The sequence below is a fragment of the Mixophyes fleayi genome, chromosome 3 (assembly GCF_038048845.1).
Source record: "Mixophyes fleayi isolate aMixFle1 chromosome 3, aMixFle1.hap1, whole genome shotgun sequence".
Lineage (NCBI taxonomy): Eukaryota > Metazoa > Chordata > Amphibia > Anura > Limnodynastidae > Mixophyes > Mixophyes fleayi.
The window spans coordinates 145,421,222-145,565,400 of NC_134404.1; the positions used below are offsets into that span (position 1 = coordinate 145,421,222).

Sequence of the window (144,179 nt, forward strand, 5' to 3'; positions counted from 1 at the left end):
GTTCTTTGCTGTTTTGTTGTTGTTGCTGACAGCATAACTCTCTTAAATTTTTTGTAGGGGGGGGGAGGAGGGCTTTGATCCTTGGGTGAAGTTGGACCACTAGTCATGAACACGGGACAGGGCCTAAGCCGTTCCTTGCCACTACTTGTCGTAATTGGCATATTGCCAACTTTACGTTTCTCCTCAGATGATTTTAAGTTTCTTTTTTTGCTGTTTTTTGAGAACTTGGGCTTTTTGGATTTTACATGCCCTGTACTAGGAGATTGGGCATCGTGCTTGCCAGACGACGTTGATGGCATTTCATCGTCTATGTCATGACTAGTGGCAGCAGCTTCAGCATTAGGAGGAAGTGGGTCTTGATCTTTCCCTACTTTATCCTCCAAATTTTTGCTCTCCATTATATGTAGCACAAGATACTGCAGAATGTGTGAACTTGGTAATATTGCAGTACCAATGGGCTTATACTGCAGAATTGGTTTTGCAAATTTTTGTTGTAATTAAAAAAAATTTAAATTATTTTTTTGTATTTTTTTTTATAACTTTTTTTTAATTTTTTAAACACTTGGGAATAGTGGGGAAATAACTATGCCCTTAGAAGCACAGAGCACAGGACACAGCACCACTGGACTGAACAGGACACGGCACAGGACCCAGCAGCACTACGGAACTCAGCAGGACAGAGCACAGGACACAGCACCACTGGACTGATACTGCAGAATGTGTGAACTTGGTAATATTGCAGTACCAATGGACTTATACTGCTGGATTGGTTTTGCAAATTTGGTTATAATTATTATATATTTTTTTTTTTTAAATTTTTTATTATTTTTTACTTTTTTTTTATTTTTTAAAAACTTGGGAATAATGGGGAAATAACTATGCCCTTAGAAGCACAGAGCACAGGACACAGCACCACTGGACTGAACAGGACACGGCACAGGACCCAGCAGCACTACGGAACTCAGCAGGACAGAGCACAGGACACAGCACCACTGGACTGATACTGCAGAATGTGTGAACTTGGTAATATTGCAGTACCAATGGACTTATAATGCTGGATTGGTTTTGCAAATTTGGTTATAATTATTATATATTTTTTTTTTTTTAAATTTTTTATTATTTTTTACTTTTTTTTTATTTTTTAAAAACTTGGGAATAATGGGGAAATAACTATGCCCTTAGAAGCACAGAGCACAGGACACAGCACCACTGGACTGAACAGGACACGGCACAGGACCCAGCAGCACTACGGAACTCAGCAGGACAGAGCACAGGACACAGCACCACTGGACTGATACTGCAGAATGTGTAAACTTTGTAATATTGCAGTACCACTGGACTTTTACTGCTGAATGTGTGAACTTGGTAATATTGCAGTACCAATGGGCTTATACTGCAGGATTGGTTGTGAAAATTTTGTGGTAATTAAAAAATATTAAAGTAGTTTTTGGTATTTTTTAAAAAAACTTTTTTTTATTTTTTTAAACACAGGGGAATATTGGGGAAATAACTATGCCCTTAGAAGCACAGAGCACAGGACACAGCACCACTGGACTGAACAGGACACAGCACAGGACCCAGCAGCACCACTGACCTCAGAAGGACAGAGCACAGCACACAGCACCACTGGACTGATACTGCAGAACACAGCACAGCACAGCACAGCACAGCACAGCACTAAACAGCACAGAACTAAACAGCACAGAACTAAACAGCACAGAACTAAACAGCACAGAACTAAACAGCACAGAACTAAACAGCACAGAGGACCACCTAACACACCCTCCCTCTACCCTGATCAATGCCCGAGTGAAGATGGCGGCGACTAGCGGGGAATTTATAGGATCCGAGTATCGCGAGATCCGACAACGGGATTATGAGTCAGAGCCTCAGTTTCACTTTTGAATTTGGCGCCAATACCCGGATCTGTCTCGGATCCGACTCGGATCCGCAACGTTCGGGTGGGCTCGGATTTCAGAAATCCGAGCGCGCTCATCCCTAGTAAAATGTACTAAATAAATGATAACTAGAAGTGGGTTGCTATAGGCAACAGTTCCAGTTTTTCAATCCCGCAGCTTGATAAATTTACCCCATAGTGTGATTGCTCATTTAACTCATAACAAACCTTTTACTTATATACTCACACTGAATTATACATTTTCTTGTAATTCTTTAACGTGCTTCTTACACAGTTGTCACTTTATAACCAATGTGAAAAGGCATTGCACATACACTTACAGGTACATATACACATGCTTTTATTTTGCACTTAGTAACTGATGTCACTTATTTATATGTTCCAACAGGTCTTTCATTCTCCTCTCCTAGTTTAGCTCCATACTTGTCGCTGCTAGCTAGGTACTCTGGTGACTGCTAAGTGTCCTGTCAGGGGAAGGCCTCGCCTATCACTGTGACTCACAATGTGCCACAGAGCCAGACGTCACCTCCTCCCTGCAACAAACACACTGCCACACTGTGAGCCCCGAGCACTGATACCAGAGCTAGGGAAGGGCGGAGGGAGGAGGAGGATAGACACTCACGTCACCAGAGCATGAGGGGGGGAGAGGCCGAGAAATGAAGTGATAATAGAGGGGGAGGAGACGGCATTCACACACCGGTCCATGTGTACATGTCCACACAGGGGGAGGGACGGGAGAAATCAGGAGCTGTACATGACGAATTAGCAGCCCATAAGTGAGGGCCACACTCTATTAGCCCAGAGTTTCCCATGCTACTTCCTGGGATCCAAGACCTGCTGTCAAAAGAGGTCACAGCACAGCCAAGGAGGGGTCCAGACACTAAGCACAAGTTACACAGTGCTGCTTTCATCAGGGGACTGGCAATCACACGATTATTATAATCACCGTCCAGGGGACGTTTCACTGTGACCTAGACAGTGGGCGTAGAGAGTCCATTGTGCCCCAGAAACAGGAGGAGGGAGGTGGTACCTCCAAGTATTGTGCTTTGCACCCCGGGGTGGGGGTGTCGTGGGTCTGTTGTGAGTTTGGAAACTTATTGTGATTACACCTTGATGGTGACGTTGCATTGTGAGCTGTTTGGAGCATTCGCAGAGCTGGATTTAGGAAGTGTTTGGGATTAATTGGATCTTTACTCTCGGAGGGAAGCTGGGAAGTCGTCTGGTGTGACCGCCGGGGGCTGGGCTACCTGCACAGGTGGGCGACGGACACAGTGGGTGCGGATTGCCTGGACTCTCTCCGGGGATGTTTAATTGCATCCCCCTTTGGCGGTGTAACCGTCATGTGGAGTCCGTGGATAAGAGGCACTGCTCCCTGATCGCGGTACCGGATGAGATCTACAGGTACAGCCGGAGCCTGGAAGAGCTTTTACTGGATGCCAACCAGCTGAGAGAGCTGCCAAAGGTGAGGATGGTAATAACACTGCTCCTATTAAGATGGCTGTCGCCAGTAAGTCACAATTGTACTTTTGTTGTGATTCTGAAAGTCTTGTAACATTCACTTAAATGTTAAAAACAGTTTTGTGATTAGTTGTGAAAGTTGTTACTTATCTGTTGTAATAAGTGATTCCATATAGTTCTGTAAAGTTTCAGTTGGAAAATGCAACTTGTGTGGCTGGGTTAGAGAATGGAAATAGGAAGTGGGAGAAGGTGTTGGGGTGGTCGAGACTGAAGGGATGATGGGGTACTGGCTGGATATGATTGTGTTTTGAGGCGAATAGTGAATGGTCGTTGTAGAATAAATATATAATTGTAATATAGCTGTCAAGTGAAATGGTTCAGTATAGGACTTAAGGCAGGACCAGAAACTCGACTTGTCCTCTGCCAGACATTCCTGTATTCCTGAGTGCAGGTCCCTTGCTGTTATGGGTGGGGGAGGGCTGAGTCTACAGGTAATTCAATGCTTCTGTATTGTCATCTTGACACTGTTTTGTAATTACAGTGGTAGCTTACTGTGCTGACAGAAATGTCTCTGCTAGACATGACTTGCAGTTCATTGTATATCATATTGTTTAAATCAACAGTTTTGCACAGGTGTGTACATTTGCACATTTGGTTTCGTTTCGTTTGTTCTTTTCACTTAAAGGGGCCAATTCAACTTGGACGTGTTATATGAATAATGTGGCTGCGCACTATTACCGTTAGTACGGTAAAAGTGTGCAGTATTACCGTGGGCACAGTAATTTTAACACTGATTTTTGTTTGCAGCTCTCGGGGCCGCAACTAAAAATCTGTGTTAAAATGACCGTATTTAAGTTAATAGTACTAATGCCGCTTTGATTCTAGACTAACGTGGCTGAATTGAATCTGCCCCAAAATGTTTAAAGTTGAAATAAAGGCAAAAAAGCATTGTAGCTTTCAATGGTCCTATGGTACATTACAGGGGAGAGCTGGCAAATTTTAGCCCTGGGGGCAAGATTCGACTCAGCAGCCTACATTTTAAAGGAAAAAAATGCAGGTGTCCAAGGCAGGCCTCTATGGGACCAGCCTGGGGGACAGATGCCCCCCTGCCCACCAGCCCAGCCTGCCTATGGGACATTATTTTAAATAGTGAATGGGATTTCTTTTAGCTAGTTTAATTTATTTGACACTTGTAAAGAAATTTTGTCTTGCTTTTATTGGCAGCTCAACTTGAGAACCAAACTTTGTGATCTATGCTGTCTTACCCTTTCTTGTATGTCAGGGTAGTTCTGCTTGTTCAGAAGATCATTCAGAAGTTGCTGTCTGCTATATTCTTGTGAAAATCCATCCTACATCACTGGCTTTTTTTTTAAGAAACTGGCCAGTTAGTAGTAGTGTATGATGCAAAGTTTGGTACCTGTTAATTATGCGTCCGCTGCACTTGAAACAGGGGAGCCATTTGGTCATGAACTCCGACCATCTGTCATTCCAGGGATTTGGTTATACTCTTCTTCAGCTTGTGGGGGGGGGATGCAACATGTCTTAGTAGGGGGGGAAATACTGCCCATCACTCAGTTAAGTGTGTTGCCAAGTGCAGTACCTGTATAATTAACTACTGCCCACATTTCTAACCTCCCTTTACCTGTGTATATTTTGCTTTTTCACAGGAAAACTGTCACATTTTTTTAAAATCTGTTATAGTTTTAATGTCACTAAAGGTACATCAACATCTGTTGTGTTCCAATGGGGACCTCCATCACTTTTGTGTTTCTTCTTTTCTTTGTCTAAAACAAAGAAAGACAGGCTTCATTCAATGAGAGCAAAACTGAAGTTTATAACAATGGAATGTGCTTACTATTATTAGCAGTATTTCTTGTCGTTCACCCATTATTCCCATGACACCTCATATACAGCTGAATTTACAAAATAAATAAACAATCACGGAGGTCTTATATTAGAAAGGGAGGTCAAACCAACTGTAGAAAGAAATATGTTTGTATGGCCAAGCCTTTTTGTTACTATACTATTTACATCTTACCATATGATAACTGATCACATGCAATCCAGGATAAGATAAACTATACCCAAGAGTCTTGCAATGTTGAGTACGGTTATTTATGTGGTAATGTTCTATTTTGTATAGTTATAACTTCCATGATTAGGTCAAGAATGGACATGTCTTAGGTATGTAACCTAAAAGTTACTACATGTCTGTATCTTAACTGGAGCCCTTTCACTAAATATCAAAGCACTGGATAAAAACTAGAGCTGTGGCCTCTTTATTTACTTGTTCTAATTAACCAATCACCTACTATATCACTTGTTGAAACTGTATTCCATGTGTTTATATCTATTTTACATAAACATCACTGTACTGCACATCTCAATAGAAGTTAATCCTTTTATGCTGGGAAAACACTGGTAATTTACAAAATGTCAAGTTATCTAAAGTTTGTCATTTTCCTAGGGAACTGGGCCAAAGATTATATAGATATGTATACACACACATACATACATACATACATACATACATACATAGTGCGTGTTACTTTGCACTATGCAAGATAAAAAGCCACTTTAGAACATGGTAGAAGGTTGACTTTGAACACAAGATTTTAAAATAAAAGGTAAAGTTTTGTGACTTGTGGTAGTCACAATAAAAAAATTGCACAGTGGCTTATGTTACATTGAAAGCAAATTATGTTTCTGGCCTATAATACACTTTTGGCTTTAGGAAAGTGTCAAAAGCACTAGTTGTTAAAACCGTAGTGTTTGTATGCATGCTCACATGTAAAAAAAAAAACCCCCAAAAAATGTATTATATGCCAGAAACACAATTTGTGTTCAACTAAACATGAGCCCCACAATGATTCGATTTATGTCCAATTTAACAGAACAAAGGATTGCAACACTATTCACTAATCTGATTGGGCAATCGCTAATTAACAAATTGTTCCCTTTTTAAATGTTCAATTACATGTGTAGTTTACATGTTTATTTTGATGGCATGATTGCATAGGCTCATCAACAGGCCTATTGAAACTTTGAAATATTTAATTAATCTGATTAGATTGTGTTACAGCATTTGATACTGATTCAGTTTCATGAGAAATAGTTGCATGTATGTAGTTTAGAATGCAGACTTTCAAATTTGTTTGGTTACATGAAGGTGCAGAGGGCTGCTACAAAGTTCAAGTGGCAGAATGAAATTAGTTTAATGAGTAACGCTTGTTGAACTTAAACCTTGTAAAGTTGTCTTGCTGTGTTTGTTTCTCGTCTTTCCTTTCTAAACTAAATATTAAATAGGTAACTAAGGTAGTCAAGGACATTTAAAAAAAACCAAAAAAAACAAACATTTTTTTCTTGTTTCCCAATATGCACCAGGTAGCTGGGATCTTATATACTAATACCAGTGCCACCACATGCCAAATGTAAAGTTGTCTGACATGAGGGGGTTAACAGGGACTTGTACTTGTGGTCAAAGCAATCAAAAGAAAAAAACTTTGTTGATCTTGATGCATTAGTCTGGCATTGAACGCAAAAATAGAACAGGCAGTAAGTGGGAACAAAGGGCTCTGCGATGCAAACGCAACACTGGACCACAAGTACGAATGCAAGTGGAAGCCATGTGTTCCATTGTCACCTTATTTACATGCGTTGTACTAACTTTAAGAAAAGCTTAACGCATGTATTTCAGTGTCGGTAAGTGTGAGTGGTTGTAGTTATTTTCCCGGCTCAGACAAACCCGTCACACTAGAGATCGACGAAAATGTACCGATGACGGAAACACCGGTCATGTACAAATTGCGAATTACCAAGTTAATGACAAGTGGTGTTTGCGGCAGCTTGAATTCCCTCCCACTGTAAAAACCGACCTTGGAAAAGCTGGACCCACAGCCTGTATTACATGATACATGCTGTGGGTCCAGGCATTGCCGCTTTAAAATTGCAGTTTACATTCGGAACATTACAAATGACGTGATTTGGGAGCGTCCAGCTTTTCCAAGGTCGGTTTTTAGTGGGAGGGAATTCAAGCTGCTGCAAACACCACTTGCCATTAACTTGTCATCGGTATATTTTCGTCTCTCTCTACTGTTTTTCGGTTTGTCTGAGCCGGAAAGCCCTACCACACCCAGTGTGAGGCCTGTTCTTGCTCTGGAGACTTGCTAGGGTGTTGATGGAATAGCATGCGTCTGATAGGTTGACTGCTGCGCTTATCTGTTCAGGTGCCACAATGCACCTTGGAGAAAACGGCAGGGATGTTGGAGTTTATTATATAGTATAATAATTAAGGGCTACAGCTTGCACCTAGCTAAGAAAAAGGTACATATATGAAATATTTACTTGAAACTTATAAAAAAATGTATCCTAATATGAAAGCAGTAACAATGTATATAAACTGTTTTTGTTGTTGCTGGTTTTGGTTTTACCCTGTATATAAATAACATATGACATTTCCATAATATGTAATGTTTTGCATGGTGAAAAAAGTAAATGCCCATAACCTAAATTGGGTTGTGTTAGTGACATGACCTCTTTATATCTGTGAACTGCACACCCCACCCCAACCCTCTGAATCTTTAATATTTGTTCTTTGCTTCACTGCCTCCTGCATAAAAGCAACAATTTACAAGGTTGGATCATTTGTTTTTAAATTGCAGAAACATGCGACGTATTTTAAAACGTAAGTTAATTGATTGTTATGTTTACAATGATGTACAACTGTTTAAAGAAGCCACTTTCATTTTTGTATGCAAGCCAAATGAATAATTTGCCAATAAAGAGTACCTATGTTGAAAATATTCATCTCCTCTATTAGTGTGTAATATTGACTGCACTGTATAGTGCTAGTGAGACTAATTAGGGTAAATATCGTGCCACCACTCAGGTTTGATACAAGACGTGGAAATCTGATTACAGCTCAGTTTCTCCAAACTTTAATAAAGTCTCATTCATCAAACAAAATAAAGCGACATTAGTGTAGAAAATGGTGTCGATAACAAAAGTGTTTCGGGATCATTTAGGTCCGTGTTGGCTAACCTGTGACACTCCAGGTGTTGTGAGACTACAAGTCCCAGCATGCTTTGCCAATATATAGCAGCTTATTGCTGGAAGGGTATGCTGGGACTTGTAGTTTCACAACACCTGGAGTGCCACAGGTTAGCCAACACTGATTTAGGTATTGCAAGATGGAAATGTAGCTCATGTCATAACTAGTGTTTTCTGGGCCCCAGTGCAAGTTCTGTTTCATTAAGACCACATAGCAATTTGGTGTGAGTGTTGAGACCTGAAATTACAAAGCAGTTTGTAGGGGTGCAAGGTTCTTTTATTATAGCATAGGCAGCACATGACCTGTTTCTATTTAGGTATGGGAATCCCAAAGTAGTCCCAATCAATCCATCTATAAAATGTATGTGTGTGTGTGTTACATTACTACCCGATGCATCTTCCTTGCAGCCCCCAGTCAGCAAAAATTAGTTTGCTGGTATAAATTAGAGAAACTTAGTAAATGTTTAATGTATGCCTTGTTCGTTACGGTGCAAGACTTTGTGGACAACAAAAACAGTACATCCATTCAGTCTCACAGTTCTGTAGGTGTTACGATTTAGAATTTGGAATATACTTCCCGTTCCGCCATTCTTGTAGTTGTGAAGTACATTCAAACTAACAGCAAAGTTTATATGATAACTATTTTTTTATTCTCTGCATGTGTGGAGTAACCTGTTTCCTGCAGCTTTCCTGTGGAATTCCCACTAGCAGCTTGATCTTCCTGAATTTGTGTGGGTGGAATGCTTAATGTCTCCACTACTTCACAGGTTATAACTTGATGTTTATAATCCCACATTCTATAGTGAGAATGTAGAAAAATTGTAGAGAATTTCATTGATATTTTTTTATTTAAAGAAAATACAGGTCTTTCAGTAACTTTGTTTTATTTTGTTGTACAAACAGGCTGTGTTTTTATACAGGTCTCTGATCTCCAATGTGACTTCTAATATCCATAATTATTTACACTAGCAGGTCCATTATTCCTTACAATATGCAAACCTTATGGACACTTAAGTGATGCTTATACGTATATTTTTTACTGGAGTTTAAACATATATTTGATACCTGGGTTACAGATTTATTAATAATTTGCCCCTTAAACTATTTTCTCACATTTGACTTTAGTTGGAAACTGTGGCTTCTCAATCATTAATTTTCATCTGTAGAATATCATGTGATCTGTAATAAAACTAGGACTTTTATTACATGTAATAAAACTCTCTGCTGTTAAGGTAAAATTCCTGTTTCCCTTGTAGTGAAGCTGGGTTTAGAGCTTTGCTTGTCAGGCACTGTTCCAGTGGTTTTGACCAATTCTCTACTTTTTAAAGTGAAATGTATCTTTCTCTGCAGAGATGAAGTGATTTATCATTCTTGGGCTACAATGAAAGAAATTACCCCAAGTGTCCATATTTTCAGGAAGACTGTACAGTGCTCATTTGGCTTAAGCAATAAGGAACTTTTGAACAATGTATCTTTCAGGTGATACTACCCCCATTTTGTTCTTTACAAGAGATGTAAAAAGCCTGCTTTTTCAAAATCTTTTTCATTTTAAAGTCCTATCAACAACTACACTGCACAACTTTGATTCATTGAAGGTGAGCAATACAAATACATTCCAAAAGATATATATTGTCATGAATCATTTATGTCGCGCCTCCAATTCCGCAGCACTGTACAGAGAATATTTGTCATTCACATCAGTATCTGCCCCATTAGAGCTTACAGACTAAATTCCCTAACACATACACAAAGACTAGGTCAATTTTGACAGCAGCCAATTAGCTTACTAGTATGTTTTTTGGACTGTGGGAAGAAACTGGAGCACCCAAAGGAAACTCACACAAACGCAGGGAAAACTTTCAAATGCCACAAAGATAAGGCCCTGGGAATTGAGGCAGAAGTGCTAACCACTGAGCCACCGTGTTACACATAGTGAGATTGACACCCCCACCAGTAACGCTGTGTCCTATACAGCATTGGTGGTGTTTTACTAATGCTTTGTTTAGTTAATTTTTCATGCAGATGCACATTAATAGCAATTACATTATTAAAATATATATTTTAGAAATAATTATTGGTAAAAAGTATATGTCCCTTAAACGCAATGGGCTAATAATTCATACAAGTGTCTGACAGTAGAGTGCATATTAATCTCTCCCTCTGTTCCAACGAACATTACTAGGACATCTGTCACATGCAATAATCCTTGCATCAATTGACTTCTTTCCCATTAAGCCTGTCTTACCCCAGATGGTCAAAGGAGCCTCTGTGGAAATGGATGAGTTAATAAATATTGATTACTGCATTTAGTTATATTGATGTTGTATATGTTTTTACTTATGTCTCTTTATGTTTGTGGCTGGGTCTCAGCCACGTTAAATTAAGAACTCATACTAACAGGATTTTTAAAAATGCATGTAAATAACTGCAGTTATATATTCTATAGTACATCACCCTGAGGAAGCCTGTGAAGCAAAGCATGTAGGGGAGGGGTGCTGCTGTTACCTTTTGTCTGTTTTGTCATTCTGCCTCTCTCCTGTTCTGGGTCAAGTGGCAGAGAAGGAACTACTTTGGGACTAGTCAAAATCATCACCATTTATTTATATAGCACCACAGAGAACTCATTCACATCAGTCCCTGCCCCCTTGGAGCTTACAGTCTAAATTCCCTAACATACACACAGACAGAGAGGGAGAGACTAGGGTCAAATTTTTATAGCAGCCAATTAACCTACTAGTATGTTTTTGGAGTGTGGGAGGAAACCGGAGAAAACCCTCGCAAATACTGGGAGACCATACAAACTCCTCACAGATAAGACCATGGTCGAAAATTGAACTCATGACCCCAGCGCTGTGAGGCAGAAGTGCTAACCATTTACCCACCGTGCTGCCCTTATTGTTTTTATTAGGTATAAGCTGCTTTCTTTTATTAACTTACGCACCTGTTTTCAGTCAATTTTGGGAATACAATTTTTTTCTTACATTATTATTGTTGCCTAGTTTTTCCTATATTACATGAAGAGTGACCCTAACACCATACAACTTTGATGTTTTTCATATTCATAATACTATTTTGATGAGCTAAATTTAAGTATTTATTTGGTTAATTTGTACATAGATATTTGTGGGAACACTATCTATAATATACTCTACAAATTGTTTTTTGTGGAGTTCAGTTGCTGACGGCTTGGGCCTGATTCATTAAGGAAAGTAAGACAAGAAAAGGCGTAAATGTTCTCTGGGACAAACCATGTTGTATGTTATAATGCAAGTGGTGCAAATTAATTTATTATTTTGCACATAAGTTAAAAACTGGCTGTTTTGGTCATCAAGCGCACAAATACTTGATAGCTATATTTTTACACAGAAATTTAAAGTTGATCAAGGACATGCCCCAACCAAACTATAAGTCTGTCCCAACAATTTAAGTGTACATCCCCCTCCAATGCAATATGGTTTTGCCCAGGTGCTAAATTACTCCTTTTTTATGCTTTGCTCTCCTTATTGACTCAGGCCCGATTGTGAGCAAACATTCCGGTGTATCAGGAAACCAAACTTCATAAAGCTTTATATATGTAAATAACTGAGAGAAATGGCTGCATATTTGTGACCTTTTATATTCCTGAAACATGCCAACCATGTCAAGGTAATCTCGTTATAACAAGTATCAACTGTTTGCATTTGCCAATACATTTTGCCAAATCTTGTGCATGTGGACACTTTTTTTTGATGTCTGAATGTGCATGTTTAATTTTTAATTTGATACATTTCTATCAATCGCATGAGAATAAATCGCCCACTTCTATCTGGATATTTCTTATTGTCAAATTGTAATAAAAACTAAAAACAAAACAAAAATAATAGTTTATCAATTTAATGATGCATATCTGATTTGCATCTCATTGGGAAAACATCAAAGTATGAATAGTCTGTAACAAAAGAATTTGTGAAATTCAGTTCACATTGTGAAATGTTAAAACTTTCATATGTACTTTTTATGTTTGGGTACTTGGTAAAGGACACTCTGGGGAAAAAATGGTCAAAATATGAATGCTGGATTTGCATTGTTCCAGAGGATTCATGAGGCTAAAGAGGGCGGCTATATTTGCTCTCATTGAGTACTGGATACCGATAGGAGGAAAGAGCAGGAGGAGTTCACGCTGGGAGTTTTTGCTTGTGGGATAGCAATAAAGTGAGTGGAACCGGTAGTCTGGCTTTGCAAGAGCTGTTTCCACTGTAATGGCTGAGTGTGCCTTTGCAATGCTTCTCATCACCTTGGGATCACCCTGCCACTATAGCCTCACATATAAGTGAGGCCATGCAGACTTTGAGAAATGTCAGCTGGCACCAAACAACAATAGGATTAAGAAAATTCCAGGGGACTGAATGCGTTTCTGCCATTTAGAGTGGGCTAATGTTTGGGAGGGGCTTGGAGTATGGCTGTTTAGGAATTTGCAAGTATGGGCTCAGAAGCCTTGAATAGGTTGGATGATTTACTGATGGGTGTTTGGAGTGGATACCTAGCAGCACATCAGGGCATCGAAGATGTGGAGGAGTCAGAGGGCCTCTAGGTTTAGAGCAGGCCTGTCCAACCTGCGGCACTCCAAGTGTTGTGAAACTACAAGTCCCAGCATGCCCTTCCAGCTATCAACTGGTTGTCTACCGGCAAAGCATGCTGGGGCTTGTAGTTTCACAACACCTTGAGGGCCGTAGGTTGGACAGGCCTGGTTAGAACATATTTGTCCCGCGGGTGGGTACGTTGAGCCCCCTGTCCGGCTGCCGGAGACTTTCACGTTGGCAAGACTTTAATGTAGTGTAAATGCGTTTATTCGTAGGATTATGCACTTGGTTTTAGTCTTAAGTTTTATTTTCTATATTCAGTCTGGAGAGAACTCCATAAACAGTGTTTACTGCAGCATTACCGATTTTAAAATCAATACTTTTGTTTTTTAAAGAGTTAAGCGATGGTGCTACACTCACTTGCAAGGATGCTAACCTGTATTGTATTCTCCATGTGGCATTTGTCAGATTTTTGTATGCTGTTTTTAATGGAATTTTTCTTCTTTAAATATACACATTCTGAAAATGTTTCTAAACGCATTGTATTTTGTGTAAAATTCTGTGAAGGCGGAAGGAAACAATTCACATTTCCCATTGAGCTTGAAAAAAAAAAAAGTCATAAATTCTGAAGGGCTCTAAAGCAAAATCCTAAATTCATCTATTATGGGTAGAGACATGCATAGCGAATGTGTTGTACCTTTGTGTTCAATGTGCTTCATACTGCACCTTAGGAGAACTAGTTCCTGCATGTCTGTAGTAAAACTTGTAGAAGTGATTGTCTCTGATGCATTGTGTATAATCCACAAAATACAGGAAGCAGAATGGTCAGCATTGGTTCTAGGGCCCTACTTTAATTTTGCCAACGTGAACATACAGGGCAGGACAGCAGGTCTACGAGCAACATAACTCAAGATGTGTTCGTTTTAATCCTTCGTTCGAAACATTCTATATAGCTGAGCCTTAAGTTCTATGCCCCCAATGTGTCCTAAAGCAGAGCGTGAAAGTGGCAGGAGCAGCTGGCTTCAGCTTCAAAAGACCATCTCTGCACACTACAGTCTGTACCACATGGTTCCCTCCTTCCTCTGTGTGCTCTATACTGAGTTATAAAGTTAGTTGTAATGTTTAGGCTGTCAGGATCGAGTGGCAAGTGCTGACATTTTGGAATGAGTGATGTGTGGCCCTTTTAAATGCTAGGTTTGAAATGCACATTTTATGTTAAACACTTCCAGCTTTAATGCATAGAAACCAAGCAAATATAGAGATCTTCCCAACTTATATACATTAAATTCATCAATTCAAACCCTCTCCAAAAACAAAATATAGCTATAGCCAGTAGTCGAAGTGGTAATTTAGAAGTTGCAGTATGAAAAATGTAATGGGGATGTAAATGGATGGATTTGATAGGATTACAATGAAGACAGTAGGAGGAGTGGCGATATGGCATACCTCAGTATACACCCCCACATCTACCACTGACTATACCACTATCAAAACATTACATTGTCCTATAGTATTCCCAGTTGTACTAGAATAACTGGTTTTTAAAGCCTTCATGAGGAAAAAAATGTAGATATAGATCTATGTAGACGAAGTGCTTTATGTGTTGTTTCTTGTAGGTGGTTATATTTATGTTCCCTTATACAAAGGGCATGTACTTTTTATTTATATATTTTTTTTTTTTTCCACTTTTGACCTGGTGATGAGATTTGTCCTTTCCATTAACCAGACAGGTTTGTCTGCTAGAATTCTTTGTGTGGTTGCACTGTAATATCAAGGGTTGTTAAAGTTATGGGACATATAGGTAAAGTATGCAAAAAAAACCAAAATGCCAGCATTGAAATTTCAAGCAGATGGTACTCATGCTTTTGAAAGTAGTGATTTGGTAGACGTTCTGAACTAATCCCAGTTGTACCATGGCTGATGTTCTATAACCTTCCTCTTATTTTATGGATGTTGCCAAATCAAAGATATTTACATGACACCTGTAAGTTGTTTTTTTTATTTATTTAATGGCTGGAGTTAATTAGTTATTTTGCAGCTAAAATTTAAAGCGGCGATGGCTTGTAAAGGCAAATTTGCCTTTACAAGCCATCGCCGCTTTAAATTTTAGCTGCAAAGTCGCCGATTTCCGGCGACTTGAACAAATCGGACTTTCATACATTTACCCCTTGGTCTGGTCTTAAAGATTTGCTCAAAAATTGTGATAGCTCTGTCGTAAACTGAACTACAAATTCCACAGAAATGGCCATTACTGGCAATTACCTCAAAGTACAGACTTGTTTCCTTGACTTAAAACCACTATGCACTTGAACATAGGCTTTAGCACATGATGTAGAGGGATTAGTATCATCATGACTGAGACTGGAGAGTGACAAGGACACTGCTGCCCCTCCTGTTTCTGTATGAGCTATTGCACAGTAGAATGTCACTGGAGCCTTTGAAGAACACTGCCAGCCCTCCTCTTTCTGTTCTAGCTATGACACTGCACAACTGCACTGGAGACTGCCAACAACCCTGCTACTTCTTCTGTGTCTCTCTGTGACATGGTGCAGAATCTCCATGGAGGGCGGTATTGATAGAATCCAAAAACTCTCGAGATCCGACGACGCAACAATGACTTTTTGCCTCGTTCTCCGTTCCAAGGACACGCGAAAGTACTGAGCCACTCGGATCGGTACTCTGATCGGCTATGTTCGGGTTGGTTCGATTTTCCGAAAACCGAGCCCCATGCATTTTTAGTTGAAATGTTAAACTTTGGAATGAAATGATTGGAACAAACTCACAAGAAACTAGTTTTAATGTACATTTTAGTTGATTAGCTGTTGAAAAGTGCATTTACAAGCTGATCAGTATGAATGAGCCTGCAAGGCAGTGCTATTTAAAATTCCATGTTGTTGAAGTTCCTGATACTTGTATAAAGGCGAATCAATCCTGTTTTTGCATGGTTTGATGAGGTCATGTGATAGTTCAATTATAGAAATACTTGCAACTGAGTGCCCAAGATTGGTAAATTATTGTTATTGGTGGGACACCCAAAGCTCTTTTTGTATATATCCCACTTTAGAAGTTTGAGTGAATGCAAATAAGAAGAGACAATTAGTTTCCCAATGTGTTACATGTACCCCAAGTTGTACCTCAGTTTCGAAGGTTACTTTATTTAAAAAAAAAAAAAAAAGTTAGAGTCCTGCTGTAACTGGTCACTGTGCGCCACCTCCTCACTATGAAGAGCACTGCTACACAACATAATGCCCAAAGAGGTTTTTTTAATGTAATGTAGTAGGATTGAGGTATGTCTCATGATTATGGAAAATGCATTATCTAGAAAAGCCTAAATCCTAAACATTTTCGATAAAAGCATCACATACAGACAGATCTGTTATTGTATATAAAATAAACTGAGAGTTACAATTAAATATATGGGTACATTCTTTATGAATTGTGTGCTCAGCAGAGGAGCATGATGTTCATTTTATGTAGTAATGTTGAGGTATTGTTGTCTTTGGCTTGTCAGATCTACTATAAAACACAATTCAAAGATTACAGATAATGCTAATAGGTTTCTGCCCCGGTCATTTTATCTTGTGGCCAAGGTTTTGGCACAGTTTCCATTTATTATACATAATCTCCTAGTTATGTGTTTCTAAGGCAAATGCTGAGCAAGAGCAGACAGTTTAAACAGTGTGACCTTTTTTGATTAGAAACTGGTAAATGAATCTACCTTCTTCATTATTATTTAAACTAAGCTACTCTCATTGAAAAGTTAATTTCTCATTCAATAAACCAGCTACTCAATAATGTATTGATGACTTATGTTCATCTCTACAATGGTAACTTCTTTCTGGCTGACCTTTACCAAAATTGATCTGCTCGTAAGGTTAGATACAGATATATGCCTGTGCAAAGATGTCCGTGTATTGATTCCAAAAGGGCCCTATTTGTGTGTAGTTTGTATGTTCTCCTCATATTTGCATGTATTTCATTACCACACTCCAAAGACCTACTGGTAGGCTAATGACAAAAAATGACCAGTGTTAGTGTGATAGAAAATATAGACTGTAAGCTCCATTTGAAGCGAGGACTGTTGTGAATGGTTAAATATTTTTGTGACAGACTGGTTTGGCTCTGCCACCTCGTCTGTTTATCTTTCCACAACGTTTATCTGGGGTTTTACCATTAGTAACCTACCGTTACTGACTGCTTCTACTGGTCAGACACTTGCTGACGGCGAGCGCCAACTGTACTTTAGTTGTAGGGGAGAAGTGGCTGCCACCAACAGGCTCCTTCACCAGCACCTGGATCTGCTTACTCCTGGGTGTACTTTAGCAGCTGCAGTGCCTCTTTGCTGTTGATTGGTTGGCTGGTTCCTCCTGAATTTGGATCAGGACTGTGGGTAGCAGGCAGAGCGTTTGACGCAGGATGCTTGACTCAACAGCGGACGGCAGGGAAACTGATAAATTTTAGCTCTTATCTGTAGATCACAGGATAAAACAGGCAATGGACAAAATGCAGGAACTTGTACAGAAAGGTGTTTACACTCTTCAAATCCTTAGAAGGACCGTTACACACCAATTTGTGGTACTGGTAATCAGATGAAGTGCACATTGGAATACACCTTTACATGGGAAAAACAGCTATTTTTTATACAGATTTTCTACGCAATCTGGCAGAAGGAACCCCAGCCTCCTTTTTAACCAGCCCACACTAATTCATGCAGCTTAAGGGGTTTAACACCTTTTAATATGGTAGCTAACAGCAGGGGGTTTTGTACTCCGACTGCCCCCTGAAACACCCCACACCGTCACCCGAGCTGCCAAGGGTGGGGGGCTCGGCCTCCTCTTCACCCCTTGTGCCATTGAGTCTAGGATGGTAGATTTGATCTGTAAATTTCCCACGTAAAATACTGCCGGAGGGTCTGCACCAGGGTCTGTCTGCCTCCTCAAGCTGAAGTCTGACTGCCCACTCACTGGAGCTGATAATGAGGCAGCAGTGTTGCTGCTCCTGGACTCACAGGAGGCAGTGCGTCCTGAATTTATTACAAGTCCTTCTGACAGCCACTGTATTGACACTGCCAGTGGGGTTACAGTGCTATCTTCTGCCCTTTACTTGATCCAGGCGCTGGACGCCATGGACGGAAGACTTCTCCTCCAGCTTAACAAGACTCTGATCCCAATGAATGGATTAATGAATTTAATTTTGTGTGTGTGTATGTATATGTATATGTATATGTGTGTATGTATATATATATATATATATATATATATATATATAATTTTGTGTGTGTGTATTCTGTTTTTTAGCAGATATGTTTATGGCAATGGCAGAACATTGAACTGTGACTCACTATTACTCCACAACACATACAATTGATACTTTGCTAGCTGTACCTCTTTCTTGTCCTCATTTAACTGGTTTCATATGCTGGAAAATTGCAGTTACTCACCTGTAAGTATCTTTTTTAATTTGGCTATAATGGGGAATGTGATTTGAATTCTTTGTTTATCTAGTCACACAATTCATAGTTAGTCAGTGGCTTGAGATGGGTGCTTACTTACTGAGGCATACATAATTAAAGAGATCAAAGTACAGTGTCCGTATTGGAGCTCTAAATCCTATCCTGTAATATCTGACAAATCTATTTTTTGATCCCTCTTCATTCAGCAGTGGCCGGACTGCTATAATTCTGTACTTACCTCTCAGTAATAAATCCTACAGATTGTAACTTTGGTCATTAAAATTCTTTTCCTCCATGCTCTGTAAATTGATTGCATGAACTATATGATTTTCATTATAGTAATCTAATTCTCTATATATAAGTTGGCAGCTCCCACATACTGGTGCATGTATTCTCATGCCTGTAAAAAGAGGTAGCAAAGGTTATACCCCTCTGATGGATTTATACATATTGGTTATGTGTACAGTAGCCCATAATGCTTTGAATAGATTAGTTTCTATAGATTTTCACTTCATACTTGATTATTTGTTACTATAGATCACAAAGTATAATGGTTGGAGGCAACCTTTTAATGACCGAACCAATCAATTCACTAGGAACCAGTAACATCTCTATACTATATTATGATAAGTATGTGTACTGGCATTACAATACTTGTGGGGAAGTTGACCTGTTGACACGCCAACACTGCATGGGACCTTGGTCATACTGGAGACAACAAAATGAGGTCCCCACAAGTCTTACCAGCGCTAATCATGCAGGGGACCTTACTGATATACTTTGCATAAAAATCTGGTATGTCCCTGCGAATCCCTTTTATCATACCAAAAAATGTGCGTAAGTCTGAGGTGGAGGGGAGAGTGTGTGCACACCACCACTAGGGATCATTTGATTATACATATAGACAACAGTGCATGTTTTCCACATCTACTTGCTGGAGCACAGGTGTAATCATTACTGACTGACAAATTATGAAAGATTCACAGGTGGTACTAATTATTTCATTTGTTACCTGGAAAACCAGCACTGTTACGGGTACTTGAGGACTAGGGTTGGGAAACACTGCTCTAATGTAGTAGTCTCTGCCATCTCTGATGGGAGGTGCATCTGGTGCACAGATTGGATGAGGGAGAGAACAAAAGGAGACACATATATCACACACACTTGTTTTTATTGCTTCTTGAGGTCTAATGTCTGGACCATGACACACATGGACTTCCCTTTCCTAATGCCCTGTAAACAGGACAATCATATGGGTATGTGTAGGAGCTGTAGGTCACCAAAGTTACTACTTGAAATTTACAGTTTGACTTTGCTCAAAGTACTGATATGAACTGCATTATGGGTGTAAGTTTCATGTATTTTGGCTGTTTGAGAACATCCACACACCCACATACAGACACCTAGCCATGGAGGTTACAGTCATGGTCAACAACAGCGTATCATTTCAACAACTTTGATTTCATTTTACAGCTGTTGTATGGTTCTTTATGTAGAAATTCACCCATGACCAGCTTCGAACTTTCAGTGCTGATGGTTCAGCCATTACACATGAAGCTTTTCTGGCACCCGGTATGTTTGGATAAACTTGATCATGTGCTTCTCCACAGCATGGATCTCATCTTTCCCAGTACTTTTTTCATACAAAAACTGCGTGCTACAGCGACATGTGAAACCCTTGGCTGGGCATTGGTCCATTGTTGCCGGGTCCCTACACAGTCTCCCTTCTGACGTGAAAGTGTCCACAGAATGCTTGACCACTTGTTATGCTGTCACGGGATTGCTCGCCATCCGACTTGCCACTCTGTGGTTGGACTAGTTCTGAAAAGAAAGAGATATGTAAATGACCGAGATAAAAGTCTTAACCTATACATCAGATACAAGAATTCCAACTTACTGTCCGGATTAATGTCCATCTAAATCTAAATTCTTGGCTTTGAATTCAGCCAGTCTGCCACTCTCGAGAGCCTTTAGAAATATCTTGATCTTGGCAAGTTGGAGGGTACCTTGTGATGGCGGTAATACTGCCAATGCACCCTTATGTAGTGTCCAAGGAAGTCCACAAACTGATCCAGTTCCCTGTCATTTAGGTTAAGGACCTTTGAAAGAGTGGCAACATGCATTCAAAGCTTTGTGGAAGACAGCATTTCTGACAAATGAGCATATGTATTTGGAGCTTCTGAAATGTGATAAGGCAGCTGGTCTGGCAAACATATAGACTTTTTGGGAAGCCACTCCATATTCTTCAAGTTTCTCTGTGTGAAGTTTGAATGTGCCTTACATGGCTATTGTCAGCAGGATGGAGACTCTTCTCCCTTGTTTTCTCCGGATTTCAATCCACGTTAAGTGCAGGCAGAGCATCCTCTCAACCTTGGAAAATGCTAGGGCCAAATCTTTGTTGAGATCCAAAGTTTTTCTCAAAGAGAAGGTTGTCAGCAACACCTTGGTAACTTCCCATTCCCTTTTTTGAACAAGATCACCTATGCCAGGGGGACTTTTTATTTGTTGCAAGCAATGCCCAGTTGTTACGCGTAGGCTCTGTGAAGAAACTGCTTCAAGTACAATTGCTGCTTCTCATTGAGATACAAGCGCATCTTTTTTACATCTTCAGTAAATGGTAAGAGCTGAGGCATGTTCCACTCAAGAATTATCAAGGCAGCTAATGAAGTTACATGCATTTTCAACCACAGCAGTGCAGCCCTCCATCATGGCTCAACGCTCCACAATACTTGCTATTGTTAGGAACTCCCTAGCCAGCACAATAAAACTGAGTCTACTCCGAAAGCCTGGTGTTCGCTGGAGCCCCTAGTGGTGGGGACAGACTTGTCCGCAGGCTGACAGAGGGTCGAGAATCGTATACCAGCTAAGGAGAACCCAGGAGTGGAGTGATTGGCGGACAGCAGCGTGGGGTTCAGGCAGAGGAAAGGTCAGAGGTCACAAGCACAGGTTCGTAAATCCAGGGACAAGCGAAAGGCCAGGGGCACTGGCGGAGGAGCAGAATCCGGTTTTCAGGCAAATTGTCAGGGTCAGAAGCGTAGGTTCAAGGCCCAGGAACAAGCGAGGGTCATACACGGGAAGTCAGTCACAGGTTTTAACACCAAGCAGAGAGAGCACAAGCAGGCAGCAGAACTGTGAACAGGACGCTATAACCGGCAGTGAGGCTGCAGACCTCACTGCCTTAAATACCAGCATCAGCCAATCAGAGCCTGGCTCTGAAATCACATGAGCAGAGGGCTCGAATTACTAATTGACTATTTAATTAGCCCACAGGCTTGATTACTCCTGCGTACGCCCCAGGCTGTCCCCAGCCACCGGGACGCGGCGCTACTGCTGCTGGCGTCCGACCGTTGCCTTGGCAACGGTTGGGTAGCTTCCGGAAATGACGTCCCGGTCATCATAGCGACGGCCGGGACGCCTGCAGGAAGGAGGTGAGAGTCGCGGCGTTGCCCGTGGCCGCCGCGACTTCTAACAGCTATCTTTTGCAAGATGTGCCCGACCTTCAGTGGCAGCGAAGGAGTCTTCAATGTTCCTGTCTCATCACCATAGCCAGCTACCAACTTTGCTGGCTATATACAGAAAGTTTGATGGGATGGTAAAGTATTCCACCCTCTCTAGTGGGCTAGCTCTTCTGGCCTGTAACATTAGCCAGCCCATGTACTTGTGCCTGCCAACATCTGAACTGTCCTGGTTGAAGAGATGTTGCCCCATCTGCTTGATGCATCGGTCATTTTTGACTGTAAGATTCTTCTGGGGTTCATGTTGCCCAAGAGCTTCCAAAAGCCACCATTGTTGTCAGGTGGAACAGGTTGAGCAAAGGGGACAGACTGAATTTGGTTTTTGTCAGGCTTGGGCATGTTGGCCCTTTTGGTTTGGCTTACATTCTTCATGTGTCGTCACAGATATATTCTTGTAAACAAGCCTTGGCAGGCCTTTGGCATTCATCTCCCTCTGTGTGTCACCAGATTGCATGGCACAAGAACACTGCGGTTCTGTCCTTGTCACCTCAGCATTGTGTGCATAGTTGCTTCTATTTCGAAGATGTGCAAATTGCATGCACCTTTCTTTCGAGTGTTTGGGGAGTTGCATGCCTCAGGCTATTTCATTCTTATTTTGGTGAACATGCTCCATATGCCGGCCTATTTTTTGAGAGGGGCTTATCACGGCACAGACATTACTGCTTTTTGTTGTACCTCCAGCCATCACTGTTTTTTGGATAGCGTTTGGCTGGACATTGTGCCTTTTTTTACAACCTTCAGTGTTTAAAACATCACTGCCATCAGGTCAAGAATGGTTGTGCATAGAACACATCTCTGGGTACCTACTATGTATTCCTCTGACAGGCAATGGTGCATTACTGCTGGTGTCTAAACCAACCTCCTCTGAATTGCCAGGGTGTATTCATCTCCATTGCTCTCCAGGCTACAGTCGGAATCCCCAATGGGCTGTCATACTCCACTGTCCCCACTCAGGGCCGGATTAAGGGAATGGAGGCCCCTGGGCTAAGGGCGCCTCCATTCCCCCGTGAGGCCCCCAATGTGAGCACCCGCCGCCCCCCCAAGCGCTTACCTGTCAGTTCAGCCCTCCGTCCCCGGCGCGCTGTAAGCTCCTTACTGAGGAGATCTCGTGAGAGTTCACTCGCGAGATCTCAGTAAACAGATTACTGAGCGCCGGGGACGGAGGACTGAACTGACTGTGCTCAGCAGCATTGATCGGGCTGGGGGCGCCCCCGCCCCCGGACCGATCAATAATGCTGCTGAAAACTTTGAAGAGCCTCCTGGATGCCCGAGGCCTCTGGGCTATAGCCCAGTTTGACCTCTGGTTAATCCGGCCCTGTCCCCACTTTACTTTCAGCAGCAGATGAATGTAACAGTGCCTTATCCCTGTTTCATGTAAAAGGGTAGGAAAGCTGCAGTCTCCTCCTTTTTCTGCTCGTAGTGGGACATACAAATGCATCTTCCACTGCTCTCTAGTAGTGGCATGCACACACTCTCGCCTCCACGTCAGATACTTGCACACATTGGTCCCACAAATTGACTCGCAGGGACATGTCATATTTTTATGTTGAGTATATTAGCAAGGTCCCCTGCATTGACTAGCATTGGTCAGCTTTGTGGGGATCCCCTTTTTTTGTTCCAACTACGACCAAGGTCCCCACAGTGTTGGTGTAAACAGGAGAATGTCCCCTCAAGTTTAAAATGTAAGTACAGACACACTGACAGACACATCCAAACACAAGGGAAGGGCAGAGATTGGGGAAGGAGGGAGCATAGAGAAATATAGAAGGCGCATAAACATGGGGTGGGGGAAGGAGTCGGCGGTGGGTAGAGGAGAAAAGGGTATGTCAAAGCTGATACCAGGGACCATGTGCTGCACAGTAATATGCCAATAAAGTAAGCAGGGGAGGAGGGGAAGGAATATGTTTTCCTCACAGTGCCCAGTAGAGGTGGAGACGGGCCCACGTTCTGCAAAGTAAATGGCGGCATACTGCCATCTCTGTCAAGTGCCAGCACATGGCCATGGTGCGGAGAAACAAGGGGGCAAAGAAAAGGTAGGAAACTCTGCACTGCTATAATAGATTGCATGGCCCCTACATTTAACTGCCGTGAGAGAAGTCGTAGGAATTAAATGGACCACACCCATACTTGTTTTAAAATTAAAAGCTTCTGGTGGCCCCATAAAGTCACTACAGCACTGAGGTCATGAGTTTGATTTCCAGCCATGGACTTATCTGTGTGGAGTTTGTATGTTCTCCCTGTGTTTGCGTGGGTTTCCTCCCACACTCCAAAAACATACTCGTAGGTTAATTGGTTGCTATCAAATTGACCCTAGTCTCTTTCTTTGTCGTTTGTGTGTGTGGGGGGGAATTTAGACACTAGGCGCCAATGGGATAGGGACTGATGTGAGTTAGTGGCGCTGCATAAATAGCTGATGATGATGGAGCCATCGGCTTTAAATTGGCTGTTTAAAACGGAGGTCATTCATTTGTGATGGGCAATAACTGCAAATTGTGAAAGCATGTTGGGGATGTCATGCCTACATTTCCATGCTTATACCTTTTGGTGTGTGTAGAGACTGTGGCTTTTAGTTTGCACATATTTTGACTTTGATACTGATTTTAAATGAAAAGTGGGATTGTGACCAGGTTTCATGTGTTGTATAGAAAATGGCTGTTGCAGTACGGGAAATGTTAATAAACTAAAAAAAAGGATTGCAGCGCTAGAAACCTAAACGGCTTAGATAGAAAATAATATAATATAACACAAAACCATATGGTCACGGATCATGATATATATATATATATATATATATATATATATATATATATATATATATATATTATATTCTAGCATGTCACAGTGCACTGTGATGTAACATGTATGGAATACTAACATATGCAATCCATCTGAATACGATAAATGTGACAGCTGTCCATTAAGTAGCAGAAGAAAATGGCAATAAAAAAGTATTTTAGAGTAGCTCCATAGTAATGAAAAATACTATCTTGTACCGCAAATGTCATAGATCTTAGTGTGGTGGATTATGTCTATACAAATGGCCATAAATGTTTACTTGAGAGCAATCTATATATCTTTTGGTGTGGTGTTCATATGCGACATAGAAAAATATGCTCAAACTCGAATAGTGTATCTCCAGATAAATATTACCTCCATCTGTATATTATATGGATTTCTAGTTATGTTCTGATCGCAGGGGGAATCGATGTAGTGGTATAATGACTCTCTCCAACTGTATAGCTAAAATGCAGCATATGGCACGTAGTGGTGCCGCCTCTTGTAGCCTGCAACAATGTGCAGATTCAGACCGGCTCTCCCCACCTGGATGTCGCTGTTGGACCCGATAGACAGGGCCGCCATCGGGGGGATGGCCAGTACTGCTGTAAGGGGCCCGGGCAGACTAGAGGGCCCGGACAGATCTCTGTCTGTCCAGACTCCCTGGACTGTCCGGGCCCCGCAGTCACTGACCGTGCCTCCCATTTTTTTTTTTACTTACCTTCTCCGCGATGCTGCAGCTCTGCCTCCCAGACTCTGATAGTCTGGGAGCGCGGCGCGCGGTGACGTCATCACTGCGCACCGCACTCTCAGTGTATCAGTGACCGGGAGGCAGAGCTGCAGCATCGCTGAGGAGAAGGTATGTAAATAAGCTCTTATTTTGTTTGAGGGGGGGGGGGGGGGGGAGAGAGCCCGGGGGACCATAACTGTGGAGGGAGGGAGGAGAGGGAGAGCCTGGGGACCTGATCTGTGGAGAGAGAGGGGGGACCTGATCTGAGGGGGGGAAGAGGGGGACCTTTACTGTGGAAGGGGGAGGGAGAGAGGGACCTTAATTGTGGAAGGGAGAGGGGGACCTTAATTGTGGAAGGGAGAGGGGGACCTTAATTGTAGAAGGGGGGTTGAGGGGGACTTTAATTGTGAAGGGGGAAGGGAGAGTGAGAAGGGGACCTTAACTGTGAGTGGGGGACGGACCTTAATTGTGTCTGGGGGCAGAGGGGGACCTTAACCTGTGATTGGGGGGGAGATAAGGGGACATTAGCTGTGGGGGGGAGGGGGACATTTACTGTGATTGCGGGAAGGGGAGAGGGAAATATTTACTGTGATGAGGGAGTGGTGGGAATGTACTGTGATGAGGGATAGGGGGCGCATGTATGGCGAAGAAGGAGGGGTGCATATGTATGGGGAGCGGGGCACATGTATGGGGAGGGGGGCCCTGCCAGATTAATTAGTACTGGACCAAGGGGGGGGGGCGCCAGATTAATTAGTACTGGGCCCCACAGTTTCTGATGGCAACCCTGCCGATGGATGTGGGTCTGCTCCCTCCGTAAACGGTGCACGATTCTCCTTGTGATCCGACCTTTCAATACCTTGATCTCTCACAGGTGTATAACTCTTCAGCACAAACATAGTGTGCAGTTGGAGGCAGATTTTAATATCGCTGGCGGTAGCTGAGTGTGAAACTAGATCAGCTTTCTTTACCTTGATAGTGTTCGGATAATTACTCACACTCAGAAAATCTGATACAGAGTTTAGCAAACAACAGAAAGGAACACTCTCATTGAATCCGGATCGGATGATCACCACACTACATCCACTCTTGTGGCTAATACCGAAAATCAAAAGATTGCACTAAAAGCACGGGAAATGTTAATGTTGACAGTGCCGAATGGGTAAATTGTTGGCGTTATGAGCCCAATGTTAAACTGCATTAAATGTAGTTTAGCTCTTAAGTAAAGTCTATTTTAAACTGTTTAAATTCAATTTGTGGCTCTGCAATGCTGGAAGTTACTGCCCGGCGCTCACAGAACTAAAACGGCTAAGTGTGTTTAAAAAAAAAAAAGTTTAATTTAAATGTAACTTTAATCTAATAAGTGTAATAAACATAAATGCTTTTATTTCCTTGATGGTCCTTTGGAGATTGTGTCTTTCCTGGCAGTGTTATGAGAGAGCTGTGGGGTCGCAGGCGTCCCTCGTCCCTGTGCCCAGCGGCAGCTTATCGCCTCAGCAAAGTAGTCCCACTGAAAACCGCAGTACAGTATGGCAGTACAACAATTGCGCCCCTTGGATTGAAATGATTGCCAGTGATGTAAGAGGTGTGGGGTTTCCGGGAGGGATAGTGCAGCTTTAAATTAAACAAATTAATTTCTTAGCAAGCCTGTTTAAATGAGGAGTGAGGTATTCTCTGTTATTCATCAGAGAACTATGGGGCACATTTAACAAATGACGGTATTGCACTATCGTGCACTTACCGTGTAATTAGGTAAAGGAAGTCTGCAATTGATATTTATGACAGCTCCGTTCGACTGTTCAATCTTCAAAACCACTAATTTTCGCTGCAGTTCGTTTTTTCTAACAGTGGTGACTGCTCCTGGCCGCAATCTAACAAGTCCCGAAAAAACATTTTTTTCGGGAACTTGTCATGTTAATGTACGCCAGCTAATGCTGTCAGCTCTGCTCCGGAGAGCAGAGCTGGACAGCGCATGTGTGGAGGCATCACATGATCCCTCCCTGTCACTCACAGCTCAGGGATCTGTGTGCGCATGTCCAGTTCTTGGAACTGGATATGCGCACTTGAAGAGTGAGGAGAAGACCTGAAGACAGCGCTTCCGAAGAGGGGGGTAAGTATGTTTTTTTTTTTTATCACTGAAACAGCAGTTTTTCGGAACTGCTGTTTCTCTGCACGGCTGTACATAAATGTGAGAAGTAGTTCAATCCTTATCATTGCGATAAGGATTGAAAACTACTTTTCACTTTATGTGAATAATGATAAATGTGCCCCTATGTGGCATCAGGAAAATGCTAGCATTTCCAAGTAGGTATGCATGCAAATAATCAATGTCTGTAACATTTTAAAACAAAGTAGATACATAATTGACCCACAACCCCTATGTGGTAAAGCTTAAGAATGGCTCTGGACTGTGCTGACCAAATGGTCCGGAATCCCACATTGTAGATAAATCAGGGCTAGTTTTATGCTTGTGTTGTGTTTTTTGCCCCCCATTCATTTATTTTGCAATTATGCTTGCTCATCTTAAATTACCACCTTTTTTAGAAGTGTATGTTCTCTTCCACCCAGGTTGTTTTCTCCTACAATTTCAGGTATTTGGAGCACTGCTAAAATAAACTTCCTATATGCATGCTTGTGTTTGCTGTAAAAATGCTGTATCTTGGTGCATTTATTGCTTGAATCATGTTTAATGCTCTGAACACTGCAAGTCTTAATACTAGTGGTTTAAGGCAGAAAACACATTGAAAAAACACCGAACTTGTGGGTGAACAGAAGCAAGTGTTGCATTTAAAAATGTAATTTAGATAATGACCAAATTGAAAAATGAATACTAACCATTTTGTAACAAGCACGTGGTGGAATTTCAATGACATTCATGCTTTTTGACCCATAAAATTCTATATCAATTTTTTTATGATTCCTGCTTTTGCTGGTACATTTGTTTTACATAATCTGGCTCATTGTGCCGACTGTATAAAGAATCATACCTATTGTACAATGTCACTCAATGAAGCAGTTCTACCGTTCCTCGCCTTTTGTAGTGTATTTATAATGGGCAATTTTCAGCACTCTAACTCTTACAGGAATACCATCATTGATTGTAATGCAAGATGCAGCACATCAAGTGTCATTGTCTGCTGATAGCAAGTTTCAAGCACAGAACAATCAGCTTGAATAATGTTGCACAGGCTGTAGCCGTCTGATGGATATCTGTTTAGGGGTTAGAGTGTTATTTGCCAATTTGTCTGCCTGGAAAATGGTTTTCAAAATGATGTTTCAAACGGTAGCATTCAGTTTTGTAATGTTGAAAATAAAATTGCAGAAACGAACAAACTCAATATATCATGGTCATAGAGCCTTTCAATTCACTAGTTCTTGAATGCTTTGTTTTAATTATTCATCCCACAAAATGGCTGCACCCACTGGGCCTGATGCGGAGTTCAATGCATTTCGGGTGTAATTTACACTAAAAGAAGCACCTGTAAAAATGGTGTATTTACACCCATATGTGGAGTTGGAGGCATTCAACTCTGCACCTGTAGCATATCCGCCGGGTTTACGTCGCATACATACAATCACGTACTCGTACACACATCCAGGTCATAAGCACAAGAAAAGTTTAACATTTGTTTAGATAGCAAAAAATACGTTCAGGTTGATATAATACTCCCTGCATATGAATGTAATAAATTATTTTTAAAAATTCACCTACAAAAATTCTAGAATATATGCATGATCAATGCAAACTGCTAATACCGCTTTCATACTGCTGCCCCGGCAATATCCTGGGGTTTTTGCCGGGGGTCGGAGCGTCCCAGCTCAGAAACACCATTCATACTGCACCTCGGACCCGGGAATTTCCCGGGTTGACCCCATTCATACTGCACAAGTCTGTGCCCTGGCAATTTGTGGGAGTCATCACCAGAGCACTTTTCATTGGCTGAAAAATGGTGATACACAATATAATAATACAATAATGAATAAAGGATACCTCCAATTGGCTTATATATTTAGTCGTACTAGTCTAGGAGGGCTTTCTGAAAGGCATAAAGAGACTGGGAAACATATATTTAAGGGAAGGTTGTAGGAGCTTTTAAAGCTAGGCATTACATATTTCAATGCTTACCCCAAAAGACTAGACTTCTAGATGGAAAATTAATGGCCTCTTTTTGGCAAGCATAAAATGAATGAGAAATGCCTAATTCCAAATCCTCCAGAGACAGGCAGACAGCCAAACCGCTTGTTTTCTGTGCAACCCGGGTTGAAAAACCCGGGTTGCACCATTCATAGTGCAGGCAACCCGGGTCCGACCCGGGAATTACCCCTCGATAAATCCCGGGTTGAAGACCCAGGATTTTTGACTTGTACCATTCATACTGCACCAAGACCCGGGTTGTTTGAGCTCGCCCCGGCAAAAACCCAGGATTTTGGTGCAGTATGAATGGGGAATAATTCACCTCTGAAGCAGATTAGTTGTATCAGAAAAGGCTAGCTGGTGCTCGCAACCGTTGCCATCTGTGTGTATATGCAACAGCCCTGTAGCAGGTGCACAGCATACAGCTCTGGACAGGAGTATACACATCTGTAGGCTGCTCTGCCTCAGCCGCATTTATGTGAACATGCCCTTGTTTTTCTTGGTCTATGCTATGCGGCATAAACCCTGCCGCCGCCTCGTTCAGTAGTTATGCATATGTGTGCGCTGTTTTCGTGGGCATGCACAGTGCAAAGTTTTATAATGTACGCTACGCAAACGGGCCAACACTGCATCAGCTCACTGTGTATGGTGGACTGGTTCACTTTCATCAATGCTGGGCAGTTATTTTTTGAGTGATGACTGTCTAGAAAATAATTTAATCCCTTTCTGAACGGTTTTGAAGAATACAGTTAAACCCAGTTATTACGTTAGGATGGTTACACATATGGCCTTGTGTAGTAAGTTAACATCAGTGATAAAAGTAATCATTTAAAGTGCTGATTTAATTGTATTTCCAACTTGGCTGTACCATATTAAAACCATTATTTGTGTCATGGCTGCAAGCCCAAAACACATGCTTTACTATACAAACATCTCTGTGGCACAATGATGGACACATTATTATGTGCATAAATCTTTCTGATTTAAAATGCATTTGGATTTTGAAATCTGGAGACTGTAAAATGTAACCCATGGTTGGCAACCTTTTCTTTTTTGCTTGAACACCATGAATAATAGCCATTCCCTGCTTCATGTTTAAGAAATTTGTTTCTGTATGCCATCCGTGAAATCAACGTGACCTAACCATTTTTATATGGTGCTTTACTGAATGCATAAAACTTATTCTGAACTATTTTTTCCAGTCTGTGTTTTGTATAAAAATAAATAAATAAATAACAATAAATGTCTAATTCTGCAAAACGACATACTGATATATTTACCCCTTTGCGTCCTCACCCATCGGTTCTTGTGTAGTATATGTGTATATACCTTTTTTATCACCATAGCACATACTTGCCAACTCTCCCGGAATGTCCAGGAGACTCCCGCATTTCGGGTGGGTCTCCCGGACTCCCGGGAGAGTGTGGCAATCTCCCGCATCTGCACGAATTAGGGCCAAAATGCAGCGATTCTCCAGGAATTGCAGCATTTGGCCCCAAAATGAGGCAATTTTGGAGCCCCGCCCACCCGCCCCAGAGAGTCTGTCGGACACCAACTCAAAAAAAGTTGGTAAGTATGCCATAGCATATGTAAGGACTCCGTGGAGATCCTTACAATATGGGTTTAGACCCTTACTCAGCTATAGGCAGGGTATAGCCAGAAACACTTGTTGACACTCCTTAATGGTGTATAGTGTGACTTCTCCTATCCTTTCTCATCTTTTGAGTGTCTTTCTAAGCTGTCTCTAAAAAATATCTTAAAATCATGGATCGGAAATCGGGGCTGCCATGGAGTCCCTTAAGTAAAAGAAATGATCAGGTAAACATAATTTGCATCTTACCTTATGAGACTCCATGGCAGTTCTTACATATGGTATCTACCCATGCAGTTAATGTGGGTGGGCCAATAAATAAATTCAATCAATACTGATATTTCTGTACACCAGAAAACATGATCTTACTGATCAACTGTTTTAAAGAATCTTTCCTGCAAACGGAGTATCCTCATAAGTCATAACGTTGAAGATAATTTCTAGAAAACGTATGAATTGATGACTAAGCGGCTGCGTTGTACAGGTCTTCTGCTGATGCCTGTGCCCAGGATGTTGCCACTACACCGTAGAATGTCCCCTCAATATTTTCGGCACCATAGAGTCTTTACTCTTATAAGTATGTGCAGTCACTGCTGTGATCCATCTTGCCAGTACTTTTTGGACTTCACCTTGTTTTTGACCTTCAAGAAGTACTGATCTGTGCAGCGGCAGCGCTCTCCGCCCTCCATCCGACAGTCCAGCTGAATGATAACAATCCCTGCAGTGTCATTCAGCTGGACTGTCGGATGGAGGGCGGAGAGTGCTGCCACTGAGGTCTCCGGGGTAGATTCGGTGAGTGGCAGGGGCGCCTGTGTACACTCATCTGCTACTTTTGTCCTGTTGTCAGACCAGACTCCTAGGGGTAAATGTATCAAGCTGTTAGTTTTCGGTGGGTTTGAAAAGTGGTTGCTATAGGCAACATCTCCAGTCAGATTCTAGCTATCCTTTTGTAGAATGTTCTAAATAAATGATAACTAGAATCTGGTTGCTATAGGCAACTTATCCTCTTTTTCAAACGTGCTGGAAACTTGCAGCTTGATGCATTTACCCACTAATTTTTTGATGTAATTGAGACATACATTTCTGTATTTAACACCATGCTGCTCTTGCTTACAGGATAGTAGCATGTGGTCTCTTTTTTTTTTTTTTTTTTTTTGTCTTTTTTTTCTCTCTCCATGTACCCTGTATTAGTTATCATATGTGCTTCCCAACCATTGGAGATTGAATCTGTTGTTATCGCCATCCATTCTGGTACTGACAGAAGTGTTCCTCTTCCCTCCAATGTTGGCTCTATCCACCAGTCTAAACCTGTTTGTTGCTTTGTGTCAATTTTAAAGGTCGCGCAATATATTTTGAATCGTGGTCTCATAGTTTGATTACCTCTAGTTGTAACTTCCTCATGTGCAAATTCACCCATGGCAGAACACCTATGGTTCAGGAGAACATTATTAGGAGACTGAGACCTTCTTTCACTCAGGATTGTTACTTTTATTGGACTAGGTAAGCCAGCTGTTAGTTTTTTGTTTTTTGTTTTTTTTTGTATTCTGCGTTGAGACTCTGATGGTTTTTGTCTTTTTGCTTTGTCAATCTGTACTTATAGGAATTTCAGCTATTGAAAGGGCATAATATGCAGAGCTTTATGTTCCAGCATTGTTTCTGTAACCATGCAATTACCTTGCTCTTGATTTTGGCACTGCTGTCTGTTTTTCCTATTGCAAGGATAGCGGCCAAGTAAGACAGAACTGTAATTCTCTGCTTCCTGAGGGCAGTTCTCAGGGCTACTAACACTTTTTTTTTTTTTTTTATTTGTTTATGCCACGGGAGAAGTTGAAAGGCCAAGTGTAAATGGTGTCCCATACTACAAAATCTGAGAAACCAATGATGCTGAGGTGCAACCAGTGGGGCAATATTTATATTTGTATGATGTGGCCACCGTTAATATTTCCAGATGGGGTTACCGTTTAAAGTACAGACTTGTGGTACTACAACACACTGCATTTTATAGGCATGATAAGCAAACATAACGGCCATTGCTCTATGCAGGCTAATGGGAACTGTGAAAAGGACACAAATGGCCATTACTCAGAGGGTGGTTGAAAATGGTGTTTGTAAGGAAAAGTCTTGTTTGTTGTTTTGGAGCAACATGTGATTTGAGTCCGCCCAGACAGGGAGAGAGGAATGTTGAAATGAAGGTGAAACTGGATATGGGTGTCGATACTGGTTTGACACCTCTGTCATAGAGGGGTGATAGAACTTACTTTTGGATGCTTATTGGGGCCCTCTGCATTCACCGCCTCACACAATTGTGACCACAGTGGTCTTTATAGCTAGGCTCCCTCAAAATGCACTCATACACGATTAAATTATGAATGAGCGCATAAATTTCCGCAAAACTGAAGCACACATTGTCCCGGACTTTGTTTTGCGGACAGAATGGCCTTCCTCTTCCTCCTGCTCCTCCTCACCTCATAGCTCCTCTTTCCCCCGCCACACACTCTCCCTAGCCTCCTCACCTCTCCTGCCTCTCACCATGCTGACAGACAAAAGACACAGGGGAAAGACAAACAAAAAAAACCAAATATTCACAAAACAAGGAAAGGGGAAATACAGTAAACAGCAAAAGAAAAAAAGAAAAAAAAACTCGGCCAAAAATAAATATTAATAAACATATAGTCAGTAAGACAAACAAGGGCATCTAAACAAAATAAGAAGGAAAAAAAAATACACAAAGTTCACTTTCCACATTCCTTAACACAGACTAATCTCTCAACTACACTGTCACCTGCTCTCTCTGCTCCTGTAACCCCTATCAACTCCATTAAGGAAGTAACTTGCTTTTTATAACGTTAGTGAGGTCAAAATCTGGTGACTTTTGCATGTAAAACTTTCGCTACTGAATATATATGGCAACTTGGGAATATAAATAGCCGGTTATCTCTCGCGATTTGCGGCAATTTTATATCACTGAAAAAATTGCAGCTTGATACATTTACCTTCTTGAGTTATCGGAGTTGCATTGATTTAATTTTTTTTCTTATTCAGTCTATTAATTGCTTAAACTGTTCTGAGGATTGCATTAAAATCTCTTTAGAGATGCATTCCACATATAATGTTTCCATTATAATGTTAATTTTTTAGTTGTCTATCACATGCTCCACGTACTGTTATTCATTTTACCAGTTTTCTTTCAAGCACTCTGAAAGAGTACTAAATTGGAATCCGTGTTAAGGACCTAAATTGAATGACTAAAATAGAAAAATAATAAAAAAAACACCCCTTACTATGGCTTACCAGGCACGGGGTCCTTTGAGTTTTTGTGGGCAGTTCTCGTCTTTATACTGCATGCAGTTGTCCAAGAAAAGCAATGCAGCAGTGTGTTTAAAGAACAGGCTAGGAAAGAGTGGCTTGTGCTCGCTGATGCATTATTTCCTTTGGCGTCTGACCTGGATGTGATCTTTGATACTTTTTGACACACTTTGTGACGTGCGAAAATGAAAAATTCACTAAAAAGCAGGAACGGCTTCTGTTACTGGTTGTAGAGAAAACAGGCCAAGGGAAGTCACCCATTCTTCCTGTGTAAGCAAATTCGGTACCCTTTATATCCTTTTTGGGAACAGAATCTTGGGGACATATTTACTAAACTGCGGGTTTGAAAAAGTGGAGATGTTGCCTATAGCAACCAATCAGATTCTAGCTGTCATTTTGTAGAATGCACTAAATAAGTGATAGCTAGGATCTGATTAGTTGCTAGAGACACCAACTTTGCTTTTTCAACCTGCAGTTTAGTAAATATAGTATAGTCCTAGAGTGAAAGGAAAATAAAAGCCTCCTTTTTCTGCCTCCTCTGCTTAGAAGAGATGGGGGGGGGGGGGGTGGTGGTGGAGGGGGGGGGGGGGGGGGGAGTCGAGGTAGGATATTAGGAGCTATACTGTATATACGCTATGGAGGTTTCAACTCCCTGCCTATAATCAGCTCACTAATGGACCACACCCATATATAAGATCTGCCATAGAGTCTGATTAGGAAATTCATGTTTACTATGTGGTTGTCAAACATTTTCCTTGTCTCTGATATTTGTATATGCATGCAAACATCTATTTATTAGTGTTTACATATGTGCATTAGTAAGTGCGATTGGAATTCCAGCAGTTATTCAAACATACATATGTTTATATTTGTAAAGATACATCTGCATTGTTGGTGACTGTTTCTACAGCTATTAATTTAAAGCAAAGTAAATAAGAAGAATCCGGTTCAAGACAGTGATCCAAAGGTGGCTCTATGGATGTACTTGACATTCTAAAGATTTTCCACCTGTTGATACATAATATAAAGCTGTATTATGGAATAAACTTGAACTGCATATTTTTGTCTGTTACCATGGCAACTGATATCATGTAGATAACCTGGTTTTAGATTAAAATACCACTTTCCCGTGTCTTGATTGCAAAGCACCCTTAAGCATCTACACAGAACATACACATAAATTGAAAGTTTTATTTTAACGCAAAATACAATGTGGAATACATTAAAAAGAAAGTTGAAAGCAAAAACAAAAAATCAAAATTTTAACGCTGTACCAAAAGATGTGTATTACAGTTAAATAATGTCTGTGTATTTAGAATTTACACTTTTGAAATATCAGGAGGTTACCTCAGTATCTGACTTAAACTGTACGAAAGTTGTTTTTAACCCTTGAGTATATATGGAATAAATCAAAGTGGAAAAATATTTCCATAAGGGTGTATTAGCAATGCAGAAATCTGTCTCTATCAGTAAAGTACCCGCTTGTGTCATTAGACCTGCTGAGAATGGTGTTGAGTAATTAAGAATTCAAATTTGGAATGGCTTGTAACAGGAATTTCTGGTTTGCTCTTTTTACTGAGAAGTTCCTTCATATAGTATTGCCAGAATATTGGGGATTAGTTTTTAATCTGAGTAATTAACTTATATTTTACAATATATCGATCTCTATTGCTGACCATATATAATAAAATCGTACCTACTTTCCCAGAATGTCCAGAAGATGAATTTTGGATAGTTCTTCTGGACTCCCGGAGAGAGTAGGCCTTTGTCACGGATCCCATCTACTTCTTAGTAAAGTGGGCTGGACAGGGGGCCTCAGTAAGGTGAATGGCTAGGGGAAATCTTTAAAGTTGGCAAGTATGATTTATTGTGTATCATTTTTTTGTTTTCAAGAGAAGATAGCAGATATATGATTTATGATCGTCAATATACAAGGACAGAGGAGTTATAATCTTAAAGTGTAGGGTTAGCACTTTTTGGCAAGTATTCAAATAGTATGCCTACCAATACATCTCAATTGGGGTAAGTCAGGCCACTCGTGATCCCCCGCAAAAAGTGTTGTGTTTTTTTTTGGGTTTTTTTTGTTAATTGATGCCACACGTTTTTGACCATCAGAAATCAGGACTGTTGGCAGGTGTGCAAAATATATTCAATTCATTAGAGGTTTTCAGAGAAGAACATGCTGTATCCCTTATTGCAGAGAGGGTGAGTGCCAGGATGGGTTATATTGCATACACCGCCCTGCAATCTTCAACAGGAACAGACATTACCCTTAATCCCAGTAATAAGTTAGGCTGGATACACACTGCAGGCAAATGCTAATGATAGGATAATTGAAGCGATTTTACCAACAGGAGAAAAAAATCCAGATCAGCATGCTGATTCATGTGTAGACATTATACACGATTTACCTTCAGATTGGTACTCTTCATCTGTTATAACCAATGACAAGGGCCGTAACTAGGGCTGTGCGACAGGGGCGTGACCGCCCAGGGCGCAACGCTGAAGGGGGGCGCAATTTAGGAATATTTTAGGTTAATTTGGTTAAAATTGAGGGCTAGGGGGGCGGCATTTGTCTTTCTTGTCCAGGGCACTAGAATTTTAAGTTACGGCTCTGCCAATGGCTGAACGGTTTGGGGCTCTACAAGTCTCTCCTGAGCCCAACCCCATCTTTTTGGACATTTTTGAGGTGAACCGTTTCCTGCTCAGATCCACTTGTGTGGCAAGCTTCCTTGTCTTCGGTTAGCATCCACTATGTTTCCAAGACATCTGTGGGAGGAGTCCTGTACCACCTCTGGATGAGACCTTTTCGGGGTATACTTCTCTTTTGGACTGCATTCCAACTTCCTCATGTACATATACAGGATGCACAGGTTTTTCATTGGTCTGCATGCACTCATCTGTAAAGATACCTGCAAGGTGCACCTCATCTTTTGTGGTCTGCCTCTTTCACTTAGACACATTCGGAGTGCACTTCCTGCAGATTGCAGTGCAGCTCGTTACATTTTAGAACAAGTGTATTAAGCCTGCCTTCTCCCTAAGTTATGTGAGCATTTAGCAGACACTGACTGCTTTCTAGAGTTTCTGATTCAGACTTTATTCTTTTGTATGGCGCGGTCTCCTGCTCTTTCCCTATAGTCATGCACTCTCCTTTCACTTGTTGCTGCACCCCGGTATCTAGTTTTTTTTGTTTTTTTTTTCTTTCCTCTTTCCCACAAGCCAAATCCTTGTGAAAATGACTGTCAGAATCCCAAACACTTAAACTGGCCATATGTTGCTCTGCACGAGGGTGCCCCAATAACCTATGTGCAAGCGCAGCAAAAGGAGTCCCCAAATAGAAACATTTGAGGATGTACACACTTGTAGAATAATTGGCATTGTGAGAGCGGCAGCGCACACAATCCCTAAATGACACTTTTGCAAAGCTGAGAAAGATCATTCCCACATTGCCATCTGTTAAACTAAGCAAGATACAAATATTGAAGCTGGTTTGACGCTATGTTGATTTCCTGTACTGGGGACATCCCACTGTGCCAACAGACAATGGCCCCTCTTGCGTGCCTTATAAGAAGGTATGTGAAAACCGACACTGGCTAAGCATCTCCTTCAGACCTCCGGACACCAGCTCCTCCAGTGAATTGTCGTTCCAATTCTGCAGAGTGCATACACACTGCAGAATTGGAACAACATTGTTCCATCGTTGAACAAGATTTTAAGTTCAGTCTAAAAATCTCGTTCAACGATTTGATGTTCTTTGGAATGATTGTTCCTCCTTATAGGGCACGCACTACTGTGATATCTGTCCAACTCGTGGTTTAGCTCGATAATCGGCTGAAAACACAGTAATGTATATCCAGCCTTACACCAATACATCTAATTAAAGAGACGCTTATTTGTAACTGGTATATCAGAAGGCATGTTATTGTAAGATAAACTAGTGCTACAAGCTGTTACAAGCAAATCTAACAAAGCATTTAGAAGTTGGGGACCGTAGGTGAAAGCTCAGAGGGCTGCCTATTGACCATCACAGTTTTAGAGCATACAAATGAAATGTATCCCCTTTGTATCTGATACTTTGTTACAGAACACTGTTCTATATAAATGTATTTTAAGCATTTGTAACAGGGAATTGGAAACCTACTGGTCCTCAGATAATTTATTTTGGTGTGTATTTGTTTTTTTTTTTGTTTTTTTATTCAAATTCAAAAGTAGCATTTATGCCCATCCACAAAAATGGAATCAGAATGTTTTTAAATGCATTTATTTTATCACGTTAGAACTCTGTAATGTGTAAATGTTTCGTTCAAATTGTTGTCTGCATGTATAGGGAAAATTTGAATAATACTTCTAGGGGGCATTTTCAAGTTAAGATTAATACACTTGTGGCTTGTGCAGGACAACACAATTTTTTTTTTTTGTGGCACAATAAACTTCCTGATGAGTAATTATAGCCTGGCAATTGCTCCTCTTCAGAACTAAATGGTAATGATGGGAAAAGTACAAAATCTTTAAATTATAAAAAAAAATATGGTGATCTAAGGGAAAAGTACTTTTTAGAGACTACTATACATTTTAACCATGTATTGTAAGAAACCTATAAATAAGTCAATACAAATATATGACCTCTGTTTAGTCCTACAGTCATTCAGCTGCCTGTGAGTGCACGAGGATACACAGGTCATCCTCCTGTCATGACTATTTCTTCCTGACATAACTACATGAGAAACAGTACGTTAAAAACAGATTAGAGAATAGGTGGAAACCTTGCCAATTATCTGGGCAGATCTGTTATGCTTTAGGTTTCTGTAGTATCCAGGGGCAAAGGAAGTATTGTCCAAATGGTAACAAGAACTAGTTTTAAGGAAATATCAAAATATCCTATAAGCTAATGTCCCTGAGCTGGTTAACAAATTGAAGATGAAGAGTTTGGATAGTTCCACAACATAATGATCAAAAACTTCGAATACACCATGTAGTACTTACAGGAAACAAGGTTTTGGAATGGTTGTCACAGTCCCAAACATTTATATATTAATGAATATCTGTGGGGATAAGTCCAACAAGCAGTACGGGCATACCTCTGAACATTGGTCGTGCCCATATCAAATGTGGGCGTGGCCACATCTGGTGGGCATGTCTAGCTCTTTTGAAGCGCTAGACTGCCCTGTTCACTACTCCCCTCCAGTTCTCTTCATTGCCATGTGAACCATTGCACACTGCACCTCTTCACTGCTACTCTGCGATGCAGAGCTACAGTGGAAAGAATCTCTCAACTTTCCCACTGATTGGCCCAATACAATTTATGAGCTAGACAGCTGTGCAGGAAAGAATGGGGAAAATAATCCAGCAAGACTAGCTTTATACAAGAAACGTTTGGAAGGTGTGAATTCAGCAAAGGAGTTGACTTACTCAAACTGTTGCATATGTCAAATTCATATTTTTTATTCCCCCCCCCCCCCCCCCCCCAAATTTGTTAAATTCATACATTTTAGTAGTTGTAAAGTTTCTACCTTATAGAAGTTGTGTGAACTTCTTTTTACTTAGAGATTCACTGGAACCTGGAATTTGACCAGTGCAAGAAAGTTCAAGAATGCAGCATACAACTTGTTATTCCTTAACTGCAGCCATATTGTTTCTGCATACAGCCTCAGGTAATATGAGTTTTTTGGCCCACAGCTTCTTAGTACTTTTCTGGGATTACATTGGACGTAAGGGCAGAACAGGTACATTCTGGTCCCTAAAAAGCATTTTAGAAGCTTGGCTAACCTCTTCCCACTAGGCTATCTGCATATAGATTCCTCGTTAAATGAAGAGAAAAAGTCCAGAAAAGATTGGAACAATTTTTTTTAAAGTTGGGAGATAATAGTTTTGTAAGGAAAGATTTGTCTGCCCTTCAAAAATTAAAGATGTAGGTATGCCAATTAAACTAGGTCTAATGGATTGCATGGAGTATCATATTATTATACTAGTGGTATTCTAGTATGTCTTACAAACAAAACTGTACCTTTGTGTCTAAAATATTACTTATACAAAGGCCCAATAATGTATTCCACTAATGTTATGTGCCTAACATATTATACAGGAAAGATAGAGACCCCCCCCCCCCTTCTCCCTGAGTGCAAAGTGCAAAGAAAAGGCATAAAACATATTGAAGCTGGGGTATTACTTTACCAGAGCCTCAATCCTTTAAAGCACCAGAGCAGGTTTTTTTTTTTTTTTTAAAGCTGTCGTGGCAGCTAATATTTGTCCAGTCAGTTAAATAAAAACACTAAACTCATTATCTACAGAAATCCTCCACAAAGTAGCATAAATACAAAATAAACTACATATACTAAATAATGAAAAAAAATGCATAAATGCCAACTGATCTACCTGCATATATATGCATTGTTCTTACAATGCTTCAGGTTGTGGTTATAGATATGTGGAATTGCAGGGGTCCAGGTCATGTTCTAAATTCATACTTGCCAATGGTCCTAGATGTACCTGTTCTGACAGACTTTTTAAAGTTCATCTGTTTGTTTATATGTGCTTTCCAGAATCGCATTGAAATTACTCACACTTGCCTACAAAGCCCTCAATAACCGCCACCCCTGCATACATCTCAAAGCTCATATCAAAATAATCTCTCTCCCCGCTCGCTTACATCTACCCCTCTGACCTGCGCCTCTCTGGTAACCACCTCTCACTCCCGCCTACAAGACTTCTCCTGTGCTGCTCCCCACTTATGGAATTCCCTACTATGCTCAAGCAAACTTTCCCACATCCTTCAAATCTTTAGACGCTCTTTGAAAACAAATCTCTTATCCCCAATAACACTATTCCCACTAATACACCATCACAACTGTCCCAATCTTCACTATAAGCCACACTCTGTCCTCTTGTTTCGAAATTGAACAACCATTGGTGTCTTTGTAGCCATGTGAAACAGAGTGCTTGTTTCACGTGGTCTGTTTAACTGTTCTACCTGTTGTATTGAGCTGCCTTACTTTAAGGCTGTCCCTTAAACATTTTGGTGACCCCCAGATATTCTGGTAACGCAAGATAAACCTCAACAACTAGCATACTTATTTGTAATGTACATATTGCCCACACCATACTTGCACTGCAATGTGTGGTATGTGGCGTTGTGTTTATGAATGCTTGTAAAAAGTGTTTGCGTGTCCCATTATTATAGCTGACTGAGAGTCTTTTCCATGCATGGCATGTAGTAATAACATGGAATAAAAGAGTGACATTCTTTACTAAATGAACTCAATATATTGAGCAATCTATTTGTGTTGTTGAATTTGGATGTTGCCTACGTGAACAGGTTTTTAAGAGCAACATTTCTTAAACATGAAACTTTTCATTGTACTTTTGTGTAGGAGGTGAGGGGCTACTGAACTAAGGGAGTGGGGAGGATCACTGGATGCGGATGTGCCAATTACAACAAATCTATGTTTGTAATTCTGTAATTTGCCATTGGTGTTTGTTTTAGTATGTAGTGTAAAAAAAACCCAAAAAACTAATTATTTACACGTTGTTTGATCGATTTCTTTAGAAGTATATTTTCCCTTTTGCTGTGTGCTGCATATTCAATCTACTTTTTATCTGTAAATTTACTTTTTTTTTTTTTTTTGTAACAGGTTTGCTAGTTGCCATTTTGTACAATATTATTCAGATTCAGACATGTGACTTTACTAGTCAATTGTTTTTAGTAAGGCATGAGTCAAATGTTTTGTATAAAGTCACTTTTAATAGCAGTATCTATGCTTTGATGATAATAATTAATATATCTGGGAGTGCAACTTTAAATTAAAATGGTAATATGTTTAAGTATAATGATGGGGTCTCATAAGAAAATGTCTAATTTTCTAGTGATTGTGTTCATTAAATCTGAAAAACAAAATTAAGTGTCCTTTACATTAACGTGCTTAGTATTTAAATTGTTGCATTTGCATAAAGCTAAAATTGTGATATTTATGTTTTTTCAGCAATTTTTCCAACTTGTCAAGTTAAGAAAACTTGGTCTTAGTGATAATGAAATTCAGCGACTTCCGCCAGAGATAGCAAACTTTATGCAGTTGGTTGACCTTGATGTGTCTCGGAATGGTGAGTTTGAATCTGGTAAATGGTTTATATTACATACTTTTAGTTTGCTATAAACTTTTGGTATATTAAATGTTTTGTATAGGTATATATTATAGATTAAAATGCAGTTGTGCTAAACTAAAAATATTTTGCTTGCAAATCATTTACATATGCTGTAGTAGTATTTATCACTGATCATTTTCGGGGCAGTGTAATCTTGTCCGCATACTGCAAATTATTCCCTTGACGGTTAACATTGGCCTCTGCATGGTTATTTCAGCTCTGGGGGAATCTGAATGTAGCTATGTGCACTGTGGAGTTCATACAAGCTTTTTTCCACATGGACCAACATTGTGTATGTACTGCAGTGGTAGGATCTGTTCTGCAGACCAGCGAACATAAGCGGACACATGCCTTTGGTGTAGAGTTCAGTAAAATGTTTTTGTTATTGCATTCCGTGAAGAACTTGACTAATTTCATCACTGCAATAAGCATCTTGATCCTAGTTTATATGAATAAATACATTATATTACTACATACAATGTAGGAAGTTTATCACAATTCTATAGTCAAATAACATCAATATTTCAAATAAATGGGCGCTAGGTAAATCAAGATCATTATTAAAAAGAACTCTACAATGCTTGAGTCTGAATCTATTGGGTCCTTTAATAGGACAGGGAAATAATGTTATTTTTAGAAGAGCTCGTAATTTAAAGGAACATTTGGCACCTAGCTTCTTTAGATTAGAGAAATCTGTGGAATTACCATGTGCCATGTCTACGGATAATTGGTTGAAGACCAAACCAAAAGGTTTTTATAAATGTGGCAGAACTAGATGTCTTACGTGTAATTATGTTGATCATAAATGTATGTCCTTCACATCTTTTCATTCTAATGATACATTTGCAATTGAACAATTTTTAAATTGCCAATCAAATTTTGTCATCTATCTTATAAACTGTGGGTGTGGCCAACAATATGTTGGTCGCACCATTCGCCCCTTGGCATCACGATTTACTGAACATCGTCGGAATATTCTTTAAAACATAAAATCTCATAGTCTATTTAGTCATGTGAATTCCTGCAAGACAGGGGGTTTAGATAAACTTCAAGTACGAGCTATTGAACAGGTGAAGGCCATCCCTCGTGGTGGCGATAGATTTAACTCACTGTGCCGTAGGGAAGCTTATTGGATATTCAGGCTAGATACTCTTGTACCTTCCGGTTTGAACGAGAGCATTGAATTAAGCAATATTTAGATGGTTGACATTTGTTAGATCCTTTTGTTCTCCTATTGTTCCTTTCTCCTTTTCCTTTTTTTTCCCTTTAAGATTATTTAATTTTATTTTTATTTATACTTTATTTTATTTTTTATAATACTCATACCTATCTGTACCAATCTGGAGTTATAGGTATTGGCTCAAATTTATGCATCTTAAGAGGTGCTTAGTTATATGGGTTTGCGACATTTTTTATATATATATATATATATATATATATATATATATATATATATATATATATATATATATATATATATATATATATATATATATATATATATATATGTATCCCTATATTTCAATTGTTCTGCATTAGGGTATTATACTATAATTTTAAGTCTAAATTGGTTCATTTAGTGCATGCTGTAGTCATGTCAACATGAACCAAGTTGCATGTTTATTTATAAACATATATTTGTGCTTACTTATGAATTTTAATTGATTTATCCATTCTTGCCATGAGTGCTTTGGTGGTTGGGTTTCTCAACCTAATGTATAAGAGGATGATCTGAATCATTTTTAGTTTTTATTTTTGCGATCTTTGGTCATGTGCCTGGATCGGCTTATAAATTGTTTTGCCTGTGAAACAATTACCATTCCTCTGATGAAACCGGACTGCCCGGAGAAACGCGTCAGTATTGGCTATTTCGTATCAGCTGACAAACTGACCCCGCCTATCTACCCCGGGGTACTGTGTGCCGGACTGTTGTTATTATTTCTCCTGCACTTACAGAGACAACGGACATTTCCTATTAACATACCAACCGCGGAGGACTTCCTAAGATTACTTGATGAGCTAAGTAAAACTTATGCTTAACACAATACAAGCACTGTTTTGAGACTTTGTATGTACACGTTTGCATAGCTGCTGCCGCTTGGTCCCGTTGTGGCCGGCTTGCTGTGTCTGAATCATACAAGCTGGGCAGCCACTGCATTTCAGCGTTGGATAAACAAGTTCAATTTCATGCAGATGCTAAATCAGGGATTTGAAGGCTTATTGGTGTATGGCTATATGCCTAAAATTGTACTACCAATAGACCTATCTTCATGTATCCATACACTTTGAACTGTTATTTTCTATTTTACATGTTAGTATTCAAGCAAGAGGCGCTCCTGAACAGTTTGGTTTACTTTTTGACATGCTCATTTTTTGAGCTGGATTAACATTTCTTGCTTGTGCTGGATTATATTTATACAATTTTTTACATGCTATGGTCACTAATGCTATACGGCCTTATGGGACTATACTCTGCACAACAGTTTTGGATTGCTCACTAACCGGTTTGATTACCGTAATTTGATTGGTCCGGACCACAGCTTGGTTTATATTCTCTGTTTATAGATTGATATCGCTAAACATTGGCCAATTTTACATGCACTGGTGCACCAGTCTATTTAATTAATAAGCTAATTGTATAATATGTCAGTGATATCTATTCTATTGTAGGAATATTAATTGTATGTATGCTAGTCAGGTGTGGTATTATCACAATCAGGCTTTTTGGCTTTAATTTGTATTAAACTATTTTTACAGTTGAGTCAGCGCTGCCCTCTACTTTTTTTTTTTATATATGATTTAACATCAATATTTAACAGATTTTGCGCCCTGGGATATTTACTTATTTATCGTCTATGTACTAACTTTGGAGGATTGGCTTTTCCCCTGTTTTCTTCCAGGAGTGGCAGAATTTTTTTTACATTCCACAAAGAAACGCAGATTCCCAAATGTCACTATTTTTAACTAAAAATAAAATACATGTGTATATGTGGTGCACTCTTTCTGCAGGCAGTTTGAACCACTGATTTACAGAAACTAAATTTTGCCGGATCCAAGTTTAGACATTAGTGCCGTAAAAATGGTGATCTGTTCATTTATTGTATTTACTTAAGTCCTGGAAGATTTCCTTTTAATCATTTTCAAGGGAGTAGAATGAAGGTATTCAGTTTCATATAAAAATATAGATTACATTGTCCTCACTAGGATGGATATATACATATATGTCAAATATCATTATATTTCAATATTTACTCCTATATATTGGTAAGATGTTTAAATTTGCTTTCAAGGCAGCATGGCATACAAAAGTTTTTTTTGTTTTTTTTATCCGATTTTAAAATACTCTTTTGTTTTTAGATTTAATGTTTTTGTAACGCTTTATGTAGTGTGTGAAATGCACCTTGTCACTGAAGATATGGGAATCCGTTCTTAGGTTGTGACACCAGTATGTTTTGAACGTCACTTTTTCCAATCAAAATAAGTAATGTGCAGAAACTGTGTCAAGGTCATTTAGTGACACTTCAGCATTTCCACAGCTGAAGTGCCCTGATGACCTTATGTCGGGGCACATCATGTCTGACAGGGAACAATGTTTCCCATTGAAAGCTGCATGTTACTAAATGTTAGTATAAACACCAGTTTATATTTACCTTGTAACTGTGGTACACTGCTGATCATTACTGCTGTCACTCTGCTCTGGTCCCAGGTCTTGGCTGTATATTATGCTCGAAGCATTTAACTACATTTCTGGCTTCTCTGCACTGATTATAATGTGCTATATTATAATGTGAACTTTTAGTAAAGCACATTATAAACAGTGAAAGCTTATTATGAGAATGCATACAAGCAGAACCCAGATATTCGATCAAGTACTGTAACTAAAAGCACAAATCAAGGGTCCATGGGAGCTGTGCAGAGCTATTGGCAGCAGATTAATCATCTGTAGATTATATTCGTTTAGAATATATCTTATTTGTATATGTTGGATTCAGAGACTTTGTGATGTGTAATACACTGTATACTGGAGCACTACAGGAAAAATGAGCAGCATTTGCTAAATAAAATCTTGCCTTTCCTAGCTGGGATTATGTTTAGCCTGACTTGTTTTGCGTTGGTTTTTGGAGTGTGACGTAGTTGGGATTAAGTATTTTGTCTTTTGGTTGTGCATGCATTTATACAGCATATGCTCTAAAACATCTGGCCTAAACCAAGAGAGTTTTATATTCAAGCCTTGTCATCACATGTGATATTTTCCTCAGAATGGACTCTTGTTTTATGACTGAGGCATAGTTTTCCAATCATCCAAGCATTCAAGGCTGCTTTGGATTGTTCGGGCGATTTCTAATAAAACACATCAACTGCCTTGGAAAATGAATTATAACTCTTTGATATCAATATGAGAAATGTCACTCATGGTGCTGAATAATGTATGCGTTCCATTAAAAAGATTTAATGTTCTGCTGTTCCCAGAGTACTTTTGCATCCGGGGTGGATATTCCTCTAAAAGTTCTTCAAAAGAAAATGTTTGTGTGTTTGTTCTCTTTTCTAGAAGACCTTTTAGCAGTGTATTTAATGTTTTCTTGTACATGGCACATGTGTGGAATTGTTATAATCATTATCTTTTGGTGATAAAGTGTTGACCTATCCTGCAGTGCTGTACTTTGAGGGGATCATGGCACTGATGACATGAAACAAAAGTTAGATGATCTACCCAAATGGCCTTACAATCTGAGAGGTTTGAGGGACACTTGATACATAAGGAATTGCAACTTGGCACCCATTCAGACAGACTTTTTTTTTTTTTTTTATCAAATCCAAGTCCTTTTTTAATTATTGCTATGGATCGCTAAGTGAAACACTTATCTCACTATTTCACTTATTCCATTGACTTCAAATTTATGTTTTATATGGATCAATGTTTGCAAACACATCTTCATGACTTCAAAGGAAAAGACTACGCTTGTTTTAAAAACTTCCTTGTGTTCTGTGTAATATACTGTGACTGGATCACTTAAAAATAACATGATATAAGTTTATTTAAAGGAAATAGTGCAGGGTGCCTAATTAAATCATTGCAATGTACTGATTTTACTAGACCATGTGGCACTTTGTAGAGGAATTGCATTCATTTCTGAGGTATTCATTTCTCATGCAATGCGCATTTGTTGGGGAAGTCTTTTGTGCAGTTTGGTAGAGGAAATGTCTTGTCTTGTTTGGGGTTTAGTAATGTTGCTAGAGGAAATCTCCATATGTGAGGAGAGGAAGTCTATTTGCGGATAGCAGATAATGCTAAATAAGTCTATTCAATGTTAGTGAGGAATACTTGAATGGACAGCAGGTAGCCGTTGACTGTATCCTTGTTAACGTGAAAGGAAATCTCTGAAAAATGGGATTCAGGATATCGCAGAAAACTGTACATTTTGTTAAGTATAAATTGCATTTAAATCCATGTTTGGGTAAACATATTGCATCCTGTTGCTAAAAATAACTCAGATTTCATGGGGCTGGCTTACCCTGTGAGGCTGTGTCCAAAACTGTATAAAACAGCACTGGTTTGTACTGAATGTGTCATTCTTGTTCCATCTGGCCTGGTCATTGGTACCTTCAACCAGTGTGAAAGCAAATAAACATCACTTGCGTCAAAGACCTGCTTGAGAACTTCTCCATGCTGAAATTCCTGTGACCTACAGATTAGACCGAAAATCTAATACGTTCCCGGCTGTCAGAGGTTTGGACCCAGCTTTCCAGCACTACCGCTCTGCCCGCTACCCAGCAGCTCTGGCCAGTGGGATAGGCCAGGGGGATCCATCCACAGCAACCCTGATCCATAGTAACAAGTCAGGAGTACCAGCCCAGGTGTACCAGCAAAGGGGTACCCTAGCAGTTAGTTACCCAGAAGGAACCCGGTTCTGGATGCCGGTAAGGAGTCCAGTGGTGGCAGCATTTGTAAACCTCTCCTACTGCAGTTAGAGGGCGTATTTGGGTTAACAAAAAGGAACAGCGGCAAAGTAAGCCCAGGCGTCTCCCAGCAACAACAGACAGGGTGGCATAAGCGGTCCATTCTCTCACATATACAAACACATACAGCTTGTCATTTTGAAATCATGCTTGAGCAAATTTTAACTGAAGATTATGCCAGGTTGGAAAAGTTAGAAAGCCTGGAATGTTGTTACAAAAAATATATGACCTGACAAATTCTTTTGGGGATGGACTATCCGTATTGGAGGGGCGTATTAATTCTTATCTAATGGCAATATATTCATTCATGCGTTGCACAGCATACAAACATGGCATACTTAATAATAGCAACATACTATTGCCTAAACACAGCCTCAAATAGTATTATCTAGCAGTTTATAACAGCCGGTACAGCTAAACACTATATGGACCTTTTTTTTCTTTTTCCCTACTTTCCATGTCCAGTAAATTTGCTGGGAATCATTAGAATAGTTTCCTGACAGATACACTGGATGCTATGATGTTACTAACTCAGTTACTGTGTATAGTGATAGGTGCAGGGAATATAGCGCTTTTCTGATGCAGCAGAAGACTTTTAGAAGAGGCAATAGGGATGTGTTAGAGGTGTCTGAACTCCTGACTGTTCTCAAAGAAGCAGTCCCAGTTTTTATGCAAGTGCCTAGCATGATGTGAGGAGATGGAGGTCTGGTGAAGGCAGTATTGACAGGTATAATTAATGAAGAGGGTTGTGATTGTGGCAGGAACATTTTTTAGAGACAGCCTGAGTGTATATCTGTAAGCAGTAGGGATTGAGGAGTGAGCTGGAAAACTTTTTGAGGTTTCCTTTTTTACAGGTGTTTTTTTTTTTTTTTTTCTTTTTCTTTTATGAAACGAGTGACATTTATAAAGACTACACATTTGTCTCAGAAGAGGACACCTAGTAGTGAATGAATAGCAAGCTTTTTATTTTGAAGATTTTTGACTTTTCACTAACTTCTCTACAGTTGTAAGAAAGTTGGCGCACCCTTTATAAATATTGGTATTCTTGCACTTATCTGACCTAGATAGGGTTGGCAAATCCAGGTTTCCATAGCAACTAAAAATCCATTCTTGTAACTGTAGCATCTCCTCCTTTCTGTGTTCCCATGTCCCACCTCTTCATGCACAGAAAGCTGGTTGTGAATGACCGCTTCCTCTGACATTTATTTGCCAGAAATTACAAGCTATTGACACCAGTGGAATTTCACCATAATGCAGCTTTGACTGCTGTAATGTCTGTTTTAAAACGCTGTGTGTGGTAATCTATGTACCGGAGTTGGAGGAGAAACCATGAAACAGTAACTGAGGTCATTTATTGGGGACATTAATAAGTGGTAGGCTGGATAATGGTAGGTTTGTTAAAGTGGTGACATGCTGATCATTTGGACTAAATTATGGCTAATATTTTGCTGGCTGCTAACTCCAACTTTAGCTGTATTTCTTAGTGTGAGTTCTGTGCCTACTTGCTGCACCACCACCCCTGCTGCTTTTGCCGTTTTCATTCCCCACAGCCAGTAGCAGACTGCTTGCCAGAGCAAGGTGTTTCCCTCCAAACTGATGGACACAGATGATTTACATGTTTCAGCTTCTAAACAGGAATACAGAGAGGGCACAGCTGATTTAACTCTTTAAAACAAAGCCAGGGGGTTTAAAATATGTCATGTTGTGAATGTCCAAATATAGCGCATGAAAATGTCAACTCTAGAGAGACAGTGTGATTTTTCAGAATGGCACACTTTTACTTTACATTGAGAATACTTGCAATGGGGACTGAATTGTGTATTCTACAGTACATAATTCTCAGTAAACTTCACTGGTTCAATTACTGTGTGCTATGGATTTTAAAAAAATCTGTATTGCAGACATTGTATAATATGGCAATGTTTGTTTTGTTTTTATTAGAAGCAAACTATCAAAGCATTTGAGAGTTGTCTTCCTACGTATCTACATTTTAGCTTGAGGGAAGGCATATGTCAATAATAGTAACAATTATAGCAATGCAATATAGAGGAAAACTGTAAAGCGGCAAATACTTATCCGTGGCACCTTTATATTAAACAATACAAGTTTCATGTTATTTCACACTGTCAGGGAGACCCGCCTTTACCAACTCAGTGATCCGGTAACATATCAATTAGTCAAACCATATATCGCCTCTAGTTTGTCAGGAAGCCGCTCCTGACTACCTTTTCCTGTCACAAACCACATTCTGTGCCCTTGTGACTTGGAAGTTTCTGTAAGGAGACACACAGGTTTCCAGCCAAAATCTTGCGTCCACCCATCCCTTAGGTTACAGATTTAACTGGTCCCTTCCCCAACACAGGCACATACTCCCACCCCTCTCCTGTCACCGTCTACGTATAAGGTCCATAGAATGCTTATGACTTACTCAATTGCACACCCTCTGCGCTCTCATAGAGAAAATAGTTAATACTTCCCTTCGGGTATTTAAAGGGTTAACATGACCAAGCAATCAACTTCTTCTAAACAGGCAGTGAATTTGTTTAGAGCAATAAAGACAGCACTGATTACATTTTTGAATGTAATATACAAAAAAGGTACAATGCTCACAGATTATAAAAACAATTAATAAAAGATGACATAACATATACAACACAAGATAAAATAAAAAGGACAGTTTTCCGAGTATCTCCTTATATTCGAGTTGTATAATCTGTGCCAAGGGAATTTGGCTTGGAAGATGGGCAGCTTATCAATGTTGATTGATTTCCTAAAAGTCTGACCATATATTATTGTAAGTGGTCTCCTTTCATTAAAGACAATTTTTGCCTGTCCACTCCTACAGGGGATGGTCTTTAGGGGAGGCCTGTGACCGGTTTACAACCATAATTTACATCTTCCCTGTTTAATCCCCAATGCTAAAATGTAACCTATCTTTTCTGGGGTGTGTCACACAACCCAATTTTATCATTAATAAATCCAACACAAATTTATAAATCTACAGATTTGAGAGAGGTTGAGCTGATACTAAATTTCCCTGCCTAACAGACAGGATTCTTTAACGTATGGGCTGTTGTTCATTATACTATTTAAGAATATGTGGTGATCACTAATTATATTTATTGTAAGTGGTGTTTTGGAAATAGAATTATATTTGCCTATATAAAATATAGCAAGCCATCATGTAGACACAACCCATGTCTCCTGGGGTAAGACTCCCTAATAGGTTGGTTCCTTAGGGGCATATTCAATTAGGTTTAAAGGTTGCAGATATGCGCTCCCACCGACAACATGTTACCGCAACATAACGGATTTCCATGCATTCCCCATAGGGTTGCAAGGGATGTTACATTACCGTATTGCCACTTTACACGCTCAGCTGCGCTTATTTAAATATGCCCCTTAAAGTCTCTTTAGGTGCCAAAAACCATTCCAGTACTAGGACATAGCTCACCACATGAAAGCTGTTAATTTCCTCCTTAAGTTAACAATGTTATCTTGTAGTCCTTGGGTCTGCAGAGCTACAAAATAAACACAGGCCAGTATTTCTGGTCTCGCATTTTACACCTTGATTTTGGCCAACAACCCAGTGAGAGCAGGCTTTAGTTTGAAGTCCTTTGCATTGCACCCTAAATTACAAAATGGATTCATTTGTAAGACAGCATTTACTATGCAGTCCATATATATATATATATACACTCTATAATATAAATGCCTAGTGGCGTGTGTTAGTCTGTCTGTGTGTGTGGAAAAAAAAAAAAAACAAGCTGCAGCGCCACCTGCTGGGCGGAGTTATACACTGACCTACTAAATTCTCAGAAAGGGCTGAAATTTGGTATACGAAGATGTTTTTAATTTGTTAGTTTAATTTGTTAATTGTTAAAAGTGTTTATAAAGATTTTAAAAAAATATATATATATTTCTTGAAGGAGAAGTGACCGTTGGGAGTGGTTGGTGGTTGCCGGGGGTGACCGTTGGGAGTGGTTGCCGGGGGTGACTGTGGGGAGTGGTTGGTGGTTGCCGGGGGTGACAGAGTGAGAGGAGTGTGATACTCAGGACCGCTGAGAGAGATCCCTGTGTCTGGATAGATGTGGCGATGAAAATGAAGGATGAGGTGATGGAGAAGAATGATGATGTGGTGACATGTGGACAAAACCACGTTAAAAAAGGACGCTTGCGTCGGGAAGTAACGCTCTTCCCCTGAGGAGGCCTGGGCTATGGCCCAAATGCATGATAAGAACCTTTTTAACACCTTAAGTAGCTTAATTTGACTAGAATGCATGAGTATCATGCACGGGTTAACTTGTGTGTGTGTGTGTGTGTGTGTGTGTATATGTATATATGTATATGTATGTGTATATATATATATATATCTCCTGCATTGTGGTTTATTGTTTAAATTATTACATTTAAATTTGGCTTTGTAATGTTTTTCAGATATTCCAGAAATTCCAGAAAGCATCTCATTTTGTAAAGCACTCCAAATAGCAGATTTCAGCGGGAATCCACTTACAAGGTAATAGCTGAGTAGATGCCCTAATATATAGTTTTGCTTTGACATAATACTTGAACAGGGATAATATGATATTTTACAGCAACACGCTTTGCTTTGAGCCACACACACCCTGTAAACTGCTTTTTGTTGGATATATGTAAAGTGCTTCATGTAGCAACTTGTATGTTTTGGTTTTTGTATACTAGAGGCTTTCTTTTGTTTTCCTATTACACAAAGAGTAATGAGCATTGGTGCTCTGTTGTCCAAACTTTTGAATGTTGGATACTGAGTTCTTTAAACACTACATAACTTTGTGATATGGTTAGTTAGCACTTTTCATTTAATAAGGAGTACCAAGCAATAACTTGAGAAATGTTTTTCAGCAAGATGAATTCTGCAATACAATGGTGTTGTCCATGCAGTTCCTAGTGTTTTGTCACTTTATGGAGCAACTGAGTAATGCCACTTATCTTGATCAGCTTGCTAGATGTAAACCTCATTTGCAAATATACAAAAAATGCACTTTGGCAGGTTTCCTATTTTGTACTCTGGATGTAATTCTGAGAATCCTATAATGCATGTATGGATATTTGCACTTATCTTTGTGTGTGCCAGATGAAATTTTCAGTATTTGTTTCAAAAGGTACACAAATCACAAAATCTACAAAGTGTGTAATATACATTGTAATTAACCTTTGACGGTGTTTGTTTCGTGAGAGCGTATTACTCCTGGCGATGTGTATTCATGTGCTATTAATTCTCATAGGGTTTAGCAAGGTTTATACTGGAGTATCCCAGTCCCCATCCCTTAGTTCTATATATTTTCACTTTATGTTTAAGAACCTGGTCATCTTGTCTTGTTTAGAAAGGTACTGGATGTGAACTGGTTTACTACTCAATAAGTGGTGTAAGTTAAAAAGAGCAAAAGGAGTTATTTGAGAATCTTATCCTAAACATGAATTCTTTTTACTTTGTGTGTGTGTGTGTGTGTGTATATATATATCTATATCTATATATCTAATATATATCTATATCTATATCTATATCTATATCTATATATATCTTTATCGGGAAGAGTTTACTTTTATTGTCTTTTAAATGTTTATTAAAACACATGGTCTAATTTCCCTTTTTAGATAACTTTAACATACAGATTATTTATTTTAGCTTTACCACTAGTAGTAACCTATTAAGGATGTGGCATTTAGTAATGTATGTTTTTTCTTTGTTTTTTCCCCTTTATGTCCAGGTTACCAGAAAGTTTTCCCGACCTAGAAAGCCTTACATGCCTTTCCATTAATGATATCTCGCTGCAGGCACTCCCTGAAAACATTGGAAAGTAAGTATGCCAGTCCCCAGGCTCTGTCTCCCAAAGCGTAGAATTACTTAGTTTCGTTTTCTTTTAATAAAGGTGTACATGTCATAGGTTTAAAGTCCTACATGTGGTTGTGTATTATGTTGTCAGATCCACCGTTAGCATAGTAAATAATGTGCAGTAAAATGGTAATGTCTATATACACAATATGAGACATAACACAACTCTCCATAATAGGCTTCAAAGTAGCCAACAGAAAATATAGTATGTTGGCCTATTACTCTGGCTAAATCAGGGAGGTATCCCTGTCTTAAACTGGACAAAGAAAATACCATGACCATAATGGATGACAGAACGCTTTGGTTAGCCTTTAGAACTTGTCAAATTCTATGGACTACCAGCTAATAGTTATTACTGTATGAATAGGTATTTCATTTTTATTATGGTAACTATGCGATGTGGTGTAGGTGAATGTGGATTTTAACATAAATGAAACCATTACTGATATGCAACATATGCTGCTATGAATGTACCCAGTATGTATAAAGTACCACGCTTCAGCACAGTGCACATATTACCCCTTTAATGCAGCACATTTTAATATTGAAAATGAATACATCCTATGCATAGTAACTAAATATCAGCTGGGTCCTCTAATGAACACTCACCAGAAGAGGTGAAGGATGTGTCTGCTCGTCCCAGAAGGTGTATAGTAAAGCCAAAAATACCACTTTGGTGTGTTATAAAATGGTTAGAAATACCATAAAATGTACACAACCCACGTAGTGCATTCTTTAGGAAGTATCCAGCCGTAATCCTTAGTAGTACAATTCCGTTTTTGTTGGATGGAACAAAACCTCAATGTTTCCAAATGTATTCTTAATATCGGAGTCATCCAGAAAAAGTTATAACATATATACAATTAAGAAAAATAACCTTTCACAATACCACTACAGTATTTGAATGTTTAGTCGAGAAATAAAATTAAATATAAATAAGTTATCCATCTTTATTCATGCTATAAAAATAATACTGATCATATATCTCAACAGTATTAAACCTAGAGATGCTGGGGCTCAGTTCTCGGAGAACTGAACCCACCCAAACTTCGCAGAGCCAGCTCAGTACTTTTGCATGCTCTCAGAAGTGAAAACGAGGCAAAATGTCATTGTGTCGTCGGATCTCGCGAGTTTTGAATTCTAGAAGTGGTTTCTAGAAGCACCGCCCTCCACGGCGATCCAGCGCCATTTCACAGAGACACAGAAGGGGTAGCACAGTTCTTGGCAGACTAGTGCAATTGGGTAGCGTCATATCTAAAACAGAAAGGAGTGGTGGCAGTTTTCTTAAGTCTCCAGTGACATTCTACTGAGTTATAGCTCACACAGAAACAGGAGAGCTCCATTGCTAATTGTCATTGCTGAAATAGAAATAATAGGGCTGTCAATGTTCTTCAAAATCTGCAGTCATATTGTACTGTGCCATAGCTCACCTAGAAATAGGAGAGGTGGCAGTGTTCAGTGCTGAAACCGAAATGCAAATATTATGGCTGGCAGTGTTTTTAAAAGTCTCCAGTGACATTCTACTGTGCCATAGCTCATACAGAAACAGGAGGGGTGGCAGAGCCCTTGTCACTTTCCATTATTCAGTAACATTGTTCTCATCACTCTTCAGTATACAACCACATTGTTCTTGTCACTCTCCAGTATCGGTGCCATTGGTCACACAGAAACAGGGATATCATTGTTCTTGTCACTCTCCATTCTCCGTCATGATGATACTAATCCCTCTACATCATGTGCTAAAGCCTATGTTCAAGTGCACAGTGATTTTAAGTCAGGGAAGCAAAAATGTGAGAAAAAAAAGCTTGTACCTTTTTAAAGAAAAAACACCTCTCTAATAAAGATGAAAGTTTACTGTAGAAAAACATAAAATTGCCAACATGGCATTCTACCCAAAATATTAACAAGCATACCAGCATCAGCTAGCTCCCTTCTCTCAGCTAGATCCTAGCACCTGCAATCTACACTGTCATCATCCCCACACAATAGTAATACATCCGTGCTGGAATCCACCATTGCACACGTCTCTGTACTTTGATGTATTTGCCGGTAGTGGCCTTCCCCGTGGAATTTGTAGTTCATTTTAAGACAGAGCTGTCACGATTTTTGGGCAATTCTTTTTCACCAGACCAAATGTCAGAATGTTGTGCTGACTCATCTGCATCACCACTGGGTGTCTTGGTAAAGCTAATTTTTTTCCTAGCATAAAGCACTTTATATATAACATAGAGCAAGATAGAGCAAACAATATCACCTAGAGTAATCTAATTGCTGTCCAAGGCTCTCTAAAGCTGGGTGCAGAGTACAGATTTTTCAATAATTTATCTTGCCAAACACACGATAAACAACTGTTAGGTAGTTTATTTGTTGTTGTCTCCAGTAACTGAAGACCGTATCTTCACTCATCTCATTATCTTACCCTGCAACATGTCCCCTCTATCCTATTCCATCCCAACTTCTCTGCTCCTTTTCCTGTACTGCATGCCCACCTCTAGCTCACCTCTTTAACCTGTCTCTCTCCACTGGCACATTTCCATCTTCATTTAAACATGCACTCATCTCACCAATTCTAAAGATACCATCTCTCGGTTCAGCCTCTCTCCATCTACCGCCCTATTTCTCTCCTCCTGTTTGCCTCCAAACTACTTGAGCGATTAGTATACAAATGCCTGTCTCACTCCATTCTTGACTCTGCAATCCATCCCCACTATTACAATGAATATTTAGATGTTCCACCTTATCCCCGATAATACTATTCACACTAATGGACCCTCACAACTCTCCCAATCTCCACTCTAAGCCACAACCGCTCCTCTTGTATCAGCTCACTTAGAATGTAAGCTCTCTAATGAGCAGGGTACTCAATACCCTTTGCTTTCAGTCTGCATTTATTTTGTCTCCCTTGTATGTCCTTGTTTTATGTATGTCCTGTTTCCCCTACTGTATGGAGCTGCAGAGCACTGTGGTGCCTTGCAAATCTACGATAATAGTAATAATAATATTAGGCCCAACATCGCATTAGTGTGTACATTATCACGTTCATGTTTTATTGTACCAAAGCACATCATAAAATTTGATTTTGTAAACTGACTAAAAATCTCTATAAATGACGGAACGATGTAAGGCAAATTCTGAAGTGTGTATGCACACTCTATAGAGATCTGCCTACACTGCTGGTTGTGAGTGTCCTGATCTCTTCAGCAGATGGTTGACACATGTAGAGTACAGATCTGAAGGTAAATTGTGTGTGTACAAGTACATCTGTATGTTAATTGCAATTTTCAGTCTTTGGTACAATCGTTACAGAAATCACATCTGCAGTAGTTTTCTGTAGTATGTACCCAGCTTTAGTGTGTAAAGGTCCACTACATCTCTGATTCCAAATAAATGAAATGGGAAGAGAAACAATCTGACCTTTTCATATTTTGAAATACTGGATAAATGACACTGCCTGTATTTAAACATATTGCATATGCAAATACTGTTATCTGTATCCCTTTGTGCTTTTTGTTCACAGAAAATATATTTTTTTACCACTTATTTGTTAGTCAGACATATGACTCTCAGAATCTGTGCACTTTGTATTCATCACATTCAACCATAGTGTACCAGTATCTAAATTGTGTACCTTTTTTGTCTTCTGTGCATTTTTTTATTTTTTTTTTAAACATTTACTCATTGTTCTAAAATGTGAGGTTGCGAAAGATTAATGCAGATTATACCTTTTGGGATAATGTCTGACTTTTTGTGCTCCATTTAGTCCTATATAAAGCCCTGTAAAATCAGTGTTACTATAGTGACGTTGACAAAAGCTTAGCATGTGAAGTGAAGTAAAGGAAAGACTTAGTGGCTTATTGTCCTCTTTGATGGCTGGTATGCTGTAGTTGGGAATTTTAAACATGTAAAATAATTTTTGTGGACATGCTCTAACTGTATATTTTCACTTCAGTCTGATGCCGTTTGCAAGCGGGGCCTCCTTCCAAAGAGAGTAAAAGTGGAACGCCTTAGCACATCCGCATTACCATAAACCAATAAAGGGTGTGTCTTTAATTCCACACGCTTCCTGGTTTGTCAGTTGCTATCATGGTTCAACACCCTATAAAGTAATTTATTACCTGCATAATTATTACAACTTTTCAAGTTTTCTGACAACATTGCTGGTTCAGTCTAATTCTTGCATTTAAATAAGCCATGAGTAAGGGTCATCAGGAGTGTCTTTATTTAAGGTGTTATGCTTACACTTTGTTTTTTTATTATTATTTTTATTACATTGGCGCAGAAGACATCCTATTGAAAGGACATGCCGGTACCAGTCATTTTTAATTATGGTATGTGTTTTCAATGTGGGGAAAAAAAATGCAAAAGTGCACTTGGAACCATTGTTTAGATGCATGTTGTATGGTTTAAATATTATTAATAAAAGAGCTGCCTGCATTGAGCCTAATTGAAATGAAAGTTTTAGAATGAGTAGTTCAGGTGTATCTGGATCTTAAAAGCCAACCTAGTAACAATAAATACAACTCCACCTTTGCCAACAGCCTCCATCAGCAAGTACTTATGTTTTATTCCAATTCATATTACCAGTGTGTATTTATATTTTGTATTGGATGTTTATGGATTCTAATGCCCAATACTAGTAAATAAACCGATTTTGGTTCAACTATCCTGCTCACGAGTGCATACTCTTGGACGATGTTGCTTTACACTGGCTTGGTGAGGTGAGTGGCTTTATAACATGTCAAAATAATAATGGATAAACTTGTCTACACCAAAGGCTATCTTGGCTGAGGAAACACTTTTGTTCCTTATGGCAACATCTGCAAAATAACCTAGTACATAAAAGAATGTTGTGATATAATCTGGAGTAAAGTAATTTGAAAATACAAAAAATAAATTTCTTCCCCACACCTCGGGCCCATTTCTTTCAAAGAAGAAGTAGATTATATTTAATGCTTTTATAATAAAGTTTAAACAACTTACTATGTTGCTCAATTAATTTTAAAATCCTTATGAAAGTAGTCTATTACTTCCTGGTGTCATTGAAGAAAAATTGTCTCCTTTATTTACACTTTCTATACGATCTGGATAAGACTTAAAGAAAATTTGGCCAAAATGTCACTTAATTCTATGCTTTCTGCTACGAATTGTGATGTTTATTACTAGAGTTCTTCTGCTGTCCCTGGTGTGCTGATCCCAGTTAAAAATAAACAAAATTTTTTAAAAAATTGCTTGGGGGGATATGGATGTTAATTGTTTTAGCAAAGGCAAGACTACCTACACAAGCTCACATTGCCCACATCTGTGTTACTAACTGAGCTAGGCATAGGGTTACGTGATTCCTGTACAGGCAGTTTATGCATTGTAGATTATATATAAGTTATGGCACAGAGAACTGTGTACTGCAGCCATGGTACACTACTGGTTTTCTATAATGTCAGTTCTCCCCAGGACCTAGGGTGCTCCACCTGGCTGCTTTTACTTGCCACCCAGCTCTTGGAGTCAGATGGCGCACATCTCGGGCATACTGTGCCTGCACTACTGTGACTGGCATCAGAGATCCCTCCCACTCATTCAGTGTGATGGTACCATACAGGGCAATCCTGCATGCACCCCTGGACAGATATCTGAGTAGTTTGTGTATGCAGAGGAGTTAGACTTAGCCAGACAGAAAGATCAGAGGTGAGAGATTCTCAGAGGTGCCCAAACATATATCTTAGTGATATATAATTTACTTCTGGGAAAACTGTGTCATTATGGGAATCAATCTGACTTAACTGAAAGTCTAAATTCCTAACCATTTCTTGTATGCTCTTCAACCCCCACCTTCTCAATGTGTACTCCTCATACGCCAAATCCTGAACTTGTAAGTAGGGATTCTGGTTTTATTTCCTATTTTATTTTTTGAAACTTATATGCAACCTATCGTATGTCTGTCTATTATCTTTTTGTAAATAAGCCTTGGAAATATTTTTCAGATCAAATATATTTAATCTAGTGTATTTCTCCGTTATTCTTTGTGAATTTACGAAGCCCCAAGGAGGCGCATGTTACATGTGTATGTGATTTAAGTGTGAAACTTTAATAAGTGGTTTTGGTGAATGTAAGGACACCATAATCCTTTGTGGTGGCAGAAAAGGTGTATTCTTTGTTAATTAACTAAGGTGATGCCAGTAACAGCCAGCTGCTCAGATTGCTGTATCTGGGACAGGCTGGGCGTTCGTGACAGAGCTCTAAAGGGCATATGGACTGTTTTGGTTGAGTGGGCATTGCTAGTAGGTTGAGGGTTATTTTTGGGTGAGTGGGGTGTTTGAGTAGCAGGTGTGATGTGTTCTAAGGGCATGTAGTCTTTCTTTCTTTTTTTTCTTTCTCATATATTATTTAATTTATTACTGAGATGATAAGAATAATGTGCAGCCCTTTTGAAGGTTAGAGGGCCATACAGGCACCCTCTGTAGTGTATCAGGTTGCCCATCATTGGTTTAGAGCAGTGTTTTCCAATCCTGGTCCCTCAGGGACCTCTAACACTGTATATTTGCAATATCTCTTTGCTGGAGCACAGGTGTATTCATTACTGACTAACACATTTGGTATAATTATTTCACTTGCGACCTGGAAAACCTGCACTGTTAGGGGTCCTTGAGGACTGAATTTGGGAAACACTGGTTTAGAGGGTGGGTTCAAATTCAGAGACCTAGATGTCCCAGAAAAATAGAAAGATCATACTGCTGTGTATTTAAGGGGTTGCAGGGACAAGTGCAGGCTTTTTATAGGGTATTTTTGAACTTTGACCAAATAGTTAAGGTACTTGATAATTATACGGTCGCCACTTACCACGGTGGGTGGGCTGTGCATCAATCTGCCTTATTTTCTGTGCTGCTCTCTGGTATATCTTATTATTTTTGGATAGAAGATATTTTATTTGTTCTTCATCCTGTACTTCACCTGTGTGCTGCCTACCTTTTTCACAATGTCTTTAAACAGCTAGCAGGTTGTGGTGTGCATCCCAGGAGGAAGGAGAGGTGGATTAGTCAGCAGTGCCGGCTGGGGGCTGTGCACCTGGCTGTGCTCACTTAAAAACCAGGGGCCTGATTCATTAAGGATCTTAAATGAAGAGGATTCTTATTTCAGTCTCCTGGACAAAACCATGTTACAATGCAAGGGGTGCAAATGAGTGTTCTGTTTTGCACATAAGTTAAATACTGCCTGTTTTTTCATGTAGCACACAAATACTTGATAGCTTATTTGTACACTAAAAGTTAAAGTTGTGTGTGCTATATGAAAAAACAGGCAGTATTTAACTTATGTGCAAAACAGAACACTCATTTGCACCCCTTGCAATGTAACATGGTTTTGTCCAGGAGACTGCAATAAGAATCCTTTTCATTTAAGATCCATAATGCATTAGGCCCCAGGTAACTGAATCCCTGGAATCACAGGTGGGTGGAGTTTAATCAGAGTGGCTCATCCGTTTCAAGTGGTGCTGGTATAATTATCAAATATAATTAACAAGTACAATATTAAAATGCTATGTATATGTATGCTATGATACTATCTTATTGTAATCCGTATATCTAGTCTAGAGGTGAATTTGGGCACTATTCAACCCTTCTTGTTCTCATCATCATCATTTATTTATATAGCATCACTGATTCCGCTGCGTTGAAAGAGAACTCATTCACATCAGTCCCTGCCCCATTGGAGCTTACACACACAGACAGAGAGAAAGAGACTAGAGTCAATTTTAATAGCAGCCAATTAACCTACTAGTAGGTTTTTGGAGTGTGGGAGAAAACCGGAGCAAACACAGGGAGAACATACAAACTTTACACAGATAAGGCCATGGTCTGGAATTGAACTCATGACCCCAGTGCTGAGAGGCAGAAGTGCTAACCACTTAGCCACCTTATGCTAGGACCCATCACCTTGTATATTTATAAAATTGCCATGTCTAATCCTGTATGATTTATGGGCTTAGGAATGCTAATGTTTTCTTATCTACAATTTTTATTCTTGGGTTGTAACTATATTTAATGATTTTTCATTATCCCTCCTGACCCTCATAACAGCAGCCGATGCCATCTGAGAGGAACATCACCATCCTGTTGAACCCAACTAAATACTTGTTTGCAGTTTTCAGGCCTCTGCACTGGAGGAATAATCAGACTTCTTAAGCTGGTTTCTCGAAGGGCTTACTAGCATACTGCTAATCAGGGTGTTTGTTATGGATCGTCTCTCTTTATGAACCTTTCATATATTGGGGTTGACTTGATTCCAACTGTTACAGAAACATAAGCACAAAGGGTTTTTCATATGAGATTGTTTGGTAGCTGGATTTATATTCCACAACAATAGGAGTAGGGCTATCGTAATCTGGGACACACATATGGAGTGGATGTTTGGCAATTAAAGGAAATATGAACTGAAGTTTGCTCATAGCAAAATAGAGTAAAGCATATAAATAAACTTATTAGTGCTTACATTGTTTAATTTGAAGTCATCATGAGTATTAGAAAATACTTGGCAGTACACATTCGGTTAGGAAGCATTTGTCAAACCCAGATTCATGAGTCATCACTCCAGAGAATGTTTGTTTCCAATGTGCTTTACTCCACTCCAATCAATGTATAGCATTGCACATGGTGACCATGAAGCTCCTGACAAACCATTCTTGTGCTGACATCACTTTCAGAGGCAGTTTGAAACTCTGTACTGAGTGTTACGGAGGACAGACTATTTGTACACTAAAGCACTTGGCAGCCCCATTCTGTGAGCTTGACAGCTAAGCTGCTGTTGCTGCTAATATTGTACACTTCACAATAACAGCACTTAGTTGACTGGGATAGCTCTAGCAGAGCAGAAATATAACAAGCTTACTTGTTGGAAAGGTGGCATCCTATGCTAAAAGTCACAACTCTTCATTACACACATTCTACTGCTAATGTTTACATGGCTGAATACTTGGTTTTATGCTCCTGTTAGCAATGGGTGGGCCTGAAATGGCCAAACACTAATTAGAAGAGGTGTCCACATACTTTTGGCCATGCAGTGTGTTGTTAATGTTTGTATTTGTGTATAATATATCTTAATATTATACAGAGAGAGACACAGGTTAATTCCTAGGTAGATTATCATCAACAGCTATTTTATATAGCGCCACTGATTCTGCAGCGCTGAACAGAGAGAGAGAGAGAGAGAGACTGTCTGTGTGTATGTTACGGAATTTAGACTGTTAGATCCAATGGGACAGGGACTGATGTGAGAGAGTTCTAAGGTCCATTTAATAGCTGCTAATTAACCTACTTGTGTGTTTTTGGAGTGTGGGAGGAAACCGGAGCATACAAACTCCACATAGATAAGGCCATGGTCAGGAATCAAACTCATGACCACAGTGCTGTGAGGTAGAAGTGCTAACCATTAAGCCACCATGCTGCCAGTGGTTACAAAATATCAACACCCTCTATGAAGAAAACCATACTTTGGCACTAAGGAACTTGTTTGTCCTAGAGACCTCTGAAGTGGTCAGTACACAGCCATGAACTTTGAAGCGACCTATAAATGAGACACTGTCCGTACCTGTACTCTACTCCTGTTTTGTTTTTTTGTTTGTTTTTTACTTTGTTGTGGACCTTGTTTTTTTACTTGGAATATATAATTATTTTGTAGTACAATATATATGTTCATGTATATACAGTGGTACATACATTATTTATCTTAAAATACGAGAGGTATTCCTTTTTATTTTGTTATCATTAATTCACATGGTGCAAGAGTATATCAAAATATTATATTATGATTTACATCTCTGGAGTCCAGATGAATACTAACATTTAAATTGATATTACGGAAAATTTGTGTGTAATAAATCTACTTGCCAATTATCTCTTAAGAAGTTCTCATTGGATATAGATTAATTCACATTTTCAAAGTATCTAGGAAGATAGAACTTATTTCAATCTCACCAATCTTTCCATTAAAATAAATACCTGGTATAAACTAAGGCTGGGTACACACTACATGTTTTTCAGCCAAACACCCGAAAACCAACCAGTCGGTCAGATAGAGCAGTAGTGTACTCTTACATGATCACCGATAGTCGTTCCAAAGCATGTATTGTCTGTTCATTTGGTTAGTCAGCAAAACTGAAAATCTTGTTCCAACTGCCTTCTGATCCTGCAGTGTGTAGGACATCATGACCAATTGCTTGACTGACTGCCGATCATTCTTCAAACAGCAACTTTGTGCATGTGTCCCACATGGTGCAGTATTGGAATGTCAGTCAAATAGAAATAAAGTGCTTTTAATGTAGAAGCAACAGTAGACCTGTCTTAAACCTTTCATATGACATGAATATGTTCCTGTATGCAATGTGTTCTTACCACAAATGAAAATACATATTCTCTATACCGTATCATGTATTTCCTGTATGTAATTACTTTTAAAATTCAATGACATATTTTTATATTTGTGAATTGATGTTTTATTATAGACAGTAAAACATGTATGTGTGTAGAATATTGTTAACGTTATGGCTGTGTAGGAAGCAATTTATATAGATGGGTATTGCATATATTTTTTACCGGTGATATTCAGTTCTTTTATTTAAATTTATTTGGCATATCACTGCAGAGAGCCCATATATAGTCTGTGTGTACGGAGTCGCAACCTTTTGAGCCGATGTTGTGCATGACAAATCGCTTCACTTGTGAAAATATTGTTTAAAACGTGTATAGTGTGTACACGTGAATCAACCGACCAATCAGAACTTTAGTTGTAGGTACAGTCATTGTAGATGACACATTGGTCGGAAAATTCTGTAGTGTGTACCCAGCCTAAGCAAACCGGTTTTGATATCCCCTTTTATTCAAGATTGTTCCAAACTGCAATTCATTTAGCATAATTTTACATCACGCATTCTTGTTTAGTCACAAGTGTTAAATAGTTATAGGCATGTTAAACTGTCTTTTTCTAGTTATTTGTTAAATACTACCTCTGGGAATGCAATATAAAATACACATTGCTGCTTTCAAAAACAATTTAAATTACAGTGTGTGGACGGTAATGTTTCAACAAATACTGCTACCATATAAAAGCAGAATCACACAGCTTGCATCTCATTCATGTAATTTGAAATGTAAAATGCAAAGTTAATCTTAATGTTGGAGGAAACCATAACTTGTTAGTGTGACATTTTTGTTATAAAGCAGCAATTTTTTCCCAAGGTTTTTTTTCCAACTTTTTGTTATTTTAATATGAAGCTGGTACTTTTTCCAAAAGGTTCTGCTATAACAGTGTTACTTTGCAAAATTTGAGGTGGGGGAGCATGCTATGGCTTCCACTGCAAAAATAAATAAATAACGATCACAAATGGATGCATTTGATTTCTAATTCCACATAGGAGTGTGTCAAGAAGTTGCTCTGTGGTCATATGATGCCAAACGAGGAATTGGTGATGAGGTGTGCCCACTAAGAGTTTTATAGTTGAAAAGCCACTTTGCTCACTGTCATGTGACCTGACCATTCAGTGTCCTGTAATTACCATGTCAACCACAAACTATAAATTGTTGAACAATGAACAAAACATTGTACTGTAAATTCTTAAAACTTTTTTTATATGCTTAGGTACCCGTTCCCCTAGCTGGAGCACCAGGGATCTGCAGGCTCTGTAATGCAGAACAAGCAAGTCCATTTTGGACAAGATATAATTGTCTTGATTGCTGCTTGCGATTGGTCATTGACCAGACATGTAAGATGATCAGAGGGGGTGGGGGTTGCTACATGGTTTTCCCGGAGCTCCAGCTATGGGGAAGGACATATTTGCACATTTCTAATTAGGTTGTTATACAGCTTCAAAGATATCCACAGTAGTTTATGTTCAATATGCCATTGTATCTAAGCAGATTGGTCAAATGTTTGTACTATAAATTGAAAAACATTGGTGTTCTGCAACACTATTGTAAAGCCAAGGCTGCATGTACGCTGCAGCGTGTCATAGAACTTTAAAGAGGTCTTTTTCCCCATATGATTTTGTCACCTAGTACATATTACATTTTGTTACCAAGCAGTTCTACAAAAGAAGTGAATAAATGCTTTTCTATTAATTGTCTTTATGTGCTGCAAACAAAGTCGAAACAATTTAATTTCATTAGGTATATGCAAATCATACCCAAGAAAATTGATTAGTGTAAAAGCAGTTGTAAGATATAGTCACCAAGTAACCAAAAACAGCTAGAGAAACCACAGGAATTAATCACTATATTAAGCTGGCATGGAATATTCATAAATCCTAAACTAATCGTTTTAATGGGATTTTTAAACCTTTCCCTAATTACAAGAATAATGTATACAAATAATATGTTGATTGGTCAGGAAAGTAACTAACAAAATTTACAGATTAAAGATGGTGGTATAGAACAAGACACATTCATATTAAAAGCAATAATCTGTTAATAGTCTGGGGTATTGCCACCACAGTTACAATACAATTAGAAGAATCCCAAACTAGTAATAAGGATAAATTCAAAAAGTATCCCTATTTATTGATTTATCGTATTGGAAATCTAAACATACAGTAGGTTTAAAAAGTTGCCATATGCAGGTGTTTGTGATGGAAAACCTGAAATCAAGGTAAATTGTCAGACCTCTTTCCTTCTCTTGTTCTTGCAACCAACACAATGCAAGTGATATGTACATAGACAACTTTTAGGAAAAAGAAGTTAAAATAAAGAACCAACACTACCCTGGCTGTATAATTGTACACACCCTTTCTTTGTGGGTATGTAGCTTTGTTCAAAGTTAACAAATCACATTAAAAATGTTGGACCTTTAGATTATCGCCACGTTACAGCACCTCCCAGAGTGAGAATGAATTTCCAGATTGCCGTACACTAGCCCAGCCCCCTCCATACTGTTCTCTATGGGAAGGGTGGCACGGTTAGAGTTTGTCAGTGAGAACAGCATGCTGAGTGACAGGTGGTGCTGGAGTAAATGAATCGTGCTGCATCTGTACTTCATATTTTCTGGAAATACTTAAACATTCACTGTGTTCTGAGCATTATTTTACATTTTTTTTCTGTATTTGTTATTTTGTGACTAAACTGTTTTTGTTTTGGGTTTTTTCAGCTTAACAAACCTAGCTTCATTGGAATTGAGAGAAAATTTGTTGACCTATTTACCAGAGTAAGTTTAATGCCTTTTAACTGCTGGGAACTATATGTTTCTGTTCTCTTACATAGTTTACATTCAAAAATAAATTCCTGTATACAAATGAAGATATGATCAACCACCATTTATTTATTTTTGCTTTGTAATTAACTCATAGCTGTCAAATTGTGACTGTTCCTGATGAATATATACTTCAATAAATAAGTTGTGGAACTGTCACTCCTCCACAATTATATAGTCATAAATAATTTTGAACAGCTTCGCTTCTTTAAAACACTGTTGTGGATCTCATTAAAGGCCACGTTCAAGTAGTGTCATGTTTAAGTCCTCTTCAGTAATTATGTTTGGCTTTAAATAATTAGAACATTTCCATAAACTTGAATATAGAAGAGTTAGGATCTTAAGATCGGAGCATCACAGAGTATTCAACAGAACTATCATATTTGTTGAAGCATATTTTAGCATTTGAGCTCTTCAGAAGTGTTTTATTAGACTTGCAGTTTCTGAATACTATATAATGTGCATTCAATTTTACTAGTATACAGCTAGCTATAAATACATTTTAGAAGGCTTGGAGACTCCCATTCCCAATTATCTACATACATTAGATCATTGTATTAAATAAACTATTAGTCAGAATACATATAAGTAACACCTATGCAAATGTAGCACTGACTGCTTTCAAAACATACACCCAATGTGCCATTCAGCACAACACACCCTCACCATAAATCATAGGTTTTGTAAAATTTCTGTTATTTTGAAGCTGATATAACATTCCGTGGAGCCAGTCGCACAATGTCCTTTTTTTCTTGGATAAAGACCAATCATGCTATTTTCCAGCTACAAAGTAACCCTGTGTTCTGGTATTTACTGACCCTCTGTTCTTCTTTATTGGCAGATCTCTTTCACAACTTCGTAGACTGGAAGAGCTTGATTTAGGAAACAATGAACTCTATAACTTGGTAAGGGTATTATATGTAAAACATAGTTGTGCTTTGTCATGTTTGCTTTCTACTAAATAAATATCTCTCCGTGTTTAAGGAAAATGATCATTGAAGAGCTTTTTTTTTCCACCACCCACTTTCTCCACTATAGTATATCGATGGAGGCCCCTTTCTTGGACCAGTACATCACTGTGAATAGGCATCTCTGTTTCTGTAAAGCACAGTTAGAAATGATAGTCTGTTCCTAATTAAATGTCACCCGGCTCTTGGCCAACTCTCCGATCAAAGCTGGCTGCTCCAGTGAAAGACTTCCACCAATGTACTATTGTGAGAGGGAGGGTTTATATCAAATAAAAATGAATTAATATTGCATTTTTTTCCCAGTAAAATGTTTTAACCTAGCAATTGCATATCCAAAATAGAATGTGGCGATACAGCATTGTTGTGAACATAGAGAACTTAGTTATAAGGGTTAACCCTTCACATAATTGTGGGTAATGAGTCCCAAATCATAACTGCAGTGTAAGTATGGTATATCAAATTAATCCATTGATAAATTGATGGAGTTTTGACACCTGAATAGACTTTTGGGAACCACTCAGCATGGTGTCTGGCTCAAGGAGACATGTGCTGACTTGGCTATATTTTATATAGACAAAAATAATTCAGTTTCAAATATGTCACTTAAAATCAATAAAAGTAGTGATCATCATGCTATTGAGGAATATGTGTTTGAAGGGCAGCTCGTATATCAAATTAAGAATTCTGCCACACCGAGAAGTTGAGGAAATGAGTAGAAGCTCAACTGATGCCATGTACCTAGGCCTGTTTGGTATCAGTAGATAGGTAAATTCACAGGGGATATATTAATAATAAAATTGAGTCTGTGTGACACTCCACAGAAAAGTTAGGTCACATAGTGGAATTTGGTAGTAAATCAGGCAACATGCAAATGGTGATTTGACCACAATCCCCTTTGGAGGTGGGGAAAGATATAAAGGTGTCTTTAAAAAGCTGAGGCTGGTGACAACAAATTGTCAGTCTTTTGGGAAATCAATCATTCATTGATAAGCTGTCCACCTTCAAGCCAATTTCCCTTGGCTCAGAATACACCACTTCGATGTAAGTTATACTCTAAATGTAATCCCTTTATTATAAACTGTTTTGCTTGTGTATGTTATGTCAATTGTTAATTATTTTTTTTTGTATTAACCTATAAGCATTGGCCTTTTTGTATATTAAATCTAAAAATGTAATGGTTTATGCCCTTATTGCTCTAAACGAACTGCTAAGCTACCAGAGCACCAAGTGTGCGCAATTGGATAATTGAGTCATAGGTTTGCTACAGGCCTTATACGTAGCTTGTGGCAGTAGGCAGAGAGGTGTGGAAGCGGGTATCTGTGTTGGGAAAGAGACCAGTAAATCTGTAGCATTAAAGAAAGCGTTGAGTGCGAGATTTGGGCTGGAATCCTGTGTGTTCCCTTAAATTAAACTTCCAAGTCACGAGTGCGCGGAGGTCGGTTTGTGACAGATAAAGGGGTTCAGTAGTAGTTTCCTGACAAAATAGAGGCGATTATATATTGTATGACTGTTGGAATATATTAAATCAAGCAATAGCTAGAGAGGGCTTATCCCTGACAAGCATGTCTTTGCTATAAATGTGTAGGCTTGGTACATAATGTATACTTGCCTTTGCAATTCTAACATGGCAGATGTTGGTGTCAGATTATATAACTCATAGATCCACTCAGTGATGAACCAGGTCAGAAGTTATTACACAAGTACCTGTCCTGTGAAAATTCTAAGACAGGGATGATCTATTTCTACATAATATGTATTTGTGTATGTTCAAGTTGGATTTACATCTTTATTCTATTTATCATACTAAATTATAGGCATATTAAAAGTAGTGGTATTGTTCTGTAAATATCGTTGATTTACATAGTGCCAACATATCATGTAACTCTGTACAAAGAATAATGAATCATTCACATGATAGTTTTGTGGTTAGCACTTCTGCCTCACAGCACTGGGGTCATGAGTTTGATGCCTGACCATGGCCTTATCAGTGTGGAGTTTGTATGTTCTCCCCATGTTTACGTGGGTTTCTTCCAGGCTGTCAGGTTTCCTCCTACAATCCAAAAACATATTAGTAGGTTAGTTGGCTGCTATTAAATTGTCTGTATGTGTGAGGGAATTTAGACTGTAAGCTCTATTGGTGCAGGGACTGATGTGAGTGCGTTCTCTGTACAGCGCTCAGGAATTAGTGGTGCTATATAAATAAACAATGATTATCTGTCCTTGCCCCATTAGAACTTACAGTCTAAGTGCCCACCACACACACACTATCCTCCATTATTGTCAGCAGCCGATTAATCTACCAGTATGATTTTGGATTGTGGGGTGAATTGTACTACCCAGAAACCCAGGCAAGAACAAGGAGAACATACATACTCTGCACAGATAGTGCTCCAGTCAGAATTGAATGATAACTATGGTGCCGCTGTATATATGTATAGATTTTTTTTTTTATGTACTCCAATTTGCTTTGCCTAGAGTCCTCTTTAGGCAAGTAAATAAGTGATATGCTTTTGTTGAACTTATCCACATGACTACACTTAACTTAAATTTTGCTAAACCCCAAGGGGCAATTCAATTCTACAACCTCTGTGGAATGTCGTTCCCACATTTTTAGGACAGTGTCCACATGTGATCTGATTCAGCCCAAAAATTGAGAATGCAATAATTTCAGTTATCATGACATCACAGCCCTGCATCTGTGTGAATCCACAAAGTCACACAGTGCATTTCTTTAAAACATCTTTGCCAATTTGTCTCTCACTATGGGCCTCATTTAGACTTGGGCATACATCAATTATTTTTTGCATAAGATATATACATTTTGGTTTTGTGCATGTGCACCAAAACTGCATATGCATTGTTCATATATGCATTTTTGGGCATCCCCTTATCTGGAAAGGCAGAACGAGGATGCAGAGGGCTGGGTAAATGTAGACTCAGTATGATGAGGGTTTTACATAATAGCAACATAATTGTACTCTAATGAATCCACAGATGCACCTTTTAGCAGGCGTTTATCTTGCAGTTAAGGTCTGTACAACAATGCACAATGTTTATGATGACTTTCAGCGGCATTATTTAGCTGCTTCTCATTGGCTATTTATTTGACTCCTCCCACTTATGGTACTTAAATCACTTACATCACGCCTATATTGTATCAAGTTGCGATAGTCTATTCCTATTAATCGACTACATTTGGACTACTGCAGAATAGAAGACTCCCATTTAATTCCTAAAGAGAGAGTATAAACAACAGATATGGAGGTGTTTTGTATCTAATTACATTTTACAGGGTGGTCCATAAGTGTGGAAACACCCTTTTAAAATGGAAATGAGTAATGAAATATTAATCCAGTGTCTACACATATGATCTAGGTGTACTGGCCAAATACCCTAAATTTTTCCACCACACCCAGATCAGTATAGACAAATAGCTTATTGCGGCTTAATCATTCACTATTAACACTGTCAAGCTACATCTCTACACTATTGTGGGGCATAAGTATAAACACTTTTTATGCCTGATGTGATTGGTGCAAATGCTACTATTTTTGAGATAGTGGCATCTTGAGATATGTCATGAGTAGTCTCTTGATGGGTGCGTCTTTTCCTACCTATGTTTGGGTCCTCCGTATGTCTGCGGTGTTACACAAGACCTCATTCCTAAAATGACTCCTGCTGCATTATCAGGGCACTTGTGCTGTTATATGCATTAGGTGTCAGGGGCGTTGGGGATAACTGTTAAACCACATGAATCTTTTAGACTTAATCAATTTGTTGGTTTTATTTCAGAACTAGTTGTAACAGATGATATATACATATATACAGTTGCTCACAGTTGATAACGATTGTAACAGACACACTATGACAAACTTAATATATGCAGATGGTAAGCTTAGATGGTGGGCAATGTCAGATAATGGGTTGCTCATATATATTTTTTGTGCATCCGGTCACTTTATATATCTATATATAAGTAAGCGAACACAAAAAGGATGCAGCTCCAATTATCACTTCTTTACAGTTAGAGAGCCACAGAAACACACGCACATCCTCACTGTATTGGTGTATTATATGTTTAAATAGGAAGTTTACTTAGAAAATATAGAAACATTGGTTAACATCTGTTCTAGAACCAATGTTTAGGACTAAACAATGTTTTGTAACCAATGTTTAAAACATCCATACAACCAATGTTTTCTTTCAATGTCCCATACCTTGGTCTTGGGTCAAGAGATAGAAAGTTTATTTAACATTGATGACGTGTGTGTAAAGGAACATAGGTTTTTGCCAGTGGAAAGAGACTGGTCAAAGAGGTGAGATAGAGGCAGGCATGCATTAGGGAAAGGGAATGGAGAAGTTGGGAATTATAGGTCCAAAGTGGCAGATTATAGAGTGAGCCGACTAGATGAACTATTTGAGACTTTGTCCTCAGTTACTGGGACTATTATTTGTTATATTATGTCTAGTATTAAATTAACCAAGGGGTCTCAAACTTTATGTCCCACTAGTGTACTTTTGAAAGATTCATGCTGTGGGTTAACTTGATGAGTTTCACTAAAATCTACATTATACTTGCTAGAATATATATTTTATTCTATGTCATATTGACTTATATAACATACATGCCAACTCTGCCGGAATGTCCGGGAGACTCCCACATTCCGGGTAGGTCTCCCGGAATCCTGGGAGAGCTGGCGATTCTACCGCATCTGCTCACTTAACTAAATTAGAGCCGGCATGAACGGGCGAAGGAGCCGGGGGTTTGCGAATCACTTCATTTTGGCCTGCTCCCAGTGATGCTTTGTTTACCACTGTAAAAAGACCCCAAACAGGCATTACGTCACTGGGGACGGGGCCAAAATGACACGATTCGCAGAGCCCCCATCCCCTCGTGCCCCCCAGGAACTCCTGGACCCGGCCAACATAATGTTGGCAAGTATGTTTTATATAATTGTGAAATAGAGACATTTGGATGAACTTGGTAAACATTTACAATGTAATGGATAAGAATAAGGCTGTAATACTATAGAATAGGTCATTGAAATACAGCAGGAATATTGTGCTTTACCTGTGAACAGTACATATATTTTTAAACTGCTTATAAACAAGAGCAGAAACACAAGGCAGACAATTAGACACAAGGCATGGTTTTGTTTTGTTAGCTGCCATGATGTAAGCCACAACTTTTTATGTGATGACCTACTGGGGTGAGGCGATAGCTTACATATGAATGTGATTGCTGATTCCCATTCTAAAGTATAAATTTGCAGCCAAACAATATGCTACTTGTTAATTGACTTTCCAGAGAGGAAATGTGTGTAAATTATGTATATGTTTTTTCTCTCTCTTAATACTATTCAGTATTAATTTTGCAATGACAGCATCAGATGTTTTCCTGTATCACTATTTTAATAATAATACAAATAAATATAATGAGCAGTGTGACTCATAAAGGAGGGGGTTGTTGCCACCTACAGTCTGGCTGTTTGCTTTTCACACCCTCAGATTGTTTCTTCACTGTTGGAGGGATTTCTAGATTTAATTACTCCTCCCGTGAAAACAAATGCAGGAGTTTCCAATAGGCATTCTTAGTGAGTTACAATACATTATCATTATCGTTTGTCAGGCGTGCCGTCAAAAACATCTTTATGAATAGAAAACGGGGCTCTTTTCAAATGTAGATCCAAAAAATATAGTGTACTGTTTTCATTGCACGGTTTTTTATAAATGGTTACTTAGTCACAAAGAAAACATACTTGTAGTGCAGAGGTGTCCAACATCAGTCCTCTAGGATGGTGTTTTCAGACCCTGGACCTAAAGTACCCCTAACAGTGCATGTTTTCCATATCTGTTTTCTGGAGCACAGGTGTGATCATTACTGACTGACACATTTTGAAAGATCCACAGGTGGTGCTAATATGTATTTAATAAGTGATTAACCTATTGGTTCCAATGATCCACACACACTTCGGCTTGCGCCTGCGGTCTGGAGTGACAGGGGATGTCACCCACTCTTTTCATTCATGTTCAGTGAATAGGGGTCAGTAGAGGGTCCTCCATTGAATCTTCCCACCCCCATGGATTACAAAAACAAACAATATCCTAGATGTTTTGTAAACAAACTTCCAGGTTTCTTTATATGCAGCAACATTTTACATAGCTCATTGCAAACTAGAATTTATAGCAATCTAAAATCCTGAGCTTTTGAGTTCTGATGTGAGTGTTTGCTTATTAGTTGGATCATTAGATTGGAATTCCTGATCCCCAAACAATAAGCACAGCTTTACCCAATGGCAACTCTTGACTTCCCTATCATACGCCTCGACACTCCAATGTTGTATTTTATCTTAAGTAAGTGTAATCAAAAATATTCATATATTGCAATTAAGCATAGCCTGGTCACCCTATAACAGTGTTTGCTAACCTGTGAAACTACAAGCACCAGCATGCTTTGCCAGTAGATAACTAACAGCTGGCAAAGCATGCTGGGGCTTGTAATTTCGCAACACCTGGAGTGTCACAAGTTAGCCAACACTGCCCTATAAGTTTGTATATTGTAAGACTTGTTTGATTAGCAAATGAACATATAACAGTCACAAAATAAGTGGCAAATAGTTATTAAAGATTGTTAATGGGCTTTGGAAGAAACAGCCTGTGTATTGAACAACATTAATAAGAAAACTATGGTTTAACCGCCACCAACATGCTTATTAGTTTATCAGGGCATAATCTTCTATTACTAGAACATGCCATTGACTAATTAGAGCCATTGCGTACTCCTCAAAACCTAGCTGATGGCTTTGTATGATCTGTATGTTTCCTGGTTTTATAAAATAGTTAATCTAACAGTTTAAAGATAGTTAAAGGCTAAACTTATCTTTCGAGCCCAGTGTGTACACCCCAAGACTCCAGGGGTCGGATGACATGCAGAAGTCTATATTCAAAATGGTTAACATTGAGATCGATGTTCCCTTGAACAGTTCTTTTGAGATGACTTTATTCCACATCAATAATAAAGCCTAACCGTTCATTCCTGTTCCCGCCATTCAAATAGAAAAGCTGGAAACCTGGCTGAGCTGTCTTGAAAGGTATCTTGGGAAAGCAATACCACCCCAGTGAGTAGGGATTTTTGATATTGATGATAACCTGACCTTAGCAAACCCACCCCTTCCCAATCTAGGCAAGTTCATATTATATTTGGTTTTACAGGACATAGTTGAAAAAACTATACTGGTAACTGTTGCGAAAGTGTTTTTTAATGTGAAGCTATTATGTCATAAGATTTAAAAGTCTAGTCGCTCAACTGTATTAATCTGTTTGTATTTTATACCTGGATTACGGTAGTTCTACACATATTTACAATACTTGTGGCTCATTTTAGAAGTTGTGCATTATTATTTTCATTAAAATATGCTGGAATGAATGTGCAACTTTCCTTATGAACTAAAACAAACTAAAGATAATTCTTCTTTTTTTTTCTTTCTTTTTTTGGGGGGGATTACAGCCAGAATCCATTGGATCATTACATAAACTAAAGGACCTCTGGTTGGATGGAAATCAACTGGCAGAACTACCTCTGGTATGTTTCTATTTATACAAAGAATGTTGTATTGTAGCCATTGAAACATACCCTTTGCTCAATCCATCCAGTAGTGAAATGTGCTCTTGAGTAGTCAATTCTGAAAAGGGATTAACAATGATGCATTCAACCAAATTGTATAACTAACTCTACTATAATTAAAATTTAAGTAGAGGTGGTAGACGTGTGACATTAAATACATATGTGCCTTGTTGTACCAAATTGGTTCTGCTTGCTCAATGTAGCGTACCTGTAAATATGGTTCGTTCAAGTAGCCTTGGTGCACACATATCAGCTGGACATGTCATGTGACAAATACAGCAATGAGATCACATCACAGAAATTGTATGCTGCAACTAAAAGAACATGCTTTGCTTTCTCCCATTAAAAATGGAAATAAATAGGTTTACCGATCATAGTTTGGTTGAATAGTAAAATAAATAATAAAATGTTTAATTTCTTTGTCAAAAACTTCTACCCATGTGTTATAAGAAATAACACCTATTGAGAAATATCATCATCCTCAACCATTTATTTATATAGTGCCATCAAATTCTCTAGGGTTTTACAATTGGGAACATATACAGTAATAAAACAATACTGGGTAATTCAGACAGAGGTAAGAAGGCCCTGCTCGCAAGCTTACAATGCATATGGGATACATAAGGATATGCCCTGTATAATGGCACATTACTCACCCTCTTATGTTGTATATCTGGATAGAAGACCTATTTGACTTATATTGTCCATATTTTTTATAGTAAGTTACAGATTGCCATATAGGTTTTTTTTTATTTTGTGCTTTGTCTTCCAAAAAGATTGATCAAACAGTGCTTAATATCACACTTTATTTTGCAGACAGATTGCTTTTGTTGTGACCCCATGAAAATAGGACAAACATGCATTTACAAAAACCTTTTGTAAGCACAATTCACTTATTTTATAGGTAATTTTATATGTAATCAGCATATTAACCACAGTTCTCCAAATGTTGGAATATTCAATTCCTATAGTGAGCCCTAAGGCAATCAAACTGAAGGTGAGAAAAAAACCGTACTTCCCAAATAGTAGTAATTCAAGTGGAAATTGCTGCAATTTTATCCTTCATATAAAGAGGAATAAACAATAAGCACAATTTAAATATGCTGTAAATCTTCGTTTCTGCAGCATATGATACTCACTGTACCTTATGGTAATCTGTAAGATGACCTTCAATATGCTTTTAAAGTTTGAAAATAAATTCTTAGATCATGCTGATTCCATGCAAACAGAGTTTCTGTGTAGTCTGTATTAAACAAACGGATGTCTCAAGAGATCTGTATGCGCTGGTGTCATGACTCGTTTCTTTGCCTTTTTTGGGGCTTTTTCATCAGAGGCTCTGATGAGTTTTTATTTTCTTTATTTGTTTAGTAACAGGCACAGTACCTGTTAATTTTAAAGCTGCAGATATATTAGGCACCTTACAATGTTAGCTCTTAGCAATTATTGTTGTTTAAAAAACCTAATCTTTTTAGGTGGCACTGCTCCCACTTGTGTATTAATATACTTGTACATTCACTCCCTTCACAATGCACTTTTCATTACACGTTCAAAATGTATAGATACCAGAAAAAAATTGTATAAAGAACAATAGAAGGACATCTAAAAAAAATATATATTTTTATTGCAGTTTCTATACACTTAGAAAAATACTAAACATGCAACTGGAATTCCAACTTAACAGCACCACCCTTAGAATGTTTTAACAGTTTATAGAAGGACCCTTAAGATTTTCTATTTATAGCTCTAACATTCTTATAGGATTCCCAGGGTGTTGGAGCTTGCAGTATTACTACATTTCCGACACAAATGTAACAAAAATCACACAATACCAATAAGAGTCTAGGGAGCAAAACAGACTTCAGAGCTTAAAATGAAATGTAGCTCTGCTTGATCAACTGGCTCAGCTGCTATAATGAACAGGCTAACAGCCCATATGCACAGTGGTCAAAGTAGGGGTGTATATATGGTAGTATGCCATACGGCCACCACTGCTTTGACTGTAAAATGATCAAATTCCATTCACTTCTCATTATATTTTCCATACCGCAACTTCTAAATTTCCACTTCGACCACATCACAGGCCCTGGTCATGCCTCTGGTACACGGTACCAGAGGCATGACCAGGGCCTGATTTAAGGGTACTGGCTGGCCTAGGCTAATATACCCGTGCATCCCAAAACCCCTATCCCCAATATATAGGCATATAAGATTACTCCTGAATATGAGTATTCAGGACTATCCTCCAGCAGTCAAATTTAGACAGGTTGTGCCATTCTCCCTTACCTGTTCTTGCTCTTCTCTTTTGCTTGTTCTTTCAGCTTTGTTGTCGTCTAGCTGGCTTCCGGAAAGTTGAGGTCATGTTTTGAAAATGTAGAAATTGTATTATAATGCAAAATGGTAACCAACCCTGAATGATTAGGCTCTTTTGTTCAAGCACATTACTCCACTATGGCCAGATACAACTACCCCATAGTACAGGCATATATAGGCGATATATGAACATTTGTGGTCAAAGAGCTATAATCAAATACAAACCTCTACCTGTTCCATCTCACTAGTATTTAGTATTCTTTTGACCGCTGAGACCACAGAGAGCATCTGTTACACAATACAGAGATTATGCCCTGCCCTTTCCAAGAGCTGCTCTATTTTTTATTTTTTTTAATATACCCCTTAGCCATTTTATTATTTCCCCCCCCCGCATCCACTTAATTATCTGCCAGCAGCCCACCCCCCACAGCCGTTGTTTCCATTCCCCACCGCAGCCTTTTACTTTACCTCAACCCCCCCTCCCGTTCACCCTGCAGCTATTCCCCACCCCAACCCGTTCACTTACCTTGTCGCAGCTGTCTGTCTTCTACATGACATGCAACCTGACAGCAAATCCGCTTGCTATTAGCTGCCTGTCAGTCCGGAGGCGGAGAAATCTTAGTCAACTCTCGTGGGGTGTTGTAATCTTGCTAGGCCTGACTAAGCGCTCCATGCCTGGCAGCTGACTGCATTGGATTTGCTGTCGGCCTGTCTGTCTGCATAGTGACCCAGCACCCCAGGCTGCAGCTGGATCCAGTCCCCCGAAAACCCAGTGCACCGGTCTGCCGCCTGATCAGCTTAATGGTTGATCAGGCCCTGTGCATGGTAATATAAATGCCTTACAAACTAAAAGACCGTTGTCAGCGCTTTACTTACCAGTACATATAAAGTATGTGTATCTATCAAATTGAAAGCATTAGGTATTGGATCATATTTTGTTCAAAACATTTAAGCTTGCATTCCAGCATAATGGGTACTTCATTGTATTCAGAGCCTACACTAACATATGTTTCATATACCACTAAAATGCAGTTAAAATCCGGTGCCTCCCAAGTATAAGTGCTTACATCTAACAAGGGCTAGCCTATAGGACACACCCAAAAAGACTTTAAATAGGCCTGACAGTCAGCCAAGACAACATTAGACTGTATTTTGAAACCAAAACACAGAAGAATATGTATATTTGTTTTGTTAGATTGATATTCAAAACGTAGTATATAGATTGTAGCTCTTTTAATGTTTGTTTAGACTTGTTTTATTAATTGTCATGCAGGAAATAGGAAGTCTGAAAAATTTGCTCTGTTTGGATGTGTCGGAGAATAAACTGGAAAGACTTCCTGAGGAGATCAGCGGCTTGACTTCCTTAACAGATCTACTTGTGTCACAGAACTTAATTGAGGTTTTACCTGATGGCGTTGGTAAGAAAAAATGTTAATAACTATTTTACTAGAATTGGCTTAGTAACTTCAGGGCAGATACAAACGGGTGTCTGTAACATGTATAAGGTGTGCTGCTTTTATCCGACAGTGAACAGAAGTGAATATAAGGATTTCCTTCGTTTTACAGTGTCCCATGATGCAGGCTGTGTGGTTAATAAACTTCATGTATTAGAACAGGTTTTCCCAAACCCAGTCCTCAGGGCTCCCTAACAGTGCAGGTTTTCCCAATCTCCTTGCTGGAGCACAGGTGTGTTCATTACTGACTGACACAGTGTAACAGATCCACAGGTGGTCCTAATTATGTCACATGTGATCCTGAAAACCTGCACTGTTGGGGAGCCCTGAGGACTGGGTTTGGGAAACCCTATGTTAGAATGATCAGTAAGATGTAAATAAAGTAATGCATCAACTAAATGGGCTTCTTAAACTGCGTGCTTCTGCTCATGTGCTGTTACAGACCAAGGTAAAGTAATAAAGAAACAGTCCTCTGCCACTGACTGAAATCTTATTGGCACTTAGTGTCTTCTGGTCATAACATCTCCGAGACCAGTGTGTGTATTTGTGTGTATGTATGTGTATGTATATGTGTGTATGTATGTATCTCAGACTTGGTAATACATTTTTACAGAAGATGGGTAAAGACGTAGACTGTGAATTAAATGTTAGTTTACATGCATCTCTACAAACTGAAAATAAATATTGTGTGCCTTAAGTATGCAGCAAGTTGCAGGTGCTCTCAAATAAGTAGGGGGGTGGGTGAGAGCCATTATAGCTGGCTGACCTCTGGCATGGAGTTGATTTATAAATCCTGTTAATGCATTTGACAGTAAAATTAGTGAAACAGTCAATGGCTGATGTTATTGACTGCACCTGTTCTTTGGCCTGACCACCAATGCGTGTTTTGTAAATCTCATCACCTTGACATACACTAATGGTAGGTTTTCACATGAATGATCTAGGTTTTTAAAACCCAACGAACAATCAGAAATTTAAGAAGTTATTGGTGCATCAAGCAGTGGACATTCTATATAAGTGTTTTCATTTTCTGTTTAGAATTACAGGCATTTATGTAGCAGTGTTACTCTATGTATCAACACTATTGCTGTACTGGAATGTGCTTCAAATATTTGTTATTTTTGCTTGCCTGGTTATGCTAGCTGCAGTGCATTCATTTTATTGTTTGATAATTGAGTGTGACTGTATGATTTATCAGTTGGCCACAAATTTCCCCCCAACAAATATTGAAAATGAAAACCAATGTTAGTAGTTTTATTTTACCCTTTCTGTGAAGTGTTGAGTGAAAAACAGGTAGGAGTTATTTTGTATACAGAATCTAATACATCTATTAAGCAAAATACTATCCATGGAATAATTTATTTGTGTTGTTCATCCCCCAACAAATGTGGATTTTTGGAATTCAGTAACCCTAAGAAGACACTAATTACCTTAAAAATAATAATAGAAAAATGTATAATGGCATTATGCAAATTTGCAGCTAGTAAAAGAATGGGGGATTCTGAAACTGCAGCAAATGGGTAATATAGACAATAATGGAAGTACCTAAATGCAAAAATATATTATACCTTGATATTAAAGTGATTAAATATACAATTACAAATTACAGAAAGTACATAAAAGGTTCAGTTTATTCAATTAAAATATATAATGAATATGTATAACATACCACAAGTCCCAACCAATATATAAAAAAAGGCTTAATGCAATGCTCATATGACACTGTTAATTTAATATACAGCCCCAATAAATATTCAGCCAATAATATGTATCTGTTTAGAAACAATTATCAGTAAATAGTTGACTAAATGTATTGAGATCAATTAAGCACAAACGTAATCCGGAGGAAAATAAAAAATTCCAAGTGTATGCAATGTAAGGAGAATATAAGTAAGAGTGTTAATAGACAATTCCCACAGTACTCGCACAAGGGATTAATGCACCAAATTATCCAGAGCTTATTTGGGAAATGCAATTACCTGTTGCAATTTTATAATATTGCATTTATAACATTGACATGTTTTTTTGTAAAAAAAAAAAAAAATGTGCATCCATAAATTATCAGTAAGTGTTTAGAGTAAATGGAAGTACTTTTAATGCTGTCAGGCTAGTACAACATTAATAGTATGTGCACTACAGCTGCCAAAATGTTATAGATTTAAGATCTCTTTTTATATAAGCTAGTGCATCATTTAATGTGGACAGCTCTTCTGAAATCTGAAGTGCATATTTGCTGTTGATAGGGAAATTGAGGAATCTGTCAATACTTAAAGTGGACCAGAATCATCTCATGCAGCTGACTGAATGCATTGGAGAATGTGAGAGCCTTACTGAACTGGTACTTACAGAGAATCAACTGTTGGTGAGTGCATGTAGCATATGACATCTGCATTTCTTTGGCCTTTTGTTTAATTGTGCTTGCAATGCATAAAATGGGCAGCTGATGCATGTTTATAATTGCCATCTAAATTTCTGTTGCTTACTTGTACATGTGCTGTCTGTCCATAAACAACCAACAAGTGTGTGTATGATCTAATATTCTCTGGCAGAAATCCTAGTGCTTGTTAAAGGCTATGTTCAATTCACACAGTGTCCTTTGAGGACACAAATGGATTATAGGTCACCACTGTCATTATCGATTTTTTTTCTCTCTCTCAGAATCTGAAATTGCACTTGGCAAAATAGCAGCTCGCTTCATTTAGATGTATAGGATATATGCTACCACAGTGTAACCTCTATTGTTTGTGTATTTATGGACTTTGTTTGAGAACTCCGTTCCCAATGTATAACCGTGTATATTCATACATTGGCTAGGATTTGAACTTTAAGCTTTTCTCGCCCTCGGGCACACCTAAGCGCTCCCCAGAAATACCACTGCACACCAAAAGATATAGATAGATGTATATATAATCAGGAATTACCGCTTGTGGGAATGTCACACGTTTGCGATACATTCAGAAGTGTCACCCCCGTAACAATAATAATAATGAACTCTCTATTTCACTAAAATATTTTACAAAGAAAATATTTGTTATGGTGAAATTATTTCCTTAAGACAAGGTCTTCCTTTTAACCATAGTATGACGCATGTGCCGCCATAAATCTGGTGCTTTTTCTCCTGTTGCCGGCATTGCACCGCGGCACACTTGGCAACATCTCATGGCACAGCTTTAGACATTAAACAGATTTGCTTTCTGTACTCCAATAAACTCAAATTGATTACCCAATAATAATAGAGGCTGATAACAGCTCCTGGACCCTGGTAACAAAGAATTTTACTTACGAGCACCACGCGGGAAATGAGTACACAAGCCACCATGAAAGTCATCTGTATTTTATACTAGCCACCAGGAAGGGGCTGTATTGCACATAAAGGAAGGTAGGTATTGTAGTGTAATGTGCCTGTATATCATAATCATCATTTATTTATATAGTGCCAACAAATTCTGTAGCGTTTTACAATTTGGAACAAACACAGGAATAAAACAATATTGTGTAATACAGAGACAGAGAGGTAAGAGGGCCCTGCTTGCAAGCTTACAATCTATAGGACAATGGGGGTCTGATGCAAGGCATCATGTTCCGCATAGTGCATTTTGGTCCAGCCAGAATGCAGAGTTAGAATGCCTAGTGGGTCATATGATGCAATCACAGAGCAATGTTGGTCATGGGCTCAGAGGGTTGTAGTCTTGTGTGAAGTATTTAAAAGGTGGTAATAGGGTAACCTAGGGAGGTTAAGAGGGTGGTTGAGGAATATTATAAGCTTGCCCGAAGAGGTGGGTTTTAAAAGAACACTTGAAGGATTGAAGAGGAGAGGAAAGTCTTATTGTGCGGCTGCAATTCCAGAAAGTGGGTGCAGACTGGAAACAGTCCTGTAACCAGGAATGGTAGCATGTTAGAGTGGATGAGAGACTTAGATCTTGTACAGAACAGAGATGTCGATTTAGTAGATATTATGATGGCCTTGTATGTTAGATTGGATTTGGTTAAAAAAACATGTAACCAATGTAAATATAATGTTGATGTGGGGAACAAAGGATAGTTCTGAGTTAAGAATCACACCAAGGCATTGAGTTTGGGGGGTGGAATTTATGGTCATGTTGTCAACAGAAATAGAAGAATCAGGAAGGTAATTTCTGTTGGTGGGTGGGAATATTATTAGCTCTGTCTTTGAAAGATTGAGTTTTAGTTGGCGAGAGGCCATCCAATATGAAATGGCAGAAAGACAGTCCGTAACGTGGTACTACACAAATGGCAAGAGATCCGGAGAGGATATATAAATTTGTGTATCAGCGTAGATAGGATACTGAAATCCAAAGGAACTTATTAGTTTTCCAAGAGAAGTGATATAGATCGAGAGCAGCAGTGGACCTAGTACTGAGCCTTGTGGTACTCTAACTGATAAGGGAAGCGGAGCAGAGGTGAATCCAGAAATATTAATACTGAAAGAGCTATTAGATAGGCTGAATGAGAACCAAGATTGGACAGTGTCTTGAAGACATAGGGATTGTAGCGTTTATATAAGAAAAGTGTGATCAAATGCAGTAGAGAGATCCAGGATAATTAGAAGAGCGTAATTGCCTTTAGTTTTATCAGTGATCAAATCATTGACAACCTTAGTAAATGCAGTATCTGTGGAGTGTTGCAATCAAAAGCCTAAATATGATCATTTAGAAGTCAAACTTATTGTTTTAGTGTAAAATGTGCAGTTCCATTTTTTTATCGGTCTAGTTGTTTTTCAGATTAATTCTTGATAGCATATTACTTTCCACTTTGCTGCAAGAAATTGGGCTCCATTTTAAAGCTAACTGGCTGACTGTTATCTATAGATGGGGTATTCAATGAGAAGTTGAACCCGACCATTGTTTTTTCAGGATCAATATCAAGGTTCAATTTTTTATTATTTTGTTAATAAATACCTTAATTTAAAATTCCATGAAAGAAAAATAATTTTGCTGCATCATTTATTGTTTTAAATCATGGCAGACATTCATATGTTGGTAGCTGTCTACTGAAGAAGTTTTGTTTCCAAAGTTGCCACCATTACATATGCATCAGCTGTTTAGGTTCTGCAATTTCTTGGTGTGTCAGGATGCTATTTAAAGTGTTTACTTCAAGATTCATATGAGAATTTGTTTGAACAGCTAGTATATGTATAGTATTTAACTTACAAAAACAGAGTACTTTTGTATGTTTTTTGTCATGGGCAGGACAATTTTTTTTTTGTAGTGAGATAATGGTTTTGAGGTTAAGTGTACAGTTGGTTAGAAGTAAGCCTTTGTTTAACTTCATTATTTAAAAAAAATCAATAATCTACTATATAAATGCCTAGTGACGTGTGTGGAAAAAAAAAACCCAAGCTGCAGCGCCACCTGCTGTGCAGAGTTATACACTGACCTATATATTTCTTGAAGGAGAAGTGACAGTTGGGAGTGGTTGGTGGTTGCCGGGGGTGACAGTGGGGAGTTTTTAACACCTTAAGTAGCTTGATGAAGGATGAGGTGATGGAGAAAAATGATGAGGTGGTGACATGTGGACAAAACCACGTTAAAAAAGGGCGCTTGCGTCGGGAAGTAACGCTCTTCCCCTGAGGAGGCCTGGGCTAGGCCCAAATGCATGACAAGAACCTTTTTAACACCTTAAGTAGCTTGATTTGACTAGAATGCATGAGTATCATGCACGGGTTAACTTGTTTAAATATACAGTTGGACTATCGAGATTGTAATATTTTTTAAACTGTCCCACCTGTGACAAATTGACTGGAACATCACCAGTCTTTGTTTTCCAACTCTAAATCTGGCCTGTCCAACCTGCGGCCCTCCAGGTGTTGTGAAACTACAAGCCCCAGCATGCTTTGCCAGTAGACAACCTGTTGATAGCTGAAAGGGCATGCTGGCACTTGTAGTTTCACATCTGGAGGGCCGCAGGTTGGACAGGCCTGCTTTAAACTTTCCAAGTTCTATGAGTTGCGTTCCAAGCATGTTATACTTACGTGTGAAATGCCACACACCGTTTGTGTGTGTGTGTGTAAATATCATGCACACTTCATGTACATTGTCAAACAATCTGCAAACAAGATATGAACTTTACCAAAGAAACAAGTCAACTGCTTGAATTTGTTTGTTGTGATCCAAAAAAATGAAGAATGCATGACAGGTAAATATAGAGGCTGAACTACAGATCTCTGAACATTAATTTCTGATGATGTAGACACTTCTAGCAACATTAGCTGGAAGAAATGGAATAAAATTGATTGTCGCCCCAAACTAGTTGAGACTGAAGGTTCATTTGAAGATGGTATTGCTGAGATAAATTCACAGTTACTTCGATTCAAAAATCATGTTTTTGTTAAAAGAATTCAGTCTCAAACATTCACTGACCTGATTGAAAATCTAGAGGAAGGTGAGTCTGTGCTCCAAATTGATTTTGCAGAAAACTTCTCTGCAGTGAATGAAGATGAAATACAGTCAGTGCATTGGAACCACAATCCGGTCACTATATTTACTACCTGTGCATGGCTTTCAAGGGAAAAAAAATGTACCTTTGCAAGGATCAGTGATTGTCTTACCCACGACAAGTATGCATTATTTGCCTACCTGAAAAGAATTGTAGCTTCATTGAAAAGTGAGTTCAATTTACTAAACATCAAGATATTTTCCGAGGGGGCAGCAGCCCAATTTAAGAATAGATTTACGATGTCGACCATTGTTTTATGAAAGAAGACTTCGGTGTGGAGGAACAGTGGTGGTACTTTGCCACATCCCATGGCAAGGAGATGGTTGATGGGATAAGAGCCGTAGTAAAATGTGCTGCGTGGAGCTGAGTAAAACAGTGCAGATTTCAGGTTGACAATTCTTAAGACTTTGTTTCAACAGCCCACTCGGCTCATCAGTGAAAAATGTTGAAATCATATGTGTCATTTCTGAGGAGATTGAAGAAAACAAGGAAATGCTTGATCAAAGATGGAAAGCTGTAATTGGTATTGATGGATTACAGTCTCTATACTATCTGCAGGGCCATGACAAACAGACTTTGAACATTTTGTGCCCAGACTGAAAAGTGTACACAACAATCAAAGTTTTCAAACTGCGAATGTGAATCTCCCAAGTGAACCTGATCGTCCTGAAGATCGTGCCTCCAGACTGGAAGTTATTGAAATACAGCCACTTGAAGTTGCCCATGTAACAGCAGGGACACTTTTGCTGGTGCAGTGCACAACATCTTCTAGAAAGACTGCTCACTACACAGAGCTCCTGTGAAGATGACAGTTCAGTGAAAATAATGTTTTGAAGATTGTTGGGAAAAATGGAAATATCTTCAAAAGAAATGAAAATTATATTAATTTTGTAAATTTTGATCAGTGTTACTTACATCACTTCTTAAAAAAGGTGAGAGGCAGTATTCTTAGGAAATTTTCCGCTATGGTAGATGTGTTTGAACATGGTTAAAAGTGGAATGTAAAAACCAAAAAAATCTTTACTCAAACGGTAATATTTGTAATAAGAGTAACATGTTAAATGACAAAAAATTATTGTATAGCAATAGAAGTGCACTGTTTTTGTTTTACTTACATAAAATGGGTGTTACTGAGAATTAATTTGCACTGTGTCCCACCCATGACACATTGATGTCTCACCCATGACCAAAAAAAATAATTTCGCATAAACTAATACTTTATTCTTGTTTTTTTGTAACCTAGTCTACACCAAGTTCTTGCTTCACAATGAGTAAATTATAAATTTTGTCCCACCTGTACATTCAGAGTGATTGTATAAAATCACTCTCTGTGAGAAGGTACACTACATGAACAAAATTATTCAGACTCTTGACCATTACACCAACAGGGACTGTAAAGACATTGTATTCAAATACATATACTTTAATATGGAGTTGGTCCTTCTTTTACAGAAATAACGGCTTCAACATCTTGTGGAAAGCCTTCCAAGAAGAGTGGAAGTGTTTCTGTGGGAATTTGTACCCATTCATTCTGTATTGTATTTGAGATCAGGCACTGATGTTGGACGAGAAGGCCTGGCTCGCAATCTCCGTTCCATTTCATCCCAGTGGTGTTCGATGGTGTTGCGGTCAGGGCTCTGTGCGGCCCAGTCAAGGTCTTCCACTCCTCAAACCATGTCTTTGTAGTCCTTGCTTTGGGGCACAGTCATGCTTGAATACAAAATGGCCCTCCTCAAACTGTTGTCACAAAGTTGTAGGCATAGCTTTGTCCAAAATGACTTTGTATGCTGCAACATTAAGATTGCCCTTCACTGGGGATAAGGGCCCTAGCCCAAACCCTGAAAAACAGCCCCGTACTATTATCCCTCTTCCACCAAATTTCACAGTTCGTATAATGCAGTCTGGCAGATAACATTCTGCGGCATCCGCCAAACCCAGACTCGTTCATCTGACTGCAAAGCAGCGTGATTCGTCACTCCACAGAACATGTTCCCACTGCACCACAATCCAGTGTCGGTGTGCTTTACACCACTCCATCCCATACTTGGAATTGGTCTTGGTGATGTGAGGCTTGCATGCAGCTGCTCGGCCAATGAAACCCATTCCATTAAGCTCCCGCCGCACAGTTTTTGAGCTTACATTAATGCCAGTGGGAATTTGGAAATATTCAGCTATGGAATCAGCAGAGCGTTGGCAACTTTTACACACCATGCTCCTTTGCAGTCATTAACCCTGCTCTGTGATTTTACGGGGTCTTCTGCTTCATGGCTGAGTTGCTGCTGTTCCTATATCTTCTAATAATATCAGTTACATTGGAATATCCAGCAGTGATAAAATTTCACAAACTTTCTTATTGCACAGGTGGCATCCAATCACAGTAACATGCTTGAAGTCATTAAGCTCTTCAGAACGACCCATTTTGTAACACAAATGTTTGCAACTGGAGACTGCATGGATAGGTGCGTGATGTCATGCACCTCAAGTATTTGGCCACACCTATTTATTGAATTTTGTCCATATACTGTGTCTACTTTTTGTCCCACCCGTGACACAAGTTTGAAAATCAATAACTCCATACTAAACAATGCAAATAAAGTTACCATACACATTTCATAAGACCATGCACACTGTATGTAAGCTACCATAATATAAATATACTTCATAAAATGAGAGCCTCTTTTGATAAGAAAACCTCAGTGCAAATGTTCCACTCGTGACAACAGAATGCCCCAGATGGGGGTAGCCTGAGGCACCCTAATTAAATACTGTATAACTACAGATATCTAGTGACTCCTCATCACTGCATATATGCAGACATGGACAAATTTGTACCCTTAAAACTCATTGAAACAATGCTTCGTTCCTCCTGGAAAGTGATGAAATTAAAAGATATTGCCTCTTGTATACCTGCATGCCTTTTCACTGTTTCCTTGCTTTTTTATGACATGCCAAAGAGAGAAAAATTATTGCTTATTCTCCAAAGATATTCTAAAGCGGGCTGGACAGATTTGTTGATACCTCTTAGAAAAGATTCTAAATTATTGGATTGCAGTGATATTTCAAACTAATTGCTTTCCTGAGTTAGCATCACACATGTCTTCAATCTTTCCTTCAGTCTTTCAGCTTATTTTATTATCATGTGCACCACACTGAACATGGACCAGAGAAAGAAAAGGAGAGAATTGTCTGCGGAGATAAAGAAAATCAGAAAGAACATTATGGACAAGCATGTTAAAGGTAAAGGCTAAAAGGTCATGTCCAAGCAGCTTGATGTTCCTGTGACTACAGTTGCAAATATTAAGAAGCTTAAAGTCCATGGGACTGTAGTATTCCTCCCTGGACGTGACTGCAAATTTACCCCAGATTAAGCAGAAGGATAGTAAGAATGGTAGAAAAAGAGCAAGTAAAACTTCCAAAGAGATACAAGCTGAACTCCAAGGTCAAGGTACGTCGGTGTCTGACCGCACCATCCGATGCTTTTTGAGCAATAGTAGGCTACATGGAAGAATACCCAGAAGGACTGTCCTTTTGAAATAACAGCATAAAAAAGCCTGACTGGAATCTGCTAAAATGCATACTGACCAGCCACATTACTTCCAGGAGAATGTACTTTGGACAGATGAGTCAAAAATTAAGTTTTTTTGCAAGTCACAACAGCTCTATGCACACAGGCTAAAAAATGTAAGCTTTCAAAGAAAAGAACACGCTTACTGTGAAACATGGAGGAGGCTTGGTTATGTTTTAGGGCTACTGAGCTGCAAATCTGTGCAGGAAAACAAATCTCAAGACTAGCAAGGCATTCTGGAGCAAAACACACTGTCCAGTGTCAGAAAGCTGTGTCTCTGTTGCAGTTCATGGGTCCTCCAACAGGATAATGACCGAAAACACAAAGCTAAAAGCACCCAACAATGGATAAAAGCAAAACATTGTGAATATTAAGTGGCAAAGCCCTGATTTGATTCCCATCGAACATCTATGGAAAGAGCCGAAACATGCTGTCTGGAGAATGCACCCAACAAACCTGAGACAGCTGGTGCAGTTTGCTCAGGTAGAATGGGCCAAACTATCTGTCGACAGGTGCAAAAGTCTCATTAAGAGAAATCATTTGATTGCAGTGATTTAAGCCACTTAAAGGTTGTGCAACAAAATATTGGGTTTAGGGGTCCCATCATTTTTGTTCTTGCCGTTTTCATTTGTTTTATTTAAAAAATATTCTGTTATTCCAGAGAAAAATATAGGTGGTTCTCCTTTTTTTTTTTTTTTGGAAGGGTACCAAATAAAATTTGTAGTTATTAACATTGCATTACAACAATCGCAAATGAATTTTAAACGTTGATGTGACATTTTATTTTAGTACTATTATTTGTGATTAAAAAAAAAAATAACACAAATAAAATGCATAACTGTACACTGTGCCTAGAATAATTTGTATAACTTGCTTGAACAGCTGTTTATGAAATTGGTAGTCACTTTTGTAAAATGTAAACTCTCGGACACTACGTAGAATGCAGTTGTGGGGAGGCAGCTAATTTTTGCCCTAGTTGTCTGCTCTGTGGTGTTGGGATGTATCATTGTGTTTGAGGAGGGATGATAGCATTTGTATTCTGAAAAGTGTTTGTACTATGCCTTTGGGGGCATCCTTGCAATAATAATATACAGGCAACTGAAGATAAAGAAAAGATGTAAATAACATACAGGATACTGATGATAAGCGGTAGCAGAAAATCTATACCGTTTCTTGTGCAATAGAGGGTGCATTACGGCATGTTTTACAAAGTAGAATTCATGGTAGCTTTATTTATTAGAACTCTATTAGACTATTGTATTTGCTCTTGTTTGTCTGCTTCTTCCCATCTCTAACACTAACTTTACAGACTCCTTTAATCACTGTATAATGCTTTCAATACCATAACGCAATATGATTTATAAGAATCATTTACAGAACCAATACTAAATTTAAATATTTATAAATATCATTTTAATAGCCATTTGTTTGCACAAACACCTCAAATCTGTTAAATCAGTGATTGGCAACTGGCAGGTCAAGGGTTGTACTGGACTTCTAACAATGCTAATCGGTGATTTCTCCTTGAAAAAAATTGATCTTCAGTTTGTTGATCCTAGTATCTCCCTCACCAGCCCTCGTGCTGTTTTACTCTCTCCAGTACCCACCAGTTTAACTTCCATCATTACCAATATGCGTAAATGCCAACACAATTGATCCCAGAAAGTGATTTAAGAATTGTATGTAAATTATCTTCAAGAGTGCTTCAATTTTGGCCAGTCTGCTACGAATCTAGTGTTCCACTTCAGATTATACATTGATCAGCTACGACAATGGACCACATGCCTAATCTTGCGTAGGTCCCGTTTGTGCCATCAAAACAGCTCTGTCCTCTCATCGCATGGACTCCACAAGACCTCTGAATGTGTCCCGGGGTATCTGGCGCCAAGATGTTTGCAGTAGATCTTTTAAATACTGTAAGTTGCGAGGTGGGACTTTTTAGTACATCCCATAGTTGCTCGATCGGATTGAGACCTGGGGAATTTCTAGGCCAAGTCAACACCTTGAACTCTTTGTCATGTTTCTTAAACCATTCCTGAACAATTTTTTCAGTGTGGTGCTGAAAATGGCCACTGCCATCTGGGAATACCCTTGCAATGAAGGGTTGTACTTGATCTGCAACAATGTTTAGGTAGGTGATTCGTGTCAAAGTAACATCCACATAAAGACCAGCACCACGGTTTCCCAGCAGAGCATTGCCCAGAGCATCACACCTCCTCCGCCTGCTTGCCGCTTTCCCATAGTGCATCCTGGTGTCATCTCTTCCCCAGGTAAATGACGTGCGCACACACACACGGCCATCCACCTGATGTAAAAGAAAATGTGATTCATCAGACCAGATCACCTTATTCCATTGCTTGATGGTCCAGGCCTGGTGCTCACATGCACATTGTAGGTGCGTTTTGGGCACATTGACCGGTCTGTGGCTATGCAGCACCATACGCAATATTCTGACACCTTTCTATCATAGCCTTATGAGAGGTAACTGTCATCAGGGCATACAGTTGCCATGATGGGGTGTACTTGGTCTGCAACAGTGTTTAGGTAAGTGGTACAGGTCGAAGTAATATCACCTAGAATGAATGCCAGTTCCCAAGGTTTCCCAGAGCATCACTCTTCCCAGAGCATTGCCCAGAGCATTGCTCAGAGCATCACACTGCCTCTGCCGGCTTGCCTTTTTGCCATAGTGCATCCTGGTGCCATCTCTTCAGATAAATAACATGCACACCCCCGGCCATCCACATGATTTTAAAGAAAACGTGATTCTTCAGACTAGGTCAGCTTCTACCATTGCTCCATGGTCCAGTTCTGGCACTAGCGTGTCTATTGTAGACTTTCTGTGGTGGACAGGGGACAACAATGGGCACTCTGACTGGTGTGCGGCTATACAGAGAGCTGCGATGCACTGTGTGTTGTGACCCCTTTCTATTATAGCCAGCATTAACATTTTCATCAATTTGTGCTCCAGTAGCTCTTCTGTGGGCTCCCCACGTGCATCAGTAAGTCTTGGACCACTTTTTGGTAGAGAGTAACTGCGTAACAGGAACACCCCACAAGACCTGCCGTTTTGGAGATGCTCTGACCCAGTTGTCTAGCTATCACAATTCGACCCTGGTCAAAGTCGCTCAGATCTTTACGCTTGCCCATTTTTTCTGCTAACCAACACATCAACTTGAAGAACTGACTGTTCACTTGCTGCCTAAAATATATACCCCGTTGCCATTGTAACAAAACAATCAATGGTATTCACTTTACTTGTCAGTAGTTTCATTGTTGTGGCTAATTGGCATATGTTTCAAAGAACACAAGGGGAAATACCACCGCACAAGATAATGTGATGCATAGACTGATCTCCTCAAAAGTAAATAAATGTTGCGTATCAGACCTGGGGTATACGACCCAGGGGGTGCACCCCACACAGCGATAATAGTATAAATGGAACTGAAGAAAAAAGAGAGTCTAATGGGGGCACTCCTAGAAAATATTAAAACTAATCTTTAATGGTAATGCATTAAAATTAAGGGTAGAAATGAGCGAAATATAAAATAAACATACAGTGATGCAATACAAATTTAAAACTGCAAACTATGTTGCATGGGCTCCAACAGTCAATTGAAAAACACAGCTATATGCAAGAGGGCTGCAATAAGCCTTAATGCAATTATAGGGTCATAATAAATCCTAATAAATAAAGCTGGTATAACTCCTGTACAATAACCTATAGCATGAGCGAATGATAAAGAGTAACTCTGTGATAGAGGTACTATCACTGCAAAAGAGGGACAGGCTGATGTATGTACATGTGTACAGGAAACCCACACATTTCTAGCGTGCCTCTATATCCGTGATTGGCCAGTCTGGAGCAGTCTTTATTTATTCTCCCCTCTCTGGCAGTTTATAAATTTCTCTATGTGCCTGTAGAGGCAAGTTAAGGACTCTGAACCACTCTGGGTGGTGGTAAAGGAACAAAGGGGACACCAAGGGGTGATTACCAAATAGCTGCTTCCTTGGGTAGGCACTTCTGAATTGAAGAAAATGGCCATAAGTTGATTTAATTGTTCATTTTTACTTTTCTTCCCAAAATTGGTAGTTGCATCTATTGATGATAATACATGAGATGTGTGGAAACTGTGGATAGCCAAATGTCCATACAGTCTCATCAGAATTTTCAGCTCTGGGTTCATGGGAATTGTGTTTATGACGCTTTCTTTTACTAAAATGGCTGTATCTGCCTATTTCATAAATGTTTAGATTCATATTTAGCCATCCCACAATAACATGGATGTTTCACATTGAAATAGTTTTAGATAAATGGTAAAACGGTGCTGAAACTGATCCAAATATCGAGACCGAACACAATGCTAAATAGTAAAAAAAAAAAATGGTTACTGAAACTTATTGAACAACAATAAATGCTAATATAACACCAATTTTATACTGGAAAAAAATTGCAAGTTAATATTAAAATGCAAAATGTGCTTGCTGGCTTTCGTACATTTTTTTTCTCCATTAGAGTTAAACAATCGAAGAAATAATTTATAAAAAAATGAATGAAAGCCAGCAAGCACATTTTGCATTTTAATATTAACTTGCCACCGTTTTTTTTAGTATAAATTGGTGTTATATTAGCATTTTTGATTATTATTGTTCAATAAATTTTAGGAACCATTCTTTTAGTATTTAGCATGTCCCAATTAGATCTAAACTCTTTACTATTATCACGTTATCTAAAACTATTGTGAAAACCCAATCACTTTAAAAACATTTATTCCCACAATTAGGATTCAAACTGAACAACAAGCCACTAGCTTTTGCTAATACATAAGAGTTTTAAGGAGAAGCAATCTATTGTTTTGTCTCAAGGTTGCTTTGCTTTTTTACTCACATTATCATTTGCATGCAAATAAAAGAAAGTACTTGTGAAAAGTATACTGTCAAATGTATTTGCAAATGGAAGCAGCATCCTGGCACAAATGTTACAGCTGTCCTTAAAGTGCTTTTTACTCGGGACATCAGAGTAATCTGCACTGACAGAAATATTGTCTTTCTTTGAACAGAGTACAGCCCTGCACATGTTTTCAAAGGGCAGAGAGGAGTAATATGTCTTTGGGAATTTGCACTTGTATAGTAAAAATGACAGAATATTCTTATCAAGATGGTTTTCTAGGATTGTGTGTATTGTTGTTATTTTAGATAGTAGTCTGAAAGGCCTAATGTGATTTGTGAAATTGAATGGGCTGTCTTTTATCAGATAGGGTAATTTACAAGGCTGCAAAAAAAAAAGTGGTTTTATAATGTCATATTTTCATTATTATGCAAACGTGCTTGTCTATACTGAAAGTGGATGGATTAGCTCGGCTAGATGGCAGCGTCTGTGTGGGAGCAAACGTGAAGATCTTCAAGTAGGAGGAGCATATTGAATCTGGGTAGATTGGGAGGCTAGGTGCGTTTGTATGCACCTGCAAAACAGAGATTTTGTATTTGGGGGTGAGATATTTAAATGAGCATCAGAACTTGGAGAGTACATATTTATTGGTGTGTTCTGTACACCCCCAGAGTTTATGGTGATTTTAACAATATTGCAACACTTTTTTTGCACCTGATATATAAATTGCATGTATGTATGGTGGTTGTTTTACATTTGTTTGGTTTTTTTTTTCCATACAATGCACATTTCTTGCATTTAGTGCACATCACACCAACAACTGACTCTCATCTAATTAGCGTTAGAAATATTACATTATGTATATTGAAGTCCAGGGGGTAAATGTATGAACATGCGGGTTCTTCAACACCCGCGTGTTCGGCGATTAAATTTCAAGCGGCGCTGCATTGTAAAGGGAAGTTTCCCTTTCCATTGCAGCGCCGCTTGAAATTTAATCGCCGAACACGCGGGTGTTGAAGAACCCGCATGTTCATACATTTACCCCCAGATTTCCTTTGTGTCTAAATAAGAATGGATCACCTGTTACAGTGATTTGTTATAAAAAAAAAACAACCCAAAAAAAACTATATACAATGTATATAATGTTCCTGGCTTACTTTGAGGCCCTCTTCAGCACATCAAGACTAATTCACCCGTACAAGACGACACATTCTTTTTGTGTGGCAGATGTACTTGCACGTCATTCTGAATAAATGTGAAAGAAGATGCCTTTGGTATCATTGTTGTTAGAAGAAATAGTCTAATGTTGAGGTGAATTGCATGGCAGTATCTATGTGAACAGTCACGATGAAGTTTATTTTAGTCCTTATTCCCTATATAATGCCAGTGAAATAAAATATCTTACAAATTAAAACCTCCGTTGTCTTGTAGAAACAATATATAAAATGTCTGTGTTCTTGGTGAAACCAACCTAATATGGGAACTTGCTAATTACTCTAGTAATAGAGGTGAAAATCCTCCATTCTTCAAGTGGATAATTTTGAAAATTCTTTATTTTTGTGACATCTATTATAAATGTTTTCTATGTATTATTATTTTCATTGTCATTGCCTTAATGGAACATGCAGACCTTTTTGATATGTCTTTTGGCCTAGTAATTGCCTGGTCTGGCTCAGCTAAGATTATAGCTGTAGGATGTTTGTGCCTATCATGTATGCTAAATATGTCCAAGGTATAAGTTGTGTTGGAATGTAGATACTGATTAAAACAACATTCTTCTCATCATATTTTGCTATCTCCAGCTCTGTCACAGCGTCATTCTTCTACAAGCCAAAGCACACTTGATTAATGCAAACTATTTTGTTCATGTCCACAGATTTTGCCAAGAAGCATTGGAAAATTAAAGAAGCTGAATAATTTGAACGTTGATAGGAATAAATTAATGTCTTTGCCAAAAGAGGTGAGTGAAAAATTAAATGCAAGAAATGTTGGATCTATGTTACAGAAGCAAATATACGCGTGCTGGAAGTGTGTGATATGTCTCTCTCTCATCTTCTGGATTGGTAATCTGGTTTGTACAATGTAAGAACAATTGGGGCATTCTGAGAATTAAGTCAAGGTGGGATTAAAACTCCCACCAAAAAGCTGTAAATGCATGAGAACTATTGTGCTGACACAATGGCTGCTTCCATCTGTAGTGGAGGGTGTGTTATATGAATGCACCATTAATATTTTTTTAAATCGCTTATTTTCTACATTTTGTTTCAAATCCTATAGAGAACTCTTTTACACCCTATGTGGTTATTTTAATGTTCCATTATACGCCATCTACCCTCATTGCTGCATGGCTGGAAAAAGTTGGACTCCTACAATTAGTTTGTTGGCAACCAACTGCCATCTTCTGCTTCCTTTCTCCTAACACTGACTAATTTGTGGTGAACGTGGGATTCAGAGAGGTTTCTTTGCAACCTTTCGTCCTCTTGCCATCCGCTCAGATGGTTTGTGGTTTTAGTACAAAACCGTACCCTCTCCTTCTCTGTTGCACTATCCAGTAGAAGGAAATATGGTGCTGAAAATGGCAGTAGCTGTAAGTGGCTGCTGACACTTCAAGCAGACCTGACCGCTTCAGGCACTTACTTGCCACAAGAAGAGCGCATAATTGTCATGTGCTACTGGTAACATATAAAATAAATCACAATAATAACACTTTGCAGATGTAGTAAACTTTTAAATTAACTCCTTACATGCCAATGAAATGAATGGCATATGATGCTTGTAATGTCCATATAATATTTGCTACATCTGTATGTATAAAAGATGGCCACAATTCTATTTGAGAGATCTTTACTATAAATAATTGTGTGTTTTGCTTTAAGTGGAATGGAAAGAAATATCCTGACGCTGTGCGCTATACACAATCTATCTGCATGTAATGTGTAGGGGACTCCCATGATTTCTCAGATGTTTCACACCAATTGCAAGTAGTCTGATGAATTCAGGAGACTTCATGCTGTGTGCTACAAGCATATATCGAGCTGTTGGGAATTGCTTATGCATGCAATGAAAATATGTTGTGTGCTGCTGGCACATGCTGGAAGCTGTGTTGGGCAAACTCGCCCCTAACAAATGTATACATCACACTGTGCGTGCCACACGTTTTTTGTTTTGTCTGTTAACCTTGTATTTATTAATGTAACAAAAGAACTATCTAAATATTAAAAACAAAATTAAATAATACTGAACTATGCAGAAAAATGGCCTAAGGACGACAAATTTTATACAGGACCAACACTTCCTATATAAATCTGATTTTCTTATACAGAGCTGATATTTCAAATTATAATTTTTTTTTTCCTGAAAACGCAATCTAAAAGGTGTCCTTTTACTAAGATGTCTGAGATGACATTGCACAGTTTAATAAACAGGGGACAAGTGTTTTAAAGGCTCCTTTCGCCGTGCATCAATCAATTTACAGTGTAGAGTGGCATTACTAACGAGTAATGTCTGCTATGGTGCTCTTACTAAAATGCAGTGTAACATCTAGCTGCTGATGCTGAACAGCATGGTTAAAACAAATGTTGTAAATGAAAAAAAAAAATCATAGTTTACATTCTAGTGCTAGTGGGTCCTCACCTGGCCATCCTACTGATGTGTGCGAGGATGTGCACACTGCAATACTCCCCAGCTTAGAACAGGGGGCGCTATTGTATCCAGAGCCGGATTTAGACCTCATGGGGCCCTAGGCAAGATATTGGTTTGGGCCCCCCATTCCCCCCCAAAATAATAATTTTATATTTTTTTTTTAATTATATTTCTGTCAAAGAATAATTGACAACTAACTCACACTGTGACCTTCATCTCCACACACTCTGCCCCCTCTGCCCCCTCTCACGCTGCCCCTCTGCCCCCTCTCACGCTGCCTAGTCTGCCCTCTCTAATGCTGCCCCTCTGCCCTCTCACGCTGCCTCCTCTCACACTGCCCTCTCTCACGCTGCCCCTCTGCCCTCTCTCACGCTGCCTCCTCTCTCTCTGCCCCTTTCTCTCTGCCCCTTTCTCTCTGCCCCCCTCTCTGCCACCCTCTCTCTCTGCCATCCTCTCTTACTCTGCCGCCACTCTGCCCCCTCTCACTCTGCTACTCTCTCTCACTCTGCCGCCACTCTGCCCCCCCTCCGCCGCGGCCAGCCAGAGGAAATAAACAAAAAAAGAAAAAAACATACCAATCCGCGCGGCGTGGGGACCCAGCATCCTCCTCTCTCCCGCAGCTTGTCACTGATTGTCGGGCGCGCTGCAGGAGAGAGGAGGATGCTGGGTCCCGATGCCGCGCGGATTGGTAAGTTTTTTTTTCTTTTTTTGTTTATATCCTCTGGCTGCCCGTGGCACCCCTGTGACAGCGCCGTGGCACCCCTGGGAGCCGCGGCGCACACTTTGGGAACCGCTGGCATACACATTTAAAAAATAAACCTATTTCCCTCCCACAAACAGCCCCTCATACACACACATAATATAAATACACTGGCCCCTCACACACACATAATATACATACATGTCGGATCAAATCTATTACATATTAAACTTATGTTATCATGAATACAAAATGATGTGACTATAAGCATACTTCTAACAAAAACATCACATCATGCCTGTCAGTCATTATTTAATGCTAAATGTAGCATTCCTGACACTTTAAGTAGTCTTTGGGAAGTTTATTCTTAAACATCTTGGTCCTATACTAGCATAGTAGTCCAGCAGTAACTCCAGGTAAGATGATACCAGACATGGTCATACAGTTGCTTTATCAGCAGCATTTGCCAATTAAGAATAACACTGTTTAACATTTGTTAGTCATGTTCTTAGTATTTTTGTAACCTTATTGTGAAGTGTGATGATAAACGAGTCCAGAAACAGGAAGAAGAATCTTACCTCTGACATACATTGCTATTAGAATGCGGCATATGAAAACTGTAAAGCTATATGGGACAGGATCAGACAAGATTCTGTCTATCGATATGGGGTAGCATTAAGAAACAGTAGTTAGCACATTTCTCAAAATCACTGAAATAAGCGAGGCAAACTCTCACCTGACAGTTTCCGGAATTACTTAAATCTTCTGAATTTGAAAAAAAAACAAACTGATACGTCTTCACACGAAAAATAAACAGCAGTAAAGTTGCTTGACTGGCAGCACTTTCAGGCTCCTGCTTATCCCAGCTGCGATCCCATAACCCCATACCGAGTGCTAAGGTAACTAATCTGGAGCCTCTACCCCTAGCTTTAACACCAGCCACTCCCCCGATTTGCGGCAACCCCCCCCCCTCCCCCGCGAATCGGGGGTGGGCCGAATATTTATTTATTTTTTCTTTTCCTCTCTCTTGTCCCCCCATCTGGGCCCCCTGACAGCCGCTAGAACCTAGGCAGGTGCCTAGGTTGCCTAGCGGTAAATCCGGCCCTGATTGTATCCTTACCTGGAGTTGTTTAGTACTGAGCTATAATAAAATAATTGCCCCTGGGGGTTACAACTGCCACTTCTATGTTTCCGCCTCCACTTATGTTCCCAGAACCAGGGACTGGTTGCTATTTGTAGTAGGGACCATCTTGTTTATCCCATCTATTAAACAGCAAAGAGCCCCTCTTTTCATGGTAATATATAGAAAAGCACAACACATAGGGGCAATTTCAATTCCGATCCCGATTCGCGGGATCGCGCCGAAACGGCCGCGAACCTAATCCGCGGTACCGCAATAACGTGGATTTTCGTTCACAGCCCATATTGCGGTACCATATTACCGGCAGTACTGCGCATTTTCCGCGGTAACGCGCGTTACCGCGGATCGGATCGGAATTGAATATGCCCCATAGTGTTAAATCTGGTGTAAACCTGTCAGAGATCCCAGTAATAATAGTCTCTATGTAAAAAGGATACCAAAGTACCAGTATGAGCCTGTGTGAGCTATGACATGTTCAGACCATCAACTTTATGGAAGGTTGGAAGCAATGGAGAGGAATATACTTGCCAAATGCAAAGTTATTTTACTGTTTGACGTTTCATGGAAGATGACACAATTCTTATAAACTGGTACTACAATATGTTAAAAGGATCTGTACCCCATAAGCGTTGGGGACCCACAGATATACCACAATTGGGATTTAGCTTGATGCAAGGACATACTTGTTGTTAGATGTCGCTGGTGTTGATCTCGCGGGACACGCCTCAATCCAGATGTCGCTGGTGTTGATCTCGGGACACACACCTTAATCCAGATGTTAATGCCATTGGTGTGTCTCATTGAGGAATATCACATGATTACATGTAATCTACTAGATGTGTTCATTTAAAAATCTCCAAATAAATTCAACTCTACGTTTAAAACTGCTGACTATATAGGCATCAATTTATGGCAAATATTTATCATCTATATAACTAAATTATATCAAATTATTTAATCTGCCAATATAGTTCATGAACTTCAAAGAAGTCACATGTTTGGAATCTGCATTTTCTCCCTGAGATTTTGTGGGTTCCCTCTAGATGCTCTGGCTTCCTGTCAGTCAAAAAAAAATTGTAGTAGGTTAATGTTGGTGTTTGCGTGGTAGATCATTTAAACTGTGTGCCTGCATGCAAAGCTGTAAAGTAGGATGGTTGAGCTGCATGACAATCTAACCACAGTTACTCCAAAATATAGAAGAAATGTTCTACCTTTATCATAGCCAAACTATAGCAAAGATGTCCTAACCTGATACAAATAACAAAGCTTCATAGGAAGCGTGTATGACATCTAATGGAGTTTACTGTGAATTATTACATAGTTTGTACACCTGATGCCTAATGTTTAGGAAACTGTGCTGTGCATGACCCAGGACAATTATTCTTCTCCTACGTCTGCTGCTGTGTTATGCTGTGATCTGAGGGGAAGGCTACGTGTATTTGATTGACCACTAATGCATCTAATTGACAACAAGGCCGTGTGTCTGTTTCTGCATTCTGTGGGCCAAAGAGGGACCTGATGTATGAGCCGTTCCCCACAGAGCAGCAGTGTGGGGTAGGAGGTGTTAACGAAGGGGCTAATAACTGATATATTTAATGATGGAAGGCGTTATTGATAGAATGGAAGGGTAATAAGGGAAGGTTTATAATAAAGTATTGATGTTAATAATGCAAGAAAAAGTGTTTAATAACGGAGATTGGGAGGATACTAATGATGCTGACAGTTTAATGTTGACTGTGTGAATGGGTTGGAATTATGATTATAATGATGGAGGCGGGATTGATGATGAGGGACAATGGGATGGAGAATGGGATTCAGTGGACAGTGATAATGAGGAGGTTGTGAATGAATTTTGAGTGAGATGAAGAGGTGCATGGACACTTGAGGGCAGTTATAGATGAGTAGGATGAAGAAGATGACTGAGGTGGAGATAGAAGTGCAGAGAGATGGGTTAGTATGCAGTGAAGGGTGTAATTATTGTAACATGGGTGGGATGTGTTTAAAGAGGGTGTTTCCTAGATTCTAAAATATCTATCAAGCCGTGCCTTAAAAATCCTCAAGATTGCAATCGACCTGTCCTGTAGATGACTATGCTCAAAATATATGATCATTCATTTAACCACATAGAGGAATGTACTTTGTACAGTGGAAATTAACAAAATTGACTTTTGGAAATGGTAACTAGTTGTATTGCCATCAGTGACACATTCTTATTGGTTTATGCTAAAAGAAAATTTAGATATATTGGTGTATTTTATCCCTTGACAGGTTTTCCTGGACTGCTGGATCCATAATTAAAGGATCAATATATATTCAATTGGTTGACATTCATTCATTAATCTACAATGATTGTTTGTTTTTTTTTAATAACGTTGTGTCCACTTAGAGTAGAGACAGCAAGGATACATTTTTCGCAATGAAGGCTTTGGATTTTGTGGTAGGATGAATGAAGCTGAATATTAATGTATAGGCTATTAATCTTTTATTACTGTCTGTGTGTTCCCATAGCGGTCCTCACTTGGGCTGTTCTATCTGTTCTACTGCTTGCTTTCAATAAATGCAAGTTATTGATTGTGAGGCTCAATTGCTGCATGAGCGTATTGATTCTTTTAAGCCAAGTTCTAATTTTGCATCAGGTCAAATAGTGGAAATCAAACACTGAAATTATTCTGCATTGTGGTGCTGTTGAGACACGTTAATTAGAAATGGTCCTTAAATGAACTACTTCCCCATAAATAGTCATAAAAGCTTCTTTGTTTAGTTATTGTAATAAGATAATTATGCTGAAAAGCTATTTATGCTAACAGTGTAAATATGTGGCCTTTTTGTATGATTCATTTTTGCAGACCCTCGTTTCTTGTGTTCCTGGTATTTTTTTCTTTTGCGGTTCATCGTATTCTGCTGTTGCCAGGGTTTTGTCAACAGATGTCGGTCACATTAGCCCTTGACACTTTGAGCAAAGAGAGAAGGTCACACACTGTTGTCACTCCATGAGCAGGTCATACCAGCTACGTAAGAAGTGCAGGTTCTCCATATGTGTTAATGTTCTTTCTCCTTTACATACTAATAAACCTGTTATTGATGAGTTGACAACAATTCAACAACCTCCTTATGGTCCCCTTTAGGAATGAAGGTTTTCAAAACGGATTATGAAAATGTGTAAATACACATTTGGATGTTTGGATAATCTGTCAACATTTATATAATATGCAACAGTTTGGGTACTCCTGTTCACATTGCAAATTTCACTGAATTCTTAAATAAAAACTTAACATAACCTCTGCAGGATACAAATGTATACATTTCTGCACATTTTAATGCACAATTACTATTGATTTGATGCATTTTAACAGATGAGAGAAATGTTCAATAATAATGTTTGAGACATTTAAAGGCCATCATTCCAAATCCTAAATTTTTAATTCCTGTATTTCATGGTTCATTTTCAGTTATGTTTTGGATAATTTTCTAGCTGAAACATCAAACATATTTTCAGCTTTAATTTATTTAGGCGCTGGTGCATTAGGTTCTAGGATTTGTTGAAATTTAGATTAATCCATTCTTCTTATCACCGTAACAATATTTTCTGTACCCCTGACTGACACACAGTCCGAAAGCATAATAGACCCATCCCCATGAATACAAGTCGGCAAGGTGGTATTTTCCTGAAATGCTTCACCTGTTCAATTTTGGTTTTATCAATCCAAAAAGCTTCTGGCTTATTTTGTATACTAAAGATATTAACCATAATTTTCAACTGTTCCAATTTAGATGAGACAGTCCCAATTTTGAGGGCTCTGTCCTGTAATCCCAATAGTGACAGATTTGTCCCATTGGTGGGAAGTTGGGGAAGTATTCTGTATATAATATTACACATTTTGGGTCATTATACTTGCATCTGCACTGTGTAGTATTGAGTGTGACTTGTTAGCTGTATTTTATTTCAGTATGTATCCTCTAGACTGCTGTGGTCTGCGTTTGTCACAGCAGCAGTACAATGTAATGTGAGGCTCACTGCCGGTGTTGCAGTTCCTAAGATGATACCTGTCTGCCTTTGAGTCCTCACATTCTATGAATTTTCTTTGGATTGTTTTATCAAAGTCATATTCAAGGAGAGTCTCATGTTGGATGCAAATAAACCATTTTAGCAACCCCATAAGTCCTATTATACACAACTTCTGGTTATTCACAGGATTGTCCTAATATTTCCACAGGCAATCCTTTTTTATTTTTTATTTTTTATTTTGAGGTCCTTTAAAAATGGGTCCAATTTTTTATAAAAAAAAAATTGAGTTTCAAAAACAAATATATATGTATTGTCCTGTTGATCAGTAAAGCAATTAAAATGTAATGCATGACTAATTCAAAATCATCCTAAACCTGATTCCTATATGAAGGATGTGTCTTGGGTGTTAGAGAGGCTATACCAATGTCAGAGTGGTGGCTTTGTGTAATTAAAAGCATTGCTGGCCTTTATTCTAGATCTAAGCAGAGAAATAAATAAATTTTAAAAAAAAGCGACCACATATATGGATTTGGCATAACAGGAATACTCCCCAATATGTTTTTGTTTCATCCAATATACTACCATTCAGGAAATGCGAAGGTTTTGAAAAAATCACGTTTAGAATGAACTTAAATCACTTCATTGATTTGTACGGAGACCATAGACAGCTGCACATATGTGTCATTTTGTTTGTGGACGAATTATGTGATTGTTCAACTATCAGTTTGCCAGTTATTGAATTTATTATTGGGGTGTATTCACATTATGAATAATCTCTATAAATTACTGCAGAAACTTATTTTTATCTGTTTTGCCCTTATTTTACAATCTTTTCAACTTGGCCAAAATACCAGCACTGTTTGTGTAGACATGTAAATCCGTAGTATACCGAATTTTGAAGCAAAATTGCATAATGCATCTAATGGTCAGTGTTCCTGTTATTTATTTTAATGTTGTGTAGTCTTGTAATGCAAAAGCTCTATTTGTGTCTTATACTTTCCATCATAGATTGGTGGTTGCTCCAGTCTTAATGTGTTCTGTGTACGTGAAAATCGATTGACACGAATTCCCTCAGAAATTGCACAAGCTACTGAACTTCATGTCTTAGATGTTGCTGGGAACAGGTAATATTACAGTCTCCATGCTCTACTTGTCATCAAGTAATGCCAGAGAGTCGCTCTATGTAACACAGAAGGGTCACAAAATACTGTACTTGCATATTTGAAACTTGTATAATCAAGTTATAACTGTGAACATGTAGGTCGGTGATATTTTGGATTTCAAATTAATATCTAAAACCATATACTGTACACAAGTGCATTTTACTACATTACTACACTAATTTGTGTGCTACAAGGCAATGAAATATTTAGCACAAGTTGATACCCACTCTCTCGCTGTCTGTATTCCACAGGTTTTGTAAAATAAACAACAAACCTAACACCAAATGACAATACAAATAAAACCATGCCCTTATTTCTGTCCCTTTATTTGCATAAAGCTGTAAATGAAGTGCAAACCTTTTTTTTTTTTTTTATCACTACAAGAGCTACCTAAATTAATAATCATGCTGTTTTAAAGATTTAACTCTATCTTATGTTGGTTTTTATTTTTAGGCTATCATATTTGCCTTTGTCACTGACCTCACTGAAATTAAAGGCATTATGGTTATCAGATAACCAATCTCAGCCTCTCCTGACCTTTCAGACAGATATAGATGCAGAGACTGGAGAAAAGGTCTTGACATGCGTTTTACTTCCACAGATGCCTTCTGAGGCTGATGGCCAAGGTATCTAGCATTTGTACAGCGTATTTGTTATGTGTGGGTGTGTGTATAACTATAGTAAAATTACTTACATAGATTGTATGTTGATGGACACATTGGGCAACAATTCTGAAAGAGAATCCACATCTGATTGTGAAGAAAATGTGATGTAACTTATTAACCCCTCATACATTTCACTTTTCATTTTTAAACCGTACAAAAAAGTGGTTTTTCTACCTCGTCATAACAGTTTTGGTTAAAAAAAACCAAACAATTAATTCAGTTAATTTCATATTTGAATATCCAATAAAGGTATCACTCCTATAATACTTTTGTCTATTTTGACACAAAAGTATTTCACATCACATAGATTTTACTGGCTAACACGGTACAGCAATAATAATAAAAAACTATTTTTTTCCCTGCACATTAAAATATCCCCTAAAATTTCTGAACGCCAGGCATTTCTGGGAGCCATAGTTACCTGCCCCAAAAGCCCTGTTAAAACATTTGTAATGCCATTCAACATGATCTATCAAATCTTAAATACAAATTTACTCCTATAATGCATGACTGAGAAATTAAGTAGAAATTGTTTAATTAAAGCGTATTATAAATATTTACATAACTTTTTAATAGCAGTAGAGGTAAAACTAATGTGATTTAGAAGCCAGGAGGGTGGTGTGTTGAGCATACAATTTTGTTGTTTGTTTTCTGTTTGTAAATCTTAACTTATTAGAATTGCTATCCCACAGACAATTTACCAAGATGTGGAGCCTTCGAGAGTTTGGTTAATGACATGTCTGATGATACTTGGAATGAGCGAGCAATGAATAGAATAAGTGCCATACGATTTTTAGATGACGAGAAAGAAGATGAAGAGGATGAAACGGTATTTTTTATTTTATTGGTTGCTACTTTTTAAGTAAAAAATTAACAAATTTTATATACGTTCCTATATAGCTTATCTAGTAAAATGTTTCTAGGCATGTATATATGACTAAATCCCCCCCCCCCCCCCCCCGACTAAATCCCCCCCCCCCCCACAATACATGTAAAATATATAGCAAAGCCACCAGCCGTTTTGTCTATGTACTCTTGCACTATTATGTGTCTAGACCAGGGGTCAGGAAACTTTTTTTACCCTTTACCCCCAAATATATTTAGATACGCCAACGTTACCCCCTTGATTTGATAGAAGGAAATCATATATTATTAATTATTGGAATTCAAAATTTTATTGAATCTATTCAAAATTTCTTTGAAAGCTTCAACTTCAAAACTTCAGGTTTTGGATGAAATGATGTTGCTTCAGTTTTGATACGAGAGCATCAATATTGGGGCATTTTGATGTCAGAGCAATTTGGATACAGTCTTCAGCGTCCAATCGATTTCTCTGCTTTGTTTTTATGTTCGTTAGAGTGGAAAATCCTTGTTCGCAAAGGTAGGTTGTTGGAAAAGGCAGCAACTTTTTGACTGCCTCCTCGTGTGCAATTTTGAATGCCTTTGCAGCTGTTGACATCCAAAAATATGACAGATCTGCTTTGTTTTCAATTGCAATACGTGCTTCATTATTGCATCGAAGCTCAAGAAGTGCCTCTGCCAACCCTTGAGGCTCTTCTGGTGCAACAGCAATTTCACATTTAAAGGGGTCTACAATCCAACTGACAGCATGTGAATCGGCAGCATTACCCCCAGGAATTTCATTTTTACCCCATTTGGGGTAATTTACCCCTGTTCCCTGACCACTGGTCTAGACTATACTCTGCGGGGGGAGCTGAACGACCTTCACTTCTGCCTTTTAATATGTATTATACATTTATGAAACACATTAAACAGAAGGTGTGTTCCAATAATTCTGTAACTGGGAACCTGCCAAGACCATTGCTTTTACAACCTTGTTCTTTGGTATCCCTGAGCAATTAAGGCATTGGAAGACTCATGTTCTTGTGTCTTCCCTCAAAGTAAATATGCAACTTAATTAATAAGGTCAAAGGTAGTAAAACATTACATTTATAAAAGTCAGTATGGAAGGAGGTGAATGTGTTTTTGGTGTTGGCCTATTTCTGATCTGTGTGCAAAGTGGATGGTGGAATTAGGAACAGCAGCTTTTTGTAAATCTATATAGCATTTTTTAATATCCCAAATTACTTCCAATTTAAACTATTTTTTCTGCTGGATTGGATCGTGGCTCTGTGCTGCAATACATTTCAAGATATCACTCTGCACATAACTCCTCAATTGTTTACAAAATTACTTTTCTTCAGAAGCTATGGCATAATCAGTGCTCGAAGTGTAAATTTAGAAGTGGTGGTATGGAAAATGTAAGTGAATTGAATTTGATAGCTTCACAATCAAAGTAGTAGTACTTCAATTGCTGACTGTAATGCTGAATATATGGAGAGAAATCATATAAAACAGAAGGTATGGTCGCACACAAAAATTAGGACCATACATCTATAGTAGGTACTTAATGTAACCTCACGAAAAAGATGGGGTGCACTCTAATATATACTTTGATCATAGTCAAAAAAAGGAGAAAAAGAGTAAATAGAGGCACTCCGGTCCCCAGAGAAATAGTATCAATTAAAACTAAATTGTATTAAATTCATATTAAAACATCAAGTAAAGCGGCGAAATATAGATAAAAATGAAAATAGTGTGTGTAGTGTATTAAAATACTAAGCACCCTGGCGGTGGCAGATATAGGATTTCACAAAGGCCAATTAAGTTGTATTGAATCTATCCAAGGTTCTACAATCATCAAAATAGTATCCAAAACCATATAGGTCTAGCTATGGCCTATTGAGAGTATATAACCTATATATCAATCCCTATGCAGTCAAGCTATGTAGGGGGAGATGATACCCCTAAATATGTATGAACAACTATATATGACCATATAGTGGGAATATATAGGGCTGGGAGGGTGAGATGCGTCACCATACTATATAGCCAGTCACGGACAATACCAATTGAGAAGAGTGAAGAGAGTCCATAGACATATATATGATGATGTTTAAAGGGAATATATTACCATAGTATTATCTTGGATAACCCTTATTACATGTAGTCTATGAGCGTTCATATAGATCACTAGTTATATTCCTTCTTTGCTGGCTATGTTGGCACGGTGTTCTGAAATAATCTTATGTCAGGTCTAAGTAGTACAAGACACTAAGTATAGCAAACACCCGAAGGTAAAGGAGTGAAACGTGCACTCGCACATATAGGACCATATGGTGTTTATGAAATAACCTTATCCCTCTACGAGTGTATCGCCACTCTAACATCTAACGTAGTATTGAAGTGTTATGGTATAGAAAGAATTAATCTTGGTATTAGAGGGGAAGATGTTGACAAATGTTTACTTCAACGTGAGTGCAAGTGGATTTTTCTGCTTGACTCACTTTCCCCACTAGGACTTAATGAATACAACAGCTATGCAAGTTTCCTATGAAATGTAATTAAACTCAATTTAATTTAAATCTTCTTTTTTGTTATACTATATATATTTTTTGGAATACTACTGTATAGTTTTCTAAGATCTACTCAATATTTAATATTTGGCATCATGAGAACATGCTGAGCCAATAAAAACAAAAATTTCAAAAAACTCAAAAAAAGTTTCTATACTGTACCACTTCTATTATTATTGTGTATAATTACTTTTCAAGTCCTTAGAGACAACTACTCTACAATTTCTATACTGTACTACTCCTATGGCTTCTATTATTACTGTGTGTAATTACCTGTCAGACATGCAGATTAATAAATGTATTTATCAGTATAACTCCTTATAAATGATGATCCTTCTGAGGATGGGTCAAACAATACACTTTTCTACGTAGGATCAGATTTTGGGCACACTAAATATAGTTTATATCACCTATCATGGGTTAATAAGTAGGATTTATATTACACATACCGTCAATGTGGATTTCAATATTTTCTTACACATTCCTTCGATTAGTACTGTAAACTTTGAGACTAAGTATCTCACGAGATGTTAACATATCCTGAAACATGATTCGTTACTTCCTCTGTCAATCATCTCCATGTTAGGGGATTGCTTGGTGTGCATATTTTAGCTTCCCGAGACTGTTGCTCGGGTTACCTCTGTGAGAAAGCAGTTGCGAAACGTACGTCGAGGCTTTTTGGCGTCATATGTGACGTCACAAGCACCCGACAGTGGCATCTGGTCCCGGCGGTGTATGCCGCGGCCAGCAATCCGTATATTTAGTAATAAGCGCTGGAGGTATTTTATTTACCCTCATATTACTAAGCGCATGTTTTGGGATGCAGTGACTTATATTATAAGCTATGATTGCATGAATGAACCGAGTGGGGTTATAAATGGAAAGACACCACTGCAATACTCCGTTAGATGTTAGAGTGGCGATACACTCGTAGAGGGATAAGGTTATTTCATAAACACCATATGGTCCTATATGTGCGAGTGCACGTTTCACTCCTTTACCTTCGGGTGTTTGCTATACTTAGTGTCTTGTACTACTTAGACCTGACATAAGATTATTTCAGAACACCGTGCCAACATAGCCAGCAAAGAAGGAATATAACTAGTGATCTATATGAACGCCCATAGACTATATGTAATAAGGGTTATCCAAGATAATACTATGGTAATATATTCCCTTTAAACATCATCATATATATGTCTATGGACTCTCTTCACTCTTCTCAATTGGTATTGTCCGTGACTGGCTATATAGTATGGTGACGCATCTCACCCTCCCAGCCCTATATATTCCCACTATATGGTCATATATAGTTGTTCATACGTATTTAGGGGTATCATCTCCCCCTACATAGCTTGACTGCATAGGGATTGATATATAGGTTATATACTCTCAATAGGCCATAGCTAGACCTATATGGTTTTGGATACTATTTTGATGATTGTAGAACCTTGGATAGATTCAATACAACTTAATTGGCCTTTGTAAAATCCTATATCTGCCACCGCCAGGGTGCTTAGTATTTTAATACACTACACACACTATTTTCATTTTTATCTATATTTCGCCTCTTTACTTGATGTTTTAATATGAATTTAATAAAATTTAGTTTTAATTGATACTATTTCTCTGGGGACCGGAGTGCCTCTATTTACTCTTTTTCTCCTTTTTTTGTATATGGAGAGAAATGTGCTTAGAGATCCACAATAAGGCTGCCCTTTGGAGTAGCATTTCAGTGATATTGATAAAAGATCTTAAGACTTTTACTAGTGGCTGTAAATTAAAAACATATATTTTGTTTTGTTTGAAATGGATACTCCAGTTTTTCCTCCCAGAGGTTGCTCTAGTAATCCGTTACCGCTTCCAGCAGTACATCTCTCCAGGGTCTATAGACCACCAGGATTGTTAATATGTACAGTAATGTGTACAGTGCATATTAGGAGGGGAGAGCCTGGAGCACTATTAGAATACATGCTTAAGGTTTTTGTTTCTTTTGTTTTTTTCTTTACTCTCTCTACATTGGTTTAAAGCTTGAGTGATTAAATTATTTCAATTGTTGTTTAATGTGGATTCTTTCTTAGGCAACTCTTCTGAGGCGGGCAACTCCTCATCCTGGGGAGCTGAAGACTATGAAAAAGACTGTGGAGAACCTGCGTACTACTTTGAATGCTGCTAAGGGACTGGACTCTAACAAAAATGAGGTCAATAACTCCATTGACAGAGTGACCACGTCTGTGTAGCAATCCACCTCCATCTTGCCTCCTGTGTCTTCCCTTACCGTTGAATTGTCTCCCTGCCTCACGGGCCACATCCAGCCTCTTGTTTTTACCAGAACATGATTTGTCATCCCTCCTTTTACTACTTTTATGTTGAAATTATGCAGTCTGGACAGGATGTGCCTTATTACAGCTTAATGCTGTAATTTTATATTTTAACCAATATTTTTTATTTTTAATACGTAGTACACACTACTGTGCATTTGTTTTGTTTTTAATTTACAATTTTACATATGGAAATATCTTTATTTTTTAACTTCTGGTGTATATTTTATGACCATTTTTTGGACCTACTAGGGATAAATGACAGTTTTATGTGGAAATTATACTTTTTTACTTTTTGGCAGCTTACCTGGTGTATATTTTTTTAAAAATATATTAAATTGCATAGTAGGTCGCAAAAATTGTCTCATTGCTATAAAATCAAAGGCGGTACATATGTTATTAATTGTAAAATAGAAACCTGTGTTTTCAAATCTAAAACTAATTTATACAGGTGTTCCGCTAAGTTGTGCCTTGGGTGGACAATGTGTCCCCACTGATTGAAGTAATTTGACTTTTGGGCATTTTTCCTAGAGAGTGATGTCAGAGTAAGTACAGTGCATTTATACAGTCTGCATAGTATGTTAACACATGACTAGGAGCTTAATGTCTCCTCACCGACATGGCTGATGGGGTCAGAGATAAAATGCACCGTGTGGTTAGCAAAAAGTGCAGAACTCCTCATGGTGTCCTGTAGCGATATGTAGTAGTCTTCAAAAATATGCAAATGTACGAAGGTGTGTTATTAATGCTCAGCCGTAGATCATGGCTTTAGCGTAAATGTTCTCCAGCAGGGCTCATGACCTGAAGCCATGTCCAGGCAAATGAACTTTTGTAATGAGCAAGAGTGTTTGTATGTGGTGTGTTTTTTTTTCAAATTTAACCATAGTATTTGGTGATACTTTTTATGTACTACTTGGGCTGTGTAATCACTTCACCGTTCTTTGTCACCTAATGTTCTGTACAATTAAGGATATCCGTAATATGCCACCACCTTGTGGGACCAAGAAACAGTTATGAGGCCTCTGAAAAATGTTGCCCAACACTGTCTTGGTGTGGGCTATCACTAAGATAGTTATTATATAGGATTTGTAGGAATGTATCCAACTGTTACACAATAAACACTTCTTGGTTGACATAAATCCATTTCCAAGGGAACCACAACATAGGCTTGATTGTATTCAAAACATAATTTTGTAAATGACAAAATACATTAAAACATTTGTGTATGAAACTAAAACTACAGGAGTATTCCAATTGCTTCACTGCAGAACTATAAACCGGAAACTGGTAAACCACTCTCCCTTCAGTGACACTACTGATTGCAGTGTGGAGTGTACCAGGGACCTCAATTATTTAGACTGGTTTCCCGTATTTGTAGAGAACTTTATAAATAACACTACCTCAAGCAATCTACAATACAAAAAGCTTCTAATCTTATATCAGTTATGGCTAATCAGAAACAGAAAATTGCACATATAAACATCAAAACGAATGTTAACAGTGTATACAGCATTTAAATATAATGAAACCTAATTTATTAGAATATAATGCTCTTTAATCAGTATCAAGACTGTGCTTGTATGCATGTAGAATAGGTCAACAAATAGCAAATTATACACTATTTTGCATAAACCTGACAGCAACACAAGCAAGGAAACCTTTGATGTTCTATTTGTAAAGCCTTAAATATCAACTTTGTGATTTGCAAAATCATCAGGTTTTAATGACTAACAGTGAAACCAATTGTAAATTGTATCTATACCTTGTGTCAAATTGAGATCAAACATTTCATTACTGTACAAGAAAAATTCCCTCTTATGTGGCCAGAACAAGTTTCTGCAATAATGTTTAACTTGATTAATTGTAAAATGTATCATCTGATTTTTTAATGTGAATATACTGTATGTGTGAATGGATTGCTTTGGCACATTTATTTGAGGTGTTTTATCGCAAATTAAATTCAAGAAGAAGGCTTACTGCCTTAAATAAAATAATAAAATAAATTGTCACTGAATAGAGAACTTTCAATTAATTTTACTTCCCATCTGTAATTGTATCTACAATGACCATTGATCTAAAAGTAGACTTCTATGAGAGCACTGTAATTAATCAAATTGTATACATTTTGCAAATTAAGTAGACTGTATTTTTAATTTATATATTATAATGCACTAAAGCATAATATATATTTTTTCTGTCTCCAATTTAGAACTGCAGGCCTCTCTAATTCCCATACCATTACAAATCATTTATAGGAACATCACCACACACCCACAGTTTGATTCATGGTGCTGGCATAGGTTTGCAATAGCTGAAGTAACTAGTTTGTTGTTCTGTGGGTAGTCAGCATGGGTGGCCATCAAGAAAGTCCAGATACAGCGAACAATCTGTGTAGAGAAAGTGATATATATATATATATATATATATATATATGAGAGAGAGATACTATATGAAGATTGAAAGAAAGTTGCATTTAATTTTTCACACTATAATAAGTTTGCTTTCAGAACATTACCTATATCAGTACGCCATCTCTCTATATAAACTACTAATCTTCACTGAGGCAGTGACTGGAGACTGGTTACCTGTCGACAGGAGCAGCTGACCACCATACACAGAACGTGAAGACTGAACTCTCCCCGCTCTTTGTACTTGTGTATAAAAACAACTAGTACCTGCTGTCAAAGACCAATATAGGACACTTTATTGACCTGCTTCATTCACTTGCATATAGAGTCCAAAAGATGCAGCTTCGTCTACTGACTGCAAGCACAATGGTGGCTGGGGTCTTTTTTTTTTTTTTTTATTTTATTTTTTTTATGTGGGTTATAGTAAACATGTGTTAGCCTAATCTAATATTGGTTCGTCCCTATCATTCTAGATCTAGGAATCTTCTGTAAATATTGATTTAGAAAAGATCTCTCCACGTACCCAAACACCCTTTCGCACATATGGGATGAAGTTTGGTGTGAGACAAATTTCAATATTTGGAAGGCCTGTAACAAAACCTTACCATACCCCATCATTGTATAATTCAGTTCTCAAAACATGAAGCCTAAACCTAATCGCTAATTATTTCATAATTTTCTTTAAATGTAATGTTTTAGAGAGTTCTTACTTAGCCAAATTACTTAGGACTGGATCCACAGTTAATGTTCTGATCTTGGTAAGTTGATCTGCTGGTTTTCAATTGTTGGGCCTATAGGTTTGTGTGCATCCATATGGCCCATCTTTTTATATTCTAGGAGTGTATGTGTACATTGAGTAGAATAACTTGGAATTATCTCTAATGTGCCACCCACGTATAGTCCATTTTTTGGTACTTGTTAATTAGATAGGAATCAGCATGATATTTGAAACTGCAGTTGTGCTGGTGAGTTAATTTTGGTGGTGCCCATTTAAATAACAAGTACAGACTTTCTTGTCTCCATGATGGCATCCAGGTGGTTGCTCAACTTTTTAGTATAATTAATATCTAATATAATTAGTCATCCATTACCAGTACAACTACCTATAGTTATTTCAATTGTCATGACCCACCCTATATGATCTTTTCAAGGCCAGTAGCAGGGGTAGGATTGAGGCTGCAGTTTCCTTTTAGCTTTAGTCATGTGCCACTGTTTCTGAGCCATTTGTGAAACAGGTAAAAGTATCTTTTCCCTCAAAAAAAACTTTTGGTATGGTTGTAAAATAGTTGCTTCTCTTGTGAATGTTGCCTTGCCCTCTAGCTGTTGTACACCACACCCAGCCACATGCTATTCCTCCTCTATCCCCAAGAGTCAACTTCCATTTCATTAGGGCTTGGTATTTTGCCATTGCCGTGCATGTGGGTAGGTTGTTGCCCCTTAGCCATCCTGTAATTGGAAGGTGTGTATGTAGGATCATTGGCTCTTTCTCCATGGTAGATTCCATAGTTTGAGGGCAGTGAACACCCAAATGGCTGTTTCACCAATTAGGTATAGTTGTTCTTTGTCTCTGGCAGTTGTTGGACCAAAATCCTATTGAGGTTGCTTAACTGCTTTTTCTTTTCTTCTATTTGACCATAACAGGAAATTACATTGAAAGTGGCCAATTTTTAGATTGCGTGTATAGATTGTTTAGAGATCTTTTAGATAGTCATGATTGTCCACTTCCTGGGCAGACCACTGCACTTTAGATGAGTGAATGGCCCACCTTCTTTGTAGTAGATGATCCAGCAGTATGGGCAGTGCTTAAGTAATCTTCTCTTTAGCCCCTCAGATAACGATGTCATTAATGTAGTAAAAAGCCCTTATCAATATGTTATACTTATTTCAGTTTCATTGTTGGAGTTCATTGCAGGTTGGTCTAGGCTCTTTCTATCAGTTTAACATTAACAAAGTCACTTACATAACATATTGTTTAGCCACCTTGTATATGTATCCTCTACAATTACTATGCCTTATACAGCTGTGATCGGAGGCTGAATCTGTTTGTTAGGGTCTTGGGAGTCAATACAAATTTTACCAAATTCCTCCTGGTTTCCTTATTGGCAACACTGAGGCATTGAATGGACAGACTACAGACCTGGGGGTAAATGTATGAAAGTCCGATTTGTTCAACTCGCCGAAAATTGGCGACTTTGCAGCTAAAATTTAAAGCGGCGATGGCTTGTAAAGGCAAACTTGCCTCTACAAGCCATCGCCGCTTTAAATTTTTGCTGCAAAGTCGCCAATTTCCGGCGAGTTGAACAAATCGGACTTTCATACATTTACCCCCTGATGTCGTCGACCCTTAACAATCCTCCATGGTCTCCCTGATTTCTGTGTGGCCTCCTAGTAGTTGGTATTGCTTTAAACATGGGGGAGTTGGTGGCATGTATATTGGATCCCATTTTCCTATCCACTCATCAATCTTTACTTAGATTTATTTTATGTGGTTTATGTATGAAACCAGAAAATGCATTTACATTACTCTACAGTCTGTCCCACTAGGATGTCCAGGTTTTTAGGGGCCTGTGCATTATTCACGAAGTGTGTCCACCGAACTCCTAAGAATTCACAGAAATTCAACACATAATGTTGATGTTTTTGATGCTTTTAGAGATCAAGGTTATTCTGAATTTTTTTTGTGTTTTTTACTTTTTCTTAAGTCTCTAAATTAGATAAACTCTCTTGCTTTTCAGGATTGGGACATAGGACTTTAAAAATCATAGAATGTTGGCTTTTATTTCATAGCATCATTGCTTTTCTCTGAGTATTTTTAAAAAAAATAAAGTATTTAAAACAAAAAAAAAGGTTAAAAGGGTTCCTTATGGTATCATCTAGCTTTTAACTTAACTCAAAGTTGCTAGTTGGAAGATCTAATGCATTAAAAAATAAGCTTGGTCAATTACTTCTTAACGTCGCTTTGTGGCCTATTTCAGAAGAAAACCTAAGAGAGTTGCTCCCACATTCACCAAAGGTGAGGATGTTACACACAGCCTCCCCTCCAAAACAACTCACTAAAGCTTCGTCTAACCCAGCCCCGTCACCACTCGCCTCCTAGCACTTTTGTCCTCTCGTCTCTCAGGAGCTGAGTCACCCTCACGCTCTGCAGCTAAAATGGAGGATAATACCAGCACATCACACAGCGGACTCTCTGCTGACCGGGCTCACAGAGTTCCTTTAAGCCTTCCATCATCAGGTCCTGAAGTGGGCCACATTACTAACTGCTGTGAGCCGGTCACTGTGTATTCACCTAATTTCCCCTGACTCCCAGAACTTGCGAGTCCTTTGCTGTGACGCATGGGGCGGGACACCATCTTGGGAACTAGGAGCAACGCTTATCTGTACCACACATGCCCCAGCAGAGCAGGGTATTCATACATCCATGGTGTCTCACTTTTCACCTGCAAAGACTTCCTTGCTTATATATGGCACTTTGATATTAGTGATGGGTAGTTCATGAATGATCAGTTCGAAATGAACTAACCTTCAAAGTGAATTAACTCATTTAGTTCACAGCTCTGGCAAAGATTAGTTCATCAGGAATTAAAGCAATTGGGAGGAGTTAGATAAATGCACAGCAGCTCCAGCTGGCTCACTCACTGTCTCACTCACACTAGCTCTTTAGTTCCTAACTGTAAAAGGAAAGTACAGTCATGGGCAAAAGTTTTGAGAATGACACAAATATTTGTTTTCACAAAGTTTGCTGCTTCAGTGTTTTTAGAACTCTTTCAGATGTTGCTATGATATACTGAAGTAAAATTACAAGCATTGCATAAACTTTGCATAAATGTCAAAGGCTTTTATTGACAATTACGTTAAGAGTCAATATTTGCAGTGTTGACCGTTCTTTTTGAAGATCTCTGCAATTCGCCCTAGCATGCTGTCAGTCAACTTCTGGGCCACATACTGACCGATGGTCACCCATTCTTACCTAATCAATGCTTGGAGTTTGTCAAAATTTGTGGGTTTTAGTTTGTCCACCCGCGTTTTTCCAGATGACCCAAACAATCTGAAAGGGGATTCATCAGAGAAAATGACTTAACCCCAGTACTCAGCAATCCAATCCCTCTACCTTTTGCAGAATATCAGTCTGTCCCCAATGTTTTTCCTGGACAGAAGTGGCTTCTTTACTGGCTTTCTTGACACAAGACCATCCTCCAAAAGTCTTTGCCTCACTGTGCGTGCAGATGCACTCACACCTGCCTGCTGTCATTTCTGAGCAAGCTCTGCCCTGTTGGTGCCCCGATCCCGCAGCTGAATAAACTTTAGGAGACGGTCCTGGTGCTTAATGGATGTTCTGGGGCACCGCACCCTCTTTCACAATTATTTAACATCTCTCCTTGAAGTTCTTGATGATAAATGGTTAATTTAGGTGCAATCTTACTAGCAGCAATATCCTTGCTTGTAAAGCCTTTTTTTGTGCAAATCAATAATGACTGCACGTGTTTCCTTGCAGATAACCATGGTTTACGGAGGAATAACAATGATTTCAAGCACCACCCTTCTTTTAAAGCTTCCAGTCTGTTATTCTAACTCAATCAGCATGACAAAGTGATCTCCAGGCTTGTCCTCGTCAACACTCTCACCTGTGTTAAGGAGAGAATCACTGAGCTGATGTCAGCTGGTCCTTTTTGTGGCAGGGCTGAAATGCAGTGGAAATGTTGTTTATTGGATAAAGTTCGTTGTTATGGCAAAGAGAGACTTTGAAATTCATTGCAATTCATCTGATCACTCTTTATGATATTCTGGAGTATATGCAAATTGCCATCATAAAATCTGAGACGGCAGACTTTGTGAAAAATATTTGTGACATTCTCAAAACATTTGGCCATGACAGTAGAAAGCACAAAACAGTCGTTGAAATACAATCTAATTTAAAAAAAAAATAAGAAAAAATGAAATTTCACTGATTAGCTAAACCTGTGTGTGTGTATGTGTGTGTTCCTGCTACTCACCTTTTTGTGAAAAAAATCACTGTCTTATTACTCCTCATCTGTGCTAAATATGCTACTAGGTTTGTAGGTGCTACCACAGCTCTCTCATGTAATACTCATGAATCAGTTCCTTTAAATTACCAAAGGTAGTAAGTAAGGTGGTGCTGGTATGCTCAGATTTTGTCTGAGACTCTGGAGCTGATGAATAAACTATATTGTCTTGAGTTATTCTCCTGGCTCTGGTTCATTTGAGTCATTTAAATCATTTAGCTCAAGTCACAGGATCCATTCCATGTCAGCTCAAAACACAGTGCTGAATGGTGCATGCTATATACTGTACTTATGTTTACTCCACCATATAGAGGGAGAGATATATTAAACCTTCAAGAGAGATAAAGTGGAAAAGTTGTGGTTTTTTTTTCTAATTACTCTATTTTAAATGCAAAAAGGTGACACTTTATAATACTCTGAATTTGGTTATTTCTCATTTGCATTTTCTGGAAGTAAAAAATAATAATGAAAATGTTATTAGTAGTAGTAGACATGTCTACTGTATGTGTAATAGACTAGATCTATGTTTCCAATCGCTTCTCTCAGTAGTGTTCCAGAGCCAGTGAACTAACTGAACTTATCTTTTGAGCAAGTTAGATCAGCATGAACTAATCCCCAAAATGAACTAGATTTCCCATCTCTATTTGATATTTAATGGTATTGTTGCTGGAACAGAGCGTAGTGCTCACCAATCGCAGCACCCAGCAGCTACCTGTCAAGTTCCTGTCCCATCCCTATTTTGGGTGATAATGGTGGAGCCCTAATACTAAGCATTTGAATACACTTTCTAAGTTATAAGTTTATCTAACATCTATTTTCTATGTTTTCTCATCACCACCTAGTGGCCATGTCTGAGTATATTTCAAAAGCCTGCACACCTTTCCTTCACAGCGTAGAAAGTGTTTACACATCAGCAGCAGCTATTTATATAGCGCCACTAAATCTGCAGCGCGGTACAGAGCACTCATCAGTCCCTGCCCCCTTGAAGGCTACAATCTAAATTCTCTCTCTCACACCCACTCATCAATTTGATGGCCGCCAACTAATCTACTGGTATGTTTTTGGAGTGTGGAAGGAAACCCACACAAATGGGGAGAACATACAAACTCCAGACAGATAAGACCATGGTTGGGAATCAAACTCAGGACTTGTGCCTCACAACACTGGGGTCATAACCACTAAGCCAGCATGCTGCCCATGACACACACTAGACAACTTGATTTTACTCTGGGCTTAAACACTCTTATCTGTCCAATAGTGTTACATAATCATCTAGTTTACTTTTTTTTTTTGTAAGTCCAATTACCTGTGCTGCTGGAAACACACCAATCAATCAAATAATTTCCGCTGAGCACCACTACCTTCTTCCAACATAGCCCTTGATACAGAGACTTCTGAGCAGCCCACCCTTTCAAAGGGGCCACTTCAGACATCACCCCTCACCTCCCTAGTCAAAAATAAAGGGCTGTTGACTCTTGATGGTTCCTGTGGACAGCAGAGATCTCTCGGTGCAGGGGATTTGGGAGAAAGAACTAAATTTAAATATTTCACCAGAGGTCTGGTCGAAAATCAATCAGAATATATACAAAATGTCAAAGTGTATTAACCATTCAGAAATGCTTATTAAAATGATTCACAGGGTGTATCTCACGCCAGACAAACTGCATAAAATCTGGCCATCAGAAAGTAAGTACTGTTGGAGAAATTGTGGGGAAGTTGGTACGCTTATACACGTTTTTTGGAACTGCCCTAAGCTACAACCTCTTTGGGTTGAAATTTTCCAGCTACTCACCCAGGTCCCTAAGGATGATTTATCCCCATGTCCGGCTATGGCACTTTTACACCTATATCCCCCTCATCTTCAGCGTCATAATCACTATGTGGCTGGGCACATACTCATATCAGCCAGAGCCGCAATAGCCCAAAGCTGGTTTCATCTCTTACCAAAATCATCAGCAAAGTACAATACAGCTATGAGATGGAAACCATAGGCTTTAACTTTTCCTCAAGAGCTTCCTCGCCCCTGGTTAAATGGTTCACATGGTACGAATTCTTTTCAAAGTATAGACCTGTGTCTGCCACCTTAATCTCCCATGATGTATACCCCTCTGGAGGGTAGATGTCCCGCTCTCAAAATGTGCCTTTACGGTTGATTGGGGTCAATACGGCCAGTCTCCGACTCCTGCCCCCCTGTCTGTCTCCCTCCTCCTCCCCATTGAAGTCTTTGTCTTATGTGTACTTGAATGTTTCCTGTGTTATTGTTTTTTGTTACTTTTTTTGATGGTTTATGGGCAGTTCTGACTGATTTATTGGACCTACAGTATGCACTGTATTCTGTGGTAACTGCTATGTTTGTTACATATTCTTTTACTAAAAACTTAATAAAAACCTTTTGAGAAAAAAATAAAGGGCTGCCACAGCAGGTCTTACCACCATCACCACAAGCCTCTATGGACTGTGACAAAACTCCTCCCCATCCCAATCTACTATAAAGGACATTATTTTGACAATCCTTATCACTGACTTCAAGCAATCTCTCGATTTCCAGCTTGAGGAAGCAGTTAGCCTGGGTACATACAGTATTTTCAGCAGATTATCAGACCAATCAAACGATAAATGACAGATTGGCCCTATATCAGGGTAGTGTGTACCCTGTATCAAGGAACAATTATCGCTCCAAAACACTTTATCTTGAACGAGATTGTTAAACTGAAATAAAAATCTTGTCCAATGACGTTCCAATTCTGCAGTGTATATGTACTCACAATCAGGATCTCTATAGAGTTTGCAGAGTTATGATGTCTTCGTGTATAGTGTTTACGCATGAATCGGCATGCTGATTGAACTTTTTTTTCCTTCAGTCGTAAATCTTTATAGATACAAAATTGGTCTAAAATTTCTGTAGTGTGTACCTAGCCTTACTCTCATCAAGACTGATATCTCTTCCCCTGCCGCCCACGCTGCAAATCTAGAACTTTGTCAGGAAAACTTAGATTTCAACAAGAAATGAAGAGATCTGGATCCTCTCAATACAGAAACTAAAACACAAAAATGAGGACATGAAAAGCCAGGAACGATACAATAACATGCATCAGGAATCTCTCAGAGCTATTCTCAACAATATCTCCAAGCCTCAGCTCACGCACAGTGCCAATAGAAAGGGCCCACCGAGCCAAGCGCTTCATCTGAACTCAAGAGATAATGAGTCCCCTCACGGTGTGGTCATGATCTCAATCCAGGGACAATCCCACTTTCAGTATAAGACCATCTAGCTACAATTCATCTAAGACATCTCTAGTAACCATTGCCAAAAGACATAAACTGTCCTCATAAATGCGTTCCGCATTAAGGGAATACAGTCCCATTTAAACTAATTGTAAGCCTCGTGGAAAAAAATACCTACTCTAACATCTGCAGGAAATGAGTCATTTTTCAGGGAGCTTTGGACACTCCCAGGCTTTGTTATTGCATAAATCGATAATGTTTCCAACACTGTCAACCCCGCTAGTTCACCTAAAATTTTTCTAGTAATATCTAAATAACCTGCTTCTTACATTCACACTAGAAAGTGTGTTTCTGAATGTTTAAACTGTTCACCTGAAGTGTTACCATACACTTTATGGACAAAAGTATTTGGCCACACCTGTTAATTATTGAATTGAGGTGTTTCAATCAGACCTGTTGCCAGAGGTGTATAAAATCAAGCACCTAGCCATGCAGTCTCCATTTGCAAACATTTCTGGTACAAAATGGGTCATTCTGAAGAGTTCAGTGACTTCAAGCATGGTACTGAGATAGGATTCCACCTTAGCAATAAGACAGTTTGTAAAATTTCATCCCTGCTGGATATTCCACAGTCAACTGTAAGTGAAATTATTAGAAAGTGGAAGCGTTAAAAAACAACAGCAACTCCACGAAGCATAAGACCACATAAAAACAAAGCGGGGTCAACGACTGCTAAGGCGCATGGTGCGCAACAGTCACCAATGCTCTGCTGATTCCATAACTCAAGAGATCCAAACTGCCACTGGCATTAATGTAAGCATAAAAACTGCAGTGGGAGCTTAATGGAATGGGTTTCCATGGTGTAGCAGCTGCATGCAAGCCTCACATCACAAAGACCAATGCCAAGCATCGGATGGAGTGGTGTAAAGCACACCGACAATGGACTGTGGAGCAGTGGAAACATGTTCTGTGGAGTAATGAATCACGCGTCTCTGTTTGGCAGCCAGATGGGCGAGTATAGGTTTGGTGGAAGCCAGGAGAACGTTTCCTGCCCGACTGCATTATACCAAGTATGGTGTTTGGTGGTGGAGGGATAATTGTGTGGGACTGTTTTTCAGGAATTGGGCTAGGCCCCTTACCATCAGTGAAGAGCAATCTTAATGCTTCAGCATAGTAAGTCATTTTGGACAATGCCATGCTTCCACCTTGTGGAAACCGTTTGGGGAAGGCCCTTTCCTATTCCAACATGACTGTGCCCCAGTACACAAAGCAAGGATTACAAATACATGGTTTGAGTTTGGTGTGAAAGAACTTGACTGGCCCGCATAGACCCCTGACCTCAACCCCATCGAACACCTTTGGGATGAACTGTAATATAGATTGCGAGCCAGGCCTTCTCGTCCAACATCAGTGCTTGACCTCATAAATGCTCTACACAATGAATGGGCACAAATTCCCACAGAAACACTCCAACATCTTGTGGGAAGCCTTCAAAGCAGAGTGGAAGCTGTTATCTCTGCAAAAGGGAGACCAACTCCATATTAAAGTATATGTATTTGAATACAATGTCATCACAGTCCCTGTTGGTGTAATGCGTCACAATACTTTTGTCCTTTTATAGTGTATTTTTCTTCAATGTCATACAACTCTTTAGATTTTCCTGTTTTGAGTTTTGTCTTTGTGTTTGTTTCTTTTAAGTAGGATTGGGGTCACCTGGCTTCGACAGTGTGGATTTCTCCAATCCTCAAGTTCCTATCAGCATTTTACAAGACCCACTGCTTTATCTTATATAATGATTTTTTTTTTTTTTTTTTTTTTAAGTTTCACCTACATATCAACCTCTATGGGGCCACCCGGGGAGCCGCAACCCTCCGCCTCCTTTTTTTGAAGTATACCTCATACAATCGTGTTTGCATCCACCCACTGCTCTACCACCTTAACGTGACCCCCAATGCCATGCTATGTCTTGTGTTTTTTTAAAACCTGCAGATGAGATGATGACTGCGTACTGTACTTGTTAACTCGGGCAGTGGGAGGCTGTCCCCCCTACTCCTCATCTGAATCCCCACAGTCACACTTTGCATACCACTGAGGATCTCCTGGACCTATTTATTAAGGGCAGTGCCTGCCCTCTAGCAGGCTTTGAGCACTTATCTTTATTCCTAATCCAGCGCTATTGGTTCCTGAAAAGGCCAACAAATAGCTATATCCAATGAAGGATAAAATATAATATTGCAGGATTACACCCTAATAAAATGTACAAATAGTCAGTCCGCTAAATGATCCTCTAATTATCACACTATACAGTGCCAACAGCGCTGAATTTATCCCACTCTTCTTTTTAGCTTTATCATTTACCAACCAACTAGTGTACGGTTATTATTTTGGGAATTATTTAGCTGCAATTGTCTATGACGCGCTGAATGTTGATTGATTCTCCTTTTTGTTTATTCCTAATCCACCTTATATACTGTCCCCCTGATTCCTATCCCACACCGTCTGACTTACCTTTCGCTGTAACCCTCTCTCCTATACATTACTGCCCCCTTCTGTAAATTATACCTATAAGTGGGGGGAACCTTCACTCGATATTCTACATAAGCCTCAAACCATGGTGGTGAAAATTGCCACCCTTAATGTTAAGGAACTTAATTCACCCCAAAAAGAATCACTGTTACACCAAATAATTGTTAAATTAATGTGGAGACATTATCTTCATTCAGGAACCACACTTTAGAGGGTCAATCCACCCAGCTGTAGCATGAAAAAAGAGATGCCCCGTGGCCTTCTATTCCTCTAGTCAAAGAAAACGTAATAGCATCCAAATTCTGCTGCGCGACACCCCTCTGTTCAAACTACATTCTTGCTCCAAGGACACAGGCTATAGATATATTATTCTCAGTTAAAATGGGACCCATTTAAATCACCCTTGTGAATGTTTATGCACCCAATTTAGGACCGCATAACTTTTTCTTCATAACTAAATTCTTCTTTTCCACCCTTCATAGAGTACGCATGGCAGTGGTCTTGACAAGTGGAGAGTTTAATACAAGATTAGATCAAGCGCTGCACAAATCCCATAAAATTATTAGCTCATCTTCACAAGCCAAGACTAAAGCCCTAAATAAACATCTAAAAGAGCTAGGCTTTTTCAACAGAGAACGGGCCCTCAACCCTCCTACATATGATTTCACCTTCTAGTTGCCTTCTCATAATGCCTACTTGAGGATAGATATGATACTAGATTGTTACTTCATTTCTCCACCTATTTGGGATTCTGGCATACAAAAATATCATTGTTTAATCTCCTTGACAGTCATGTGGGAAGACCCTCGTGGAGGCTTAATGTAACACTCCTGAAAATTTTGCCATTTCCAGACAAAAGGGGTGAAGAGTTGCTTCACTAATCACTTCCAAAAGGACTTGTGCTCCCCACTGGTGTGGGAAGGCCACAAGACCGTTAGGGATGGTATAGTTATCCGCTATGCTACTCATCGCAATAAAGAACAAAGTTTTAACATAAACTCACTACCACTGTCCTCACCAATGGATTGACCTCTAGTTCTTTCAGCCTGATCAATGGCATTAGATAGGGATGCCTCCTTTCCCGATTTGATCTTTGCTTTAGTCATTGAACCCATGGTCAGTAGAATCAGAAACAACCTAGACATTTTGGGTATAGCAATCTGCAATTTGCAATATAAAATTTCCCTCTTCATTGACAATATTATTTTATCTCTCAACAAACCATTAATTCCACTTCCAACCTCTTTAAGGAACTCTCTGAATTTGGAGCTGTATCAGGCTATAAGATAAATAACAATAAGTTAAGGGCACTGCCTCTCCATCCTCCTGACCACATGATGAAATTGTTTAAATTACATTTTGACTACTATTGGTGATGTCATTCAATTAAATAGTTCAGAATTAAAATATTTAAAATGTATGACCAGCGATATAACGCAAACTATTCACCACTCTTCAACACAATTGAGCACTGGCGGAAACTCCAATATCTCATGGATGGGAAGAATTAACATAATACAGATGAACATAACGCCTAAAGTGCTCTATTTGCTTCTGACCCTGCCTATTCCCATACCAACGTGGTCAATTGCTGCATTTCAAAATGCTTGCAGCAATTTTGTTTGAAATGATAAAAAAAAACCTCAGTTATGGAGGGATCTGCTTGCTAGGGCTTCGATATTAGGAGGCCTGGGGTTGTCCATTTTTCTCAGATACTACAGCACTGCATGGATGAGCCAACTCCTCACTTGGCATGTTAAACCAAATGTTAAACTTTTGGGTTGACCTTGAAAATGAATTAATTGATGGGAGTTCATTAGAGTTTATAGTCTGGCTTAAAAAAACAATTCAGACCACGCTTGGTTCTATCTGTCCCTTAAGTGAATTTAAGAATTAACAGCTGGGACTCTGAATAGAAATCTATGCCTGTCAAACCACCCTTCGCTGCTCTCCCAAATTGTTATAACCCTCTTTTTCCACTTAATCAAAGCGCCCATATGCCTTCTAAGTGTACGTCAGTGGTAATAACTCCAATATGTCATATCGTGGGAGAATTTGCCCCACAAACTTTTGCAGAAACAGGAAGTGTTGTATTTCTAGCAAAAGATTCTAAAATATCCTTCAAATTCATAAATTCCACATTTAGGGAAGCTCCACTTCTTTTCTCAGGATCACTCTCTTTTTGAACAAAATAAACACTTTAATTGAGAAGGACACAGGGTTTTCTATTAAATTGACAATCACCAACATGCTGTTCTGTGCCCCCACACCTCACATACGCAAACATTGAACAAACTATTGCATAAATTGTGTGTTTGGAAAGTTTAAATTGCTTGTGGAAAAAATGTAGTCCTGCCACACTGCAATTCTCTAAAACGGATTTCATGGTCAGCCTTACAAAATGAAAGACTTCCCCAAAATATGGGACTCTATTTTAATACTCCACTCCGTGGTGCCTCACAAAGTAACAAATTAACAAAAAATAAACTTGTTTTAAATTTTTTTTAAAAAAAAAAAAATTTAATGCTAAGACTTTCAAAAAAAATATAAATTGCATACCTCTCATCCGGTCAGTAACTAGCACTTCAAGAAGAGTGTGTGCTTCCTGTGTACCTAACCTTGGCTTTGAATGTCAACAAACAATTTTTTTTCTTATTACAATTAAATTGAAAGTTATATGAATTGTAACTCCTCTTACATTTCTATGTGATAGAATGCAGCTGTGGTGCACACTATGTGTTTTGGACCGCTCGTCCATTTAATAAGTTCTTGGATCATACACATAAAGCCTTAAATTACTTAAAAACTTAAAAAACATTTTATTCTGCGTGGCATAATGGTGACATCGAAGGCCTTAATATTAAGAGAATTGAGCACATTCGCATCAGGGAGAGAGGCGGTGAAAGAGTCAAATTTATTATTAAGATAGAAGCGTATTGTAGTGACTCTTTGAGGGAGCAGCATTAAGCTGGGTACACACTACAGAAAATTTCTTCTAATGCGATATCTGTAACAATTTCACCAACGACTGAAAGTCTTGATGAGCATGCAATGTACACACCTACACGATGTCCCTTCAGATCTGTGCTCTTCATCTGTCATAACCATCTGCTGAAAAGATCATGACTTCGCACACTCTATGGAGGTCTGCCTACACTACTGGTCGTGAGTGCACACACACTTCCGCATTTGCATGACATCGTTCCATCATTGATAGCGATTTTTAGGAGGTTTATAAGATCAAATCAAACAATACAATGTGCTTTGATACGATAAAACATGATCATGGGAGCATACACACTAATTGGATATTGGACCTAACAGTTGTTTATCGTGTGATTAGCATGATAATTGGTTGACAAACCTGTAGTGTGTACCAAGCTTTAGTTCTGTGTCCCAGCAGCTGTAAAGCTGGGTACACACTACAGAAATTTCGACCAACTTTTTATGGCGAGCAATTTTACATGCGATCGATGGTCCGATCGCTTGGTCCATGGACTGCATACACACTAGCCTTGTTTAGGACGATAAATGGAAGAGCGGACATCCCTTTAGCGACTTTTTACAGCCATGTTGTCGTGAACAATGATTTAAATTCCGTACACACTGCAGCGACATTTTCGGGGAAATGTACGAGATACCGAAGACATTAGCATAAAGGGGTGGACCCTGCACTATAGTTAACTCCCAAAACAGCTTAAAAACAGAAGGCTACACTGACAGGTGCAATACACATCGATACAAAACACATTGATGTGTGGATTCCGCACCACGTGGGGCTGTGATTGGCATCAAAAATTTACATACACACGCCCCCCAGGTCGAGGAAGTATCGGAGGATTGTCATGGATCCGTCGGAAGTTCATACACACTGCACAGCGGAAACGAGATTGGAACGAAAATATTAAACGGTACGACCAACCAAATGAGGCGAGAATCGTCCACTTGGGCAGACTTTCGACCATAGTGTAACTGTACACACTGACCCGACTTTTGAACGAGCGGTCGTATGTCGGCAGTTTGAGCCGATTATTGGACGAAAACAGTGTAGTGTGTACCCAGCTTAAGAAACGCATATACCGGACACTTGTAAGTTGCAAACAGGCCAAATAAGATAACGCTCTTTGCACTGGTTATATTGCTTTTCTTGATAACTGGCATACAAATCCTGGTCTAAATCAATTCTTCTGTCCTGTGGATATTTATGCTAGTTTAGTCATTTATATGAGCGTTTGAAATATTCATCTAGCTCCGTTGTTATTTTTATAATGAATAACATTGTTTTTATTGTTACTAAAATATTGATTTTTGTTTTAATAATATGAGATTGGTATATATGGCTACTCAAAGTGCTTACTGACCCAGCACTCTTAGGTATTGATTTGTTTTGAAGATGGGTAGAACTTAACGAAGAAGAATTAATAAGTGAATATAATGTGTTGTGTGATAACCTACTGATAAGAGCCTGTACATTAAATTGATATGAATAAGACTAAATGAAAAAATGGAAGTGAATAAAGTCAAAGGAATGCTCAGTGTTTTCCCACGACGTAGATCATCATCATCATTTATTTATATAGCGCCACCAATTTTGCATAGCATGTAAATAAACATAAATATGAATAGAATTAGAAACAAAAGGTAGAAGTAAATACGCAAATAAGTAGAAATAGTAACATTAAAATATTAAAAATAATAGTAGAAGGAATATAAATTCGGATAAAAATAGAAATAACGATACACTTAAAATTTTAAAATAATAAAGATAGAAATAGGAATAAAAATATAATATAATACAAATGTGATATACAATGGTAAGCATTAGAGTGGAGAATTGGCTTATTATGTGAAAGGGGAGAAATTGGATGATAGGTGTAGGCATGTGTTAGAAGAATGATCTTAAGTGAAAGTGAATTAGGTATAATGAATACCAATTTTATTGCTAGATAAGTGTGACTGAGTGTGCTCAAAGGGATCTGAAGTAGCCGATACAGACCGGTATGTGTGCATCGGTATAAAATGAATGAGTAGATTGTTTGATAATTATGACTCAGTGGGCTTATGTACTATAGGTGGTAGATAGTATATTCTAAAGGATAATGAATATTGAAGAAAACAGTTGCTATTGGTGAAAATGCATATGATTTTATATTGGATTTTTTTTGCCTAAGTTGTGCATTCAATGTGATTAGTAGTTTGAACAGTTGCTCCATTTTAGAGTTGATTTACATGTCTATCAGTAAAAACTGGAAAGGTCTATGTGTGTAGGCAGTTTGGTGTTGATGTTTTTAATTTATCCATTTTATTCTGTATAAAATTGTTTTCTAATCTGGAATAGTGGTTTTTTGCATTTTTACCTTAAGTTCTATTTCTATATCTTAATAATTTCCATTATTATTACTATTGTCACTAAGTCCATTTAATTTCCCCAATATATTGTTCTTCATCTGCAATAAATCTACTAAGCTTCCACTTATAGTTAAAACAATATAAAAATGTGACAAACGACAGATGCATATGGGCCTCGTTGCGTCCACTACCTCTTCCATGCCAGTTGTGGTTTCAAGGGATGCTTCCGAGCAGCCTGGCGTGTACCAGCCCTGCCATTTGCCTGGATATTGACCATTTTTGTTTCTGGCTTCACTGATTTACACAAAGCACTGACTTCATTCCTTGATTCTTCTCCAGTCTGAATTCCATTTTCCTAATGCACAACTCTAGTTTTATAATTTTACGGATGCTTTATTTTCAAGTTGTTGCATTGCTGTGTCTCCTCCTTCCAATGTCTTTCTCCTTCTGCATGCTGAAGTCCTGGGTACCTGTCAGCAATCTCTAGGCTCTAATGGAAACAGGGGCACTAAGGGTTCCTGTGTTTAGGATCACACAAGATTTTCCATTCTCCTGTACTAACCTTAGCAGTGTTTATACAGGAGTTTGTGTGCATCCATTCATAATGAAGACACCATAGTCACACATACAATGCATTCGTTATGGATGCGCTTCCATGGTGAATATAAAATTGGGGGACATCTACAAAACAACGTTCGTGGATGCGCATGCATTCTCTTCCTACAGTAAAGTTACCCACACACAACAAACATGCTAATTAAATCTATTTGCACAGACATCTAAAGCATTTCTTCACCAAAAAAAGGTACCAGGAAAGGAACATATCACTTTGTAACATATGAAGAAATACATTCTTGTGGTTTAACCATCCTAACCTAATTGAACTAATTAATATATTTCAGTCTAATATATTTCACTATCTTAATTCTAATCTGTATTTTTTTCTTTCCTGAAGTTTTATCTATATTATGTATATATGTATCTATGGAGAAGTAAGGGTTCTGAGTAAACAAACAAATGTATACGTTGAGTGGGCCTCCGTCAGTATTCATAGAAGCAGGCTCCACTCAAAGTCAAAATCTTGAATCTATCATCTACAAACAGTGGTTGCCATAAGCAACATGTATTTACCGTACATTGCATTACAATATAAATAACGAAATATGCAGTTCACATATTGAGTTTTTCGTAGTCAGAGAGAAATACTTTCAATTGCAGTAATTACCTGATTTGAATATATTTGCATAAGTGGAAGCAATTTGACATATCTATTCTTAGAATTAATGTAAACATGCCATTTTTATATTTGGTTTTGCAACAAAGTATACAAATATCTGTTATACATCTCATGAGAGGTTTTTTGGCTTTTTTAAAAGATCTGTTTACTGGTACACATACAATGAACACAGTAGATTGCATGGTGTGGGGCAAAAATGAAAGGAAGCAATGAACTCATTGTAAGGTAGATTTTTAAAAATGATTTAAAAACAGTGACTGTATTCCATCTTATACACATGCCATATATGATTAATTATGTAATACAATGTTGGAAGACCAGGATTCTTCCAGGACTCAATAGAGGGCTACAATTAAAATGTGTTGGATACGTTTTTTTAAGTGATTGGTCACATCTGGTACTGGTAGCTCCAAAAGCAGTCAGGATAGCTCGGGAACAGGCAATGTATTTTAAAAGTCACAAATTACCAGCAGTATATTAATTTATAAGCATGTTATTTAATGTGTACACCTCTTTTCCCAAATATCAAATACTCTGAATCCACATCCTTTCCCAGGTCATCCTCCCTTTTTGTTTTGTGACTGTCTTTGCCAGTTGTCCAGAGATGAGTAATGTGTTATATAGAGTTGTTATATAGCCTTTAGATGTTGGATTTCGGAGACAAATTGTTTCATATATGGTAAAGAATGTAGCTATTTGAGTGGAAGAAATTAATAATCTGGAATATTTGTAAAATTTGGAAACAGGCATATCAAATTTGTGTTTGAGGTCCCCAAAGAGTCTACCCAAAGTTAAAACTTTGAGGAATCCAAGTCAGGAATCAGATTCTTGCATGTGTGTGACTGGGGTGTACATGGAGGTACAGCCCCAGGTGCTTAGATACAGAAGAGGTTGTATCTAAACATTCAAAGCAAGGCTGATATGGGGTGGGGTGATGGTAGGAAGCTGAAGAACATGTGCAAACTAGCTCGATCATGGTTTAAGCTGTTTGAGTTCTCAAATTCAGCTTGAATTTGTTTGAATCAATCTAAAATTTGAGAAATTCCATTGAATTTTTAATTTTTGTGTCGATTTGATAACTTGGTTCGAGAGAGATGCTAGGTGGTCAGTTCAAGCATCTCTAGTATCAGGTATCTGACCTTTCAGTTCAACAATGTACAAGTGGAGGAGAATGGTGTGTTATTGTCAATTGAGATAAAAACACTTTTACTGTTGCTCCCAGCTGATGAATAAAGGTTTGTGTAAATTATTTACCTTAAAGGATTTTCTGAAAAATAACTATTTTAATATGTTATTTTATTTCTTTAAATATATACAGGGCTGTAATACCTATGTAAGGAGAGTTCAGGTCATTAACATTAACAGACAACACTTTTAAGCCACTAACAAAACATTATCTTTTTAGGAGTAAAAATACAGCACACACAATGACCTCAGCAGCTGTTAAAATGGAGCCTGCAACTCCAAAATGAAAAATTACAAAATTACTAAAAAATTAATTTACATAAGAGTGCTCAGTAATTGTATGGGTTGTGTTAATAATAATTCCAATTAGTAAACATGACTATAAGTAAACATATATTTATTAAAAATACATTGCATAATAAACATAAAACTGATCAAATATATAAATAATGGGCTCAACAGTTGTCACATCCTGGCTAGAATAGATTATGTTACAATCATAATATTTGAAATAAATATAAATCCTAATCAGCCGCAGACACAAAGCTTGGCGGATCTTATTAAATTATATGTACTGTGAACAATATTCACCAGAGTTACAACTCATTCACTGGATGACTAGGATATGCATACCATAAGCAATATACTTGCAGCATCCTGCGGCTCCCTAATCCTGATCTAACCCAAAATGTCCACCGGTGTTTGGATGCTCTCCAACATGGTTATTGGTGCCTACATATTTTATATTGATAGTTAGCAGATACAGCACACCGTACACAAATGTCACACTTACAAAATTCTTCGGCTCCATGCTCTCAATATTCTGCCAGAGCTCACGGTAAAAAACAGTACCTTCTCATATTCGTTACTTCATTGATTTGCATTATCCTAAGATATTGGTTAGCCACAAAAAATTAAAGGGCTCCATCCCACCTAGAGCCATCTAGTCACGTCTATTGGTGTGGTAGCATTAACATGTAGTTCCACAATAACTATAATAAAAAAAAATAGAGGGGCACTTACAGGGTTAAATGCACTTTTACTGAAATAAAGACTTATCGTGCCAGTGAGGGGCAGCTCACTGGCACGTTTTCTACACATACACCCCCCCCCACCCCGCATTTCTTACAGGGACTTCTGCTGAACAGGTTGGAGCACATCGTGACAGGTGGACCCCATGCTGCATGTAATAACTTATTAATATGTAATAATTTAGATTGGCTGCCTGCGCCTTATATGCAGGCAGGCAGCCCTTTCTGCATTACTCATAATAGGTGCAGTTTGAACATCTGTTAGCTGTTGTTTTGCCTAGCTCAGGTTCTGATTCTAGCCATACCAGCATATACACCAATTCTCTGTATTTTCACCTGCCGTTATTTTGCATGGACCTCAACCATTCTGTCAAAAGCTGCCTGACTTCATTCTGCTGGCCCTAATATTTTGCCTGGACCCTGACCATTGCCGGATTACCTTCTGCCTTAACCTCTGTTCAGATACCGAACCCAGTCCCATCTGTTTCCAACTTGTGTGAACACCTAAGTCTCTCTTGTTTCACAACTCTCTCTATTTTTTCTTGGTGCCTAAAATATTTGTAGTGTCAGTGTCTCTCAGAATACTCCTCAAATACTATGTGCCCAAGACGTGTGGGCAAATGAGTACCAGTGAGCACATTCAGCTCTAAGGCAAAGGAGGCTGCTGAAGACAGACAACTAGCCTGGTTCTAGAGTTTTATTCTGGAAATTTGGTATCTGGAGTCACACAAGTTTGGCAAAGCCTGCTGTTAGTTACCACTTTGGCAGGATACCCCGTGCTTTTTATCACCCTGCTTTAGTGGTAAATAACTCCAGGCTAAAGTGCTAGTACTGGTTATTCATCTATGGGTTGGCATGCTTTATTTATTTTCTTTACAAGGCATATCTAGAGATGCGTCCAAGTCTAACTAGATGCAATGCTAGTTTATATACCGATCAGCCACAACATTAAAAGCACTGACAAGTGAAGTGAATAATATTGATTATCTCATTAAAATGACATATGTCATGGGGTAGGATATATTAGGCAGCAAGTGAGCAGTCTTGATGTTGATGTGTTGGAAGCAGGAAAAATGGGCAATCTACCAAAAGTAGTTCAAGGAAGGACAACCAGTGAACCGGCGACAGGGTCATGGGACCTGTGATGACTATATAGTATATCTAATGACTGATTGTTATTTTCTGTTGAATTCATGTATGACAATGTATATTGTACATTGTAATGTAATCTCAACATATGCTTTGCTAGATCACAGCAGTTAGAACTTATGTCATTAATCTATTGAAAATAGCCAGACCAGAGAGAGATAGGATCTTGGAGGAGTTTGAACCCCAAAAGTTGTAAACCATCAAGCAGAATGAGCAGAGGTGAGAATTCAAGGTCCTGTGAACATTTCTGACCTCAGGACATCCTTAGCTCACTTTGAAAGCCCTGTGACATTTGGGAGATCAATCTGTCCTTATTGACAGCTAAATTCTAAAGGTTGGGGGTGAAAGCTATGTGGAAAAAGGTTTAAAATGTTCTGACTTAGATAATAATGTGTGCATTTTCATGAGGGGGTCTATCAAGACTGAAATGTCCAATATTTCTCAATTGTGTTCCCTCACACAACAGGTCTTAACTTGTAAGTAGTGACTCTAATTTTATTTCCTATTTTATTTTCTGAAAATTAATTGTGCAAATATATTGTATATCTTGTTATTAATTTTTGTAACTAAGCATTGGAACCATTTTACAGATAAAATAAATTTAATCTAGTTTATTCTCTGTGATTCTTTTTGAACTTACGAAGCCAAGGGAGGCTCATGCTACATGTGTATGTGATTTAAGTGTGAAACATTAATAAGTGGTTCTAGTGAACGTAAGGACACCAAAATAAATCCTTTGTGGTGGCAGAAAAGGTGTATTCATTGCTAAGTGACTAAGGTGACGCCAGTCATGGCCAGCTGTTCAGATTGTGGTATATGGGACTGGCTGGGCTCCGTGGCAGTGCCCAAGGGGAGCAAAGGCTAGCCCGTCTGGTCCAATCCCAGAGAAGAGTTTCTGTAGTACAAATTGCTGAAAAAGTAAATGCTGGTTATGATAGAAAGGTGTCATAACACACAGTCAATCACAGCTTGCTGCGTACCCGCAGACCACACAGAGGGCCCATGCTAACCCCTGTCCATTGCCAAAAGCACCTACAATGTGCATGTGAACTGCCAGAACTGGACCATGGAGCAATGGAAGGAGGTGGCCTGGTATGATGAATCATGCTATGTTTCTTTAACATCATGTGAAAGGCTGGGTGCGTGTGCTTTGTTTAACTGAGGAAGAGATGGCAACAGGATGCACTATGGGAAGAAGGCAAGCCAGCAGAAGCAGTGTGATGCACTGGACAATGCTCTGCTGGGAAACCTTGGGTTCTGGCATTTATGTGGATGTCACATTGACACATACCACCTACCTAAACATTGTGGCAAACTAAGTACATCCATTTATGGCAATGGTATTGTCAGACGCCGTCCCTGCGCCTCCTCCTCGGGCAGGGACGGACGTCCGTCTTCAGAGCGCCCCGTTGCTAAGCAACAAGACGCGCCTTCCAGTTTCCTGTCGGCGGTCAGAACAGCTGACCGCTGATCCACTGCCCACTAATGAGGAGTTACTGCTTCCTATTTAAACCCTGCTCTGACACCATTAGGGTGCTAGAGCAACTGGTTTCCCTAGTCTCCAGCGAGGGCCGCGACCTGCACGTCGTTGCCGCTAAGTCCAAACTTCCTTGCGGGGGTCCCTGGTGAATACCAGTGGCGTGTTAGACTCCGCGCCTCCTGGTGTAGTAGTGCCAATACTTGCAGGTACTAAGGTCACGTCTGTGACAGGTATTCCCTGATGGCAGTGGCCTCTTTCAGCAGGATAATGCACCCTGCCACACTACAAAAATCGTTCAGGAATGGTTTGAAGAACATGGCAACGAGTTCAAAGTGTTGACTTGGCCTCCAAATTCCCCCGAGCTCAATCCGATAGAGCATCTGTGGGATGTACTGGAAAAACAAATCCGAGCAATGAAGGCCCTACCTTGCAACTTACAAGACTAAAAGGATTTGCTGCTAAGGTTTTGGTGCCAGATATCACAGGACACCTTCAGAGGTCTTGTGGAGTCCAGGCCTCAACAGGTCAGAGCTGTTCTGGTGGCATGAGGGGACTTACACAATATTAGGCAGGTGGGTTTAATGTTATGGCTGATTGATCTAAATGTAGCAAAGTGCATTTTTACATGCCACAATTGTCCATCTCTAAATCAGTCCCATAGTGTCTGACAGCTTGGAAGGCTTACTTTGCAGAAATTCACTATGTGGATTAGTAGATACCCTGGGCAGAGCCAGTGATGTCACAGCAGGTCAAAAGACTGCAGTTTCAGCTTTTGACTTACATAAGATTCCATCAGGACAGTAAAATAAAAAAGATGTAGGTCAGGCGTTAGTTATTTGTGTTGGAGTAAGGAATTATTTATTTTTAACAGAGTTGCAATGGAGTATCAGGTTTACATTATGTGAAATTTTCAATGTTGGTGTTTAATAGTAAATATATAGTAATAATAGTAGGCAATACTATAAATAGTGTTGCCTATACAGAAAATGACAGTTACTATACATACACATTGGACAGATCTGAAAATATATCTTGTGACATTCACAAATGTTTAAAGATCCTGTCTTTTGAGATTGCTTATATTTTGTATAGTTCCGCACGTTATTTTTTTATGTCACCAGTCATTTAAAGCTTCAAGAGCCTTACAGGAGTGTATTTCAATTGGTTTTAAAACATTACATTGTATTTACCCAGCATAGTATTTTCCGATGAGCTCAATTTTTATCTAAAATAATGTTTAGATATCTTCACTACATTTGTACATTTGTAACCCCCTGTCACTGTGTATTGTGGGGTGCAAAGGGTACACAGTGCACCTCCTTCTCAAACCCTGGCTAGCTGATGGGCATGGGTGTAAATGATCAGGGGGTCTTTGTAGTTAGTGGGACACAGGTAATGTCACTTTGGTGCAGTGTAATAGAAGTCACAATAATTTGGGCGCCAGACCATCTCTATGATAAACTGAACTCTTTATTTACACTCCTCTTCCTCCAGCACGATAATCATAATGGTTGCAGCAATAAAGAAATATATTTACAGCTCCTTACTCCCCCAGCACAGTTCTTAATGAGCAATACGAATATGGTTGCAAATATACCTCATTACTCTTCCTGCACAGTTCTTAATTTTATCCAGATGTTATATAACATAAATCACATGTCTTGCAGATTACTCTCCTCTACAGGGGCACTCAAATGGATGCTTACAGGCAGGCAGCTTCTCCTCCATGCAGCTCTTACACACTCTGTGTACCTCTCAACTGCAGCTCACTCACCCCTCCTCTGTGGGGATGATGTCTCCTGTCGGCTCTGACACGTCACTCTGTGCACTCACAGCCTCAGACAATACAGCTACCATGCCTCTTGTAGCAACCCTACTCCAGGGTCTCTTCCATGCAAAGTGTCCCCCTCTCTCTTGGGTTCTCTATAGTGACATGGAGTTCTCCCCCTCATCCAGGGCACACATTCCTTGCCCTATGCACAGTCACCGCGCTCAGACTTCCAGGGCAATGCTGGGGGATCCTGGAGCTTCCACCCCACTCTCCCAGGTCCCCAGCTACATCTCTCCTCCCCTGTGTCTCCCCTCTCTCTCTCTCTCTCTCTTTTTCCCCCCTTAATCACAGCCCCTCCTTCCTCTCACTCAGTCTCACAGGCTGGGCTGGGTTATCACCATGGTAACCAGTTTATGTAACTTTTCATAAACTTCTAGCTTACCCTCTAGGTGACCCCTCCTGTATTCACTGAGGTCTAGGTTTTACTAAAACGCCACTAGGGGGCGTTACACATTTGTCTGGGCTTTTTAAAAAAAAAAAAAAAAAAAGGTTAGCTTGCTTTCAGCAGTCTTCATTGCAAGTTTTTAATGCCCACATACTGTAGGCTGCTAGGTATGTGGGTAACCTAACAGCCTCATGGATATGGTTGGAGGCATTTTTCTCCTTCTGTAAGTCTATTTACAGCAATCCTTTGAACAGGCTTTGGTGGTGATTTATGAACGCAGGAAAAATGCAAGTCTGCAGTGCTTTAAACATTCTGCTTTGTGACATCACACACCTATTTTCTCTGATTGCACCTCTTGTTCTAAAATGTACTGACAACAGCATAAAAAAATGAGTTGATTGCAGTATAAGCAAAGATTTGCAGAATGGTGTCCTGACTTTAATGACCATGTTGGCATTAGGTTTATTAATATGCCTGTTAATGTTCAAATACAAAAACAAGGTTTCATTTTGCAGAAAGAGCTACTCTAATCAATGTATAACCTCTTTATCGAAAAGAAACAGACCAGATTTCTACACCACTTTGGAGATAGCAATTATAGATACTCAGCCACAATTTTCTATGTGATGTCTTTTGATCAGAAAGAGCTCTTAAACCACTGTAATTATATATGTAGAATTGTGATGCTTTAAATAAATAAAGTACCTATGTTCCTTTAGTGTCATGGATTTTAGAATACATAGTCAAATGAGGGTCAGACAAGCAGTAGAAGAAAAACTAAACACATAAATTATTAAATTAATTATGGGGGTAGCCCACATGTTCTGGAATGGGTGTGTGTGTCAATATGAGTGGTTTTGCGACTGTGTTTTTAACTTTTTGCAAATGACTCCCTCTAGTACTCTTTTTTTTTTATTTTTTTTATTTATCTTTTTGTTGTGCAGAGAGAACAAAATACAATAATCTAGCAAATATGCAGATTAAATACAATTGTACATTTTACATTTTTATTTTTTTGTAAGGGGGGGAGGAGAATTGGGACATGAGAGGGGAATCTTATTTCATTGGTTCTAAACAGCACAATTTTATAAGTAATGTTGTGGAGCTATGGTGATGAAGGCAACTGATAATGCAAGGGGGGGAGAGGAGAGATAAGTCTAATAATAATCTAAAGATAGTCTGGTATACTATTATGTTCAGGAATTAATGTAGAAATTCGCTCTCGCTGTCTCAATAAAAAAACATGCAGTGTATTTGAATACTTTCATTACATTATGCTGTATATCTTAATCAAGATATTCAATGTATGGTCCCCAATTAGCATAGATACGTTGACTCCTTTATCAATATCAGACAGGGTGGATCATCTATCAAAATATAAAAACACTAATAGCTTGGATTTAATTTTGATAATTGTAGGGGAGACGTGTGACTTTCTTTTACCCAAAAATAGCTTTTTTTGCCAAGGTGACAATAATAGTAAGAGGAGGAATAATATTGGTATCCCTAAGATCATCCTTCATCATAATGTGTCCTCAATTGCAGATGGAAGGTGTGACTAATAAAATCCACAACCATATTCCAATATTTTGATATTTTCAGGCATTTCCATAATTTATGTGTTAGGTTTTCCTCTTGTCTTTAACATTTTGGGCAAAGACTCGATTCAGTGTCAGCTAAAGGTTTTTTTCTGCACCTGAGAAATATAAGCTCTATTTACTAACTGCAAATGCACCTCCTGAAGTCTAGTCAAACACAATGCCTTCATGATATGTTCTGCACGAGCCAGCACTTTTGCTGGTTCTTTAATATTTGGAAAATCCTTTTGCCATGCAGACCACAGATTGAACTACAGAGGAATCTTATTTTAAGTTTATTAATACGTGAAAAACTGATAAAAGAGCCTATATTATCTGGTTGTGGGTTAGTGGTGGTTGGTACAGACTGCTGTTTACTTTGTATATAATTTTGTGTTTGCAAGTATAGGTGAAAATGAGTATTTGGGAGATTATCCAATTATTGCAGTTGTTGAAAGCTATAGAGAGAGCCTCCTGGGTCATAGATGTATCTGATGGCCAGAATACCCTTCTATTTCAAGTATTGCACATTTGATTGGACAATGACATGGTCAATTCTGTGTTTCCCTAAATTGTTAAGTATTTAGTAGAGATGAACTTTTCGGATTTGGGTAAATTCGAGTTTTACAGAGTCATGACTTGATTTTGCCATTTCGGATCTCAAAAATGTAATTTCTGGAAAATTTCTATGCAAAACTTGTGATACGTATAGCCCTCCCTCGTTTTCTCAAGTGCCAGTTTAGAACAGACAACGTGTAGGAAGGAGGTTCGCTGCAGTGCTCTGCTCTAAAAATAGCATTCAGGGTGAAAGAAGGACATATAAAGCCATAAAATCCTGTCATTATTGTAAAGTAGTTTTGTAGAGATCGGTCAGCTAGAATAATTAGTATATAGACTGAGTTAGATAATTTTATGGACTGAGTAGTATAAAGTGGAGGAAAACAGTGTGCTATTGCTGTCTATTAGCAGCAGAATCCCAAAAAACAAATCTGTTTATTTCTTTTAAAATTTTAAGTTTCTCTAATGAAAGTAATTTTCTGTGGGGCAGTGAAAACTGCATTAATTCTGAAAAAAAGCTGAGTGATTGCATGTGTGTGTCAAAACAGCTCCACAGCCCAAAAAACTATATATTCAAAACTTTATTCTATTTTTCAATACTTGTCCATTGTCAAAGGGTCATTCAGTAACATCTATATTTAAAACTTGGCATTTGTGTGTAAGGTCTTTTTCTGGTCATTTTCGACATTCAGCAACCACATGTAGAACATTGCAGCAGCTGCAAACAAATGTTATCTGCCATGCTAGCTACTGAAGCAAGCCCATTAGATAAATTAAACAAGAAAAATTAGTGTAAGGTGCAAAAGATAAAATTATTGAAACGCTGCATACATACTAAATTTGAAATGTTGTACAGCATGTATCATGTAGAGTGAAGAGGCAGTAACAATTACATGTCATTAGATGGACAGAGGTATCTGTAGATATTTAGACAAGTAGATACCCAATTGTAAAGTGCTATGTAATTTGCTGTATATAAATAAATGATGATAATTTATCCCCAATTGTAAAGCGCTACAGAATATGTTGGTGCTATATAAATAAATGATGATGATGATACTGATAGATGAAGGTGGCCTGCACCCATACCAAACTTCAAAGACAAGTGCTATGCACTTTCCAGTGGGAAGAGAGAGCATTCATCAGTATCCAAGAGCAGAGTGTTTATAACCTTACCGCTATATAAATAAATAAGGATTATTATAAACAAAGGTGGCCTGCATCCACACTACAAAACATTAAAGACTGCTCACACAATATGTTTTGATAGTTATAGAGCATGCATTAAAGACAGTAAAGCTACAGTAACAGGCAGAGGTCATTGGATGAACATTGGTATGAATAAACACAATTAGACATTTATAAAAGTAAATAGATGAAGGTGGCCTTCACCCATGCCAAAAACTTCACTGACTAATACTATGTACTTCTCAATGGGCAGAGAGAGCATTCATCAGAATCCAAGAGCAGAGTTTTCACACCTTGCTTACTTATATGTTCTGTAATGCTGCCATTCTGATCAAACCATGAGGCTTGTATATATTTATGGGGAGGACTGCAGAATCAGTCCCATGGGGAAAGGTTTGTCAAACTCCGGGTTAAAGGGGACTGCGAGAGACTTGCAGTGGAGGTGGTCCCTAAGACCCATAAATATAAATATGGAATGTATATAAATAATATTTATATGTTCTATTAGTGAAGTGTAAGAAATATGTATAACAGACAGTTCAGATAGGGCCAATAGTCTCCCTTCCCAAACATGTAAGCATACTCACATTGATGCAGATTTGGTTGCCCAAAACATGTCTTGACAAGGCAATTGAAAGTCCACATTCTTAGAAATTACCAGGACAGTTTTTGGCCCTGACAAAGAATACATGTAGAGATGGAGATATGATAGCTCACTATTTACGCTAAGTGATGAAGTTAGAGAACCGTATAGATTAATTATTTTTGGAATTGAATGACAGAAAGCGAAGGCAACAATGGCAAAATTACAAAATCCTTCATTAAGACAGCTCGCTGCAGAGTAGACTTAGGCCAAAATTGGAACAGTTGTGAAGGGATCATCATAAAATAGACTGAAAATGACTGGAAAAGAATGTTATATTATAAATAGTAATATAGGTGCAAAAACAGCTCAAAATAACATTATCTGATCTATTTTTCCCAATTTTGAATTAAATCCGGAACCAAAACCTTTTGCAATTTGTTTTTCTTTACTTTTTTTTTGACAAACCTGTCACAAATCCAAAACATGAGCACATTTTAGAACCAAAACCACATCCAAAACCAAAACACTGGTGTCGGCACACATCTCTAGTATTTAGCGAATCTAGCATCTCTTATATTTTTTTATTAATGGCTAAACAAGCGGTGAAGGTATATGGGATGGTATATAAGTTCTTAGTATGTGGAGAAGGGCTGCGGTTGAGTAGGGGGTAAAGACCTCCTCCTCTACAGCTCTCTTAGCCTAAGAACCAATCAGAGATGTACCAAAACATAGCCCTACTAGGGAATATGCCAGTATGTTAGGAATGCCAAGTCATCCTTGTTTTTTAGGTAAGTACAATCTATTTATCGCTATTTTAGTTTTTTTTGTTACCATATAAATCTTCTGAAAATTGTAGTGCATTTGAGAGCATCTGGTTTGCTGATATTTATAGAAGCTTTTGAATATAATATGAGAGTTTAGTTAATATAACACTGTTACTGCCACTCGCCCCAATAATGAAAGTTTCAGGTGTTTCCAGTTATTCAATCGGGTAGTTATTTTGGTTATAATAGAAGCAATATTATATTTATATAGATTACATAATTTCAGGGTGATAAATATTCAAAGATATTTTAGCGTAATTTTGGCTATTTGGATTGATTTATAAATTGTGAAAAGAGGAAAGTAGCAGTGGGGTCGCTTAGGGAAAAAAAATTTGGATTTGTGGACGTTCATTTTATATCCCGCAAATGTGCTGAAAAGTTTTATAATATCGAGAATCACTGAAATAGAAGTCAACTGTTTTAATATAAAAGGTATTATGTCATCTGCGAACAGGTACAATTTCAATTCAGTACAACATATATAATTCCTGTATATAATTGGTTTCGTCCAAGGGCCATGGCAAGTGGTTCTAATGCACAAAAGGGGAAGATATATACCCATTTGTCATGACTTGTGTAGACGGATTGATATATATATATTTTTTTTTATATATATATATATTATGGAGTG

General features: G+C 38.7%; 1 protein-coding gene across 1 annotated transcript; it reads left to right on the forward strand.

The window, feature by feature from the left end:
* Positions 1–2,600: 2,600 nt before the first annotated feature.
* Positions 2,601–113,897, forward strand: LRRC1 (leucine rich repeat containing 1). Its single transcript, XM_075202510.1, has 14 exons — positions 2,601–3,380; positions 42,462–42,579; positions 53,017–53,095; positions 54,324–54,413; positions 67,568–67,624; positions 68,511–68,574; positions 76,145–76,219; positions 79,845–79,989; positions 82,269–82,387; positions 96,808–96,891; positions 105,429–105,544; positions 106,037–106,209; positions 106,941–107,077; positions 111,746–113,897. The coding sequence occupies exons 1-14, from the start codon at positions 3,222–3,224 to the stop codon at positions 111,902–111,904; spliced, it is 1,575 nt and encodes a 524-aa protein (XP_075058611.1). The 5' UTR covers positions 2,601–3,221; the 3' UTR covers positions 111,905–113,897.
* The last annotated feature ends 30,282 nt before the right edge of the window (positions 113,898–144,179 follow it).

Bases quoted from the DNA above. Each gene is read 5' to 3' on its own strand.
- LRRC1 (XM_075202510.1), top strand. From the start codon at position 3,222: ATGTTTAATTGCATCCCCCTTTGGCGGTGTAACCGTCATGTGGAGTCC. The intron at 67,625-68,510 runs GTAAGTTTAATG...CTTTATTGGCAG, and splicing joins TTGTTGACCTATTTACCAGA to ATCTCTTTCACAACTTCGTA. The intron at 96,892-105,428 runs GTGAGTGAAAAA...TTTCCATCATAG, and splicing joins TAATGTCTTTGCCAAAAGAG to ATTGGTGGTTGCTCCAGTCT.